Here is a 144,179-nt window from a genome sequence, read left to right on the forward strand (position 1 = left end):
CGGGGGAGGTGGGTAACGGGAGAGGTGGGTAACGGGGGAGGGGGATAACGGGGGAGGTGGGTAAGGGGGGAGGTGGGTAACGGGAGAGGTGGGTAACGGGGGAGGTGGGTAACGGGGGAGGTGGGTAACGGGGGAGGTGGGTAACGGGGGAGGGGGATAACGGGGGAGGTGGGTAACGGGGGAGGTGGGTAACGGGAGAGGTGGGTAACGGGAGAGGTGGGTAAGGGGGGAGGTGGGTAAGGGGGGAGGTGGGTAACGGGAGAGGTGGGTAAGGGGGGAGGTGCGTAACGGGGAGCTGCATAACGGGGGTGGTATTCTCTCCCGCTGGCGGGGGGGGGGGCTTCTCTTCCCATCGCCTCGTTACCTCTCGTGCCCTAAGGGTCTATCCTTGGCCCCTCCTATTTCTCATCTACATGCTGCCCCTTGGCGACATCATCCGAAAACACAGCATCAATTTCCATATGTACGCTGACGACACCCAGCTCTACCTCACTACCACCTCTCTCGACCCCTCCATGGTCTCTCAATTGTCAGACTGCTTGGCCGACATCCAATTCTGGATGAGCAGAAACTTTCTCCAACTAAACATTAGGAAGACCGAAGCCATTGTTTTCGGTCCCCGCCACAAACTCCGTTCCCGAGCCACTGACTCCATCCCTCTCCCTAACATCTGTCTGAGGCTGAACCACACTGTTCACAACCTTGGTGTCATATTTGACCCTGAAATGAGCTTCCGACCACATATCCACAGCATAACTAAGACCTATTTCCACCTCCGTAACTTCACCCGTCTCTGCCCTTGCCTCAGCACATCCGCTGCTGAAACCCTCATCCATGCCTTTGTTACCTCTAGACTTAACAGAACGCACTCCTGGCCAACCTCCCACATTCTACCCTCCGTAAAGTTGAGGTCATCCAAAACTCGGCTGCCCATGTCCTAATTCGCACCAAGTCCCATTCACCCATCACCCCCTGTGCTCGCTGACCTACATTGGCTTCCAGCTAAGCAACCCCTCAATTTCAAAATTCTCAACATTGTTTGTGTGGTCGGCGTTGAGTGTAAGCAAGAGTTTGGTAAGTGAGAGAAAAGTTATTTAAGTTTATTTAGAGAATTTAAGTGAAGGGAAAATTTAATTTTTTGAAGTAAGTTTAATTTATTGAAGTAAATTAAATTGTTGGGGAGTTTAAACCGGAAGTAGAATCCGGGTTTAAAAAGGGGCAGGCCGAGTGCGGCAGCGCGAGTGCGGTCGGCGTTGAGTGTAAGCAAGAGTTTGGTAAGTGAGAGAGTTCGGGCAAGTGGGAGGTGAGGGGGTGTTTTTGCCCTGTTTTGTTTCCCTCTCTCAGGCTTAGCCAGCACTGCGAAAGTAGAGCAGCGAGGCGAGTAAACCTAACAGGCCCCACAGACAGCATTCAAAAGGGAGGTAGGTGATCAGCTGGTTGGTAGGTCCTCTTCCTTCTCTTTTATACCTTTATAAGTTGGTAAGCTCTATTAAATAGTGGTGTGATATTATCATCTATATCAGGGCAGAGGGTCTTCATAACTAATAATAAGATATTTAACGAATTATATAGAATGGGATGAGCTGGTGATGTGTTACTGCTGCGAAATGTGGGAGCCGGTGGACCCCATTGAGGCTCACGGTGATTACATTTGCAACAAGTGTTTGCTGCTAGAGGAACTCAGGCACTGTGTTGATGTGCTTGAGACCGAGCTTCAGACACTGCGACACATCAGGGAGGGGGAAAAGTACCTGGACTCTATGTTTCAGGAGGTAGTCACACCTATGAAATTAATTAATTCAGATGTAGTCCGTGGTCAGGGACAGGACGGTGTGACTTTGAGTGAGGCAGGTACGGGGATCCAGGAGGTAGTGTTGGAGGAGCCGCAGCCCTTGCTCTTGTCAAACAGGTTCGAAGGTTCTTACTCCCTGTGGGGGCGGGAGCAGGGACTGCAGGGAGGATGAGCAACCTGGCCACAGCACCGTGGGGCAGGGGGACATTCAAGTGGGGGGAGTAAAAAGAAATGTTGTAGTGGTAGGGGATAGTATCATTAGGAGGATAGATAGGGTTCTTTGCAACCGAGAACGGGAGTCCCGAAGGCTGTGTTGCCTGCCCGGTGCCAGGGTTAAGGACATCTCTTCTGGGTTGGAGAGAAACTTGGAGGGGGAGGACCCAGTTGTCGCGGTCCATGTTGGTACCAACGACGTAGATAAGACAAGGAAGAAGGTTCTCTTAAAGGAGTATGAGCAGCTAGGGGTCAAATTAAAAAACAGAACTTCAAGGGTAATAATCTCTGGATTATTACCTGAGCCACGAGCGAATTTGGCTAGGATAAATAAAATTAGAGAGTTAAATGCGTGGCTCAATGACTGGTGTGGGAGAAATGGGTTTTGCTTCTTGGGACACTGGCACCAGTACTGGGACAGGAGAGAGCTGTTCCGTTGGGACGGACTTCACTTGGCCAGTGCTGGGACTAGAATCCTGGTGAATCATATAACTAGGGCTGTAGAGAGGGCTTTAAACTAATTAGTGGGGGGGAGGTTTCTAGAGAGCAAATAATAAAAATGACAACGGAGAAGGTCATAGACCTAGGTAGCAGTGGGGGAATTAAAAACCAGAGAGTGTCAGGAAGGGACAGAATGTATGGAGTAAAAGGTAAAGTTGTAAAAGGGGAAAAAGCAGGAACTAAGTGTCACAAAACATATTTGAAAGTTCTTTATCTGAATGCACGTAGCATTCGTAACAAAATGGACGAGTTGACGGCAGAAATAACTACATATGGGTATGATCTTGTGGCCATTACAGAAACATGGCTGCAGGGTGACCATGACTGGGAATTAAACATACCAGGTTATTTAACAATCAGGAAGGACAGGCAGGAAGGAAGGGGAGGTGGGGTGGCTATGTTAATAAAGGAAGGAATCACTGCAATACAGAGAAATGATATTGGGTCAAAGGATCAGGATAATGAAACAGTTTGGGTGGAGATAAGGAATAATAAGGGGAAAAATACACTGGCGGGCGTAGTCTATAGGCCTCCTAACAGTGGCAACTCTGTTGGACGGAGTATGATCAGGAAATAGTTGGGACTTGTAATAAGGGAACAGCTATAATTATGGGGGATTTTAACTTTCATATTAACTGAACAAATCAAATTGGGCAGGGCAGCCTTGAGGAAGAGTTCATTGAGTGTATTAGGGATGGGTTTCTTGAGCAGTATGTAACTGAACCGACCAGGGGGCAAACAACCTTAGATCTGGTCCTGTGTAATGAGACAGGATTAATTAAAAATGTCCTGGTAAAGGATCCCCTTGGAATGAGTGACCATAACATGGTTGAATTCCATATTCAATTAGAGGGTGAGAAGGTTGGATCTCAAACAAATGTACTGAGCTTGAATAAAGGAGACTATGAAGGTATGAGAGCGGAATTGAGTAGAGTGGACTGGGAAAATAGATTAAAGGGTAAGACGGTACATGATCAGTGGTGTACATTCAAGGAGTTATTTTACAACTTTCAAGAAAAATATATTCCACTGAGGAAAAAAGGGTGTAAAAGAAAAGACAGCCATCCGTGGCTAAGTAAAGTAATAAAGGATAGTATCCGACTAAAAACAAGGGCATATAAGGTAGCCAAATCTAGTGGGAGGATAGAAGATTGGGAAGTCTTTAAAAGACAGCAAAAAATAACGAAAAGATTGATTAAGAAAGGGAAGATGGATTATGAAAGTAAATTAGCAAAAAATATAAAAACAGATAGCAAGAGTTTCTACAGTTATATAAAAAGAAAAAGGGTGGCTAAAGTAAATGTTGGTCCCTTAGAGGATGAGACCGGGAAATTAATGGTGGGAAACATGGAGATGGCAAAAACGCTGAACAACTATTTTGTATCAGTCTTTGCAGTAGAAGACACTAAGAATATCCCAACACTGGACAAACAGGGGGCTCTGGGGGGGGAGGAGCTAAATACGGTTACAATCACTAAGGAAGTAGTACTCAGTAAAATAATGGGACTTAAGGCGGATAAATCCCCTGGACCTGATGGCTTACATCCTAGGGTCTTGAGAGAAGTGGCGGTAGGGATTGTGGATGCATTGGTAATAATTTTCCAAAACTCCCTGGACTCAACAAAGGTCCCGGCAGATTGGAAAACTGCTAATGTAACACCCTTATTTAAAAAGGGTAGTAGACAGAAGGCTGGAAACTATAGACCAGTTAGCCTAACATCTGTGGTTGGTAAAATTTTAGGGTCCATTATTAAGGAGACAGTAATGGGACATTTGGATAAACGTAATTTAATAGGACAAAGTCAGCATGGTTTTACGAAGGGGAAGTCATGTTTGACAAATTTGCTTGAGTTCTTTGAGGACGTAACATACAGGGTGGATAAAGGGGAACCAGTAGACGTAGTGTATTTAGACTTCCAAAAGACATTTGACAAGGTGCCACATAAAAGATTATTGCTCAAGATTATAAATCACGGGATTGGGGGTAATATTCTGGCATGGGTGGAGGATTGGCTATCTAATAGAAAGCAGAGAGTTGGTATAAATGGTTCATTCTCAGACTGGCAATCAGTAACTAGTGGTGTTCCGCAGGGGTCAGTGCTGGGACCCCAACTCTTTACAATCTATATTAACGATTTGGAGGAAGGGACCGAGTGTAACATATCAAAGTTTGCAGATGATACAAAGATGGGAGGGAAAGTAGTGAGTGAGGAGGACATAAAAAACCTGCAAAGGGACATAGACAGGCTAAGTAAGTGGGCAGAGATTTGGCAGATGGAATATAATACTGGAAAGTGTGAGGTTATGCACTTTGGCAGGAAAAATCATAGAGCAAGTTATTATCTTAATGGCAAGAAACTGGAAAGTACTGCAGTACAAAGGGATCTGGGGGTCCTGGTGCACGAAACACAAAAAGTTAGTATGCAGGTGCAGCAGGTGATCAAGAAGGCCAATGGAATGTTGGCTTTTATTGCTAGGGGGATGGAATATAAAAACAGGGAGGTATTGCTGCAGTTGTACAAGGTATTGGTGAGACCACACCTGGAATACTGCATACAGTTTTGGTGTCCATACTTAAGAAAAGACATACTTGCTCTCGAGTCAGTACAAAGAAGGTTCACTCGGTTAATCCCGGGGGTGAGGGGGTTGATATATGAGGAGAGGTTGAGTAGATTGGGACTCTACTCATTGGAGTTCAGAAGAATGAGAGGCGATCTTATTGAAACATATAAGATTGTGAAGGGGCTTGATCGGGTGAATGCGGTGAGGATGTTTCCAATGATGGGTGAAACTAGAACTAGGGGGCATAATCTTAGAATAAGGGGCTGCTCTTTCAAAACTGAGATGAGGAGAAACTTCTTCACTCAGAGGGTGGTAGGTCTGTGGAATTTGCTGCTCCAGAGAGCTGTGGAAGCTACATCATTAAATAAATTTAAAACAGAAATAGACAGTTTCCTAGAAGTAAGGGGAATTAGGGGTTACGGGGAGCGGGTAGGAAATCGGACATGAGGCTAGGTTCTGATCGGTCATGGCCCTGTGGGTGGCGGAGCGGGCCTAGGGACCGTGTAGCCTGGTCCTGCTCCTACTACTTGTGTTCTAATTCTGTTAGATTTCGGGAGATGGTTCTATTCACAGGGATTAGTGGAGACCTCGGGAACAGGCTGCCAGCTAGGAGTCCTTCAAGAGTAAATTGGGCCTGTTCCTGGCTGGGGTGGAGATCACCTCTTACAGAAGGTAAGTACTGCAGGAAATACAGGGACAGAGTGATCTCCTGGACGAGTTTCGATCGCCTAGATGGGTCGGAGAGGAATTTCCCAGATTTTTTCTCCCAAATTGGCCATTGGGTTTTTTATCTGGTTTTTCACCTCTCCCGGGAGATCACATGAGTTCGGGTGGGATGGAGAGTGAAAGTAGATTTGAGGTTAGGATCAGATCAGCCATGATCTTATTGAATGGCGGAGCAGGCTCGAGGGGCCGATTGGCCGACTCCTGCTCCTAATTCTTATGTTCTTTTGTTTTCAAATCCCTCCATGGCCTCGCCCCTCCCTATCTCTGTAATCTCCTTCAGCCCCACAATCTCCCCGAGATATCTGCGCTCCTCTAATTCTTCCTCTTGAGCATCCCTGATTATAATCGCTCCAGCATTGGTGGCCGTACCTTCTGTTGCCGAGGCCCTAAGCTCTGGAATTCTCTCCCTAAACCTCTCCGCCTCGCTACCTCTCTCTACTCCTTTAAGACGCTCCTTAAAACCTACCTCTTTGACCAAGCTTTTGGTCACCTGCCCTAATTTCTCCTTATGTGGCTCGGTGTTAAATGTTTTGTCTTCTATCGCTCCTGTGAAGCGCCTTGGGACGTTTTACTACGTTAAAGGTGCTATATAAATACAAGTTGTTGGTGTGGAACGGTGTTATTAGCATTCATTTTCTCCCACTGGTAAAAGTTAAAATGAGCCCGAGAACTCATTTATATAGTAACTTTTCAGGACATCTTAAAGTGCTTTCACATCCAACTAATTACTTTTTTTTAAGTTCAGTCACTGTTGTGCAGATAAACACAGCAGCCAACGTGTGCACAGCCCACAGGGAGTAGTCTGTTTTTGGTGATGTTGTTAGGGGGAGAAATGTTTTGGCCAGGACATCGGGTGAAGTATTATTTTCATAGCGCCATGTGTGAGATCCTGAACTCCCGCCTCAGCAGGGAGACTGGACCTCAGTTTAACATCTGACCTGAACAGTGATCTCTGACTCCCCGGGAAGCGTTAATCCAGAGCCTGTAGTCGCCCTTAAAGCCACAACCTCCCGGCTCGGAAGCGAGAGTGCTAACACTGAAGCAAGGTGATGTTTAAATGCTTTTGCAATTAACAAAACACTTCACTCTCTTATGGACTTGATACATTTTATTCGTCGGCAGTGTTATGGTAGATTTATAATTTAGTTTTGCTCATATTTACAGTATTGGAACGTCTTGTACTGCGGTCCAGCAAACACAACCAATAAAAACACGAACTAGTGCACACAAAGCAAACAGCAACTGCTCCGTGTTGACAAAGCACATTTCCTAGACACACTCCTCTTCCACTAAGTTTTAATCTGGAAGGAGTAAAGAATCACAGGCAGTATATTTCAACAGTAGCAATCCATCCCACACAACTCAGAATTTACACGGAATATTTCTCGGAGGGTGAATCCGCTGATTAGAATTAGAAACACAAGCCTGGCTGTTCTGTGTTCACTTTAGAACCACGGGCACCTGGCTGAGGGAGACGAGAACGGATCGCATCCGCGATACGTCTTTGGACGGTTTGCTGGTTTTGGAATTCAAATCACACAGGTGTAACACGCGTTCCCACTCAGATCCCGAACCAAGCTCCTGATCTTCACTCACATCTGGGTGGTCAGCTGCCCTAAAGCAGGATGAGAAATGACAACAATTGAATTCCTGTTTCGTTACATCTTATATCAAACCCAGAATAGGATTATACAAAGGATTTCACATGCTATTAATAAAAAGCAGTTCTCCTGCTGTCTTTTTTAAATTCTAGTTTATATTAAACTATTTAAATAACATGCGCAGTGATGTGGCAGATTTATAGATACATGTATTTGGCAGCAACTCTATCGAGCATTCCTTGGTTTAACCCGCTCCCCATTACGTCGAGTTGAGCTAATCAGTATAACTCTGAATCCATGATAGTCTCAGTTGTGGGTTCAAGTCCCACTCCAGGGACTTGAGCACACAAATCTAGGCTGACACTCCAGTGCAGTACTGAGGGAGTGCTGCACTGTCGGAGGGGCAGTACTGAGGGAGCGCTGCACTGTCGGAGGGGCAGTACTGAGGGAGTGCTGCACTGTCGGAGGGGCAGTACTGAGGGAGCGTTGCACTGTCGTAGGGGCAGTACTGAGGGAGCGCTGCACTGTCGGAGGGGCAGTACTGAGGGAGCGCTGCACTGTCGGAGGGGCAGTACTGAGGGAGCGCTGCACTGTCGGAGGGGCAGTACTGAGGGAGCGCCGCACTGTCGGATGGGCAATACTGAGGGAGTGCCGCACTGTCGGAGGGGCAGTACTGAGGGAGCGCTGCACTGTCGGAGGGGCAGTACTGAGGGCGAGTTGCACTGTCGGAGGGGCAGTACTGGGGGAGTGCTGCACTGTCAGACGGGCAGTACGGAGGGAGCGCTGCACTGTCGGAGGGGCAGTACTGAGGGAGTGCTGCACTGTCGGATGGGCAGTACTGAGGGAGCGCTGCACTGTCAGAGGTGCCGCCTTTTGGATGAGACGTTAAAGCATGGCCCCGTCTGTTCTCTCAGGTGCACGTAAAAGATCCCACAGCACTATAAAGCCATGCAGGGCACGAGAGGTCCATTCTGTGACTTGCAGACAGCACATCTTTGGGAAACTGGATCTGCACATCCTACAATCAGTTCATTCACATGTTGCTTGCCCACTATTTCCCTCCCTACACTCCCTGTGAGTGCTGCTCCCTGCTGGGATGACATTCACCCCTTGAATACAGAGCTATGACCATCCGTACATTTTACACTGCTGTTATTCTGCTAGTTTTGCCTCAGTGCAAAGTGGGTTTGGGTGTGTAGAGTAAATGTTATAATCATAGGAACAGGAGGAGGCCATTCAGCCCCTCGAGCTTGTATCTTAACCCCATCTACCCGCCTTGGTTCCATAACCCTCGATACCCTTACCCAACAAAAATCTATCAATCTCAGTTTTGAAATTTTCAATTGACCCCCAGCCTCAACAGCTTTTGGGCGGGGGGGGGGGGGGAGAGAGTTCCAGATTTCCACCCCACTTTGTGTGAAGAAGTGCTTCCTGACATCACCCCTGAACGGCCGGGCTCTAATTTTAAGGTTCTGCCCCCCTTGTTCTGGACTCCCCCCACCAGAGGAAATAGTTTCTCTATCGACCCTGTCGAATCCTTTAATCATCTCAAACACCTCGATTAAATCACCCCTTAATCTTCTAAACTCGAGGGAATACAAGCCCAGTCTGTGCAACCTGGCCTCGGAATTTAACCCTTTTAGCCCCGGTATCATTCTGGTGAATCTGCGCTGCTCCCCCTCCGAGGACAATATATCCTTCCTGAGGGGCGGGGCCCAGAACTGAACACTGACTCCAGACGGGGTCTAACCAGAGCTTTACATAACCGTAACATAACTTCCACCGCCTTGTATTCCAGCCCCCTTAAGATAAAGGCCAACATTCCATTAACTTTGTAAATTACATTTTGTTCCTGTCCACCAGCTTTTAGTGATTTTTATATTTGGACCCTTAAATCTCTCGGCTCCTCCACAGTTCCCAATTTCTCAGCATAAGCGGGGCACTGGGAGGCCTATCAGCTAAAGTTAATGGTCACAAAGTCCTGTGGGTCACACTGACCTCTACGCCCAAGTTCCTGATCTGCTCCCCCCATTAGTCAAAGCTTGAATCTGGGCACTCCAATTCAGAACCGCTACCTTTCTGACTCAGCAGTTGGGTCCTAATCCAATTCCAAGTGTAATGAAGCCAATTGCTGTGACGTGTGCTCTAGTTTAGCCCACCTCGCACTGCCTGTCCTTCTCACTAAGAGGATTGAAACTCCAGGCTGTTGTCCAACTGCGTTTGAAAATACTAGGTGGTTGGGGGGGGAGGGGGGGGTTGTTCTGTTGGGTCCGTGTGCTTTCCTGGACCTGAGGGGGTTGGAGAGGAGGTTCCCAGGGTATTTTTTTCCATTATTGGGTTTTTATCTTTTTTTTGCCTCTCCCTGGATATTACACGGCTGCGAGGATGGGAAGAGGCTGACCGTGATATTCCAACTATCATGAGTGCAAGGCAACAACAACAACTTACATTTATATAGCACCTTTAACACAGTAAAACGTCCCAGGGTGCTTCACAGGAGCGATTATCAAACAGAATTTGACTCCGAGCCACATAAGGAGATATTAGGACAGGTGACCAAAAGCTTGTTCAAAGAGGTCGGTTTTAAGGAGGGTCTTAAAGGAGGAGAGAGAGGCGGAGAGGTTTAGGGAGGGAATTCCAGAGCTCGGGGTCCAGGCAGCTGAAGGCACGGCCACCAAAGGTGGGGCGATGGAAATCGGGGATGCGCAAGAGGCTGGAATCGGAGGAACACAGAGAGGGTCGTAGGGCTGGAGGAGGTTACAGAGATAGGGAGGGGAGAGGCCATTGAAGGATTTGAACATTAGGATGATAATTTTAAAATAGAGGCGTTGCTGGACTGGGAGCCAATGTAGGTCAGTGAGCACTGGGGTGATGGGTGAACAGGACTTGGTGCGAGTTAGGACATGGGCAGCCGAGTTTTGGGTGAGCTCAAGTTTTCAGAGGGAGGAAGATGGGAAGCTGGCCAGGAGTCTAGAGGTAACAAAGGCATGGATGAGGGTTTCAGCAGCAGATGAGCTGAGGCAGGGGCGGAGACGGGCGATGTTACGGAGGTGGAAATAGGCGGTCTTGGTGATGGACAGGATACGGGGTCAGAAACTCAACTCGGTCAAATATGACACCAAGGTTGTGAACAGTCCAGTTCAGCCTCAGACAGATGTTAGGAAGAGGAATGGAGTTGGTGGCAGGGACCAAAGACAATGGCTTCAGTCTTTCCAATAGTTAATTGGAGGAAATTTCTGTTCATTCAATACTGACGGGCTTGATGGGACAGCTGGTCTTTTTTGTATGTTCTTACGTCTCCCTGCATTAAACAGTGACCATGCTTTGAAAAAATTACTCCATAGGCTGTGAAGCACTTTGGGTCACACTGTGATCATGAAAGGTTCTGGAGATAAATGGAACTTAATTCTTTTTTCTTTCCTGGACCTTTGATAAACTTAATATTGAGTCTTCTGAAGGTATGTTGCTTTCTTTTAACATTAAACAATAGCTCTGGGAGAGTGAATCTCTGTCCGTGCATTGAAGCAAACAAGTAAAGAGGTCTCCTCTGATAGAGGAATCCAACTGCAGTCTCACACGATTTAGCATGTGGCATGATTCAGGCTTTAGATGTGGGCTAGATCCATGTCCATGATATTGAGAAAATTCACAAAAGAGCCACCATTGTCTTGTGATGCAGGAAGGATGTTCCCGATGGTCAGGGAGTCCAGAACCAGGGGTCACAGTCTAAGGGTAAGGGGTAAGCCATTTAGGACAGAGATGAGGAGGAATTTCTTCACCCAGAGAGTGGTGAACCTGTGGAATTCTCTACCACAGAAGGCAGTGGAGGCCAATTCATTAAATATATTCAAGAAGGAGTTAGATATATTTCTTAAGGCTAAAGGGATCAAGGGATATGGGGAGAAGGCAGGGACAGGGTACTGAGTTTGGATGATCAGCCATGATCTCATTGAATGGCGGAGCAAGCTCGAGGGGCCGAATGGCCTACTCCTGCTCCTATCTTCTATGTTTTCTATGATGTTAGAAAATAGCTGCCGACAAGGATCTAGTGCTGATGTTGCAGGTTTGTGTCAGAGTTACACAATCAGGATCTTGTGCAGATTCAGGATGTGTACAAAATTAGATCATTAATTTTTCTGAGGTCATATTGTGACATAATTGTCATAGCTGTCTAGAAAAACATAATGGCCTATATTTTCCGATGCCTATGGGTGTGTACGAGCTGTGTATGCACCCGTAGGGACCTCGCAAGTGCCCGTTTCAGGCATGCAAAGTGCATGCGCTGAAAACCGGCACTTCTGATCTGTCAAGAATCCTCTTCACAGATCGCATGCCCGCCCTGGAGAGGGGCCTCTGCAGGGGGAGAGTTCCGCTTTCTGCAGTACCTCCGCCCGCTGAAAACCTTTAAAAATCTTACGTCTGGTAAAAGCCTGCGTAAGGCATGCTTTTACCAGCATAAGAGTTTAAAAAAGTAAAAAAGTAATTTTTTTCCCCCCACTCATTTATAATTAAAAAATACTTTTTAAAAAAAAAAAGTTTATTTTTAGCCCCGTAAAAAACTTTAATTTTTTTCTCAAAATTAAATTTTGTTTAAAATGTAATTTAATGTAATTTGAACTAATTTTAAAAATGTGATTTTTAAAAAATGATTTAATGTTTTGATGTGTTTTTTCAGTGATCCCCATTCATACTTTTGACATGTCTAAGCTGTATGAAGGGAGATTCCCTTCTTTCATTGGATCCCCATGGCATGCGCCCCCGAGATACCTGGGCCCTGCGCATTTCGTAGTGGAGAGGCCCAGGAGCGGAAATGTCCGGACCTCGGGAGCCCTCAGGAAAGGGCGTAGATTTTTTCCAGATCGGCGGCCTCCACACGCAGGAAGCTTCCGATTGGAAAATACGGGCCATTAACTTCACAAATGGGGAGGGGTTAGATTGACAGAAATGTACAAGTTGTGTGTGAGAGAATTTTACTGCTAATCTGCTTTACCCACGCCCACATTCCCCAAATAGCACAGCTCTCACTGGGGAAACAAACTCCATTAACATTACAGCAAAAGCAAAATACTGCAGATGCTGGAAATCTGAAATAAAAACAGACAATGCTGGAGATACTCCGCAGGTCAGGCAGCATCTGTGGAGAGAGAAACAGAGTTAACGTTTCAGCTCGATGACCCTTCACCAGAACTTTCGTCCATGAACATTACCCCTTCTGTTACTGTGAGGTAGTCAGTATTTCAGTGAGCTGAAAAGGGATCTGGCCCAGTTGTATTAGAAACAAAGATTGGCAGGTAAAACAGTAATTGTACAAAGAGGAGGTAATTCGGGTACAGACTAGACACATTGCCATGAGGGGGAAAGGAAGGGCATCCAAAGCTAGAGCTCCCTGGAAGAGTGAAGATAGAGAGATTAAAATTAAACACAAAGGCCTAGAAATTCAGCGGGCTTTGCGCCCAGTTACCGCCCAAAGAGGGCTTCTGCGCCAGTCTGGAAACTTCGGGCTAAATTCAGTGATGCACTAATTGCGGCGGTAGCCGGTAGCACTGCGCCGCCACCGATGACGTCATTGGTGTGCGCAGTGCCCCGGTTCCGCACCGGCCCGACCCCCATCTTCAGTAGCGGCCGCCTCTTCCGTGGCGGCCGCTAATAACATTCAGAGACCGGGTCCGTACTGCAGCCTTAGTGGGGCGCTTTAAGGTGGAGGTGCGGCCGGCTGCTTTTTCGGCGGCTGCCTGCCCGCACCTCCTTCCCCGGCCTCCTCCACCCCCCACCCCCCCCCGCGGCATTGCCGGCTGGTTTCCGGGAGCCTGGCACTTCTCGTTGTGCCGGGCTCTTTTGCCGGCACTCGCGATCGGGGCTCCGGCTGTCGCAGGCTCCTCCCCCTTAAGAGAGGGAGGAAGGCCTGCAGTACCGCAGCCTGCCGCTCCGCTGTGGGTGGCGCTGCGGCAACTAGCGCGCCGATATTCAGTTTCAGCGCCCCAAGCGGGGGCGGCCACACCCTTGAACAGCGGCCGTCCTCGACTTGGGGCGCTGAAACTGAATATCCGATGGGCGCGAGTGGCTCCGTGCCCAGCGGTAAATTCTGGGCGCAAGCGAGCTGGCGGGGCTATAGCTAATTTCTAGCCCAAAATATCAGGTTCACAATTCAGAAGAGTTACAGAGACTACAGAAAGTACAGGGGAGAACTGAAAAAGGAAATAAAAGGGGCAAAGAGAGAGTATGAGAATAGATTAGCGGGTAACAAAAAAGGGAACCTAAAAGTCTTTTATAAACATATAAATAGTAAAAGGGTAGTCAAAGGAAGGGTGGGGCTGATTAGGTACCAAAAGGAGATCTTCTTGTGGCGGCAGAGGGCGTGGCTGAGGCACTAAATGAGAACTTTGCATCGGTCTTCAATAGAGAAGAGGATGCTGCCAACTTTGAGAGACAATAATCCAGGACAAAATTAATTGGCACTTGGAAAAGTATGGGTTAATAAATGAAAGCCAGCACGGATTTGTTAAAGGCAAATCGCGTTTAACTAACTTGACTGAGTTCTTTGATGAAGTAACAGAGGGGGTTGATGAGGGCAGTGCGGCTGATGTTGTGTATCTGGACTTTCAAATGACATTTGATAAAGTGTCACATAATAGACACGTTAGCAAAATTAAAGCCTATGTAGTTAGAGACAGTGGCTGCATGGATACAAAATTGGCTAAAGGACAGAAAGCAGAGAGTAGTGGTGAACGGTTATTTTATAAACTGGAGGGAAGTATACCTAACTAACAGAAAACGGAGAGTCGGAATAAATGGGTCATTTTCCGGTTGGCAAACGGTAACTAGTGGGGTGCCACAGGGATCGGTGCTGGGGCCCCAACTATTTACAATCTACATTAATGACTTGGATGAAGGGACTGAGTGTAATGTAGCCAGGTTTGCGGACGATACAAAGATGGGTGGGAAAGCAAGTTGTGCAGAGGACTCAAAGAACCTGCAAAGGGATATAGACAGGCTAAGTGAGTGGGCAAACATTTGGCAGATAGAGTATAATGTGGGAAAGTGCGAGGTTATCCACTTTGGCAGGAAAATAAAAAAGCAAATTATTATTTAAATAGAGAGAGAGATTACAAAATGCTACAGTTCAGAGGGACCTGGGGGTCCTTGTGCATGAAACATAAAAAGTTAGCATGCAGGTACAGCAAGTAATCAATAAGGCAAATGGAATGTTGGCCTTTATTTCAAGGAGGTTGGAGTATAAAAGCAGGGAAGTCCTGCTACAACTGTACAGGGTATTGGTGAGACCACACCTGGAGTACTGCATACAGTTTTGGTCTCCTTATTTAAGGAAGGATATACTTGCATTGGAAGCAGTTCAGAGATGATTCACTCGGTTGATTCCAGAGATGAGGGGGTTGACTTATGAGGAAAGGTTGAGCAGGCTGGGCCTATACTCATTGGAATTTAGAAGACTGAGAGGTGATCTTATTGAAACATTTAAGATACTGAGGGGCTCGACAAGGTAGATGCAGAGAGGATGTTTCCCCTTGTGGGGAAATCTAGAACGCGGGGGCACAGTTTTAGAATAAAGGGTCGCCCTTTTAGAACTGAGATGAGGAGGAATTTCTTCTCTGAGGGCTGTAAATCTGTGGAATTCTCTGCCCCAGAGAACTGTGGAGGCTGGGTTATTAAATACATTTAAGGTGGAGATAGACAAATTTTTGCAATATAAGGGAGTGAAGGGTTATGGGGAGCGGGCAGGGAAGTGGCTTTGAGCCCAAGATCAGTCATGATCTTATTGAATGGCGGAGCAGGCTCGAGGGGCCAAGTGGCCTATTCCTGCTCCTATTTCTTATGTTCTTATACAGTGGTGTTCCCCAGGGATCAGTATTAGGCCCACTGCACTTTGATATATATTCATGACCCGGACTTGGCGATACAGGGCATAATTTCAACGTTTGTGGGTGACATGGAAATGTAGTAGACAGTGAGGAGGATAGTAACCAGCTTCAGGAGGACATAGACAGGCTGGTGAAATGGGCAGACACATGGCAGATGAAATTTAACACAGAGAAGTGTGAAGTGATTCATTTTGGTAGGAAGAATGAGGAGAGGCAATATAGACTAAACGGTACAATTTTAAAGGGGGTACACACACACAGGTCTTTGATGGCAGGACAAGTTGAGAAGGAATATGGGATCCTTGGCTTTGTAAACAGAGGCATAGAGTATAAAAGCAAGAAAGTTATGGTAAACTTTTATAAAACACTAGTTAGACCCCAACTGGAGTATTATGTCCACTTTAGGAAGCTGGAGGGGGAAAGATGAGTGTGAAGATGTCGAAGTCCATCTTTTCCACCAAAGAATACCCACTCCTTTCTGTCCAGACCGCCCGCAGCAAGGGAAAGTAGCAGCGACAATTCTGCAAACACTGACAGATATTGTACTGGAGGAATGCACCCACAGATCAGGCCACTTTGATCCAGATGAACAATTTGTGATTAACTTGTTCTACTACCTAGTGTAAAAGTTTGCCCAGAATTTTTGAATCAATTGAGGAGGTATATGGTCCTGTCAAAGAGAAGCTGAGAGCTCCATTCCTTTTTCAAGATCAGTGAGACCAGGGCTTCCTGTCCAGTGTCCAGGCTCCTCCTGCTCATCCTCTTTCCTCCTGGTCTCCCTCTGATGAGAACTGTTGCTCTTCCTCCTCCTCCTCTTCCTCTTCATCCTCTTCCTTTTCCTCCTAATAAGTAGCGGAAGCTCACTAAGGGCTGTAAATGGCATAAAAATATGGAAGTAGTGAGTGGGAAGCTGGAATCTCTCCTGGCAAGTCACACAGGGGTGAATCCTGTGATCCAGTGAGCTGCAGATGAGAGGCGCCTTTTCACACTGCTTCAGGAGCTCAGAGACCAATCCCGCCAGGTTCTGCTCCGGAAATGGGCAAAGCCACCGCCATTTTACACAGGGCGTGTATTACTGCATCAGACGGTGACGTCGGATTTTAACGATACCCCCACTTCTCTGGGCCGGGCGCCTGACAGATAGACAGAAACTGGTGAGTTAACATTGCGGGGGCCCCCCACAGGTGGAGTTGAACCCGCGCCCTCCCCGTTCCTGCTGGGCGAGCTGGGTTCAAATTGGAGCTACAGTCCTAGGCCCACAACCCCCTGAGATATCTGCGCTCCTCTAATTCTGGCCTCTTGAGCATCCCTGATTTTAATCGCTCAACCTTTGGTGGCCGTGCCTTCTGTTGCCTGGGCCCTGAGCTCTGGAATTCCCTGCCTAAACCTGCCCGCCTCTCTACTTCTCTTTCCTCCTTTTAAGACACTCCTTAAAACCTACCTCTTTGACCAAGTTTTTGATCTGCTGCCCTAATTTCTTCTTATGTGGCTCAGTGTCAAATTTTTTGTTTTAAAATACTTCTGTGAAGCACCTTGGAACGTTTTACTATGTTAAATACAAGTTGCTGTTGTTGCTTCATCAATGACCTTCCCTCCATCACAACGTCAGAAATGAGGATGTTCACTGATGACTGCAGTGTTCAGCGCCATTCACAATTCCTCAGATAATGAAGCAGTCCATGCCCGCATGCAGCAAGACTTGGACGACATTCAGGCTTGGGCTGATAAATGGTAAATAACATTCACACCATATAAGTACCAGGCAATGACTATCTTCAACAAGAGAGACTCTAACCACTGGCCCTTGACATTCAACGGCATGACCATTGCCGAATCTCACCAACATCCTGGGGGTCACCATTGACCAGAAACTTAACCGGACCAGCCACATAAATACAGTGACTACAAGAGCAGGTCAGAGGTTGGGTATTCTGCGGCGAGTGTCTCACTTCCTGACTCTCCAAAGCCTTTCCACCATCTACAAGGCACAAGTCAGGAGTGTGATGGAATACTCTCCACTTGCCTGGCTGAGTGCAGCTCCAACAACACTCAAGAAGCTCGACACCATCCAGGACAAAGCAGCCCGCTTGATTGGCACCCCATCCACCACCTTAAACATTCACTCCCTCCACCACCGGCGTACCGTGGCTGCAGTGTGTACCATCTACAAGATGCACTGCAGCAACTCGCTAAGGCTTCTTCAACAGCACCTCCCAAACCCTCTACCACCTAGAAGGACAAGGGCAGCAGGCGCTTGGGAACACCACCACCTCCAAGTTCCCCTCCAAGTCACACATCATCCTGACTTGGAAGTATATCACCGATCCTTCATTGTCAAAATCCTGGAACACCCTCCCTAACAGCGCTGTGGCAGAGAATGCCTCCAGTTGCTTGAGCTCCAGCTCAGGGTTTCTGAGACTGAGGAGCTGCTGGAGTCAGTGCAAGGCATACAGGAGGCTGAGACTTTCACCTTGGGGGAGTGCAGTCGGGAGCACATTCATGGCACTGTGGGGCAAATGACTGCACAGGGGGGGGGGGGGGGCACAGCAATGTGTAGAAATGCAGTGGTCATAGCGGTTCGATAATTAGGGGGAGGCCCCAGTGTTTCTGCAATCGCTGACCTGAGTCTCACATGGTATGTTGCCTCCCTGGTGCCAGGGTGAAGGACATCACTGAGAGGGTGCAGAACATTTTGAGAGGGGATGGGGAAAAGTCGTGATCCATGCTGGAACCAATTACGAAGGAAGGAAAAGGGTTGAGGTCCTACAGTCAGAGTTTCAGGGGCTAGGGAGGAAATTAAACAGCAGGACCTCAAAGGTAGTAATCTCTTTCGGATGAGAAACATAGAAGATAGGAGCAGGAGTAGGCCATTCGGCCCCTCGAGCCTGCTCCGCCATTCAATGCGATCATAGCTGATCATCCAAATTCAGTACCCGGTCCTGCCTTCTCCCCATATCCCTTGATCCCTTTAGCCTTGAGAAATATATCCAACTCCTTCTTGAATATATTTAATGAATTGGCCTCTACTGCCTTCTGTGGTAGAGAATTCCACAGGTTCACCACTCTCTGGGTGAAGAAATTCCTCCTCATTTCTGTCCTAAATGGCTTACCCCTTATCCTTAGACTGTGACCCCTGGTTCTGGACTCCCCGACCATCAGGAACATTTTTCCTGCATCTAGTCTGTCCAGTCCTGTCAGAATTTTATAAGTTTCAATGAGATCTCCTCTCATTCTTCTAAACTCCAGCGAGTATAAGCCCAATCGACCCAATCTCTCCTCATACATCATTCCTGCCATCCCAGGTATCAGCCTGGTGAATCTTCACTGAACTCCTTCCATGGCAAGAGCATCCTTCCTCAGATAAGGCGACCAAAACTGCACACAATACTGAAGATGTGGTCTCACCAAGGCCCTGTACAATGAGATGTTAAACCGAGCCCGTCTGCTCTCTCGGGTGGGTGTAAAAGATCCTACGGCTACTACTTCAAAGAAGAGCAGGGGGGAGTTCTCACCGGTATCCTGGCCAATATTTATCCCTTAATCAACGTAACAAAAACAGATTATCTGGTCATTATCACATTGCTGTTTGTGGGAGCTTGCTGTGCGCAAATTGGCTGCTGCGTTTCCCACATTACAACAGTGACTACACTTCAAAAGTACTTCATTGGCTGTAAAGCGTTTTGAGATGTCCGGTGGTCGTGAAAGGCGCTATATAAATGCAAGTCTTTCTTTTTTACTCCCAGTGCCATGTGCTAGTGAGTATAGGAGCAGTAAGATAAGACAGGTTAACATGTGGCTGGAGAAATAGTGCAGGAGGGAGGGCTTCAGATTCCTGGGGCATTGGCACCAGTTCTGGAGCAGGAAGGACCTGTACAAGATGGACGAGTTGCACCTCAACAGTGTGATGAAATATGCCATTCATCACTCACAGTATTCTCTGCCTGTGACGGTGGTTTAGTTTCAGTTTCATTTCCCTTACCTCAGTTCCGTTTCCTCACCATTGTATTGTATTGTAATGTATTGTGTGTAGGGCTCCGCCCATACCTGGCCCCTATGTAAGCTGGCTCAGCCTGCCTCGCATCCAGTACAGCAGACCTCTGGATGGAAGATACCTCTCCACTGTGTGTTACCTTCTAAGTTAATAAAAGCCTTGTTTTGTTCCGCTAACATTGAGTCTCGGATTCATTGAGGCACATCAAACAGGGCTGGGGCGAATGTGTTCACAGGGAAGTTAACTAGTTCTGTAGGGGAGAGTTTAAACTAAATAGGCAGGGGGAGAAGCACCAGGATGAGGCATCAGAGAGGAAATACAAGGTGCACAGAGGATTGAGAGAGACTAACAGCATTAGAATAAAGAGTAGTTCAGAAATAGGAGGGGTCAGGCAGGGGACAAATGTAAGACAGACTAGGGTGGGTTTAGAGTGCATGAACGTAAATGCCCAAAGTGTGGTAAATAAGGTTGGTGAGCTGCAGGCACAAGTAGCCACATGGGATTATGATATAGTGGCAATAATGGACACCTGGCTCAAACAAGGGGAGGAATGGGCACTTCATAGTCCTGGCTACAATTTGGTCAGAAAAGATAGGGAAGGATGAAAAGGAGGGTAGGCAGTTTTGATCAAAGATACAGCACTGGAAAGGGTTGATATACTGGCGGGTTTAAAGACAGAATCTATTTGGTTAGAATTAAGAAACAATAGCGGAGCCATAAATAACAACAGACAATGCTGGAGATACTCAGCGGGTCAGGCAGCATCTGTGGAGAGAGAAACAGAGTGAACGTTTCGGGTCGATGACCCTTCGTGAAACGTTAACTCTGTTTCTCTCTCCACAGATGCTGCCTGACCTGCTGAGTATTTCCAGCATTTTCTGTTTTTATTTCAGATTTCCAGCATCCACAGTATTTTGCTTTTGTAATAGAGGAGCCATTACGCTGCTGGGTGTACACTATAGGCCCCAAATAGTGGGAAGGAGATAGAGGAGCAAATTTGCAGGCAAATTGCAAAAGGATGCAAGAACTTTAGAGCAATGATAATGGGGGACTTCAATTATCCTAGTATAGGCCTGTTTTAGTGATGTTGATTGAGGGATAAATATTGGCCAGGACACCCGGATAACTCACCTGCTCTTCTTTGAAATAGTGCCATGGAATCTTTTACGTCCACCTGAGAGAATAGACGGGGCCTCGGTTTCACATTTCATCTGAAAGACGGCACCTCCGACAGTGTAGCACTCCCTCAGTACTGGAGTGTCACCCTAGAATTTTGTGCTCATGTCTCTGGAGTGGGATTATGAACCCACAACTTTCTGACTCAGCAGAGAGAGTGCTACCCACTGAGCCATGGCTGACACTCTGTAATTACACTGATACAAAAGCCAAATACTGCGGATGCTGGAAATCTGAAATAAAAACAGAAAATGCTGGAAATACTCGCTGAGACCTGCTGAGTATTTCCAGCATTTTCAGTTTTTATTTGTAATTACATTGATCCGTACCAGCATCATTCATACATTGTGTTACAGGCAGCAATATCACACAGGGCGTAAAACCTTTTAAACTGTTCAGCAGAGTGCAGCGGACACAATTTTAGTTTAGAAATAATCCTAATACACACACAGGCACATCAACAGACGAGGGATAACTCTGAAAATCTCCGCTGCCTCGCTGGACAGGAGCGCAGCTTCGAGACAGACAGCTCCACCTGACTAGAGGGTGGATTCTGTGCCTCCTGTTTCACTTTAGTGAGGCTCCATGTGAACGGCCTTGCCGGTGCTAAATGACCCCTATACAGTTAGTAGCAAGGAAGAATAGTTTACTTAACTGTTGTAGATTGTAGCAGTGTTGCTTTATGTTCGTACTTCACAGCACGTTGGAAAGAAAAAAGCAAAAAAGAACAGTTAGACAATCGGACATTGGAAATGACATTAGCTGCACTAACAGGAAGGTTCTGTGTTCGATGACAGATCTTGACCTTCTGCGACAGTGTAAAACCGGTGATTATTTCCCTTGACTTCATTGGAAATAAAAACGGGGAGAGAGATGTGAAACGGGGAGAGATGTGAAACGGAGAGAGAGATGTGAAACGGGCTGTTGATTCGCTCTCACCCGATTTACACCATCGCAGAGTTGAAATCTACTCCGTAACTGCTTGATTATTACACTTCAAACATTAACAGCAATAACCGAGTTATCTAAAGCAGTTTATTTTTAAGCAATAACTATACATCTCGCACACCTCCACTGTCATAGTAACATAAAAGAATCAACTTTTACCCATCGCAGTATCAGGAGAATATACTGTAGAGAATTAGAGATAAAACGAAGATTTGCTGATATCGAGTCAAATGTACTCAGGGTATGTTATCACTGACAGTAAGCCTGGCTTCTCTGTGGGATTTTTAAGGGTCCGGTTTGCTGATATTTAGCCTCATGTGTAACAACACACAAAACTAGGCCCCTTTTAAAATGTAAATGTTTTGACCTGGTTTATAAAATAATGAAAGAGCTGGATAACGTGAATGTTGAGAGATTATTCCAGTTTAACAGACTGGGGAGGACCAAGGGACACCAGATTAAACTGTGTGAGAGTGGGAATAGACTGGGTGTTGGGCGGTTCTTCCTGCCCCAGAGAGCAGTCAGCCCCGGGGATGTGTTGCCAGCGACTCGGCACCGCCTCCAAGAGGGACCGGGACCGGTTCCTGACTGGGTCCCAGATCGCATCCTATGAAAGGTCAGTGTCTTTATAGATCACACTGGGTCCATGCGATCTCCTGGACTGGTGTCCATCACCTGAGGGGATCGGGGAGGAATTTTCCGGAGTATTTTCCCCCCCATTTTGGCCCGGGGCTTTTTCTCTGTATTTTGCCTCTCCCGGGAGATTGCACGGCTCCTGGGATGGAGAAGGAGGGGGGGGGGGGGGGGGTGGGGGAGAAGAGGAAGAGGGAAGAAGGGTTTAGTCACGATCAGGGCAAGGTTCTTATCCATTTAGATTTTTTAATTAAGCTTTTGAAAAGGTAATGATTTGTGGTTATGATCATGTCAGGGAACAGTTAGAGATATCATCGCCAGACAGAAAACTGGTTGAAAAACTGGTTAGAAACAGGCTACGAAGAACAAACCAAAGGTGTGGTGACTAGTATAAATCATAGAATGGGGACAGCACGGTGTGGGTGAGGAGCTGATCTTTCAATAAGGGTCAGCCTAGTTTTGGTGTAATGTGCTCATAAATTGTTATGTTCTTACAGAAACAGGGGACACTCCCCGTGTTGTAGCCCATGGTGTTAGCATGAAGGCCAAACAGCTACCGGCCTGCAATTTCCCAAGATGTGCTCTCTATGATTGACGCTCCTTGCTGGAAACTTCACCTCAGCCAAGACTCGGCTGCCTGTGTCCTAACTCGCACCAAGTCCCGTTCACCCATCGCTGACCTACACTGGCTCCTAGTCCAACAATGCCTCAGTTTCTCATCCTTGTGTTCAAAGGAGGAGGGGGCGAAAGAGGGGGGAGGGGGGAAAAGAGGGGGGAGGGGGGAAAAGAGGGGGGAGGGGGGGAAAAGAGGGGGGAGGGAGAAATAACTGTAAATCAGGAAATGGAAGGGAGGGAGCAACTCAAGAAAATTACAATCACCAGGGAAGTGGTATTGAGCAAATTGTTGGAGCTGTGGGCTGACATGTCCCCGGGACTTCATCCTAGGGTCTTAAAAGAAGTGGCTAGTGAGATAGTTGATGCGTTGGTTTTAATTTTCCAAAATTCCCTAGATTCGGGGAAGGTTCCATTAGATTGGAAAATAGCGAATGTAACTCTTTTATTCAAAAAGGGAGGGAGGGAGACAGAAAGCAGGAAACTACAGGCCAGTTAGCTTAACATCTGACATAGGGAAGATGTTAGAAGCTATTATTAAAGACGTTATAGCAGGGCACTTAGAAAAGTTCAAGGTAATCAGGCAGAGTCAACATGGTTTTGTGAAAGGGAAATCATGTTTAACCAATTTATTGGAGTTCTTTGAGGAAGTAACATGTGCTGTGGATAAAGGGGAACCAGTGGATGTACTGTACTTAGATTTCCAGAAGGCGTTTGATAAGTTGCCACATCAAAGGTAATTGCGGAAAATAAAAGCTTATGGTGTAAGGGGTAACATATTGGCATGGATAGATGATTGGCTAACTAACAGGAAACAGAGAGTAGGCATAAATGGGTCATTTCCTGATTGGCAAGATGTAACCAGTGGTGTGCCACAGGGATCAGTGCTGGGGCCTCAACTTTTTACAATTTATATAAATGACTTGGATGAAGGGACCGAAGATATGGTTGCTAAATTTGCTGATGACACAAAGATAGGTAGGAAAGTAAATTGTGAAGAGGACATAAGGAGGCTACAAATGGATATAGATAGGTTAAGTGAGTGGGCAAAGATCTGGCAAATGGAGTATAATGTGGGAAAATGTAAAATTGTCAATTTTGGCAGGAAGAATAAAAAAGCATATTATCTAAATGGTGAGAGATTGCAAAGCTCTGAGATGCAGAGGGATCTAGGTGTCCTAGTGCATGAATCGCAAAAGGTTAGTATGCAGGTACAGCAAGTAATTAGGAAAGCTAATAGAATGTTATCATTTATTGCGAGGGGAATTGAATACAAAAGTAGGGAGGTTATGCTTCAGTTATACAGGGGCATTGGTGAGACCACATCTGGAGTACTGTGTACAGTATTCATGATGTGGAGATGCCGGTGTTGGACTGGGATGGAACAATGTAAGTAGTCACACAACACCAGGTTATAGTCCAACAGCTTTATTTGAAATCACAAGCTTTCAGAGCGCTGCTCCTTCATCAGGTGAAGTGAAGAGTTGCATATAAGCACAGCATATATAGTCAGAGAGTACTGCCAGATGATTACAGGTAATCTTTCTAACTGCCCTTTATCACACCTCAGCAGAGAGATAATCACAGCAATCACAGGTGTGAATGGTGTCCAAACAGGTCAGTCAGGAAAACATTACATCAAAGAACAATGAGGTGGGGTCACAAGGGGTCAAATGTTGCAGATGCTGGGGTCTGTATGAAAAACAAAAAACAAACAAAACTTTTTTTGCTGGAAATCACAGCAGGTCCGGCCGCATCTGTGTAGAGAGAACAAGCCAACGATGACTCGAGTCTGGATGACTCTACGTCAGGTGGGGTTACATGTAGCATGACATGAACCCAAGATCCCGGTTGAGGCCGTCCTCATGGGTGCGGAACTTGGCTATCAGTTTCTGCTCGACGATTTTGCGTTGTCGTGTGTCTCGAAGGCCGCCTTGGAGAATGCTTACCTGAAGATCGGAGGCTGAATGTCCTTGACTGCTGAAGTGTTCCCCGACTGGGAGGGAACACTCCTGCCTGGCAATTGTTGTGCGCTGTCCGTGCATCCGTTGTCGCAGTGTCTGCATGGTTTCGCCGATGTACCATGCTCCGGGGCATCCTTTCCTGCAACGTATGAGGTAGACAACGTTGGCCGAGTCACATGAGTATGTACCATGTACCTGGTGTCCTCACGTGTGATGATGGTATCTGTGTTGATGATCTGGCATGTCTTGCAGAGGTTGCCGTGGCAGGGTTGTGTGGTGTCGTGGTCGCTGTTCTCCTGAAAGCTGGGTAATTTGCTGCAAACGATGGTCTGTTTGAGGTTAGGTGGCTGTTTGAAGGCGAGTAGTGGAGGCGTGGGGATGGTCTTAGTGAGGTGTTCGTCGTCATCGATGACATGTTGAAGGCTGCGAAGAACATGGCGTCATTTCTCCGCTCCGGGGAAGTACTGGACGATGAAGGGTACTCTGTTGGTTGTGTCCCGTGTTTGTTTTCTGAGGAGGTCTATGCGATTTTTCGCTGTGGCCCGTCGGAACTGTCGATCGACAAGTCGAGCATCATATCCCGTTCTTACGAGGGCGTCTTTCAACGTCTGTAGGTGTCCATCGCGTTCCTCCTCGTCTGAGCAGATCCTGTGTATTCGCAGAGCTTGTCCATAGGGGGTGGCTTCTTTAAAGTGGTTAGGGTGGAAGCTGGAGAAGTGGAGCATCGTGAGGTTGTCCGTGGGCTTGCGGTAGAGTGAAGTGCTGAGGTGTCCGTCTTTGATGGAGATTCGTGTGTCCAAGAATGAAACCGATTCTGAGGAGTAGTCCATGGTGAGTTTGATGGTGGGATGGAACTTGTTGATGTTATCGTGTAGTCTTTTCAGTGATTCTTCGCCGTGGGTCCATAGTTCCGACGGGCCACAGCGAAAAATCGCGTAGACCTCCTCAGAAGACAAACACAGGACACAACCAACAGAGTACCCTTCGTCGTCCAGTACTTCCCCGGAGCGGAGAAACTACGCCATGTTCTTCGCAGCCTTCAACATGTCATCGATGACGATGAACACCTCACAAAGGCCATCCCCACGCCTCCAGTACTCACCTTCAAACAGCCGCCTAACCTCAAACAGACCATCGTTTGCAGCAAATTACCCAGCTTTCAGGAGAACAGCGACCACGCCACCACACAACCCTGCCACGGCAACCTCTGCAAGACATGCCAGATCATCAACACAGATACCATCATCACACGTGAGGACACCACCCACCAGGTACATGGTACATACTCATGTGACTCGGCCAACGTTATCTACCTCATATGTTGCAGGAAAGGATGCCCCAGAGCATGGTACATCGGCGAAACCACGCAGACACTGCGACAACGGATGAACGGACACCGCACAACAATCGCCAGGCAGGAGTGTTCCCTCCCAATCGGGGAACACTTCAGCAGTCAAGGACATTCAGCCTCCGATCTTCGGGTAAGCATTCTCCAAGGCAGCCTTCAAGACACACGACAACGCAAAATCGTCGAGCAGAAACTGATAGCCAAGTTCCGTACTCATGAGGACGGCCTCAACCGGGATCTTGGGTTCACGTCACGCTACATGTAACCCCACCTGACGTAGAGTCATCCAGACTCGAGTCGTCGTTGGCTTGTTCTCTCTACACAGATGCGGCTGGACCTGCTGTGATTTCCAGCAAAAAAATAGTTTTTTGTTTGTTTTTTGTTTTTCATACAGACCCCAGCATCTACAACATTTGACCCCTTGTGACCCCACCTCATTGTTCTTTGATGTAATGTTTTCCTGACTGACCTGTTTGGACACCATTCACACCTGTGATTGCTGTGATTATCTCTCTGCTGAGGTGTGATAAAGGGCAGTTAGAAAGATTACCTGTAATCATCTGGCAGTACTCTCTGACTATATATGCTGTGCTTATATGCAACTCTTCACTTCACCTGATGAAGGAGCAGCGCTCTGAAAGCTTGTGATTTCAAATAAAGCTGTTGGACTATAACCTGGTGTTGTGTGACTTCTTACATGTGTACAGTATTGGTCTCCTTATTTAAGGAAGGATGTAAATGCGTTGGAAGCAGTTCAGAGAAGGTTTACCAGACTAATACCTGGAATGGGTGGGTTGTCTTATGAGGAAAGGTTGGACAGGCTAGGCTTGTACCCGCTGGAGTTTAGAAGAGTAAGAGGTGACTTGATTGAAACATATAAGATCCTGAGGGGTCTGGACAGGGTGGATGTGGAGAGGATGTTTCCTCTTGTGGGAGAATCTAGAACTAGGGGTCACTGTTTAAAAATAAGGGGTCGCCCATTTAAGACAGAGATGAGGAGAAACTTTTTCTCACAGAGGGTTGTGAGTCTTTGGAGCTCTCTTCCTCAGGGGGCGGTGGAAGCAGAGTCTTTGAATATTTTTAAGGCAAAGGTAGATAGATTCTTGATCAGCAAGGGGGTGAAAGGTTATCAGGAATGCGGAGTAATCAGATCAGCCATGATCTTATTGAGTGGCGGAGCAGGCTCAAAGGGCTGAGTGGCCTACTCCTGCTCCTGATTCCTATGTTTGTATGTGAGAGAGGGGTAGGGGGGAGGGGGGAGGGGGGTGGTGAGAGGGGGGAGGGGGGTGGGGGGAGGGGGTGGTGAGAGGGGGGAGGGGGTGGTGAGAGGGGGGGAGGGGGTGGTGAGAGGGGGGGAGGGGGTGGTGAGAGGGGGGGGAGGGGGTGGTGAGAGGGGGGAGGGGGTGGTGAGAGGGGGGAGGGGGTGGTGAGAGGGGGAGGGGGGAGGGGGTGGTGAGAGGGGGAGGGGGTGGTGAGAAAGAGGGGAGGAGGCGAGATATTCCATGGGACAGAACCCGGCGAGCTCCCTCAGCGTGATCGTTTGGCCTCCGCAGCTCACCGGGCTGGATTGAAAGGAGGCCCAAATCTCGCTATCACGGGGGGAGCCTCGCTATCACGGGGGGAGCCTCGCTATCACGGGGGGGGGGCCTCGCTATCACGGGGGGGGGGGCCTCGCTATCACGGGGGGGGGGCCTCGCTATCACGGGGGGGGGGCCTCGCTATCACGGGGGGGGGGTCTCGCTATCACGGGGGGGGGGTCTCGCTATCACGGGGGGGGGGGGTCTCGCTATCACAGGGGGGGGGTCTCGCTATCACAGGGGGGGTCTCGCTATCACAGGGGGGGGTCTCACTATCATATACAATCATGTATAAAAGTGTTAAATATGACAATGTGTTACTTTGAGTTGTTGAGTGACCCTGTGTGTGAAACATGAAAGAAAAGTTCTGCAGTGTATTGTGACAAAAGCACCGGTGCCAGCAATGTAAGGCCAGGTTATTATCCACTTAGATTTTTGATGAAGCTTTTGAAAAGATGATTTGTGGTTATGGTCATGCCACGGAACAGTTAGTAGAGATATCTCCGCCAGACAGAAAACTGGTTTAAAAATGGGCGATAAAATGTAGCTGGAAAAAACTGGTTAGAAACAGGCTACGAAGAACAAATCAAAGGTGTGACTGGTGACCATCATAAATTACCTTGGGACGTTTTGCTACATTAAAAGCGCTATGTAAATGTAAGTTGTTATTGTAGAAAGGGGACAGCACTGTGTGGGTGAGGAGCCGATCTTTCAATAAGGGTCGGCCTAGTTTTGGTGTAATGTGCTCATAAATTGTTATGTTCTTACAGAAACAGGGGACACGCCCCATGTTGTAGCCCATGGTGTTAGCATGAAGGCCAAACAGCCACAGGCCTGCAATTCCCCAAGATGTGCTCTCTATGATCCCTGTGACTGTGCTCGCTGACCAACGCTGCAATTTAAAAATTCTCTTGTTTAAATCCCTCCATGGCCCTCGCCCCTCCCTATCTCTGTAACCTTCTCCAGCCCTACAACCCTCCGAGATCTCTGCGCTCCTCCAATTCCAGCCTCTTGTATATCTGCTGATTTTAATCGCTCCACCATTGGCAGCCGTGCCTTCAACTGCCTGTGCCCTAAGCTCTGGAATTCCCTCCCTAAACCTCTCCGCCTCTCTCTCCTCCTTCAAGACACTCCTTAAAACCTATCTCTTTGACCAAGCTTTTGTTCATCTGTCCTAATATCTCCTTATGTGGCTCGGTGTCCAAGTTTGGTTTATAACACTCCTGTGAAGCGCCTTGGGATGTTTTACTACGCTAAAGGCGCTATGTAAATACAAGTTGTTGTTGTTGAAGCCCCAGAGTGCAGAATGACCACTAACATCTTTCACACGGTAGCGATGCCGTTTAATATTCATTAATACTAATGGGCTGCTTAAGTTTTCTCTCGCTAATTTTTCAGCAGATCTGAGGGGATGAGAGCATTAACTTCAGGTTTTATAGATGTTCAAAATTATGAGGGGTTTTGATAGAGTAAATAAGGAGAAACTGTTACTAGTGGTGGGAGGGTCAGTAACCAGAGGACACAGATTTAAGATCATTGGCAAAAGAACCAGAGGGAGATGAGATTTTTTTTTTTAAATTTTTTTTTTATATAAACGCAGCAAGTTGCTGTGATCTGGAACGCGCTGCCTGAAAGGGCGGTGGAAGCAGATTCAATAATAACTTTTAGAGGGAATTGGATAAATACTTCAAAAGGAAAAATTTACAGGGCTATGGGGAAAGAGCAGGGGGAGTGGGATTAATTGGAGAGCTCTTTCACAGGCACTGATTCACCTCTTTCTGTGCTCTATGATTTCATTAAGATATTTTTGGGTTCACCCCCACCTTCTAAGGGGTCATTGTGCCCCAACCCATTTTTGAGAGAGAAAAAACTGACAGCGCTTTAAGAGTAGACCAGCAGCCCTTTAGTAGCTGCTGGTGCCCGATATTCCAGCCCTAACCAAATGACAATGCCAATGCAAAGCTCCACCAAAATATCTAGCTGAGTGGCCCTTGCTTTATTGAGCACAAATGTAGGTCACTGCTGTCCCAGGGCCACTTTACTGCCTACAAAAAGAAAATACTGCAGATGCTGGAAATCTGAAATAAAAACAGAAAATGCTGGAGATACTCAGCAGGTCAGGCAGCTTCTGTGGAGAGAGAAACAGAGTTAACGTTTCAGGTCGATGACCTTTCGTCAGAACTGGAAAAAAGCAGGAAATGGAACAGATTTTTAAGCAAGTGTAGGGGCTGGGAAATGGGGAGGGGATGAAAGAACAAAGGAAAAGGTCTGTGATAGGATAGAAGGCAGGAGAGGTTAAGAGACATTGAGAGATATTCAAGGCGGGAGGAGGTGGTAATGGGACAGGTTAAGAAACAAAGGATGGCTCGAGATGAAGTGTGAATTGCGCTGACAGAATGAAAGACAGCTGCCCTGTGGGAGAGAAGAACAGAAGGCACAAACAAAAAGTGTGGATAATAAATATATATATGATAGGGGCCGGGGTTATCGAAAGATTAGGCACTTTACAACCTTCTGGACTCAACATAGAGTTCAACAATTTCAGATCATAACCCCGGCCCCGATCCTATATATATTTTTTATCCACATTTTTTGTTTGTGTCTGTTCTTCTCTCCCACGTGGCAGCTGTCTTTCATTCTGTCAGCGCAATTTACACTTCATCTAGAGCCATCCTTTGTTTCTTAACCTGTCCCACTACCATCTCCTCTCGCCTTGAATATCTCTTAATGTCTCTTAATCTCTCCTGCCTTCTATCCTATCACAGACCTTCCCTTTTGTTCTTTCATCCCCTCCCCCCTTTCCCAGCCCCTAAACTTGCTTAAAAATCTGTTCCATTTCCTGCTTTTTTCCAGTTCTGACGAAAGGTCATCGACCTGAAACGTTAACCCTGTTTCTCTCTTCACAGATGCTGCCTGACCTGCGGAGTATCTCCAGCATTTCCTGTTTTTATTCCACCTTACTGCCTGTCTTCTTTCAGATGCTGACTGACTGACTTTGCATTTGCAGCATTTTCTGTTTCAGGTGTCAATCATTCCCAACATTCCTTCAACATCTAAATTGGGAATTCTGCTGAGTGTATGCAGTAAATACAATGATTAATATTTAATTCCATAAGGTCTTTCTACAGAAAGAAAGAAGGGGAGAGAGAAAAGGAAAGAAAGAACAAACTTACATTTATAGAGCTCGAACCCACAACCTTGACTCACAGGCACCGGTTTTACCACTGAGTCAAGGCAAACACCTTTTGTTCAGTCTCTCAGCAATAAATTCAAATCAATATTTAAAAATAATGCAACTTAGTTGGCAAAGCCAAATATTAACCGGAGCACAATTTATCCCCTATTTACTCAGCACTAAAATGATGTAGTAAAAAACAGAGTAGAATGTGGCAGAAAGTGCACAAAACAAGGGCAACTAATTATCATAAGGAATTGTTTGAATGGTAAGAATAGAAAGAGGGAATTATTGATAAGGCAACATACACATAGCCAATCACATCGGCGAAGGGTTGTTTGTAGAAAGCGTCATCCAGAATCCTAGGAAGATCAAGAGGTTGGTTGTGTAGTCCATGGGACAGCAGCAGATAGAGAGAGATAATGTGGTAAGACAAGTATGTAAGATGCTGCACCAACAGACAGGACAAAACACATCTCTAGTTACTCAAAGGGCCTGAAATCCCTGAGGCTGGAGAGGGCGGCGAGCGGGAACATTCCCCCCCCCTAGGGGGTGGAAACCCGAATTTAGGGTGGGTCCCGGTTCCACTGGGTTTCCATGACATTTAACACCTGCCCTAAATTCCGAAGGGTTGGCGGGTGGGAATGTGCGAGTTATCCGCCCACCCCTTTACTTCAGGGGAGCGTGTCTTGGGGAATTCCCGGGACACCCTGGGAATTTTCTCACTTACGTCGCCATTCGGTGCAATGGAAGTCTCGCCAGCTGAAATTGTTAATGCTCCATCTCTGGAGGGGCCCCGGGGAAATTGCCAGCACGGATCTGGGTCTCTGAATCTCCCCCGATGGCCTGCGGAGAAGGCTGGTTTATTAAAACAGCACAATATTTACTGAGGAATCTCTGCTGTTGAAGTCCAGAGACATCCCACTTTGTTCAACTACTGCGTTGATTGATGCCTTTAATTCTACAATACTGATACAGCCGAGAGTAATGGTTCCCTTAACATGCATTAGGAGCCTGTCCTTTCAATTCAGTTCTGAAATGAAATAAAAGAGAGAAAGTAGAAACGGATCCATGAATCCATCGAGCCTGTGGAAACAGCGAGTCGCATCCAGAGGCTCTCAGTCTCTCTGGGGGGGGAGAAACTGAATTAAAAAGAAAACTGAATGCAGATGTTAAACAGATAATCTGTCTCCGTTGCCTGACTCCACGTTCCCACAAATGTTCCTCTGTTCTGGGAGGGGGCGATGGGTTTGCCAGTTGGATGCGGGTCAGAAAGCCAATAAGCTGCCACTGACTGTGGAAGTGTGATCCAGGAGGGCGAGTAATCCTAAAGTGTTGGGAGAGATTGATGTAAGGGAGAGGGGGGAGGGCAAAGTAGACATGACAGCATCCCAGAGGAAATGGGAATTGCAAACTGCCACGAATTTGGCTCGAGTAAATTACTTTTTGGAAAATTCTGATTCACCATCAACAATAAAGTGCAGCAGGGTTTAAATGGGAATGTTTCTCTTCTGGTAACTTGGGACCGAAAGAAACAAGAGTCATTTTCATTTACCACGGTCTGAGAAGTTTGGTTACAAAATCGACTTGGAACTTTCCCTCATCACCCAAACCTGTCTAACAGGAAGGCAAAGAACTGGCCAAACAAATCCAAGGGCATAGGGTGAGAGACTTGCAACCATGAATATATAAAAGGAAAATTAACAGGATCTGTAAACTTAATATACATATATATAATTCCGATTAAAATTCGATCCATTTATTTTGATATTTCCTCTATTTGAAGCGTGTATTAGTTTTAGTAGCTGACACGGGAAAGGAGAAATGGAGAGGTTAAATTCGGACTGGAAGTCTCCTGGCCCACACCTGGGTAGCTTATTGCCTCCATGTAGTATATGACCCTTAATCAGCACCGCTCCTTGCTGGGGACACCAGATTGTAGAGTCAGGCCTCTGCTAGCAATTAGTTGAACTTTACTGTATTTGAAATTCGGAAAGAGTTTATCTTTCAATGAACAATGTAATATAGCTGCGGTTACAAAGGGTAGTGGAAATCTGGAACTCTCTTCCCCAAAAAGCTGTTGAGGCTGGGGGTCAATTGAAAATTTCAAGACTGAGAGGGACAGATTTTTGTTGGGTAAGAGTATTAAGGGTTACGGAACCAAGGCGGGTCGATGGAGTTAAGATACAGATCAGCCATGGTCTAACTGAATGGTGGAACAGGCTGAAGGGGCTGAATGGCCTCCTCCTTGCTGAATTATTTTTTTAACTGAGGGTTTCAGAATATAATTGGTTTTACATTGTTCAAGAAAAGTTGCACATAATTCTCATACAAACCGAAAGGCAGTTTTGGTAATTGTGACAGGGAGGTGCATGGTCCTCCATACAATGGGTTTACTCTCCGATTCACAACAATGAGCTCTTGGCAACCTGTGAGTACCTGTTACTGGTTTTCATTTCTTCGAGCTGCTCCTCCTGCTGTATGTACCAATCCTCCAACTCTTTCTTAGCTTTCTCTCGCCACTCCAGTTCTGCTTCACGGGAGTTGGCATCTAAGGAGTTGAAAGGTAAGAATAACTCCTTGTTTCAAATAGAGTTTATTGGGATTAGGTTTCCATCGTTCCTACAGGGGTCACTACACGGAGGGGACTAAATTCAATTGCACACGAAAACGGGCGCAGGGATCGCGATGTGTGATTAACCCGTGCCCGTTGATTACAATGCAGACAGTACGCAAACTTCGTGCTGCCTCCTCATTTCAATGATTTCAGCATCCAGTCAGTGCAAACCGCACTGTTCATTGGCTGAATGCATCAGCAGGGGGCCAATATCATGAGTGTCTAGCACCACTTAAAGCTAGAGTGCACTGCTTAAAGCTAGCCTGCACCTCTTAAAGGGGAGGTGCATTGTAGCTGGAGCAGGTGCTGGCAGTCGCTGCAGTGGAAGAACAGACTGCTGCCATGCAAGGTCAGCTTGCTGTCATCATGGCTGTGGATTACAATGTGGAAAGGGGCTTGCAGGGTGCCACAGCAGGTCTGCAATCTGTCCTCTAACAGAGAACTAGGATTGCTGAGGCGCTGCCCCAGGAGGGTGGCAGTGGCTCCGTGGAGCACAAGCCTACTGTCCTCTCTCAGGAAGACAGCATTCGCCCTGCCACTCTGCCAGTGCCCTTGCTGTTGCCTGTCAGCCAGACATCCCAGACGGCTGCCGCCCTTGCCCAGATGGTGCAGTCTGCAGCCGGACGTTGTAAGTTGCACACTGATTGACGTCATGATCTGTCTGCTCTGCATACTTCCAGCGGCTGTTCACTGCGCGCACGCCAACGTCATCAGCATAGCGGTGTCTGCCGCGATTCACCCCAAAAGTGTGCATGCACACCGCAGACACCATTTTGGAGCTTTAAGGGCACTCCTAGCGCCCCAAAAATGGGCGCAAACAATTACAATTTCTCGCCCGGAGTCTCTGGGTAACACGGTTATTGTATTTTGTCTTAAATGAAGGATTCCTTTTTTAAAAACTTTTAAAGTTTCTTTCATCTCATAACTGCTACATGGACAGGTTCAGATACACCAGCCTTTGCTGCTAATACAGGATGGCAGCTACCTGCATGGTAACAAATAATTTTTAAAAAATACAGTAAAGCGCATCACCACCTATATTTTTTTGTCATTTTGCACCAATCCTGTGATGTTATGTGACACTTTCAATTCGGATGTCACTACCGCCTGTATTACCCTATCAACCGTGACACTTACAAACCTTGCCCCCTGTATCAGCAACTCAAACAAGCTTCAGTAACAAGCATGAGGGGGCTGGGAAATTACAGGGAGCATTCCCCCAGATTTTCCTACATCCACTCTCTAAGTGAAGCACCACAGAAATTAACCCTATCAATGTTCCCTTGTATATTTTCTAAAGGAAACAATGTCTGCCAGAGATCTAAGCAAATAGTTCATCCTATAATGAGCGTTGTACCCTGCTGCCAGTTATCTATTACACTCTGATTCATTGCCCAAACTGAACAAATGATTTAATTGCCTCATTTGCAGAATCTATTGAATTATTGGGGGGGCCAGATCTCATTTTCAGTACTCTACTGAGTCACTGGAATGACCTGAGTCAGGGCTGCCTGGTATATTCCTATAATTTATCAGGAAACAAGTCAAATTTCCACCTCCTCAACTCACTGGTAATGCGATTAGAAATGGATTTGGAAGCTGGCAGTTGGAGAATGCACTGAGATGAGAAGCATGCCCATTTTATTGGCTGTTAATAGTGAGGTTCCATATAGGCATTGACTCCATCTATTGATACTAGTCAATCTCTGTGATATTTCACAGTGAGCGGCCTGGATGAGCCACAATTCCCATCCAGTTAAACATTGGGAAGACCATAACCATCACCTTTGACTCCCTCCCACCTCAAACTCTGTATCTTAGCCACCAACTCCATCCCCCACCTCACTGGCCACAGCCTCAAGCTGAACCAAACTGTTTGAAACTTCGGCGTCCAATTTGACCCCTAGCTGAGCTTCTGACCCCATATCCGCTCCATCACTTCCACCTCTGTAACATTGCCCATCTCCGCCCCCTGCCTCTGCTCATCTGCTGCTGAAACCCTCACCCATGCCTTTGTTACCTCGAGACTCGACTATTGCAACACTCTTCTGGCCGGCCTCCCACCTTGCACCCTCCGTAAACTTGAGCTCACCCAAAACTCTACTGCCTGTATCCTAACTCGCACCGAGTCCTGTTCACTCACCATCGCTGTGCTCACTGACCTACATTGTCTCCCAGCCCCTCACTGTCTGTATGGTGGGCTGCACAGTTAGAGTTGTGTAACTATGCAAGGGCTGAGAAGCTGCTGAAATGTTTGATCTCGGCTGGAGCTGCTGCAGGCTTATTGAGCACCTGACTCTCACCGCTTCTCCTGCCTCCCTGCCCTCACCAGTTCTCGAGGAAAACCAAGACGCTCATGGGCGGCGGCTAGTGAAATGCTACTTAGGGATCCTTGCTCTGGCCCTGGCAGGGTCAGTGGTGGAGATTCCCAGTGGATGCATTCCAACTCACTGCGATTCCGGACCCACGTGTTTTTAGCTCTAGAGTCAATGACAGCTAGACTACTCTACACTGTAGAGTGCTAACCTAACCATGAGTCATAGAATCATACAGCACAGAAGGAGGCCATTCAGCCCATTGCGTCTGTGCCGGCTCTCTGAAAGAGTTACAAATTGTCCCACTCCCCTACTCTTTCCCCATATCTGCAATTGTTTTCTTTTTCAAGTATCTATCCAATTCCCTTTGCAAGTTATTATTGAATCTGCTTTGAACTACATTGGATTACACTACGTTTCTGCACTGGGTTACGTTGTAAGACTTAACTGTTGTGTCTCTATCTCTGCTGCAAAAAGATTTTTACCTTTAAACTTCCGGCTGGGTCTCTGCTGAACTGGTTCTACTGGTTTTCCAGCTCTGCTGGTTTGTAGGTAGCAGCTCCACTTGCTATCCGAAGACTTGTTCTACCGGTTTTCAGCTTTGCTGGTCACCGGTTTATGGTTTTACTTTTTCTCCGCCGCTTTGATCTACGGGGACTTCCAACTTGTGTCAATTTAACCATCATCTTTCTGCACCGCTCCCGACTCTCATTCCTACAGCAACAACCTCCATCCTCGAACTCTCCACCCTTCAAATAGCTTCTGGACTTCACTCGCCTGCTTTGGACAGCGGTCCGTCGATGCTCCGTACCGGCCCCATCCTGCTCATGTCGGCTTGTCCTTCCATGGAAACTCTGACTTTGACCCTGGTCTCCCGACTATTGTCCCCAACCTCTTCCCTGCTACCAGGAAATATGTATTCCATTAATTATCACATTTAAACAGGCCTATGTAACCGGAGCTTTTCCCGTGTCCATTCGCGTGCGCACTTTGGCTGCCGCTCCAGACCCGAGCCATTCCACTCTTTCCCCCTTTTCCTTTTCTCTCTATCCCTCCCTGACCGCTCTCTCCTGTCGTCACGCCTCCTTTCATCTCTCCTCTCTCCGATACACTGCCCTTCCAAATCCCTACCCCAATCCTTCATTACTCTTCGACCCTCCTACTCTCCTGCCGCCGTCCCAGGCTTAACTCCCTCTTGGATAAGCCCACAGCTTCCCTCTGTGCCTCTCTCGGCATCCCACGAAGGGCCCATCGAGGCACTCGTCGCTGCCTCCTCACGACCAGCAACCCCAACTGTCCCATCCCACTCTCTCGCCGACCTTCCCGGGGGCAAATCTTGCCAATCTCCTCCCCATCCAACTCATCTCCCCCCAGCGCTGACCCTGTGGACGCTGGCAGTGGGGCAGCCATCACAAACCCTCTTCGCAACTCCCTCCAGAATGTCCGTTCACTTGTGAACAAGGCCCTTGCCATCCATGAGCTTATCGTGGATGACTGCATCGATATCATGGCCCTGACGGAAACTTGGTTGAGGGGTGATGACACTTTACCCTTAAATGAAGCCTCCCCGCCCGGCTATACCTGCCTCAGACCGCCATGGTGGCGGTGTGGCTCTCATCACCAAATCACACCTTGGTCTGACCCCTACTCCTCCGGCAGGTTCTCCTCCTTTGAGCATCTCACCCTAGTCCACGCCTCTCACCTCTCATTTAAAATTCTCATTCTCTACCACCCACCCAAGTACCATAAAAATTTTATTACCGAGATATCTTCACTGTTCTCCTCCCTCAGCCTCTGCACCAAACGACTTCTCATCCTCGGTGATTTCAACCTCCATCTCAATTCATCATGCTCTCATTCCTGTGAGTTCACTAGCCTCCTATACTCCCTTAATCTCTCCCTCCATGAAAACTCCCCAACCCATATTCACGGCCACCCCCTCGACGTTGCCATCTCTCGTGGCCTCGCTACTCCCATCGTGTCAATTGCAGATAAGGCCTTCTCTGACCATCTCCTCGTATCGCTCTCCACCCACATCCTTACTTCCTTCTGTGTCTGCCCCTGGAAAAAAACTCTCTCCCAACTCTCTTACAACTGCACTTATGAAATCCCAACTGTCCAGCCTCTGGCCCTCCATTCACCATGACATTTCTGCAGCTACCGATCTGCTCAACCACACCCTCACCACCACCTTTGATGCCCTACTCCCTATTAAAACAATTACCCTCTCTCACCCTGGCCGTTCCCCCTGGTATGGCTCTCATCTTCGCTCCCTTAAGTCCAAGGGACACAGACTCGAACGGATATGGCGGACAACTGGTTTAGCCATTCACCGCCAGATCTGGCTGGACCACAAAGTATTATCGGGGCCTGCTCTCGTCTGCCAAAATTGCTCACTATTCCGGAATCATTCTGGAATGCAAAGATAAACCCCGGCTCCTATTCTCTACTGCTAACTGTCTTCTTAAACCCCTCTCCCTTGTCTCCTCCACCCTCACCTCCAATAACAAGTGTGAGGAGCTCATGAACTTCTTTGTCTCCAAGATTGAGACCATCCGTTCAGCTGCCTCTGCCACTCCCCTTCGTCCCCTAGTCCACTGGGCCAAACTTCCTCTAAGGTTCCCCCCTGCCCTAGCCCTGAACTCACATCTTTCTCTAGTTTCTCTCCGATCTCCCTCATGACCTCTCTGCGCTCATCTTGTCCATGAGACCCACCTCCTGCTCCCTCGACCCAATTCCCACCAAACTGCTGACCACCCAACTTCCTTTTCTGGCTCCCATGTTAGCTGATATTGTTAATGGTCCTCTCTTCTCAGGTACTGTCCCCCTCTCCCTCAAATCTGCCGACATCACCCCTCTCCTCAAAAAACCAACCCTTGATCCCTCCGTCATTGCAAACTACTGCCCCATCTCCAACCTCCCTTTCCTCTCCAAAGTCCTTGAACGTGTTGTCGCCTTCCAAATCCGTGCCCATCTTTCCTGCAATTCCATGTTTGAAATCCTCCAATCAGGTTTCCGCCCTTGCCACTGTACTGAAACGGCTCTCATCAAAGTAACAAATGACATCCTTTGTGACTGTGACAAAGGTAAACTATCCCTCCTCGTCCTTCTTGACTTGTCTGCAGCCTTTGATATGGTTGACCACTCCATCCTTCTCCAACGCCTCTCCACCAACGTCCAGCTGGGTGGGACTGCACTCGCCCGGTTCCATTCTTATCTATTTAATCGTAACCAGAGCATCACCTGCAATGGCTTCTCTTCCCGCTCCCGCATCATTAGCTCTGGTGTCCCCCAGGATCTATCCTTGGCCCTCTCCTGTTTCTCATCTACATGTTGCCCCTTGGCGACATCATCCAAAAAGACAGCGTCAGTTTCCACATGTAAACTGACGACACCCAGCTCTACTTCACTACTTCTTCTCTCGATCCCTCCACGGTGTCTAAATTGTCAGACTGCTTGTCCGACATACAGTTCTGGATGAGCAAAAATGTTCTCCAATTAAATATTGGGAAGACCGAAGCCGATGGGCTGGATTTTGATACTGGAGGCGTGTAGGAGGCGGGACTCCAAGGGCCTTGGTGAGACCACACCTTGAGTATTGTGTGCAGTTTTGGTCGCCTTATCTGAGGAAGGATGTTCTTGCCATGGAGGGAGTGCAGCGAAGATTCACCAGACTGATACCTGTGATGGCAGGAATGACGTATGAGGGGAGATTGGGTCGATTGGGCTTATACTCGCTGGAGTTTAGAAGAATGAGAGGGGATCTCATTGAAACTTATAAAATTCTAGCAGGACTAGACAGACTAGATGCAGGAAGGATGTTCCCGATGGCGTGGGAGTCCAGAACCAGGGGTCACAGTCTAAAGATAAGGGGTAAGCCATTTAGGACAGAGATGAGGAGGAATTTCTTCACCCAGAGAGTGGTGAACCTGTGGAATTCTCTACCACAGAAGGCAGTTGAGGCCAATTCATTAAATATATTCAAGAAGGAGTTGGATATATTTCTTAAGGCTAAAGGGATCAAGGGATATGGGGAGAAGGCAGGGACAGGATACTGAATTTGGATGATCAGCCATGATCTCATTGAATGGCGGAGCAGGCTCGAGGGGCCAAATGGCCTACTCCTGCTCCTATCTTCTATGTTTCGATGTTTCTATGACTACAACTTTCGGGGTTGTAGTCCCGCCTCCATCGAGTTGTGGCCAACCCACGCGATTTTCACTTGATTGACCTTGTTGAGCCCACCCAGCGGGCTCAGCAGGCCAATTAAGGGCCACCCAGCAATAGGTGACATCACAGATTGACATTTCATCTGTCAAGAGCTTTTGACAGATGAAATATCAGCCTCTAACAACTCTTAGAATACAGATTGTCAATGTTTGACAGTTTCAAAGTTAATTCCTTCCTCTCAGGCTGATTTAGAGATCTCTCCAGAACAGAAAGCTGAATGCTGCAACTTTTGACAGCTCGCGGCCATCCTGCTTTCTGTGCCGGTGAGATGAGGGACTCCTGAGACCTGAAGGAAGGAAGGAAGGTTGTAAAGGTAAGTAAAACTTATTTAAACACTTCACATACACCAAACACACTTACCTCTGCACTCATGCACCCATCACTCACCTGAACACCGGACATCTCGACCCCTCCAAGCCCTTCAGCCCAACTGTCCGCCTCGCTAACTTGGCGTGGTTTGGAGCCGTTGGGAATCCCACACTTCAGGGATAAAAATAGGGATTAGGCTAAAAACTGCCTGTTAACTACCTGTTAACAGGCAGTTAATTGGCACTAATCCCCTTCCTGCCTCGGGGAGGCGGCTCCCAGCACAGGTCGGGTATCCGCCTCCTTTGAAACTGGCATGGAGGCGGGTTGGGGGTGGGATGGGTCCGTGCCCTCCGATTTCAACCCCCCACACGCCTCCAAGCCCGCCTCAACAGCCCAATGAAAATCGAGCCCATTGTTTTTGGTCCCCGCCACAAACTCCGTTCCCTAGCCACTGACTTCATGCCTCTCCCTAACATCTGTCTGAGGCTGAACCACAATGTTCGCAACTTTGGTGTCATATTTGACCCTGAAATGAGCTTCCGACCACATCTGCGGCATAACAAAGACCGCCTACTTCCACCTCCGTAACATCGCCCGTCTCCACCCCGCCTCAGCTCATCCGCTGCTGAAACCCTCATCCATGCCTTTGTTACCTCTAGACTTGACTATTCCAACGCACTCCTGGCTGGCCTCCCACATTCCACCCTACGTAAACTTGAGGTCATCCAAAACTCGGCTGCCCGTGTCCTAACTCGCACCAAGTCCCGTTCACCCATCTCCCCTGTGCTCGCTGACCTACATTGGCTCCCAGTAAAGCAGCGCCTCAATTTCAAAATTCTCATCCTTGTTTTTAAATCCCTCCATGGTCTCGCCCCTTCCTATCTCTGTAATCACCTTCAGCCCCACAACCCCCCCCACCCCCGAGATATCTGTGCTCCTCTAATTCTGCCCTCTTGAGGATCCCTGATTATAATCGCTCAACCTTTGGTGCCGTGCCTTTTGTTGCCAAGGCCCTAAGCTCTGGAATTCCCTGCCTAAACCTCTCTGCCTCGCTACCTCTCTCTCCTCCTTTGAGACGCTCCTTAAAACTTTGACCAAGCTTTTGGTCACCTACCCTAATTTATCCTTACGTGGCTCGGTGTCAAATTTTTTGTCTTAAAATACTCCTGTGCAGCGACTTGGGACATTTTACTATGTTAAAGGCGCTATATGAATACAAATTGTTGTTGTTGTTGAATCTGCTTCTGCCACCTTTTTAGGCAGTGCATTCCAGATCATAACTCGCTGCGGAAAAAAATTCATCTCCCACTGGCTTTTTGCCAATTATCTTAAATCTGTCTCCTCTGGTTACCGACCCTGCCAGTGGAAACAGTTTCTCCCGATCTACTCTATCAAAACTCATAATTTTGAACACATCTATTAAATCTCCCTTTAACCTTCTTTGCCCTAAGGAGAACAATCCCAGCTTCTCCAGTCTCTCCATGTAACTGAAGTCTCTCATGCCTGGTACCATTCTTGTAAACCTCCTCTGCACCCTCTCTTAGGCCTTGATGTTCTTTCTAAAGTCTGGTTTCGTATAACTTCCTTGCTTTTGTATTCTATGCCTCTATTAATAAACCCAAGGATCCCATGTGCTTTTTTAACAGCCTTCTCGACTTGTCCTGCTACCTTTAAAGATTTGTGTATGTGAACCCCCAGGTCTCTCTGACCCTTTAAAACTGCACCATTTAGTTTATATCGCCTCTCCTCATTCTTCCTTCCAAAATGCATCGCTTCACACTTCTCTACGTTAAATTTCATCTGCCCATTTCACCAGTGTCTTGAAAGTAATTTACCAATTGATTACTGATTGCTCACCCAACTCCTCCAAATGCTTGATTTGCTCTTCTCTCCATTTGCGTATACTATCTGGCTCCTGGTATAGTCGATCGGTTTGTGAAATCGCCGAATATGCATCAGCACCGTTCTCCTATCAAAAGAGGAATTTAAAAAAATGTATCAGTTGATCTCTGCGTTAATTGTGTTAATGAGCAAGCGAACTGGAATAGACTCAATATTGAATTCAACAATTTCAGATCATAACCTCAGCCCCTATCATATTTTTATATATTTTTTATCCACACTTTTGGTTTGTGCCTTTTCCTTTCTCTCTCTCCCACACGGCAGCTGTCTCTCATTCTGCCAACGCATTTCACACCTAATCTAGAGCCATCTTTTGTCTCTTTACCTGTCCTATTACCATCTCGTCTCGCCTTGAATATCTCTTAATGTCTCTTCACCCCCACAGACCTTCCTTTTTGTTCTTTCATCCCCTCCCCCATTTCCCAGCCCCCAAACTTGCTTTTTAATCTGTTTCATTTCCTGCTTTTTTCTCAGTTCGGACGAAGGGTCTTTGACCTGAAACGTTAACTCTGTTTCTCTCTCCATGGATGTTGCCTGGCCTGCTGAGTTTTTCCAGCGTTTTCTGTTGTTATACTGGAATAGACTAATTGGCTCCGAAATTCCCGGACCTGGGAAGCAGGCGAACAGTCTGCTAGGACTAGATCCTGATGGAAGTGGGACTTGAAAGCTTTTCCAATGTCGATTGGCCGAAGGCAGCTGCTGAGAAAGCTGCAAATTGGAATTGATAGCCCCGAAAACAGGCAAGGTGATCACAATGCGCGATTACCCCGCGCCTGTCTGATGTAATGCAGGCAGCACGGCATCTTCGTCTGCCTGCTCATCGCCATGACTTCTGTGTGCAGCCAACGCAAACCACGCTGTTGATTGGCTGCACGCATCAGCAGGGGGCTCAAAATCGATACTTGTTAGTGCTACTTAAAGCTAGCCTGCATCTCTTAAAGGGGAGGTGCAGTGTGGCTGGAGCAGGTGCTGGGAGTCCTGTGTGAGCTGAATCTGACCTGGGAAATTATATTCCTGACTAATCCAACGCACTCCTGGCTGGCCTGCCACATTCCACCCTACGTAAACTTGAGGTCATCCAAAACTCGGCTGCCCGTGTCCTAACTCGCACCAAGTCCTGTTCACCCTTCACCCCCTGTGCTCGGTGACCTACATTGGCTCCCGGTTAAGCAGCGCCTCGATTTCAAAATTCTCATCCTTGTTTTCAAATCCCTCCATGGCCTCGCCCCTCCCTATCTCTGTAATCTCCTTCAGCCCCACAACTGTCCGTGATATCTACACTCCGGGCCCTAAGAAGTGCAAGCTGGCCAGACAGTGCAGGAAGACCAAGAAAAGAGTGCTGATGAAGACACACCGTCACTTGATTTCACATTTGCAGCCACCAGCTCAGGTACTGATACTGCGTGTATCTAAGAGGATAAATTAGAGGTGGGATCGGCACATGGTGAGATACCAGGCACGAGTGGCCTGCAGCCAGGGCAGGTGTCAGCTCGCCGGAGGATGAGGTCGCACACGAGTCCTGCTGCAGAGGACTCAGATGAGCACCTCGATGGGGCAGCCTACAAAAGAAGGCTGATGGGTTTACACAGCGAAATGCTTGGTGCATTGGGAAACCTGCCAGAAAGCCTGTGTTCAATGTCAAGGAGCACAGAGGAGACCAGCACCAACTTGACACAGGGCTTTGCGCAGTGCTTGGAGCCCATCCTTTCCAGCGTGGAAGTGGTGGGCAACTCAATCAACACAATTGTGGACCCAACCGTGATGCAGCGTTTGATGGCCGATGTCTCAGCTTCCATTGCAGTACAAGCAGTTTCCACCAAAAGTCCGAGTGCCGCAGTGGACGCTCAGACTGAAGTCATGCAAGCTCAGACTGCTGCCATCATGGCTGTGGATTATAGTGTGGAAAGGGGCTTGCAGGGTGTCACAGCACTCCAGCAGTCTGTCCTCCAACAATTACTAGGATTGCTGAAGCACCGCCCTGGGGAGTGTCAGTGGCTCAATGGAGCACAAACCTTCTGTCCTCTCTGAGGAAGACAACATTCGACCTCCCACCCCTGCCACTCCCCCAGTGCCCTTGCTGTTGCCTGTCAGCCAGCCAGACCAGACTGCTGCCAACCATGCCGAGATGGTGCAGTCTGAAGCCGGGTCTTCTAGGCCCAGAGCTGCTCGAGGTCATTCTCCAAGGCCATCTGCAGTCTTCCCTACTGAAAGTCAGCAGCCATGCTGCAGCCACTGGGGTAGCAGTGCGAAGGAGAACTAGGACAGGCAAAAACACACAGAAGACAGGCACGAAGGGAATGCATAAAGGTGATCGTTTACATTTGCAGGCAAAATGGCATGATTTCATTTATAAATTTGTTTTGAATGTTTATTTTGTGTGGCTCTTATTTTTGCATTATAGCTAAGAAGACGATGCGATGGTCAGTGAGAGTGAAGGCAAGGAGTGTGGGACTGTTGGTGAATGAGGAATTGGGGTTGAGGTTACTCATATCGCACTCGAATTAGTTCTTCGCATACAGCCCGGACAGAAAGGGGCTGTCTAAGTTGCCACCTCCCTTCCTCTTCCTCCTCTTCCACGCCCTCATCTTCCTCCTCCTTCTCTTCCTCATGCTCCTGCTCCTCAGCTTCTTGCCTGATAGCTGGTGGCAAGGGCTGTCCTCTCATGCTGGCAAAGTTGTGCAGCATGCAGCATACCACCACGAATCTTGACGCCCGCTCAGCCGAGTACGGCAGGGCTCCTCCAGAGCAGTCCAGGCAGTGGAAGCGTTGTTTCAGCACGTCAATGGTCTGCTCTATCACATTTCATGCGGCAGCATGGCTCTCATTGTGTGCATGCAGCGCACGCGTGCGTGGGTTGTGAAGCCTGGAAGGAGCCAGATGCATAAAAGTTCATCACCATGGTCACCGTCACAGCCACTGGCAATGCGGTCCTTGCCCTGCTCTGAGATTTGAGTTGGCAGATTTCAGTGAGGAGTTAGTGAAGCGCAGAACGGTAGTGTAATGGTAACGTCACTGGGCTAGTAATCCAGAGGCCTGGACTATTGATCCAGAGACATGAGTTCAAATCCCACCACGGCAGCTGGGGAATTTAAATTCAATTAATTAAATAAATCTGGAATAAAAAGCTAGTATCGGTAATGGTGACCATGAAACTATCAGATTGTCATAAAAACCCATCTGGTTCACTAATGTCCTTTAGGGAAGGAAATCTGCTGTCCTTACCTGGTCTGGCCTATATGTGACTCCAGACCCACAGCAATGTGGTGTCCTCTGAAATGGCCCAGCAAGCCACTCAGTTGTAACAAACCGTTACAAAAAAAAAGTAATAAAAATGAAACCAGATGGCCCACGTGGCATTGACCTCGGCACCGGATAGTGACATGGCAATGGCAAACACAGCCCAGTCAACCCTACAAAGTCCTCCTCACCAACATCTGGGGACTAGTCAAGCAACAGCCTGACAGAATCATACTCACAGTGGGACCAGGGGTGGCTGTACAGTTGGGAAGGAGTGACCCTCAACATTGACTCTGGACCCCATGAAGTCTCAGGTCAACCTCCTGCTAATTGATTACCACCTACCGCCCTCCCTCAGCTGATGAATCAGGACTCCGCCATGTTGAACACCACTTGGAAGAAGCACTGAGAGGCACAGAATGTACTCTGGGTGAGGGACTTCAATGTCCATCACCAAAAGTTGGCTCGGTAGCACCACTGCTGGCCGAGTCTTGAAGGACATAGCTGCCAGTCTGGGCCTGCGACAGGTGCTGAGAGAATCAACACAAGGGAAAAACCTACATGACCTCATCCTCACCAATCTACCTGTCGCAGATGCATCTGTCCATGACAGTATTGGTAGCAGTGACCACTGCACAGTCATTGTGGAGACAAAGTTCCGTCTTCACACTGAGGACACCCTCCATTGTGTTGTGTGGCACTACCACCGTGTTAAATGGGATAGATTCATAACAGATCTTGCAGCTCAAAACTGGGCATCTGTGGGGCAGCAGTAGAATTGTATTCCACCACAATCTGTAACCTCATGGCCCGGCATATCCCTCACTCTACCATTACCATCAAGCCAGGGGACCAATCCTGGTTCAATAAGGAGTGTAGAAGAGCATGCCAGGAGCAGCATCAGGTGTACCTAAAAATGAGGTGCCAACCTGGGGAAGCTGCAACACAGGACTACATGCATGCTAAAAAGCGGAAGCAGCATGATATCGAAAGGGCTACGCGATCCCACAATCAATGGATCAGATCAAAGCTCTGCAGTCCTGCCGCATCCAGTCATGAATGGTGGTGGACCATTAAACAACTAATGGGAGGAGGAGGCTCCATGAATATCCCCATCCTCAATGATGGTGGAGCCCAGCACGTGAGTGCAAAAGACAAGGCTGAAGTGTTTGCAACCATCTTCAGCCAGAAGTGCCGAGTGGATGATCCATATCGGCCTCCTCCCGAGGTCCCCACCATCACAGAAGCTAGTCTGCAGCCAATTTGATTCACTCCACGTGATATCAATAAACTGGATACAGCAAATGCTATAAACCCTGACAACATCCCAGCTATCGTGCTGAAGACTTGTGCATCCCCAATTTTAAGTGGTCCACCATTGGCAGCCATGCCTTCAGCTGCGTAAATTAATTTATGTTAATGACACTGCCCTTGCGACACATGGCAAAGAGATCAGCACCTTCAGTGAGACTCTCTCTACCAACCTGAAGATAATGGTGGAATACTTTCAATACTGGAAGCTCTGCCCTAGCACCTCCACAAGTTCTGGAGCTGAGCGGTGCTGGAGGAACCCAAATGGAGCATCAGTGAGCAGGTTATTGGAAAGTGCCGCCTGATAGCACTTTACTGATGATTGTGAGTCAGCTGATAGGAACCAGCTCCCCTTAACATTCAATTACATTACCATTACCGAATCCCCCATCAACATCCTGGAGTGGGGGGGAAGCTCAAGTGGACCAGCCACATAAATACTGTGGCTACTACAGCGGGTCAGAAGCTGGGTATTCTGCGGCAAGTGACGCACCTCCTGACCAATGTTCCCTCTAACGTTTCTTTGTACTGAGCGGACCACCAACTCCTTTGAGCGCGACCTTTTTGTCCATAAGCAAATTTTAAAACAACAACTTTTACAACGACAACAACCACTTCAAAGCCTATATTCAGTAATGCCATATTGCCACCCCACCATCTCAAATCGTGAGACAATCAGACAAGGTTCTATATAAGTTTAACTTAACTTCTCTGCTTTTGAATTCCATTCCTCTAGAAATGAGCCCCAGTGCTTTCTTTGCATTTTTATGGCTTTTTAAACCTGCGTTGCTACTTTTAATGATTTGTGAATCTCTACCCCCAGATCCCTCTGCTCCTCTACCCCATTTAGACTCTTATTTTCCAAGGAGTAGGTAGCCTCCTTATTCCTCTGACCAAAATGCACCACCTCACACTTGTCTATATTGAAATTCATTTGCCATTTCCACACCCATTCTGCAAGTTTGTTTACAGTAGAATTAATTAAAAGCTTTTAGTTTGTCATGTACAAACTCTATTTAATAAAAAATTACTTGTCAGAAATGACTGGGATATAAAAGAACTGCATAAACACTTCAGAAACACTCAGTTACACGGTTATGCATTAATAAACAATCCAAAAACCCAAGGTGCGCTGAAAGAGGCATATCTATTTGTGCAATTTCTATTAATTTAAAAGTTTACAATGTATTAGCCCATCCCTCATGTCACTATAGCAGTGACTGCACAAGCAGCAGGAGCAGCAGCTTTCCTATGGCGCTGACGGGCTGGACATCCACATAAGTAATTAGAATATTAATCAAAATGCAACCAACAAATATAAAATGCTGTAGTTCTTTAGTTCACAGGATTAAAAAGAATTGAACAAAAACAGGTATCCGTATTTCCAACTTAGAAACATAGAAGATAGGAGCAGGAGTAGGCCATTCGGCCCCTCGAGCCTGCTCCGCCATTCAATGAGATCATGGTTGATCATCGACCGCAACTCCACTTTCCTGCACTAGCCCCATATCCCTTGATCCCTTTAGCCTTAAGAAATATATCCAACTCTTTCTTGAATATATTTAATGAACTGGCCTCCACCGCCTTCTGTGGCAGAGAATTCCACTTTCTGGGTGAAGAAATTCCTCCTCATTTCAGTCCTAAATGGCTTACCCCTTATCCTTAGACTGTGACCCCTGGTTCTGGTCTCCCCGGCCATCAGAAACATCCTTCCTGCATCTAGACTGTCCAGGCCTGACAGAATTTTATAGGTTTCGATGAGATCCCCTCTCAATCTTCTAAACTCCAGTGAGTATAAGCCCAATCGACACAATCTCTCCTCATATGTCATTCCTGCCATCCCAGGTATCAGCCTGGTGAATCTTCGCTGCACTCCCTCCATGGCAAGAACGTCCTTCCTCAGGTAAGGCGACCAAAACTGCACACAATACTCAAGGTGCGGTCTTCACCAAGGCCGTGTACAACTGTAGCAAGACATCCTTGTTCCTGTACTCGAACCCTCTTGCTACGAAGGCCAACATACCATTTGCCTTCTTAACCGCCTGCTGCACCTGCATGCTTACCTTCAGCGACTGGTGCACAAGAACACCCAGGTCTCTTTGCACTTCCCCTTCTCCCAATCTATTGCCATTCAAATAATAATCTGCCTTCCTGTTTTTGCCACCAAAGTGGATAACCTCACATTTATCCACATTATAGTGCATTTGCCATGTTTCTGCCCAATCACCCAACCTGTCCAAATCGTACTGGAGTTTCACGACATCCTCCTCACAGCATACCCTCCCACCCAGCTTTGTGTCGTCTGCAAATTTGGAGATATTACATCCAATTCCCTCGTCCAGATCATTAATATATATTGTGAACAGCTGGGGTCCTAGGACCGATCCTTGTGGTACCCTACTAGTCACTGCCTGCCACTCGGAAAACAACCCGTTTATTCCAACTCTTTGCTTTCTGTCCGCCAACCAGTTCTCTATCCAAGTCAATACCTTGCCCCCAATCCCATGTGCCTTAATTTTGCACGCTAATCTCTTATGCGGGACCTTATCGAAAGCCTTCTGAAAGTCCAAATACACCACATCCACTGGTTCTCCCTTATCTATTTTACCAGTTACATCCTCAAAAAATTCCAGTAGATTAGTCAAGCATGATTTACCCTTTGTAAATCCATGTTCACTTCGTCCGATCCGGTCACTGCTTTCGAAGAGCTCTGCTATTACATCTTTTATAATGGACTCTAGCATTTTCCCCACTACCGAGGTCAGGCTTACCGGTCTATAATTCCCTGCTTTTTCTCTACCACCTTTTTTGAATAGTGGGGTAACATTAGCTACCCTCCAATCCATGGGTACTGTTCCAGAGTCTATCGAGTTCTGGAAGATGACCAGCAATGCATCTACTATTTCTAGGGCCACTTCCTTAAGTACCCTGGGATGTAGATTATCAGGCCCTGGGGATTTATCGGCCTTCAGTCCCATCAATTTTCCTAACACCATTTCCTTACAAATACTGATTTCTTTCAGTTCCACCCTTTCATCAGACCCTATATTCCCTGACATCTATGGGAGGTTATTTGTGTCCTCCTTTGTGAAGACAGAACCAAAATATGTATTTAGTTGGTCTGCCATTTCTTTGTTCCCCATTATAAATTCCCCTGATTCTGACTGCAAGGGACCTACGCTTGACTTCACCAATCTTTTTCTCTTCACATATCTATAGAAGCTTTTACAGTCAGTTTTTATGTTCCCTGCAAGCTTACTCTCATATTCTATTTTCCCTTTCTTAATGAACCCTTTGTCCTCCTTTGTTGAATCCTAAACTGCTCCCAATCCTCAGGATTATTGCTTTTTCTGGCCAATTTATATGTCCTCTCCTTGGATCTTATGCTATCCCTAATTTCCCTTGTTAGCCATGGTAGCGTCAGCTTTTTTGTTTTATTTTTATGCCAAACTGGGATGAACAAATTCTGTAGCTCATCCATTCGGTCTTTGAATGTTTGCCATTGCCTATCCACCGTCAACCCTTTGACTGCCATTCCCCAATCAATCCTACCCAACTCGCTCCTCAGACCATCGTAGTTTCCTTTATTTAAATTGAGGACCCTAGTCTCCGAGTCAACTACTTCATTCTCCATCTTAATGAAGAATTCGATCATATTATGATCGCTCCGACCCAAGGGGCCTCGTACAACAAGATTGCTAATTAATCCTTTCTCGTTACATAATATCCAGTCTAAGATGGCCTGATCTCTGGTTGGTTCCTCGACATATTGGTCCAGGAAACCATCCCGTAAACACTCCAGGAATTCCTCCTCTACAGTATTGTTACTAATTTGGTTGGCCCAATCTATATGTAGATTAAAGTCACCCATGATGACTGCTGTGCCCTTATTGTACGCTTCTTTAATTTCCCTTTTAATGCCATCCCCAACCTCCGCCTTACTGTTTGGAGGTCTATATACCACTCCCACTAACGTTTTTTTCCCCTTAGTATTTCTCAATTCTACCCATACAGATTCCACATCATCAGAGCTAATATCCTTCATTACAATTGTGTTAATCCCTTCTTTAACCAGTAATGCTACCCCACCTCCCTTTCTTTTTTGCCTATCTTTCCTGAATATCGAATACCCCTGGATGTTGAGTTCCCAGTCTTGGCCATCCTTGAGCCACGTTTCCGTAATCCCAGCCAAATCGTATTCGTTTACCTCTATTTGCGCAGCCAATTCATCCACCTTATTACAAATGCTCCTCGCATTAAGACACAAAGCCTTCAGGCTTGCTTTTTTAACACTCTTAGTCCTTTTAGAATTATTATTTACTGTGGCCATGTTTGATTTAAACCATTGATTTCTCTGACTGCCACTTTTGTTTTTCTCCTTCCTATCTTTTGCTTTTATCCTTGTTTCCCTTTCCTCTGTCTCCCTGCTCAGGTTCCCAACCCCCTGCCATTTTAGTTTAAACCCTCCCCCACAGCACTAGCAAACACTCCCCCTAGGACATCGGTTCCAGCCCTGCCCAGGTGCAAACCGTCCAGTTTGAACTGGTCCCACCTCCCCCAGAACCGGTTCCAATGTCCCAGGAACTTGAATCCCTCCCCCTGGCACTATTCCTCTAGCCACGTATTCATCTGAAATATCCTTCTATTTCTACTCTGACTAGCACGTGGCACTGGTAGCAATCCTGAGATTACTACCTTTGAGGTCCTGTTTTTTAATTTATCTCCTAACTCCCTATATTCCGCTTTTAGGACCTCATCCCGCTTTTTACCTATATCGTTGGTGCCTATATGCACCACGACAACTGGCTGTTCACCCTCCCCTTCCAAGATGTTCTGCAGCCGCTCGGAGACGTCCTTGACCCTTGCACCAGGGAGGCAACACACCATCCTGGAGTCTCGTTTGCGGCCGCAGAAACACCTATCTATTCCCCTTACAATAGAATCCCCTATTACTATAGCTCTACCCCTCTTTTTCCTCCCATTCTGTGCAGCAGAGCCACCCCCGGTGCCAAGAATGTTGGCTGCTGCTGCCTTCCTCTAATAAGCCATCCCCCCTAACAGTATCCAAAGTGGTGTATCTGTTGGAGAGGGGGATGGCCACAGGGGACCCCTGCACTACCTGCCTGCACCTAGTACTCTGCCTGTTGGTCACCCGTTCCCTTCCTGTCCAACCTCTACCCGCGGTGTGTCCAACTCCGTAAACGTGCTACTCACGATGTCCTGAGCATCGTGAATGCTCCAGTATGCATCCAATCGCAGCTCCAGTGCCGCAATGCGGTCTGTCAGTAGCTGCAGCTGGATGCACTTCCTACACATGTAGTTGTCAGGGACACAGGAAGTGTCCCCGAGTTCCCACATATCGCAGGAGGAGCATATCACGTGGCCCGGCTGTCCTGCCATGACTTACCCTTTAATTAATTGAATTTAAATTAAATCAATCAATCCCACTTTTACACTACAGTTAACTGGTTTACCAACAGTCCCTGCTACACCAGAGAGACCTTATAGAAACTATAAACCAGAGTTAAAGTTTAAAAAAAGAGAAATACTCACCAACCAATCACTTCCATTAATAAACATTGTCTTCTTGAAGCAGCAACCCCCCCCCCCCAGGTAACATGTCAGAAATGCAGCACTTATTCACAAGTGCAGAAAAACACATACACAATTTGCATCACCGAATGAAATACAAAAAGCAGGAAAAGCTATGATTTAACAGAAATAAACATTCATCTTTCCTCCTGTACAGGAGAACCAATCAGATTGACTTGGAAATGTTTACTAATATAAAAGAGACTGGGGGAAGAGAGAGAGAGAGTCTCCCCCCATCTCTCTCTCTCCCCACATCTCCCTCTCTCTCCCCCCCCCCCCAGTCTCTCTCTCTCTCTCTCTCTCTCTCCTCCCAGTCTAATAAGAACATAAGAAGTAGGAGTAGGCCATACGGCCCCTTGGGCTTGCTCCACCATTCAATAGGATCATGGCTGATCCGAATCTAGACTCACGTCCACTTCCCTGCCCTCTCCCCATAACCCCTAATTCCCTTATCTGCTAGGAAACTGTCTATCTCCGTTTTAAATTTATTTAATGTTGCAGCTTCCACAGCTCTCTGGGGGTAGCAAATTCCATAGATTTACTACCCTCTGAGTGAAGAAGTTTCTCCTCATCTCAGTTTTGAAACGGCAGCCCCTTATTCTAAGATTATGCCCCCTAGTTCTAGTCTCACCAGTGGAAACATCCTCACCGCATCCACCCGATCAAGCCCCCTCACAATCTTATATGTTTCGATAAGATCGCCTCTCATTCTTCTGAACTCCAATGAGTAGAGGCCCAACCTACTCAACTTTTCCTCATACGTCAACCCCCTCATCCGGAATCAACCGAGTGAACCTTCTCTGAACCGCCTCGAGAGCAAGTATATCTTTTCTTAAATATGGAAACCAAAACTGTACGCAGTATTCCAGGTGTGGCCTCACCAATACCCTGTATAACTGCAGCAAGACTTCCCTGTTTTTATACTCCATCCTCCTTGCAATAAAAGCCAAGATTCCATTGGCCTTCCTGATCACCTGCTGCACCTGCATACTAACTTTTTGTGTTTCATGCACCAGGACCCCCAGATCCCTTTGTACTGTAGCACTTTGCAGTTTCTCTCCATTTAGATAATAACTTGCTCTTTGATTTTTTCTGCCAAAGTGCATAACCTCACACTTTCCAATATTATATTCTATCTGCCAAATCTCTGCCCACTCACTTAGCCTGTCTATGTCCTTTTGCAGGTTTTTTATGTCCTCCTCACTCACTGCTTTCCCTCCCATCTTTGTATCATCGGCAAACTTGGATATGTTGCACTCAGTCCCTTCCTCCAAATCGTTAATATAGATTGTAAAGAGTTGGGGTCCTAGCACTGACCCCTGCGGAACACCACTAGTTACTGATTGCCAGCCCCGAGAACGAACCATTTATCCCAACTCTTTGTTTTCTGTTAGATAGCCAATTTTCCACCCATGCCAGTATATTACCCCCAATCCCGTGATTTTTTATCTTGATCAGTAATCTTTTGTGTGGAACCTTGTCAAATGCCTTTTGGAAGTCCAAATACACTACATCCACTGGTTCCCCTTTATCCACCCTGTATGTTACGTCCTCAAAGAATTCGAGCAAATTTGTCAAACATGACTTCCCCTTCATAAAACCATGCTGACTCTGTCCTATTAAATTATGTTTATCCAAATGCTCTGTTACTGTTTCCTTAATAATGGACTCCAACATTTTGCCAACCACAGATGTTAAGCTAACTGGTCTATAGTTTCTCTCTCTCTCCCCCAGTCTCTCTCTCTCTCCCCTAGTCTCTCTCTCTCTCTCTCCCGTCTCTCCCTCTCTCTCTCCCCCCCGTCTCTCCCTCTCACTCCCCGTCTCTCCCTCTCACTCCCCCAGTCTCTCTCTCCCCCCTCCATTTCCCTCTCTCTCTCCCCTTTTGATCCTCGATCTTCCCTCCCACCGGCTTCCAACAGATGCCCTGCCCTCTGCATGGAGCCAACGAAAGCATGGCCCAACAGGAGCCTACTGTCAACAAGGGCAGATGTTGATGACCAAGTCCAACACCGCCTTCAGTGTGCCAGTGCAGCCTTCGGTCGCCTGAGGAAGAGAGTGTTTGAAGACCAGGACCTCAAACCCAGCACCAAGCTCATGGTCTACAGAGCAGTAGTGATACCCGCCCTCCTGTAGGCCTCAGAGACATGGACCATGTACAGCAGGCACCTCAAAGCACTGGCGAGGTACCACCAACGCTGCCTCCGCAAGATTCTGCAAATCCATTGGCAGGATAGGTGCACCAACGTCAGTGTTCTCGCTCAGGCCAACATCCCCAGCATCGAATCTTTGACCACGCTCAATCAGCTCCGATAGACGGGTCACATTGTCCGCATGCCCGATACAAGACTCCCAAAACAAGTGCTCTACTCGGAGCTCCGACACACCAAGAAAGCCCCAGGTGGGCAGAGGAAACGCTTCAAGGACACCCTCAAAGCCTCCTTGAAAAAGTGTAACATCCCCACCGACACCTGGGAATCCCTGGCCCAAGACCGCACAAAGTGGAGGAGAAGCATCCAGGAAGGCGCCGAACACCTCGAGTCTCTTCGCCGGGAGCAAGCGGAAGCCAAGCGCAAACAGCGGAAGGTGCGCACGTCAACCCAAGCACCCCACCCACCTGCCCCTTCAACCACCGTCTGCCCCACCTGTGACAGAGACTGTAGGTCCCGCATTGGACTCATCAGTCACCTGAGAACTCATTTTTAGTGTGGAAGCAAGTCATCCTCAGTTCTGAGGGACTGCCCAAGAGAAGGCGGCGGCCCAACTGGGTACTGCGCCCGTGCGGCTCCGGCATCCTGCGAGCAGGCACAGAAGGTTGCAAAGGCAAAGAATCTGAGCACCGGGGATTCTCCCGCTGTAAGGCTAAGGGAGAAAACCAAACCCCTCCCATCGGAACACACACTTCAAGAGCTGCAATTGTGATCGACTCTGAGGTTGCAAGACTCACACATGAGTCTGTCTGGATTCCCGGGGCCAGTGTATTGGGCCCCTCCCTCGCCCCAGCTACTGTCCAGTTCTCTGCGCGGCTTTTCAAATCAACTGCGCATGAGCTCGGGGATCGCTGCGTGCACAGGTACCCAAGCACCTTACAGGAAACAGTGCTCCTGACTCCCAAAGCCTCTATACCACCGACAAGCATATGTAAGAAGTGCGATGGAATACTCTCCACTTGCCTGGATGAGTGCAGCTCCAACAACACTTAAAAAGCTCGACACCATCCAGGACAAAGCAGCCCGCTTGATTGGCCCCCCCATCCACCAACTTAAACATTCACTGCCTCCATCACCGGCGTACCGTGGCTGCAGTGTGTACCATCGATGCACTGCAGCAACTCGCCAAGGCTCCTTCGGCAGCACCTCCCAAACCCGCAACCTCTACCACCTAGAAGGACAAGGGCAGCAGGCGCATGGTAACACTGCAAGTTCCCCTCTAAGTCACACACCATCTTGACTTGGAAATATATCACCGTTCCTTCATCGTCGCTGGGTCAAAATCCTGAACTCCCTCCCTAACAGCACTGTGGGAGTACCTTCACCACACGGACTGCAGCGGTTCACGAAGGCAGCCCACCACCACCTTCTGAAGGGCGATTAGAGATGGGAAATAAATGCAGCCTTGCCAGTGATGCCCACATCCCGAGAATGCAAGGTACCGCCGGGGACTTCAATGCGCTCACTGGGCGCCCGATCTGGAAAATTCATTGTTGCCACTTACCTTTGTGCCTCGACCAGACAGCGACAGGGAGAGCAGGCGCACAACTGCAGGAAGCTGGCTCCAGCGATGTTATTTAAAGCATCAGCATTAATCACTTGCAGCTGTCAGGGCAGGTTAGTTTCAGTGGTTTCTTGTCAGTTTCACCCAGTGGATCAGTTTGTGAGAGTAATTTCAAGCTTCTTTTTTATCAGCAGTCTTCTGGCAAGTGCAAAGTGGCTACATTTATTGTTCAAAGATTCAAACTGCTACACTAGACAACATTAATGGGGGCTGTACTGACCACCTCGCCCTCCATAGGAGCTACAGCGGAGGGAGCCTGGGCAGCCAGAAATACGGGAACGTGTGCGCAGAGGGATGAGGAGGGACATCAGGGCTCTCACCAGGAGGCCTTACCCCCCGGCGGTATTCCGACAGCACTTCTCCTACCTTCAATTAAGCGAGGAGCAGTATATTAGATGGCTCCGTGTCACCAAGGTGGTGGTCACAGAACTCTGCCACCTCCTCCAAACAGACCTCCAGCCTCACAGCAGGATGACTTAAACCCCAGATCCCTTTTGCTCACCACATGCCCATCATATCATCGCTGTGTCATGCCATATCATAGCGTCCTCCTGGGTGCAAAGGTGAAATGAGAGAGACCACAAAATATTGCAAACTCCATTAATAAATTTATGCATAAACATATCACATTCATTCTAATGACCCTTGTGCGTGCCATAGTTGAATAGCTGTCATTGTGTGCAAGGTGTGAGATGTGGGTGTGAGTGTTGGTAAGTAGAGATTGTTGGTGGGTGAGTGCTGGGGGTGTGGTGCTTTGGGCAGTGTGTGAAGCTTGTGGTACAGACGGTGGTATGTAGCATTTGTTGAAGCATTCAATCACCCTGACTACCCGACTGAGGTGGATCTGCCACGAGCACACCTGCTTCAGTTCTCCGGCTCCTTCTCCTTGTTGTGCTTCTCCTTGCTGAGGCAGCTGCACAGCCAGCAATGCTGAGAATGAGGTGCTGCAGCATCAATGAACCTCCCCTTTAAGTACTGGGAAAAGCCTGTGGCAATGAGGAGTTGAAATTAGACTGCACCCGATATTGGTCCACCTTTTGAGTGTAACACCACTGAGCTAGGTCTTTAAGACTTGATTTAGCACCCCAATCATTTCTGTGAGCAGTGAGAATGACTTTTGCGTACAGTCTAAAGCATTAGCGCCTGACGCTAATTCTCAAACTTTTCTAAAAATACCACCCATTCCTGGGCTATAATGAATTTCTAGCCTTTGATGTCTTGAGCAATAGCTCATATCTCCCTGATGTTGTAGGCGGTGGATAAATCCAGCAGCACTGTTCCGGTTTTTAGATTCCCCTGGTAGCCAGCCTCAATGTGGACTAGTAATGGCGCAGACACTTTGTCCCAGTCTGAAACCAGCTTGTCCCTTTACCATGATGGCCTGATAGGCATGAGACGGGCCAGTAAAACATCTCTCCATTAAGTTGAGAGTTGCAGAGAAGACTCCACAAAATACTGGACAATACCCTGTGACATTATTTGGTTGTTCCCATGTTTGAGAAGGGCAATAATTATTGCGACACGCCAGCTTTTTGTGATCTTCCCTGTTGAATGCATGGCCGTGAATGCATCTGCCAACCATGCTCTTCTTTTTGGTCCCAAATACTTAAGGAATTCGGGATAAATGTCAGCAGCTTTCCCACTTTTAGTGGCCATGAGGGCCTTGTTTATTTCATCTACTGCATATGGGGATGATAGTGGTGGGGCTTTGTTGGACATTTAAAAAGAGCTCTTTCTGTATCTTCTGTCTAGTCAGCTTCTCAGGTTTAGTCTTCCAATGACGGAGAAGATGTGCGACAACAGCACTGGCTGTCATTCTGGATTAAGCAGGTCAGTGGCTCTAATCTTACGGAGTATTCAAGCTTTGTGAATGAGTCAAGACCCTCCACTGTCCCTTCCATCAATTCAGGTAGGCCGAGTTCAATGACTCCAGTAGTGCTGTTGCTTTGTCCAGAACACTGCTCTTCTCATACTCTTCGAAGAGTGCTTCAGTCTCTCAGCAAGGAGTATAAACCTTGAATAGCCGCGGGGAATGTGTTTAATCTCTCCTTAACATACAAGATCCTGAGGGGGATTGACAGGGTCGATGCTGAGAGGCTGTTTCCCCTGGCTGGAGAGTCTAGAACTAGGGGGCACAGTCTCAGGATAAGGGGTCAGCCATTTAGGACTGAGATGAGAAGGAATTTTTTCACTCAGAGGGTGGTGAATCTTTGGAATTCTCTGCCCCAAAGTGCTGTGGATGCTGAGTCATTGGGTATATTCAAGACTGAGATCGATACATTTTTGAACTCCAGAGGAATCAAGGGATATGGGGATCGGGCAGGAAAGTGGAGTTGAGGTCGAAGATCAGCCACGATCTTATTGAATGGCAGAGCAGGCTCGAGGGGCCATATAGCCGACGCCTGCTCCTATTTCTTATGTTCTTATGTTCACTGCTCAAAGGGGATCAACCCCAGCTTCTCCAGTCTCTCCACATAACTGAAGTCCCTCCTCCCTGGTACCATTCTAGTCAATCTGCTCTGCCTCCTCTTCAGTTGCAGCTTCAATGTCACCGCAGCTGTAGTATAGATTTTTTGAAAGGAGCAGATCTGATGAGTCAAGTGGTCTTTGTTTGTTCCACATTTTCTTATATTCTTAAAACTCATTGCGGAAATGTCATCTGCTTGCTCTTGAAGCAAAATCATCAATTAATTCTTTATTATACTCATGGTTAGGATTGCACTCATAATCCTCTCCTTATCCTCAGTATGTTAAATGCCAGCACTTGTAATTACAATTGGTATTTCACCAACCAAGGACAGGACGGATGAGTTGCAATCCCATCTGGCAGCCATGCCCACCAGGAGAGAATTACAGAGAATTTACAGCACAGAAACAGGCCATTCGGTCCACCTAATCCGTGCTGGTGTTTATGCTCCACACCAGCCTCCTCCCACCCTTCTTTATCAAACACCATCAGCATATCCTTCTATTCCTTTCTCCGTCACATGTTTATCTAGCTTCCCCTGAAATGCATAAATCCTATTCGCCTCAACTACTCCATGCGGTAGTGAGTTCCAACCTGTTCAGCCTTTCCTGATATAACCTCTCAGTTCTGGTATCATCCTCTGAAGTTTTTTGCACCTTCTCCAGTGCCTCGTTGTAGCGCTACCTCCGACCCACTCTTCCTATGAACACAGTGACATGAATCAGTCATTCATGAAAGAAAGAAAGACTTATGAAATAATACTGAGCGGCCTGCGGGTGGCGCTGTCCAGGGAGCGTATAAATACTCGGGCACGGGCCCAGCTTGCGCAGGACATTCTTAACAGGAACTAGTGAAGGACACAACTAGACCTCCATGTTGTAAAACAGTTGATTAAGGCTTTGTTTACCGCTTAGACCAAGTGCCTAGTAGTTTTCTTATGTCACACAGCTTCTCTACTGGGAGCATGGGATCATCCCCTCACATTCCCTCTTAGTCTTTACCGACAAGCACTCGGGATTAAAAAAGCACAAGGCACAGCAAATTGTAACATACGTACCTGACACGAGTCTCCATTAACAGCATCCACTTCATCAGTTACCTCTGAAAAGAACAACAGGACCACATGAGCATCAATAACCCCATACCACTGACTGATAGACTACATGGCAGCCGAGCATGCTGCCTTCACTGCTTTCTGTTTGAAAGACGCACAAGAACAATTTCACCAAACCTAATCACCCAGGTGTATGCCAGGTGGACTGGTGTCACAGGCTCATACTGGTGCAGCTCACCATTATGGCTAGCACCAACCATGCATAGAATTACATAGAATAGAATCATAAAAAATTACAGCACAGAAGGAGGCCATTCAACCCATCATATCTGCGCCAGCCGACAAAGAGCTATCCAGCCTAATCCCACCTTTCCAGCTCTTGGTCCGTAGCCCTGCAGGTTACGGCACTCCAGGTGCATATCCAAGTACTTTTTAAATGTGATGAGGGTTTCTGCCTCTCCCACCCTTTCAGGCAGTGAGTTCCAGACCCCCACCACCCTCTGGGTGAAAAAAGGTCTCCTCAACTCCCCGCTAATCCTTCTACCAATTACTTTAAATCTGTGCCCCCTGGTTAGCGACCTCTCTGCTCAGGGAAATAGGTCCTTCCTATCCACTCTATCTAGGCCCCTCATCATTTTATACACCTCAATTAAATCTCCCGTCAGCCTCCCCTCTTCTAAAGAAAACAACCCCAGCCTATCCAATCTTTCCTCATAGCTAAAATTCTCCAGCCCTCGCAACATCCTCATAAATCTCCTCTGTACCCTCTCTAGTGCAATCACATCTTTCCTGTAATGTGGTGACCAGAACTGCACGCAGTGCTCTAGCTGTGGCCTAACTAGTGTTTTATACAGTTCAAGCATAACCTCCCTACTCCTTGTATTCTATGCCTCGGCTAATAAAGGCAAGCATTCCTTATGCCTTCTTAACCACCTTATCTACTTGGCCTGCTACCTTCAGGGATCTGTGGACATGCACTCCAAGGTCCCTTTGTTCCTCTACACTACTCAGTGTCCTACCATTTAATGTGTATTCCCTTGCCTTGTTAGCCCTCCCAAATGCATTACCTCACATTTCTACAGATTGAATTCCATTTGCCACTGTTCTGCCCACCTGACCAGTCCATTGATATCTTCCTCCAGTCTACAGCTTTCTTCCTCACTACCAACCACACGGCCAATTTTTGTATCATCTGCAAACTTCTTAATCATGCCCCCTACACTGAAATCTAAATCATTGATATAAACAGTAAACTCTTGTTTAAACGGCACTTAAACATCCGGAATACTTTAATAACCAGCAAAATAGGTAACCGGTAATCTTGCCGAATCCATCCAGCACTTGTTTTGCCGAGTCTGAGTCTCCCGCAGTGGCCGAGTTAGTCAGTGGTTTTTATTTTTGTTTGTGTTAAAAGTTGCCTTGGTAGGTGTACCTCTCTGTTATCCAGAATTTTTCATCAACAGGCACCATCCTGGTCCCTTGGTGCCGGATAAGAAAGAGTGTACTGTACCACAAAAAGCAAGGGGCCTTGTACTGAGCCCTGCGGAACCCCACGGGAAACAGCCTTCCAGTCACAAAAGCACCTGTCGACCATTACCCTTTGCTTCCTGCCACTGAGCCAATTTTGGAATATACGGCACAGAAACAGGCCATTTGGCCAACCAGTCCATGCTGGCGTTTATGCTCCACTCGAGCCTCCTCCTGTCTTTCCTCATCTAACTCTATCAACATAACCCTCTATTCCTTTCTCCCTCATATGCTTATCTAGCTTCCCCTTAAATGCATCTATACTATTCGCCTCAACTACTCCATGTGATAGCGAGTTCCACATTCTCAGCACTCTGTGTAAAGAATGCAACTATCATAGAATTGTTACAGCACAGGAGGAGGCCATTCAGCCCTTCGAGCCCGTGCCGGCTCTCTGCAAGAGCACTTCAGCTAGTCCCACTCCCCCACCCTTTCCCCGTAGCCCTGCAAATTCTTTTCCTTCAGGTACTTATCCAATTGTCTTTTGAAAGCCATGATTGAGTCTGCCTCCACCACCCTTTCAGGCAGTGCATGCCAGATCCTAACCACTCGCTGCGTAAAAAAGATTTTCCTCATGTTGCCTTTGGATCTTCTGCCAATTGAAACAATTGTCTCTGATTTGTCAGACTGCTTGTCCGACATCCAGTATTGGATGAGCAGAAATTTTCTCCAACCAAATATTAGGAAGACCAAAGCCATTGTCTTTGGTCCCCGTCACAAACTCCGTTCCCTGACCACCGTTTCCATCCCTCTCCCTGGCAACTGTCTGAAGTGTTCAAAATCTTGGTGTTGTGTTTGACCCTGAAATAAGCTTCCAACCATATATCCGCTCAATTACCAAGACTGCTTACTTCCACCTCCGTAACATCGCACGGCTCTGATCCTGCCTCAGCTCATCTGCTGGTGAAACCGTCAACCGTGCCTTTGCCACCTCTAGACTTGACTATTCCAATGCTCCCTGGGCCAGCCGCCCATCTTCCACCCTACATAAACTTGTGCTCATCCAAAACTTTGCGCCCCGTATCTTAACTCGCACCAAGTCCCGTTCATCAGACACCCCTGTGCTCGTCGGACCGGGCCCAAGCCAGTGTAGGTCAGCAACGCCTCAATTTTAAAATTCTCATCCTTGTTTTTAAATCCCTCCATGGCCTCGCCCCTCCCTATCTCTGTAACCTCCTCCAGCCCCACAAACCCGAGATCTCTGCGTTCCTCCAATTTTGGCCTCTTGCGCATCCCCAATTTTAAATGCTCCATCATTGGCGGCCGTGCCTTCAGCTGCCTGGGCCCTGAGCTCTGGAATTCCCTCCCTAAACATTTCTGACTCTTTAAGACGCTCCTTAAAACTTGTAATTACATACGCCGCAAGCACAAAACATGTTTTTTGTGCTCTGCTGGTCCAGTTGAGTTTAAGGCCAATGGTGATGCCCCAGGATGTTGATGGGGGAAACTTTTTTTCCCCATTTTTTTCTCTCCCACATGGCAGCTGAACATCATTCTGCCAGTGCCATTTACACTTCATCTAGAGCCATCTTTTGTCTCTTAACTTGTCCATTACCATCTCCTTTTCCCTTATACCATATCTTAATGGCCTAGAAATTCAGTATCACCACGTTTGGGGCGCTACAGCCGGGCGTTAGCTAAATTTGGCGCCCGGCGCAACTTAGCGCCACCTTCGCCGAAATTGAGTTGCATCGCCCCAAGAGGTTGCTGCTGCGCTAAAGCAGGCGATGCACGACTATCATAAGGCACTAAGCCAGCGAGCCGAGGCGCTAACACCGAGGGCGGGCACAGCGCAGGTGCGGCAAGTTATCGATTGCAGGCAGACACGCTGGTGCCGGTCAGCTCTTAAAGGGGGAGGGTGGATTTGTTTGGCCGCCACGCCCTGCACACTGCAGCCCTGAAGCAAGGCCTGACCATTGCTGGTTCATCAGTTCTACGCCCAGGACCATGGAGAAGGCTAGGGAGCGAGCGGAGCGCTTCAGCGAGGGTGCCCTGAGGCTACTAGTTGGCGCAGTGGAGCGCAAGCGACCTGTCCTCTTCCCTGACAGTGGGAGGAGGCCGCTTCCCAGCGAATACCGAAAAGCCTGGAGGGAGGTGGCAAACAGGGTGACCACCAACAGCATGGTTGCCAGGACTCCACTTCAATGCAGGAAAAAGTTCAACGACCTCACTCGGGTTGTCAGGGTGAGTACCCTTTCCACTATCCTGTTCATCCCTGCATGTGCACCTCAGTTTCTGGCCAAAGGGACCTGAAAGCCCCAATGCCCAGCCCTCAGCCAAGAGCTATGGGGCTCTCATGAAAATCACATGCACATCCACCACTTGACACACTGTCAGGGCTATTCCACCATGGGAGGCAGTGCAGGCAAGATGAGGGCTTGACACTGTCAGGGCTATTCCACCATGGGAAGCAGTGCAGGCAAGATGAGGGCTTGACACCGTCAGGGCTATTCCACCATGGGAGGCAGTGCAGGCAAGATGAGGGCTTGACACTGTCAGGGCTATTCCACCATGGGAGGCAGTGCAGGCAAGATCAGGGCTTGACACTGTACTTAGAGGCCGTCCTTTCTCTTGCAGGGCAAGCTGGCCCACAATCGCAGGCAGCAGCTACGGACCAGGGGAGGCCATCCTGACCTCAAAGAGCTCAGCGACCTGGAGCAGCGTGTGGAGTGCATTATGGCAGGCCGGCTGATTGGCCCCGTCGCCAGTGGAAATGCTGACCCCGTTCTGGACAGCAATGGTAAGGTAATCACCTTTTTGACCTCTCTCTTTCCACTTGTGCCTCACACTAGCATCCTTTGCCACTATCGAACCAATGCAGTGCATAGTAGCACTCATGCCTCCCTCGCTGCCGCCCTGTCCTCACTCTAAAGCAACTCTTGTGCCTCCCTGCTTTCAGATGCTGATTCGCCAAGTGAGGAGGCGGCCCCTCAAGCTGCCACTGTCAGTGATTCTGAATTCGATGAGGAGGAAGAGGAAGCCGGCCCATCAGTGCCACCCTCAGCCGAGGCAGCCCATGGCCATGATGGGGACACGTGTTCCCTGGAGGGGAGCAGGGGGGAAGGGTCTGAGGAGAGTGAAGCTCCGGGGCCCAGTGGGCTGCAGCAACGCAGGAGGGGTGGGGAAGCTCGGCGGCCTTCTCCCCGGAGGGTGAGTGTGGCCTCCAGTCCTGCTACGGTGAGCGCAGAGGAGGTGCGGCTCCTTGGTGAAATGGGCGCCCAGGCTGAGCGCAGGCACACTGAGCTCATGGCTGCAGTGGCAAGGATACCTGACTCCATAGAGTCACTGGCAAGGAGTGTTCAGGAATTTGGGGCAGCACAGGCCAGGAGTCTGCAGGAATTCGGGGCAGCACAGGCCAGGAGTCTGCAGGAATTCAGTGCAGCACAGGCAAGGAGTCTGCAGGACTTCGCGGCAGCACAGGCTAGGAGTCAGCAGGACTTTGCTGCATCACAGGCGGCTTCCAGCCAAGTGCTCAGTCGTGCCGTGCATTCACTGGCTGGTCTGATGCAGACACAGATCAGGGCCACACGGGCACTAACTGCTGCCACCCTCGCTGGATCGTCCAGGAATCGCCGGGGCCCTCGCCGCGCTGCAGCAACCCAGCAGTCTGTGCTTCAGCAGATTGCTGCGCATGCTGCAGTGCTGGCCCGTGCGAGTGCCAGTGTGTCAGCCGACCAGGGAGTGCCTGTGCTCTGTCAGGTTGGCAGCATTCCTGCTGTAGGGCTCCTCTGGAATGGTCCAGACAGCAGAACCGTTGCTTGAGCACGCCAATTGTGTGCTCAATGATGTTCCTGGTAGCTTGATGGCTGTCTTTGTATCGCTCTTCAGCAGGGGTGCTGGGCGCACGGAAAGGGGTCATCAGCCAGGTGCACAAAGGATAGCCTTTGTCCCCGAGAAGCCATCCTCGTGGGTGAGCCTGGGCTTCGAAAATGTCTGCCACAGAAGTCTGGCGCAGGATGAAGACATCGTGGCTGCTGCCTGGAAAGCGGGCACTGACAGCTAGTATGAGCTGCCTGTGGTCACACACCAACTGCACGTTGAGCGAATGGTACCCCTTCCAGTTGCGGTAATCCCCGGCATTCTCTAGAGGTGCCCACAAAGCCACATGTGTGCAGTCAATGGCGCCCTGGACCATGGGGAAGCCCGCTATTCTTCCAAATCCCATTGCACGCTCTTGCTGCTTGTCCAGGGTCATGGGGAAGGAGATGTACTGACGTCTCCTTCTGAAAAGGGCATTGGTCACCTGGCAGATGCAGCAATGTACCGCGAACTGGGAGATGTTGGCAATGTCCCCAGTAGCGGATTGGAAGGAGCCGGTGGCATAGAAGTTGAGAGCCACCGTCACCTTTACTGCCACCGACAGAGACGTCCTGCTCCTCAGCTGTGGCTGCAGATCTCTGCGAAGCAGGTGGCAGATCTCAGTGACCACCGGCCTTCTGAATCGCAGCCTCCGAACACACTGCTCCTCAGACATGTTCAGATATGAGAACTGCTGGCAGTATACCCTGGGTGGGTAAGGCCTCCTGTGCCGACGCCTGTTGGCCCTTCTCCGTCTGGCCATGACTGGCACTCTCTCACGGCGTCTGAGCCCTTTGAATGCAATGCAGTAAGCCAACGTTTCCACCCATTGCAGCCCCCATTATATGTGGCGACTTAAGGCTATGGCACAGAAAGTTAAATCCAAGTGCAAAGCTCTGGCCTGAAGCCAGAAGTACCTGTGCGAGCGCTGAGTCAAAGCAGAAAGCTCTCTCCCTTTGTCTCTCTCCAAATATCCGTCTCTCACACAGGATTGCCACAAAATGGCTGCCACTTATAATGCAGGAGGAGTCCCCTTTAAATAGCGCCCCCCCCGCGCCTCACAGCGACTGGGAACTGTTCCCCTCTACCAGTCGCTGGGGGCGCCAGGCGCACAGAAGGGCGGTGCCACTGAAGTTCCGGTTCGGGGCGCACCAAGGGCATTGCACCATGAAATTACGTCAGGATCTGCGCGCGCAGCTGAGCGGGCGCTGCGGTTTTGCGCCGCCACTAAATCTTGAGTGAAGTTCGTGAGAGGCGCAGATCGCGCCGCGCCCTAGCCGCTTAGGGCCCCACTTCTCCTCCTAAGGCGCTAGCGGCTGGCGCTAACAACTGAATTTCTAGGCCAATGTCTCTTAATCTCTCCTGCCTTCCATCCTATCACAGACCTTCCCTTTTGTACTTTCCTCCCCTCCCCCCTTTCCCCGCCCCTGCACTTGCTTGAAAACCTGTTCCATCTCCAGCTTTTTTCAGTTCTGACGAAGGGTCATCGACTTGAAACGTTAACTCTGTTTCTCTCTCCACAGGTGCTGCCTGACCTGCTGAGTATTTCCAGCTTTTTTTGTTTTTATTTCAGATTTCCAGCATCCGCAGTATTTTGCTTTTGTATTAGTTGTAGTTGAAACCTATCTGCCATTTTGGCTTGAATGAAGCATCATTGCTTCCTCTTACATTCTACTTTTGTTTGTTAACACACAGACCTCATGGGAGGGGGGATCGCGGTGGTAGGGAGGCATTGAACAATAACAAATGAGGGATTCATGCTGTCTACCTAAAACTTCAAGCCCAACTTCATTGAAACTTCACTAATAAGAAATATGAAGCTTTTATGATAAAAAAAAACATTGGGTCTGTAAATCGGACAAACACATGGAATACTGTGGGCAGAGGGCATTGCCTAGGGTTATCGAATTAAACAGGAATATAATTCCACCCAACAGTCTCTTAAACAGGCACTGGCTCTGCTGGGTTGGGTAGATAACCATAATATGTGAAGTAGAATGAAGAGGAGTAAGCATATAGCACCACTAAGTTTAGGCAAAAGTAGATTTATTCCCTTTAATTCCAACTCCGAGAGACCAGAGAATCAGGTAGCAAAAACAATCTGGTTATCGTGGGAGATTTCAATTTAGAATAGTGGGGACAGTTTACCAGACAATGGGATTCATTCGAACATAACCCGCCCAGCAGGAAACTAACAGCATCGGGTTGAACGCGGATTTCACACCCCTCCCAATTTCACTCTCCATTAAAAGAAAGACTTGCATTTCTCCAGCGCCTGTCACCACCACCGGACATCCCAAAGTTCTTTACAGCCAATGAAGTACCTTTTGAAGTGTAGTCACTGTTGTAATGTACCAGCCAATCTGCGCACAGCAAGCTCCCACAAACAGCAATGTGACAATGACCAGATAATCTGTTTTAGTGACGTTCATTGAGGGATAAATATTGGCCCAGGACACTGGGGATAACTTCCCTGCTCTTCTTCGAAATAGTGCCATAGAATCTTTTACGTCCACCTGAGAGAGTAGACGGGGCCTCGGTTTCACATTTCATCTGAAAGACGGCACCTCCGACAGTGCAGCACTCCCTCAGTATTGCCCCTCCGACAGTGCGGCGCTCCCTCAGTACTGCCCCTCCGACAGTGCAGCACTCCCTCAGTACTGCCCCTCCGACAGTGTGGCGCTCCCTCAGTACTGCCCCTCTGACAGTAGGGCGCTCCCTCAGTACTGCCCCTCCGACAGTGCAGCGCTCCCTCAGTATTGCCCCTCCGACAGTGCGGCGCTCCCTCAGTACTGCCCCTCCGACAGTGCAGCGCTCCCTCAGTACTGCCCCTCCGACAGTGCGGCGCTCCCTCAGTACTGCCCCTCCGACAGTGCAGCGCTCCCTCAGTATTGCCCCTCCGACAGTGCAGCGCTCACTCAGTACTGCCCCTCTGACAGTGTGGCGCTCCCTCAGTACTGCACTGGGAGTGTCAGCCTAGATTTTTGTGCTCAAGTCTCTGGAGTGGGACTTGAACCCACAACTTTCTGACTCAGAGGCAAGAGTGCTGCCCACTGAGCCACGGCTGACACATGTCTTTAATGGTGTAAATCCAGGGTTCAACCCGATCCCAGCAGTTTCTCTTCGTGCGAATTAGGTTAAAATGGCCCCAATGTGTTGTAGAACCAACAAGAGAAATGGCCATACTAGGTTTAGTGATGAGTAATGAACCAGAATTAGTCAACAATCTGACAGCAAGGGAACATCTTGCAAAGACCGACCATAATATGATTGAATTGGATATTAGTTTTGGGAGGGGGGAGGGAGAAGGGAGCGTCACAAACTGAGGTTTTAAATTTAAGTGAGGCAAACTTCAAAGGGATGAGAAATCAATTGACCGCGATAAACTGGGCGGAATTGCTAATGGGGAAAATTGCAGACAAACCGTGTATTTGGTCCAATACAAAACCAGTACATACCCCTCAAAGGCAATGAGTCCACTCGTGTAGTTAAGCAACCATGGTTAACAAATGAGGTAAGAGACAGTATCAAGCCAAGACAAAAGCTTAAACAAATGCAAGGCAACGTGGAAATCCAGAGGACTGGGAGGAGCACAAAGAAAGTAATGAGGTGCAAAAAGGGAATATGAAAAAATATTTGCAAGGGATCAAAGCCAACAGCAAAAGCTTTTATAAAACTATGAGGAGAAAGAGAGTGATAAATGGGGAATGTGAGCCCATTGAAGATAGATGCTGGTGAGACTATCCTGGATAGTGAGGAATTGGCAGACTTGTTAAATGAGGATTTGTATCTGTTTTCACAGTGGAGGAAGAGAATAAAATAGCAGTGGTACAAGAGAACCTAAAATAAGTCAAGGGGAGGAACTTAGTGGCCCAGTAATTCCGGTCCCAACGCGTGAGTACGGACAGGATACTCACGCGTGGGCCTGTTGGAAGTGCCGGATTTCAGCATGCACAGCGCATGCGCGGAAAACCGGCATTTCCTCTCCTCTGAACCAAGGGGTTAAGAGGCGGTTCCCTAGCGATGTTTGAATCAGCGCGTACGCGTTGAACTTCAGTTTTTTTGACAGGTTTGTCCGTGCATGAAGGCCTCCACTTTTTACGAATGTAAAAAGCAGATGTAAGGACTTAGTTTTATAAGGTAAGTGGTCTAATAATTAAAGTTAGAATTTTTTTTCCACAGCTTTATTATTTTTAAAGAATTTACAGTAAGGTAAGTATTTTTGGACCAGATTTCTTGAAAAAAAATTTTGGCATAAATTTGAATAATTGTTTAAATTAGTTTTTTAAAGTTATTAATAGTTAATTTAATTATTGGAATTTTTAAAAACTTTTATTTAAAGTTTAAGTAGTGTTTTGGGCGCCCGGACTTTTCATGAGTTTGACAGGTCTTATGTCTAACTCATGAATGGACTTTTGTAAACTCCCATTGGTTGCCCAGTGCTCACGTGATCCCAGCCGGCTCATCGCACTAAGTACGCCGCTGGATCACGCACACACAGCGCGCCGGGAGCTGAACCGGGCCACAGACAGGAAATCCACGCAGGCCCAGTCTTCAAATGTCAGCGCGATATGTAAGTGTAGGTCGGGGGCTTGCACCTGCGGGAAGCCCCCAACCCGAATTTCTGGGCCAGTGTGTTTAATATAAGTAAAAAAAATTACAATCAAGAAAATAATGGACTTAAGATAGACAAATCTTTGGACCAGATGGTTTCCATCCCAGAGTATTAAAAAAAGTGAGGAAATTGCATGCGAGTTGGTCATGATTTTCCAATGCTCGCTACAGGAATTGTGCCTTTGGATTGGAAAACTGCAAATGGCACGCCATTACTCAAGGAGGGAAGGACGGAGAAACTGAGGGGGAGAAATTCGTTTCAGCCAGCAAAGTTGCCGCCGAAAATGGCCGCAACGCTAACAGGATAAATTGGACTGGGGGGATGGAGGTTGTTGGCGCAGTGCTTACCTTGCGTGCAACGCTGTCCTGGTGGACGAAGTTCGTGTGCAGGAGCAGCGTTGCAGCTTCCCACAGCCTCTGGAAGCAAGGCTGTAGAGCTCGCAAGGAATTGTGGGCAATGAAGAGGTCTGAGAATTAAAGGGGCCATGTACACTGAAGCAGTACAAATTAAAATGAAGTGAGACAATGCACTTTTCAGTCCTTGCTGCCTTTTAAAAAATATTTAACATTAAAAAGAAGTCCCAAAAGTGAATATTCAGTTCTTAAAGCTGAATTGCCTTCCTAACCGCAAAAAATGGGAAAACTGCCTCAGCAAGCCAGGGAAGGGGCACCCAGGGTCTCGCACGCAGCACTCCAGCTTTGTGCAGGGGGTCAACACTGCAAGACAGGCCCTCTACCCACAAGGGCCAGGAGGCCCTCCAGAAAGAAGGATGTGGGATACATCACTGAGGTTGTCACTGCCAGCACTGTCGCCCCCCCCGCACCACCTGGCTCCAGTGCCCAAAGAAGCTCATGACCTCAGACAAGTGTTCAAGGTCAGTGAATGCATCTTCAAAAGCTGTCTCCCACCAACTACACCACTAGCGTCACACACTGCTCAATGCACGACCCCCCCACCCCCAATCACTCACCTACCGACAATCTGCACCAATGATGAGGCACATCTCCCATTCCTAGCCTCACCTCACCCCCTTGGAGGAGACGGTGCAGGCCATTCTTGGCAGGGGCATGGCTCAGCCCTTGGCCAGCGGCGGGGCTGAAAGGATACAAGATGCTGGTATCCTCACACGTTATCCTCCTCCTGGCATGCACCTCATGCTTTCCCGCCCTCCCGTCACAACTCCACCCTTGTGCCTTCCTCATTTCACACACCCAAGAAATGCAGCCTGCCCAGCCAGTGGGTGACCAAGAAATGCAGCCTGCCCAGCCAGTGGGTGACCAAGGAGAGGGAGAGGAGAGTGAAGAAGAACAAGAAGGTGGTGATTGATTTGACTCTCCCAGCCACCAGCTCCTCAAGGTCAACCAGCAAGGCCATTTGCAGTGGCCCCCACTAAAAGTCAGCAGCCTTCCACCAGCCATGCTGCAGCCACTGGGGTAGCACTGCGTGACATCAGTAGGAGAGGCAAAGGCACACACAAGACAGTCACTAAGAGAATACATACGGGTGATGTGTTAGTTTCTTGATGTCATATTGGATGGATAGACGTATATAGGTGGATTAGAAAGTTTGCTTTGTGGTGGCTTCTATTTCAGCATCATGGCCAAGAGGACGTTGTGATGGTCAGTGACAGAGGGAAGGTAAGGTGTGGGACTAATGTTGAAAGGGGAATTGGGGTTGTGGTCACTGGGAGCGCAGACGGATGATTCCACCCTGGATATCCCGGCCACAAAGGGGCTGTCTGGGATGCATCCTTCCGTCTGTTTCCTCCTCTTCGGCTTCCTCCTCATCTGTGTCTTCCTCTTCCCTCTGCAAACAGATGCTGTAAATGTGAAATTACAGCATAAAATGCTGGAAATACCCAGCTGGTCAGGCAGCATCTCAACCGGAGATGTGAAATCTGTTTTTCTCGCCATGGATGTTGTGTGACTGGCTGAGTATTTGCAGTAGGTTCTGTCATCTCAAAGGCCTTCATTTATAGATGGCAGCAGGAAGTTACAAAGGGACATAGACAGACTAAGTGAGTGGGCAAAACTGTGGCAGATGGAGTACAATGTGGGAAAGTCCGAGGTCATCCACTTGGGATCCAAGAAAGACAAATCAGAATATTTTCTTAACGGTGAGAGACGAGAAGCTGTGGAGGAGTAAAGGGATTTGGGTATCTATGTACTGTACAATATCACTAAGAGCCAGTGGACAGATACAAAACGTAATCAGAAGGCTGATGGGATGTTGGCCTTTATCTCGAGGGGGGCTGGAGTACAGAGGGGAGGAAGTGATGCTCCAGTTGTACAGAGCCTCGGTCAGACTACATCTGGAGCACTCCGTTCAAATTTGGGCACCGCACCTCCGGAAGGGTTCACCAGAAAGATACCAGGCTTTAAAAGTTTAAATTATGCAGACAGCTTGTATAAACTTGGTATGTATTCCCTTTGGGTGATATAATTGAGGTGTTTAAAATGAGAAATGTTCTCACAGTATCCTAAAGGGCTTTACACCCAATGAAGTATTTTCAATTATACTCTATGTAATTCTATATAATTATAGTCACTGTTGTAATGTAGGAAATGTGGCAGCACAGCCACGTCCCACAAACAGCAATTAGATAAATGACCAGAATAGCTGTTTGAGGGATAAATATTTACAACACCCCTGCTCTCCTTCGAAATAGCTCCATGGGATCTTTTACGTCCACTTGAGAGGGTAGACGGGACCCCGGTTTAACATTTCGCCCGCAGGACAGCGGGATACAAAATTGGTCCTCATTACTCCAGTTTTCCAGACAGTTGCGGCGCACAAGATCTGCGCCTGCCTGAGGGCTGATGTAAAAAGGCTACTGAGCCCTTGGTGTGAGTATAAAACAAGGCTTTAATCAACTGTTTCACAACCAGGAGATTCTAGTTACATCACTAGTTCCTGGTTACAGAAACATCCTGAGCAAGCTGGGCCCACGCCCGAGTATTTATACTCCTTGGACGGCACCACCAGCTGGCTGCCCAGTGTTACTTCATGAGTCATGATAAGATTCATGACAAGGGGCACCGCCATAATGGTAAAGGTGGTCTTGACTATGTTAATGTGGGGCCTAACGCACGTTGGTGGCGTCTCCCGCAAAGTTAGTCAGAGATGAGCGGAGATGGGGTCGGCGTGCGTGCGGCCTAGCCTGCAGTCTTTAAAAGGCTTGCTGGAGGCCGCCACCAGAACAGCAAGTTAATTTTATTAAACATATCTTTCTGTAAAGCCGGGGGGGGGGGGGGCGGGGGGGAGCAGGAGTGCGTTTGCGTTTTTATCCCTCCCCAGAAATGACCTGTTCAGCTCAGACCCCAATGAGGGGTCTCCTTAAATCCTCCTGGTCAAGCTATCTTGTGACTATATAATCGGACATATGGGGAGAAATTCGTTTTAGCCAGTAAAGTTGCCAGAGTTAATGGCCGCTGAAGATGGCCGCAATGCTAACGGAGCAAAATTTGTCTGGGGGGATGAAGACTGTTGGCGCAGCGCTCACCTGCTGTGTAACGCCACAAAGAATTGTGGCCAATGAAGAGGTCTGAGAATTAAAGGGGCCATGTACAGTGAAGAAATACAAATTAAAATGAAGTGAAAGAATGCAGTTTTCAGTCCTTTCTGCCGTTAAAATATATTTAACAATAAAAAGAAGTCCCAAAGGTGAATATTCAGCTCTTAAAGCTGAATTCCATTCCTAACCTCAAATAAATGCCTCAGCACCAACACAAATGGCTCAGCAAGCCAGGGCAGGGGCACCCAGGTCTCACACGCAGCACTCCAGCTTTGTGCTCTCTACCCACAGGGGACAGGAGGCCCTCCAGAAAGAAGGATGTGGGAGTACATTGCCAAGGCCGTCACTGCCAGCAGTGTCGCCCCCCACCACCTGGCTCCATTGCCCAAAGAAGCTTCATGACTTCAGACCACTGGTCAGAGTCAGTGAATGCATCTTCAAAAGCCATCTCCTACCAACTGCACCAATAGCCTCACATACTGTTCAATGCACAACCCCCACCCCCAATCACTCACCTACCAACAATCTGCACCAATCACAAGTAATTTCTCCCATTCCTAGCCTCACCTCACATCCTTGGAGGAGACGTGCAGGCCATTCTTGGCAGGGGCATGGCTCAGCCCTTGGCCAGCAGCGGGGCTGAAAGGATACAAGATGCTGGTATCCTCACACGTTATCCTTCTTCTGGCATGCACCTCATGCTTTCCCGCCCTCCCATCGCCACAACTCCACCCTTGTGCCTTCCTCATTTCACACACCCAAGAAATGCAGCCTGCCCAGCCAGTGCGTGACCAAGAAATGCAGCCTGCCCAGCCAGTGGGTGACCAAGAAATGCAGCCTGCCCAGTCAGTGGGTGACCAAGAAATGCAGCCTGCCCAGCCAGTGGGTGACCAAGAAATGCAGCCTGCCTAGCCAGTGGGTGACCAAGAAATGCAGCCTGCCCAGCCAGTGGGTGACCAAGAAATGCAGCCTGCCCAGCCAGTGGGTGACCAAGAAATGCAGCCTGCCCAGTCAGTGGGTGACCAAGAAATGCAGCCTGCCCAGCCAGTGGGTGACCAAGAAATGCAGCCTGCCCAGCCAGTGGGTGACCAAGAAGAGGGAGGGGAGAGTGAAGAAGAACAAGAACAGAAGGTGATTGGTTTGACTCTCCCAGCCACCAGCTCCTCAAGGTCAACCAGCAAGGCCATTTGCAGTGTCCCCCACTGAAAGTCAGCAGCCTTCCACCAGCCATGCTGCAGCCACTGGAGTAGTACTAAATGACATCAGTAGGATAGGCACACACAAGACAATCCCTAAGAGAATACATACGGGTGATGAGTTGATTTCTTGATGTCATATTGGATGGATAGACGTATTTAGGTGGATTGGAAAGTTTGCTTTGTGGTGGCTTTTATTTCAGCATCATGGCCAAGAGGACGTTGTTATGGTCAGTAACAGAGGGAAGGTAAGGTGTGGGACTAATGTTGAAAGGGGAATTGGGGTTGTGGTCACTGGGACCGCAGATGGATGATTCCATCCTGGATATCCCGGCCACAAAGGGGCTGTCTGGGATGCATCCTTCCGTCTGTTTCCTCCTCTTCTGTGTCTTCCTCTTCCCTCTGCAAGCGGATGCTGTAAATGTGAAATGACAACATAAAATACTGGAAATACTCAGCAGGTCAGGGTGCATCTCGACCCGAGACGTGAACTCTGTTTTTCTCTCCACGGATGTTGCCTGACCTGCTGAGTATTTGCAGCATGTTTGGTCTTCTCAGAGGGCTTCCTTTACCATCCGAGCCCTTGCAAGCATCCAGCAGCACTCCGTACACACTTAAAAAACTTTTCACATCTATTGCAGCAAGCCACCACTTCAATAAAATCAAAAAAAGTCCAAAAACCTTAAATCCAAACTTATCTGAATGATGTGCGTGTCCCTTTAAGAGGTGCAGACATCTTGGGACCCAGCGCTGAATTCAGTGCTAGGGTCAAAGTTCGCACTTGTGAGATGTTAAATCGAGGCCCCGTCTGATCTCTCAGGTGGCCGTAAAAGATCCTAAGGCCACTATTTCTAAGAAGAGCAGGGGGAGTTATCCCCGGTGTCCTGGCCAATAGTTATCCCTCAATCAACATCACTAAAACAGATTATTTGGTCATTATCACATTGCTGGGAGCTTTCTGTGCGCAAATTGGCTGCTGCATTTCCTACAATACAAAAGTGATCAACACCAAACTCCCAAATGTGATAAAGGTGACAAATTTCTTTACCAACAGAAGTGGCTTAAGTGGAGAATGTCACAGTCAGGGAGCGCCTCGGGAATAGTTATCATAGTGTCGTAAGGTTTAGGTTAGTTATGGAGAAGGACACGGAGCAATCTAGAATAAAAATATTTAACTCTAGGAGGGCTAATTTCAGCGAATTGAGGATGGATCTGGCCTGGGTAAATTGGAGTTAAAGACTGGCAGGCAGAAATGTAATGGAGGAATGGGTGGCCTTTAAAGAGGCGATGGTTCAGGTACAGTCTAGGTACATTCGCACAAGGGGGAAAGGGAGGCCAACCAAAGGCAGAGCTCCCTGGATGACAAAGAAGTTAGAGTGTAGGATGAAGCATAAAAAGGGGTCGTATGACAGATGCCAGTTTGATCACACAAAGGAGAATCAGGCTGAATATAAAAAGTACAGAGGAGAAGTGAAAAAGGAAGTAAGAGGGGCAAAGAGACAGTATGAGTATAGATTGGCGGCTAACATAAAAGGGAATCTTCTATAGGCATATTCACAGTAAAAGGCTTGTCAGAGGAGCGGTGGGGCTGATTAGGGAGCAAAATGGAGATCTATTGGTGGAGGCTAAAGGCATGGCTGAGGTACTAACTGAGTACTTTCCATCAGTGTTTACCAAGGAAGAGGACTTTGCCAAAGCTATGGTGAACGAGGAGGTTGCCGGGATACTGGATGAGATAAAGATAGATAAACAGGAGGTAATAGACAGGCTGGCAGAAATTAAAGTGGATAAGTCATCCGGTCCGGATGGGATGCGTCCCAGGTTGCTGAGGGAAGTAAGGGTAGAAATTGCGGAGGTGCTGGTCACAATCTTCCAATCCTCCTTAGATACAGGGGTGGTGCTGGAGGACTGGAACTGTTACACCCTTGTTCAAAAAAGGGGAGAAGGATAAACCTGGCAATCACAGGCCAGTCAGTTTAACATTGGTGCTTTTAGAAACAATAATCCAGGAGAAAATGAACAGTCACTTGGACAAGTGTGGACTAATGAAGGAGAGCCCGCACGGATTTGTTAAGGGCAAATCGTGTTTGACTAACTTGATTGAGTTTTTTGATAAGGTAACAGAGAAGGTGGATGAGGTCAATGCGGTTGATGTGGTGTTAATGGACTTTCAAAAGGCGTTTGATAAAGTACCAAATATTAGGCTTGTTAACAAAATTGAAGCCCATGGGATAAAAGGGACAGTAGCAGCATGAATACAAATTTGGCTAAGGGGATAGAAAACAGAGTTGTGGTGAATGGCTGTTTTTTGGACTGGAGGGAGGTATACAGTGGGGTTCCCCAAGGTTCAGCACTGGGTGTGATGAAATATTTCCATTCATCACTGCCTGTGACTGAGATCGGTTTCAGTGTCATTTCCCTTCCCCCAGACCTCATTGTATTGTGTACTGGAATGTGCTGTATTGTATACTGGAATGTGCTGGAATGTGCTGTATGTAGGGCTCCGCCCATACCTGGCCCCGTTTGTAAGCTAGCTTCAGTCTAGCCCCAATCTCCAGAAGGACGACATCTCTCTCGCTTACGTGTTTCGTTCTAAGTTAATAAAAGCCTTGTTTTGTTCTGCTACCTTCGAGTCTCGGAATTATTGAGGCACATCACTGGGATCACTGCTGTTTTTGATATACATAAATGACTTGGATTTAGGGGTACAGGACATAATTTTCAAACCTAGAAGTGTAGTAAACACTGAGGAAGATAGTAATAGACTTCAAGAGGACACAGACAGGCTGGTGGAATGGGTGGACAGATGAAATTCAACGCAGAAATGTGTGAGGCGATACATTTTGATAGGAAGAACGAGGAGACAATACAAGTAAAATGGTACAATCTTAGAGGGTGCAAGAGGAGATACCTGGGAGTGTTTGTACACAAGTCTTCGAAGGTGGCAGGACAGGTTAACAAAGCACATGGGATCCTGGGCTTTATAAATAGAGGCAGAGAGAACAAACACCAGGGAGTTATACTAAACCTTTATAAAACACGAGTTCAGCCCCAGCTGGAGTATTGTGTCCAATTCTGGGCACCGCATTTTAGGAAGGATGTGAAGGCTTTGGAGAGGATACAGAAGAGATTTAATGGAATAATTCTAGGGATGAGGGATTACAGTTACGTGGATAGGCTGGTGAAACTGGGGTTGTTCTCCTCAGAGCAGAGAAGGCTAAGAGAAGATTTGATAGAGATGTTTAAAATCATGAAGGATTTAGAGAGTAAATAAAGAGAAACTGTTTCCAATGGCTGAAGGGCCGATAACCAGAGGGCACAGATTTAAGGCGATTGGCAAAAGAACCAGAGGCAACATGAGGAAAAACTTTTTTACGCAACGAGGTGGTTAGGATTTGGAATAGGGTGGTGGAGGCAGATTCAATAGTAGCCTTCAAAAGGGAATTGGATAAATACTTGAAGGAGAAAAAATAGCAGCGATATGGGGAAAGGGTAGGAGAGTGGGACTGCCTGGATTGCTCGTCGAAAGAGCTAGCACAAACTGGATAGGCCGAATGGCTTCCTTCTGTGTTATACTATTCTATGATTTTATGATAATGGAATATGATACAGATCAGCCATAATCTAATTGAATCGTGGAACAGGCTCGAGGGGCTGAATAGCCTCCTCCTGTTCCTATGCTCTTATGATTGCACTAAGTACTTTTATCTGTTTTGCAATAAGAAGAAGGGTAATCACATTACAAGTACAGACAATGGACCATAATTTACTGTAGCAGGACATCTAGGGCATGTGCTGTTAGTTAGACTTGCTTTTGCATGTTTAGGTTTTTTAATTTTTCGCGAGACCAGTTGCTGAACGTGCAAGCTGATAATGTCACAGCGAGGGAAACAGGGCTTCTCGGACCGGAGTGAACAGGGAAAGCAACTGGGTATCTCCTTAATCAATCAGACGGAAGGATTGTGAAATTAACAGCGCAAGGATTGAGATTGAAGTGTAAATTAGAGTGGGGAAATTCAACAACAACTTGCATTTATATAGCACCTTTGACATAGTAAAACGTCCCAAGGCCCTTCACAGGGGCGTTATCAAACAAACCGAGCCACATAAGGAGATATACAAGGGCAGACTTGGTCAAAGGTTTTAAGGAGCGTCTTAAAGGAGGAAAGAGAGGTAGAGAGGCGGAGAGGTTTAGGGAGGGAATTCCAGAGCTTAGGACCCAGGCAGCTGAAGGCACGGCCGCAAATGGCGGAGAGATGGAAATCAGGGATGGTCAAGAGGCCGGAATTGGCAGAGTGCAGAGATCTCGGGGCATTGTAGGGCTGGAGGAGATTACAAAGAAAGGGAGGGGCGAGGCCATGGAGGGATTTGAAAACAAGGATGAGAATTTTAAAATTGAGGCGTTGCTTAACCAGGAGCCAATGTAGGCCAGTGAGCACAGGGGAGATAAGTGAGCGGGACTTGGTGCGAGTTAGGACACGGGCAGCAGAGTGTTGGATGGCCTCAAATTTATGGAGGGTAGAACGTGGGAGGCCAGCCAGGAGCGCATTGGAATAGTCAAGTCTAGAGGTAACAAAGGCATGGATGAGGGTTTCAGCAGCGGATATGCTGAGGCAAGATTGTAGATGGGTGATGTTACGGAGGTGGAAATAGGCAGTCTTAGTGATGGCGCGGATATGTGGTCGGAAACTCATCTCAGGGTTTCAACGTCAAATCAGGTACAAAAAAGAGAAATAAAGAGAGGGAAAGAAAGATTGGATTAAGAGAGAGAGAAAAGAGACAGAAAGGAAAAGTAAAAAACAGTTTTTAAAATCTCCAACAACAATTAAAACTGAAGGAATGAGTCTCCACGCTTGTAATAGTTCATTTTCAGTGCCAGAGAGGTTGATTGGCAGTAATTAACACTTATTACATCATTAAAAGTGCACGGAGACTGAAATGGACAAGACTGAGCCTTCTGTTGTGAACTTAGTTCGTATCTACTGCACAAATACAGGAACTTCACGCTGTTCAATGCATTTCAACGGTGAGCCAGGAGCGAGATACAGTTTTCACAAAGCTAACGGTGGAGCAGCGCAACTCGGACAACAACTTTTGGATTTCCCCGTTTTACCGTGTATCTGCCTCTCGCCTGAAGTTGCTGTAGTATTTACGCATAAATAACAGCTAGTGCCATTAGCCTCACTGTTATTGTGACAGCAAATTCTGGCCCATTATAAATTAACATTTATTGCCAGGAGGTTACAATTTGGAATTAGAAAGGATAATCCAGTTTAAGATGTTAAACAGAGCTAAAAATAAACTGATTTAACTGAACTATGATTATTCTGTCGACAACACTCGGGGAATCTTCATTTTATTAATTACTGTCCCTTCAGGTCAACAGGAAAGAAAAGCACAATTTGCTTATTAACCTCCATGAAAGTTTATTGCAAATGTCAGACTTCCGTCTCTATTCAACTTATCTTAAGGATTAAGGTCGCAGCTTGAGCCTACATCTATCGGGCAGGTTTGTGGAACTCAGTCACCCTGTTTACTTATTCACTAAATAATCACCAAAATCCAGGGAATGTATCAATTCGGAAAGTGAGCTAATAAATTAGTAATTCAGATTAGATGACACAAAATGGCTGCTGTTGTCCACGCTGCACTGCCAAAATGAAGCATCAGCTTTTTTACACAGAATGTACAGCACGGAAACAGGCCATTCGGCCCAACTGGTCCGTGCTGGTGTTTATGCTCCACCCACCCCTCTTCATCTAACGTCATCAACATATCCTGCTATTCCTTTCTCCCTCATACACTTATCCAGATTCCCTTTAAATGCATCTATACTATTCACCTCAACCACTCCCTGTGGTAGCGAGTTCCACATTCTCACCTCTCTCTGGGTAAAGAAGTTTCTCCTGAATTCCCTATTGGATTTATTAGTGACTATCTTATATTTATGGCCCCCTAGTTTTGGTCTCCCCCACAAGTGGAAACATCTTCTCTACATCTACCTTGTCAAACCCTTAAAGACCTCGATCAGGTCACCCCTCAGTCTTCTCTTATCTAGAGAAAAGAGCCCCAGCCCGTTCAGTCTTTCCTGATAGTTACCTCAGTTCTGGGATCATCCTTGTAAATCTTTTTTGCACCTTCTCCAGTGCTTCTACATCCTTTATGTAATATGGAAGCCAGAACTGTGCATAGTACTCCAAGTTTCGTCTAACCAAGGTTCGATACAAATTTAACAAAACTTCCCTACTTTTCAATCTATCCTTCTAGAAATGAGCCCCAGTGCTTTGTTTGCTTTTTTATGGCCTTATGTCGCTACTTTTAGAGGCATTACAGGGTAAGTTTTGCGAGGTTGTGCTCCCTGCAAAGAGACTCACTTAACATGTTTGCAGAGTTCAGCACGCCCAATTGCTGCTGCTCCCAATTTGCAGCCATTAAAATTGGGAGCATGTGCATGTCAGGCACTCTTACCTCTGCGCCTTACTCTCCAATCTCAAACGTGGCTCTGTGCATCGAGTGCAGCCTCACAAAATTCACCCAGAAATTTCTGATTTCACCTGTACACCAGGGGCTAATTCCTCCACTTCTTGAGTTGTGAACAACCTGCATTTATAAATCGCCTTTAATGTAGTAAAACATCCCAAGGCACTTCACCAGACAGTAATCAGACAAAAGCTGACACCGAGCCAAAGAAGGAGCTATTAGGACACATGACCAAAAGAGATGGATTTAAAGAGAGTCTTAAAGGAGGAGAGAGGCGGAGAAGTTTAGGGAGGGATTCCAGAGTTTGGGGCCTAGGCAGCTTGGACAAGCAGCTGAGGACAATGGTGCAGTTAGAGCTTAGGAGGGTTGTCGGGCCGGAGGAGGTGATACCGATCGGGAGAAGAGGAGATTTCAATATGAGGAGAAGAACTTTCAATTTGAGGAGTTAGGACACCAGGGGCCAATGTAGATTAGTGAAGGCATGATGAGGTGATAAACCGAGGCCCCGTCTGCCCTCTCAGGTGGGCATAAAAGACCCAGTGGAAAGCAGGGGCAAAATATAGATCCTTGACTGACCCTGGAAGGTTGGGAGAACATTGGAACAGGAGTAGGCCATTCAATTAGATCATCAATGATCTGTACTCAACTCCGTCATAGACTGCTTTGTGGTACATTTCTAGAATTCTTGTTTTTATCGTAGTTGTTCAATTTTTCTTATCACTATTCATTTTAGCAACAAGCACTCATTTGCATTTCCTTTACCTGGCTGTGTGTTAGATTATTCAGCAATTTAGCAGATTGGTCATTTAGCTGGATTGAAATTCGTTAAATGAGCACTTCATTTGGAAGTGACCTTTTCAAAACTTGAGTTTCCTCAGAGACAGACAGGTTTACATCTAACAATAATTAACTTTTATAATATTGCTTGAGCAGTAAGAACAACTGAACAGGAGCGCTCAACAGTCCACCACTCTTTTAGGATCAATGATTCCTAAATACATTTCTTCTATTTCCTCAGAAACATAGAAGATAGGAGCAGGAGTAGGCCATTCGGCCCCTCGAGCCTGCTCCGTTATTCAATGCGATCATGGCTAATCATCCAAATTCAGTACCCTGTCCCTGCCTTCTCCCCATATCCCTTGATCCCTTTAGCCTGAAGAAATATATCTAACTCCTTCTTGAATATATTTCATGAATTGGCCTCTACTGCCTTCTGTGGTAGAGAATTCCATAGGTTTGCCACTCTCTGGGTGAAGAAATTTCTCCTCATCTCTGTCCTAAATGGCTTACCCCTTATCCTTAGACTGTGACCCCTGGTTCTGGACTCCCCGACCATCGGGAACATCCTTCCTGCATCTAGTCTGTCCAGTCCTGTCAGTATTTTATAAGTTTCAATGAGATCCCCTCTCATTCTTCTAAACTCCAGTGAGTACAAGCCCAATCGACCCAATCTCTCCTCATACATCATTCCTGCCATCCCAGGTATCAGCCTGGTGAATCTTCGCTGAACTCCTTCCATGGCAAGAACATCCTTCCACTGCACACAACACTCAAGATGTGGTCTCACCAAGGCCCTGTATAACTGCAGCAAGACATCCTTGTTCCTGTACTCAAACCCTCTCGCTACGAAGGCCAACATACCATTTGCCTTCTTAACCGCCTGCTGCACCTGCATGCTTACCTTCAGCGACTGGTGCACAAGGACATCCAGGTCTCGTTGCACTTCCCCTTCTCCCAATCTATTGCCATTCAGATAATAATCTGCCTTCCTGTTTTTGCCACCAAAGTGGATAACCTCACATTTATCCACGTTATATTGCATCTGCCATGCTTTTGCCCAATCACCCAACCTGTCCAAATCATACTGGAGTTTCTCGGCATCCTCCTCACAGCAGACACGCCCACCCAGCTTTGTGTCGTCTGCAAATTTGGAGATATTACATCTAGTTCCCTTGTCTAGATCATTAATATATATTGTGAATAGCTGGGGTCCAAGGACCGATCCCTGCGGTACCCCACTAGTCACTGCCTGCCACTCGGAAAAAGACCCATTTATTCCAACTCTTTGCTTTCTGTCTGCCAACCAGTTCTCTATCCAAGTCAATACCTTGCCCCCAATCCCATGTGCCTTAACTTTACATGCTAATCTCTTATGCGGGACCTTATCGAAAGCCTTCTGAAAGTCAAAATACACCACATCCACTGGTTCTCCCTTATCTATTTTACCAGTTACATCCTCAAAAAATTCCAGATTCCCAAAGTATTGCAAAAATATGAAACCTATTCCTGATTCGAAAACTGCTAATGGCCTTGAAAATCCTAGTTCAACATCTTGGTGTAAAGTCTGAACCAATCGTATTTCTTTGCCATCTTTTCTCAATTGTAAGAGGTCAGGATCACCAGCCTGGCTCAGTAGGAGTCTCCTTACTTTACTATTGATACAGAATGGCCGTTAGCCAAACAAATCTCACCCTCTGGGTGGAAATGTTAATGTCTTCCACAAAACACTGACAGTAATATTGATTAGAAGATAGCTGTCCTTCCCAGAGAACTGGATTCATTATGGTATAAGATTCCAACTATCCTGTGGCATCGCTGCCATTTTCTGAATTTGAAGCCAAGTTTTGTCAGAGTGCACATTACAACTATGCAAGTTTTCATATTTCTTTGCCGAAAGGTTCTGTTTAATAACCCACCACCAATATTGCATTTCAGGAAAAAGTGTAGCTATCCTTTCCTTCGAGCTCCTTCATAAAATGTAACTGGTATTTTATAATCTAGTGTATCTTTGCGAGCAGCTGCACTCTGGGGGTTGTTAATTTCTGCTAAATGGGTGTGCACCAGATGCCAGCAACAACAACTTTTTATATAGCGCCTTTAACGTAGTAAAACATCCCAAGGCGCTTCACAGGTGTCTTATAAGACAAAAAATTTGACACTGAGCCACATAGGAGAAATTAGGGCAGGTGACCAAAAGCTTTAGGTTTTAATGAGTGTCTTAAAAGGAGGAAAGAGAGGTAGAGAGGCAGAGAGGTTTAGGCAGGGAATTCCAGAGCTTAGGGCCTTGGCAGCTGAAGGCACGGCCACCAATGGTTGAGCGATTAAAATCAGGGATAGAAAGAAAGACTTGCATTTATATAGCACCTTTCACAGCAACCGGACGTCTCAAAGCACTTTACAGCCAATGAAGTACTTTTGAAGTGGAGTCACTGTTGTAATGTAGGAAACACGGCATCCAATTTGCACACAGCAAGCTCCCACAAACAGCAATGTGATAATGACCAGATCATCTGTTTTTAGTGATGTTGGTTGAGGGATAAATATTGGCCCCAGGACACCGGGGAGAACTTCCCTGCTCTTCTTTGAAATAGCACCATAGGGAGGGGCGAGGCCATGGAGGGATTTGAAAACAAGGATGTGAATTTTAAAATCCAGGCACTGCTTAACCGGGAGCCAATATAGGTCAGCGAGCACAGGGGAGATGGGTGAACGGGACTTGGTGCGAGTTAGGACACGGGCAGCCGAGTTTTGGATGACCCCAAGTTTACGTAGGGTGGAATGTGGGAGGCCAGCCAAGAATGCATTGGATTAGTCAAGTCTAGAGGTAACAATGGCATGGCTGAGGGTTTCAGCAGTGGATGAGCTGAGACAAGGGTGGAGACGGGTGATGTTACGGAGGTGGAAGTAGGCGGTCTTAGTTATGCTGCGGATATGTGGTCGGAAGCTCACTTCAGGGTCAAATATGCCACCAAGGTTGTGAACAGTGTGGTTCAGCCTCAGACAGATGTTAGGGAGAGGGATGGAGTCAGTGGCGAGGGAACAGAGTTTGTGGCGGGGACCGAAAACAATGGCTTCGGTCTTCCCAATATTTAATTGGAGGAAATTTCTGCTCATCCAGAACTGGATGTCGGACAAGCAGTCTGACAATTTAGAGACCGTGGAGGGGTTGAGAGAAGAGGTGGTGAGGTAGAGCTGGGTGTCGTCAGTGTACATGTGGAAACTAATGCTGTATTTTTGGATGATGTCGCCGAGGGGCAGCATTTGGATGAGAAATAGGAGGGGGCCAAGGATAGATCCTTGGGGGACACCAGAGGTAACAATGCAGGAGCAGGAAGAGAAGCCATTGCAGATGATTCTCTGGCTATGATTAGATAGATAAGAATGGAACCAGGCGAGTGCAGTCCCACCCAGCTAGACGATGGTGGAGAGGCGTTGGACAAGGATGGAGTGGTCAACCATGTCAAAGGCTGCAGACAAGTCTAGAAGGACGAGGAGGAATAGTTTACCTTTGTCACAGTCACAAAGGAGGTCATTTGTGACTTTGATGAGAGCAACTGGCTTTTAATCAGTGATTCACATACAGCATGATGACTAGGCTATCTTTAAACTTCACCCTAAATTCATTCTGAATGTAATTTCAGAATTAAATTTAAAACATAAATTTATTATTTCTTCATTCTGTCTATTTGCTTAAATCCGAAGTGAAACATATTCCATCATGTCAATGTTAAGATTTCAGAAAAAAGGCCGATGCATAAGTCTAGGTAACTCTATAGCCTGGATTTTCCTCACTTGCTTCACATGATGCATTATTGCAGTGGCCAAATGTGCAAAATCGGCAGAAGTCCTTTTTGGCTCGAAATGTGCTTAGGTTGTGGGTCGAATGGCCTCCTTCTGTGCTGTACTATTCTATGATTCTTTGATGACCCTTAATACCTTTGCCTAAAGTAGGAGAGAAGCCATTGATAGAGCTGGTCTGGCTGCAATCTGTTAGGTAGGATTGAAACCAGTGAGCGAAGTCCCACTGAGCTGGAGAACAGAGGAGAGGCATAGAAGGAGGATGGTGTGTACAACCATGTCAAAGACTGCAGAGAGGCTAAGGAGATTTAATGATCGCAATCACAGAAAATTTCATTATGGTGCTATTGCAGTGACTGGACAGATTCAAACATGGAGTTACAGGAACAATGGGAACAGATTTGGAAGGTGACACCACCTTCAAGGACTTTGGAGATGAAAGGGAGGTTGACGACGGGGGTAGTAGTTTTCAAGGACAGAAGGCTCGAGAGTGGGATCTTTGAGGAGCGGGTGATGACAGGCTTTCTTTTTAATAGGGAAGGGAACAGTGCCTGAGAAGGAACCATTTACAATGTCAGTTAGCATCGTGGCAAGGAAGGGAAATTGGGCGATCAGGCAATTTAATGGGAATGGGAGTCAAAGGAGAAGGAGGTGGGTCTCTTGGATGATTTTAGTATCATCTGCAAACTTCTTAATCATACCCCCTATATTCAAGTCTAGATCATTGATATATACCACAAGAAGCAAGGGACCTCGTACTGAGCCCTGCGGAACCCCACTGGAAACAGCCTTCCAGTCACAAGAACACCCATCAACCATTACCCTCTGCTTCCTGTCTCCGAGCCCAGTTTTGAATCCAACTTGACACTTTGCCCTGGATCCCTTGGGCTTTTAACTTTGTAACCAGTCTGCCATGTGGAACCTTATCAAAAGCCTTGCTAAAGAGGTAGAAATATTGGCCGGAATAACAACTTTTAGCGTCTTTAACGTAGTAAAATGTCCCAAGGCGCTTCACAGGAGGGTTCTCAGACACCGGGAGACCTCCTTGCTTCTAGTCGAATTTTGCCTACATCCACCAGCTCTCAGTACAACAAATTAAATGTCATCTCCAATTATGAGGCTAAGTCATTTTGATTTTAATTGACTTTAATATTTATGGGAGTTAATCTGTTACCATGTTTTCAAACAGGAGGAGTTGCCTGTGAGATGACAATGCACCTTTAAATAAATAACTGACAATTTACATTTTTCTGTAAAAGGTTTTTTTGAAGGAGCGGTGTGACTTTGATGCTCTGTTGTTAGCAGCAGAATCTAACGCTGTAAAAATCTGCCCGGTTAAGATTGTGGGCTGTGGGAGGGAGAAACCATTGCTGGTGCAAGGCGCTTGGAGGAGCTGCAGCTGCAGATTCCCCTCCGCCCCCGCCGGGAGCCTGACCTCGTTTCCTTGGCAGCGTGTGATACAGAGACAGAAGAGATAAGCTCATCATGCCCATCTGTCACTGTACCTGAAACTGGGGGGGCGCAGAAAATGCTGCTAATATACTGCATCTAAAAACCGTTCAGTTAACGACCCTTGGGCAGAATACAAGACTCTGATGATTATCTCGACCCAAAATATGAGACCTGTCTTTTACTCCCTTCTGATGTTGTCTGTGCACTTGCAATGATTTCTGTTTTCATTTAGGATTTTCAACATTTACAATTGTTGTTTCTCTCCGCACCGTCTCTATTGCTGACCCTGGGGCAGTGGGAATACAGGGGGTGAAATGTCCACTACTCACAATCAATTTAATGGGAGGGGGGTGGAATAAAAAATATAAAATAGCTTGGGGGTGGGGGCGGGTTCAAAATTACAGGTCTCTCGTTTTGAAAAATAAAAGCTAATAAATGAAAAGATTTTTTCACCGTTTTATTCAACTTGGCCATTCCTTTGAATGAAGCCGCCCACTGCCCGTGTCCCATTGTGCTTTAGATGAACCTGCACCCACTGTCTCTCTGGAGCCCGGCATTTAATCCCTGCATTTCATATTTAGATATTCCACGTTATATTTGCAGATGTCTCCCCCGAGCAGCACGGGCTATCCCCCCCAGATGTGATGTCTGAATATCCAGATGTTTGGGGAGTGGGCTTGCCTCTTACTGCAGTGCTAGGGGGAGAGACGGGGCTCTTGGCGCCTCCCCTCCTGCCCTCATACCTTGGATCTCCGGGCTCTCCAGCCCCTCGGTGCCCGGGGTGCCGCCAGCCTCCTGCTCCTTCTCGATGCCTTCGATCTCATTGTGGTGTTGCTCCAGGAATGCAGCGGCCGGGTCCTCCTCGGCTCCGGGAGCAGACCCATTCCCAATATCCATATCCTTTGCTCTTTGTCAAACCTGAAGGTTGCAAAAATATATGATCAGGGCAAAAAAAGAAAAACGGTTGCAAAAAAATAAATAAAACAAACCCAGGGGTCAATGCAGAGTGCAACAACTGAACAGGAGCAGGTTGCGAGAGAGAAAGCGCCACCGCACAAGCCAGAACAGGCAGACACTGCGGCTCTGCTCACCGGCAGGGGATTGAATCCAATGGCCGGGTCTGTCCCAGCCCCAGCCCCGCCCGGAAGGCAGTGTGTGAGCAAGCCCCAGTGCTGTCAACCTGAGCATCTCACATAGAATGTAAAGACATAACACAGAATGTAAAACACTGAATCAATTGCAATGTTGCTCTCTTTAATTGGCAATTATAATCCTGAGAAGTGCCTGAAAGGGCGGATGGAGCAGATTCAATAGTAACTTTCAAAAGGGGAATTGGATAAATACTTGAAAAGGATTTTTTTTTGCAGGGCTGTGGGGAAACTGATTGGAGAACTTGTTCAAAGAGCCGGCACAGGCACGATGGGCCAAATGGCCTCTTTCTGTGCTGTATCATTCTATCAAAAGCCTTTTATCAGCATAAGATGCAAGTTCAGGGCCAGGAAAGCAGGGAACCTTGGAGAAAGTTTGGCCCGGTGGGCTAGGGGAAGGGAGGGATGCGGTAGAGGCAGCTAGACGGACGGTCGGTCTCAATCTTAGAGACAGAGAAGTTGATCAGCTGCTCGCACTTGTTGGAGGCGAGGGGGAGGAGGCAGGGGAAAGGAGTTTAAGCGAACAGTTATTAGTGGAGAAAGGAAGCATAGGAGTTATATTTTTATTGCAGGGTGATCCTGCAGTAATGAGCAGTTTTACCAGCGGCGAGCAAGGCTCTGCAACAACCTCCTGTATTTATATGATGAGCTTCGAGCACAAATATTGATTCAGTTGCCTGCTAGTAGCCATGAGGTTGGCCCACCCATTACTGTCCTGATCTGCACAATGCCCATACTTGTACAATTCCCCGTGTCTGAGCCAGAGAACAGATAATCACAGCACTTATATAATCGATTATTTCATCTGTTAGTGGCTACAAGTATGTAAAAAGAAAAAGAGTAGCAAAAGTAAATGTTGGTCCCTTAGAGGCTGAGACAGGAGAAATTATTATGGGGAATAAGGAAATGGCAGAAACGTTAAACAAATATTTTGTATCTGTCTTCTCAGTAGAAGACACAAAAAGCAGACCAGAAATGGTGGGGAGCCAAGGGTCTAATGAGGGTGAGGAACTTAACGTAATGAATATAAGTAGAGGAAAAGTACTAGAGAAACTAATGGGACTAAAAGCCGACAAATCCCCTGGACTTGACGGCCTACATCCTAGGGTTCTAAAAGAGGTGGCTGCAGAGATAGTGGATGCATTGGTTTTGATCTTCCACAATTCCCTAGGTTCGAGAACGGTCTCAGCAGATTGGAAGGTCGCAAATGTAACACCGCTATTCAAGAAAGGAGGGGGAGAGAAAACAGGGAACTACAGGCCAGTTAGCCTGACATCGGTCATCGGGAAAATGCTGGAATCCATTGTTAAGGAAGTGGGATCAAGTCACTTAGAAAATCATAACATGATTAGGCAGAGTCAACAAGGTTTTATGAAGGGAAATCGTGTTTGACAAATTTATTAGAGTTTTTTTGAGGATGTAACTACTACAACAACAACAACTTGTATTTATATAGTGCCTTTAACGTAGTAAAATGTCCCAAGGTGCTGCACAGGAGTATTTTAAGACAAAAAATTTGAAACCAATCCACAGAAGGATAAATTAGGGCATTGAATTAGGGATGTGATTGCATTGGAGAGGGTGCAGAAGAGATTCACCAGGATGTTACCTGGGCTGGAGCGCCTCAGCTATGAAGAGAGACTGGACAGGCTGGGGTTGTTTTCCTTAGAGCAGAGAAGGCTGAGGGGGGACCTGATTGAGGTGTACAAAATTATGAGGGGCATAGATAGGGTAGATAGAAAGGAACTTTTCCCCTTAGTAGAGGGGTCAATAACCAGGGGGCATAGTTTGAAGGTAAGGGGCGGGAGGTTTAGAGGGGATTTGAGGAAAAACTTTTTCACCCAGAGGGTGGTTGGAATCTGGAACTCACTGCCTGAAAGGGTGGTAGAGGCAGGAACCCTCACAACATTCAAGAAGCATTTAGATGAGCACTTGAAACGCCACAGCATACAAGGCTACGGACCAAGTGCTGGAAAATGGGATTAGAATAGACAGGGCTTGATGGCTGGCGTGGACACGATGGGCCGAAGGGCCTCTTTCTGTGCTGTATAACTCTATGACTCTATGAGAACTAGCAGGGTAGATAAAGGGGAACCAGTGGATGTAGTGTATTTGGATTTCCAAAAGGCATTCGATAAGATGCCACATAAAAGGTTATTACACAAGATTAGGGCTCATGGGGTTGGGGGTAATATAATAGCATGGATAGAAGATTGGTTAACAGACAGAAAACAGAGATTAGGGATAAACGGATCTTTTTCAGGTTGACAGGCTGTAACTAGTGGGGTGCCGCAAGGATGAGTGTTGGGGCCTCAGCTATTTACAATCTATATTAATGACCAGATGAAGGGACCGAGTGTAATGTGTCCAAGTTTGCTGATGATACAAAGCTAGGTGGGACAGTAAGCTGTGAGGAGAACAAAGTCTGCAAAGGGATAATGATAGACTAAGTGAGTGAGCAGTAAGGTGGCAGATGGAGTATAATGTAGGGAAATGTGAGGTTATTCACTTTGGTAGGAAGAATAGAAAAACAGAATATTTTTTAAATGGTGAGAAACTTTCAAATGTTGGTGTTCAGAGAGATTTGGGTGTCCTCGTGCAAGAAACACAGAAAGCTAGCATGCAGGTACAGCGAGCAATAAGGAAGGCAAATGGCATGTTGGCCTTTATTGCAAGCGGGTTGGAGTATAAGAGTAAGGAAGTCTTGCTACAATTGTACAGGGCCTTGGTGAGACCACACCTGGCGTACTGGGCACGGTTTAGGTCTCCTTATCTAAGGAAGGATATACTTGACACGGAGGCGGTGCAACGAAGGTTCACTAGGTTGATTCCTGGGATGAGAGGGCTGTCCTATGATGAGAGATTGTGTAGAATGGGCCGATACTCTCTGGAGTTTAGAAAAATGAGAGGTGATCTCATTGAAACATACAAGATTCTGAAGGGGATTGACAGGGTAGATGCTGAGAGGTTGTTTCCCCCTGGCTGGAGAGTCTAGAACCAGGGGGCATAGTCTCAGGATAAGGGGTCGGACATTTAAGATTGAGACGAGGAGGAATTTCTTCACTCAGAGGGTTGTGAATCTTTGGAATTTTCTGCCCCAGAGGGCTGTGGATGCTCAGTCGTTGAGTATATTCAAGGCTGAGACCGATAGATTTTTGGACTCTAGGGGAATCAAGGGGTATGGAGATCGGGCGGGGAAAGTTGAGTTGAGGTCGATGATCAGCCGTGATCTTATTGAATGGCAGAGCAGGCTCGAGGGGCCGTGTGGCGGAGCAGGCTCGAGGGGCCGTGTGGCGGAGCAGGCTCGAGGGGCCGTGTGGCGGAGCAGGCTCGAGGGGCCGTGTGGCGGAGCAGGCTCGAGGGGCCGAATGGCCGACTCCTGCTCTTATTTCTTATGTTCTTAAACCAATCCAGAGGTCCAGGCACCAAATAAACAAGTGTGCTCTATGTCACCAAATCTCAGCTTGGTCTGTCCCCCTATTCCTTTGGCATCTTCTGCTCCTTTGGGCACCTTACCTTGTTCCATCCCTCTCGCTTTCTACTGCCCACCCAAGCCCCATGCCAATTTCTCACTGAGATATCCTGATTCCTTTCCCCACTCAGCCTCTGCACCGAGCGACTCCTCATGCTCCATTATTTTTGGGGACTGTCTGCACCATTCTGATGCAACTGGGGCACGTGTCCCAGAGGAGCGGGGGGGAGGAATTTCACTGCAGCACCTTGGCCCAGTGAACCAGGGGCAGTCAAAGTGAGAACAAGGGCTGAAAGGACTAGAATTCCAATTTGCGGCTTTCCCAGCCTTTGGCTGCTTCCATCAGGATCTAGTCCTGGCAAACTGTTCGCCTGCTTCCCAGGTCTGGGAATTTCGGAGCCAATTAGTCTATTCCACTGCGCTTGCTCATAGAAACATAGAGACATCGAAGATAGGAGCAGGAATAGGCCATTCGGCCCCTCGAGCCTGCTCCGCCATTCGGCCCCTCGAGCCTGCTCCGCCATTCGGCCCCTCGAGCCTGCTCCGCCATTCAATGAGATCATGGCTGATCATCCAAACTCAGTACCCTGTCCCTGCCTTCTCCCCATATCCCTTGATCCCTTTAGCCTCAAGAAATATATCCAACTCCTTCTTGAATATATTTAATGAATTGGCCTCCACCGCCCTCTGTGGTAGAGAATTCCACAGGTTCACCACTCTCTGGGTGAAGAAATTCCTCCTCATTTCAGTCCTAAATGGCTTACCCCTTATCCTTAGACTATGACCCCTGGTTCTGGACTCCCCGGCCATCAGAAACATCCTTTCTGCATCTAGTCTGTCCAGACCTGACAGAATTTTATAGGTTTCGATGAGATCCCCTCTCAATCTTCTAAACTCCAGTGAGTATAAGCCCAATCGACACAATCTCTCCTCGTACGTCATTCCTGCCATCCCAGGTATCAGCCTGGTGAATCTTCGCTGCACTCCCTCCATGGCAAGAACGTCCTTCCTCAGGTAAGGTGACCAAAACTGCACACAATACTCAAGGTGTGGTCTCACCAAGGCCCTGTACAACTGCAGCAAGACATCCTTGTTCTTGTACTCGAACCCTCTTGCTACGAAGGCCAACATACCATTTGCCTTCTTAACCGCCTGCTGCACCTGCATGCTTACCTTCAGCGACTGGTGCACAAGAACACCCAGGTCTCTGCACTTCCCCTTCTCCCAATCTATTGCCATTCAAATAATAATCTGCCTTCCTGTTTTTACCACCAAAGTGGATAACTTCACATTTATCCACATTATAGTGCATTTGCCATGTTTCTGCCCAATCACCCAACCTGTCCAAATCGTACTGGAGTTTCCTGACATCCTCCTCACAGCATACCCTCCCACCCAGCTTTGTGTCGTCTGCAAATTTGGAGATATTACATCCAATTCCCTCGTCCAGATCATTAATATATATTGTGAACAGCTGGGGTCCTCGGACCGATCCTTGCGGTACCCCACTAGTCACTGCCTGCCACTCGGAAAATGACCCGTTTATTCCAACTCTTTGCTTTCTGTCCGCCAACCAGTTCTCTATCCAAGTCAATACCTTGCCCCCAATCCCATGTGCCTTAATTTTGCATGCTAACATCTTATGCGGGACCTTATCGAAAGCCTTCTGAAAGTCCAAATACACCACATCCACTGGTTCTCCCTTATCTATTTTACCAGTTACATCCTCAAAAAATTCCAGTAGATTAGTCAAGCATGATTTACCTTTTGTAAATCCATGTTGACTTTGTCCGATCCTGTCACTGCTTTCCAAGTGCTCTGCTATTACATCTTTTATAATGGACTCTAGCATTTTCCCCACTACCGATGTCAGTCTTACCGGTCTATAATTCCCCGCTTTTTCTCTGCCACCTTTTTTGAATAGTGGGGTAACATTAGCTACCCTCCAATCCATGGGTACTGTTCCAGAGTCTATTGAGTTCTGGAAGATGACCAGCAATGCATCTACTATTTCTAGGGCCACTTCCTTAAGTACCCTGGGATGTAGATTATCAGGCCCTGGGGATTTATCGGCCTTCAGTCCCATCAATTTTCCTAACACCATTTCCCTACAAATACTGATTTCTTTCAGTTCCACCCTTTCATCAGACCCTATGTTCCGCGGTATTTCTGGGAGGTTATTTATGTCCTCCTTTGTGAAGACAGAACCAAAATATTATTTAGTTGGTCTGCCATTTCTTTGCTCCCCATTATAAATTCCCCCGATTCTGACTGCAAGGGACCTACGCTTGACTTCACCAATCTTTTCCTCTTTACATATCTATAAAAGCTTTTACAGTCAGTTTTTATGTTCCCTGCAAGCTTACTCTCATATTCTATTTTCCCTTTCTTAATTAATCCCTTTGTCCTCCTTTGTTGAATCCTAAACTGCTCCCAATCCTCAGGATTATTGTTTTTTCTGGCCAATTTGTATGTCCTCTCCTTGGATCTTATGCTATCCCTAATTTCCCTTGTTAGCCATGGTTGAGTCACCTTTTTTGTTTTATTTTTATGCCAAACTGGGATGAACAACTTCTGTAGTTCATCCATTCGGTCTTTGAATGTTTGCCATTGCCTATCCACCGTCAACCCTTTGAGTGCCATTCCCCAATCAATCCTACCCAACTCGCTCCTCAGACCATCGTAGTTTCCTTTATTTAAATTGAGGACCCTAGTTTCTGAGTCAACTACTTCATTCTCCATCTTAATGAAGAATTCGATCATATTATGATCGCTCCGACCCAAGGGGCCTCGTACAACAAGATTGCTAATTAATCCTTTCTCGTTACATAATACCCAGTCTAAGATGGCCTGATCTCTGGTTGGTTCCTTGACATATTGGTCCAGGAAACCATCCCGTAAACACTCCAGGAATTCCTCCTCCACAGTATTGTTACTAATTTGGTTAGCCCAATCTATATGTAGATTAAAGTCACCCATGATGACTGCTGTGCCCTTATTGCATGCTTCTTTAATTTCCCTTTTAATGCCATCCCCAACCTCCGCCTTACTGTTTGGAGGTCTATATACCACTCCCACTAATGTTTTTTTCCCCTTAGTATTTCTCAATTCTACCCATACAGATTCCACCTCATCAGAGCTAATATCCTTCATTACAATTGTGTTAATCCCTTCTTTAACCAGTAATGCTACCCCTCCTCCCTTTCCTTTTTGCCTATCTTTCCTGAATATCGAATACCCCTGGATGTTGAGTTCCCAGTCTTGGCCGTCCTTGAGCCACGTTTCCGTAATCCCAACCAAATCGTATTCGTTTACCTCTATTTGCGCAGCCAATTCATCCACCTTATTACAAATGCTCCTCGCATTAAGACACAAAGCCTTCAGGCTTGTTTTTTTAATGCTCTTAGACCTATTAGAATTATTATTTACTGTGGCCACGTTTGATTTAAACCATTGATTTCTCTGACTGCCACTTTTGTTTTTCTCCTTCCTATCTTTTGCTTTTATCCTTGTTTCCCTTTCCTCTGTCTCCCTGCTCAGGTTCCCAACCCCCTTCCATTTTAGTTTAAACCCTCCCCCACAGCACTAGCAAACACTCCCCCTAACGTAGAGATCAACTGATACATTTGTTTAAAATTCCTCTTTTGCTAGGAGAACAGTGCTGATGCATATTCGGCGATTTCACAAACCGATTGACTATACCAGGAGCCAGATACAGGAAACTCTCTTTTTACCGGCACCTAAATAACCGGAAATCTCTCTTAACCGGCAAAATTCAGGAGTAGGTTCAGGTAAGTTTTACTTCATATTAGTGGCCGTGTAACCAGGGTTTATGCACCTGTTGCCATGCAACAAGGACGCCTGGATCTGTGGCCGTGTACGGGGCTCTCATACCTTAGTAAGTATACCTCTCTGTAATCCAGACTTTTTGATAAACCGGCACCACGCCGTTCCCATCGGTGCCGGATGAAAAAGAGTTTCCTGTAGTATACGCAAATGGAGAGAAGAGCAAATCAAGCATTTGGAGGAGTTGGGTGAGCAATCAGTAATCAATTGGTAAATTACTTTCAAGATACTGGTGAAATGGGCAAATGAAATTTAACGCAGAGAAGTGTGAAGCGATGCATTTTGGAAGGATGAGGAGAGGCGATACAAACTAAATGGTGCAGTTTTAAAGGGACAGAGAGACCTGGGGGTTCACATACACAAATCTTTAAAGGTGGCAGGACAAGTCGAGAAGGCTGTTAAAAACGCACATGGGATCCTTGGGTTTATTAATAGAGGCATAGAATACAAAAGCAAGGAAGTTATGTCAGACCTTTATATTTCACTGGTTAGACCTCAGCTGGAGTATTGTGTCCAATTCTGGGCACCGCACTTTAGAAAGGATGTCAAGGCTGGAGAGGGTGCAGAGTAGGTTTACCAGGATGATACCAGGGATGAGGAAATTCAGTGATGTGGAGAGACTGGAGAAGCTGGGATTGTTCTCCTTAAGCAAAGAAGGTTAAGGGGAGATTTAATAGAGTTGTTCAAAATTATGGCATTTTGATAGAGTAGATAAGGAGAAACTGCTCCCACTGGCGGGAGAGTCAGTAACCAGAGGACACAGATTTAAGATCATTGGCAAAAAATCCAGGGGACAGATTAGAACAAATTTTTTACGCAGCGAGTTGTTATGATCCAGAATACACTGCCTGAAAGGGTGGCGGAAGTGGATACATTAGTAACTTTCAAAAGGGAATTTGATAAATACTTGTAGGGGGAAAATCTGCAGGGCCATGAGGAAACAGCAGGGGAATGGGACTAATTTGATAGCTCTTTCAGAGAGCCGGCACAGGCATAATGGGCCAAATGGCCTCCTTCTGTGCAGTTTGATTCTATGATTCTAATATTATAACATTTTTAACATTTTATCAATGAAAGAAGGGTGTACACAGCCTTCATTTTACTTCCCATCAGCACAGTTCACTAGAAATATCCCTCCTATTGCGCTGATAACCTCACCGTTATTATTACCACAAAATCCGAGCCAATAACTTTCAAAAGGGAATTGGATAAATACTTGAAGTGGAGAAATTAGCTGGGCTAAGGGGAAGGAGTGGGACTAATTGGACTAATTGGATAGCTCTTTCAAGTGCTGGCACAGGCATGATGGGTCAAATGGCCTCCTTCTGTGCTGTATCCATTTTATGAAATTTGAACTGTCACTTTTAATGACCTGTGTATCTACACATTATTCTGCCGTTGTGTTGCATTTCCCTAATCTTAGTTTCATAATGTATTACTTCATATTTTCCTATATCACAGAATCACAGAAACCCCACAGTGCAGATAGAGGCCATTTCAGCCCATCGAGCCTGCACCGAAACATATCCCACCCGATCCCCGTAACCCCACGTATTTAATCCCCCTAACACTAAGGCTCAATTTATCATAGCCAATCAACCTAACCCGCACATCTTTGGACTGTGGGAGGACTCCGGAGCACCCGGAGGAAACCCACGCAAACACGGGGAGACTGTGCAAACTCCACACAGACAGTCACCCGAGGCCGGATTCAAACCCAGGTCCCTGGTGCTGTGAGGCAACAGTGCTAACCACTATGCCACCGTGCTGCCCCTTATAATGAACTGCATCGGCAAATGCACTATAATGTGGATAAATGTGAGGTTATCCACTTTGGTGGCAAAAACAGGAAGGCAGATTATTATTTGAATGGCAATAGATTGGGAGAAGGGGAAGTGCAAAGAGACCTGGGTGTTCTTGTGCACCAGTCGCTGAAGGTAAGCATGCAGGTGCAGCAGGCGGTTAAGAAGGCAAATGGTATGTTGGCCTTCGTAGCAAGAGGGTTCGAGTAGAGGAACAAGGATGTCTTGCTACAGTTGTACAGAGCCTTGGTGAGACCGCACCTTGAGTATTGTGTGCAGTTTTGGTCGCCTTATCTGAGGAAGGACGTTCTTGCCATGGAAGGAGTGCAGCGAAGATTCACCAGGCTGATACCTGGGATGGCAGGAATGACGTATGAGGAGAGATTGTGTCGATTGGGCTTATACTCAATGGAGTTTAGAAGATTGAGAGGGGATCTCATCGAAACCTATAAAATTCTGTCAGGCCTGGACAGACTAGATGCAGGATGTTTCTGATGGCCGGGGAGTCCAGAACCAGGGGTCATAGTCTAAGGATAAGGGGTAAGCCATTTAGGACTGAAATGAGGAGGAATTTCTTCACCCAAAGAGTGGTGAACCTGTGGAATTCTCTGCCACAGAGGGCGGTGGAGGCCAGGTCATTAAATATATTCAAGAAGGAGTTGGATATATTTCTTAAGGCTAAAGGTTTCAAGGGATATGGGGAGAAGGCAGGGACAGGGTACTGAATTTGGATGATCAGCCATGATCTCATTGAACAGCGGAGCAGGCTCGAGGGGCCGAATGGCCTACTCCTGCTCCTATCTTCTATGTTTCGATGTTTGCCCATCCCGCTAGCCTATCTTTGACCTCTTGTTGTTTTTCATAATCCGACACAATTTGCAATCATCAACAGATTTTCATAACGTTCCCTCAATGCCCAAGTCTAGATCATTTTTGATATATGGTAATTAAATTGGTCAACACAGCCCCTTGTGGAATACCAGTTCCTACATCTTTCTAGTCGGAGCAACTTCATTTTACCCTTAACTTTGCTTTCTGTGCTCCAACCATCTTTCTATCCAAATGGTTACGTTTCCCGTAATTCCATTATGCTCACCAGAAGTCTCTTCTCTGATTCCTAATCAAATACATTTTGGAAGTCCGTGTTAATCAGATCCACTGTATTTCCAAAAGTTCCATCAGGTTTGTCGATCATAGCATGCCTTTTAGAATTCTGTGTTGATTGGCCAATCAGTGGTACAGGTTTTGTACTGGGATGGTAAGACCCTAACCCTGGGGACAGAGACCCTAAATCTGGTGTCAGCCATGGCTCAGTGGGTAGCACACTTGCCTCTGAGTCAGAAGGTTGTGGGTTCAAGTCTGACTCCAGAGGCTTGAGCACAAAATCTAGGCTGACACTCCCAGTACAGTACTGAGGGAGCACCGCACTGTTGGAGGGGCAGTACTGAGGGAGTGCCGCACTGTCGGAGGGGCTGTGCTGAGGGAGCGCCGCACTGAGGGAGCGCTGCACTGTCGGAGGGGCGGTACTGAGGGTGCGCTGCACTGTCGGAGGGGCAGTACAGTGGGAGCGCCGCACTGTCGGAGGGGCAGTACTGTTGGAGGTGCCGTTTTTCGGATGAGGCGTTAAACCGAGGCCCTGTCTGCCCTCTCGGGTTTAGGTAAAAGATCCAATGGCAGTATTTTGAAGAACAGGGGAGTGCTTCCCGGTGTCCTTAGCCAATATTTATCCCTCAATCATCGGTAAAGACAGATGATCTGGTCATTTATCACATTGCTGTTTGTGGGATCTTGCTGTGCACAAATTGTTTGCCGCGTTTCCTACATTACAACAGTGACTACACTTCAAAAAGTACTTCATTGGCTGTAAAGCTCATTGGGACGTCCTGAGGTGGTGAAAGACGCTGTTTTAAACCCGGGGACAGTGACCCTAAACCCCGGCTCTCAGGCGCCTCTCGAGTGTGGAGGCCTGCGTTGCCGGGGTGACGGCGAGGGGCGGGCGGGGCCTGTAGGGGGCATGCCCTCTAGGGGCGGGGCCTGTGCGGGGTAAGGGCGGACCGCTGTTTATAATGCGCAGGCGCGGGGCGCTGGGCCTGTCGCTGTCGGGCTCGGGTTGAAGATGTCGCTGGAGTTCGAGTTGTGTCCCGGGCGGCCGATCGGCGGCGACCAGCCCTGCTTCATCATCGCCGAGATCGGCCAGAACCACCAGGGCGACCTGGGCATCGCCAAGCAGATGATCCGCATGGCCAAGGTAGCGAGAGGCCGGGGGGCGCAGGGAGGGCCGGAAATAAAAAATTGCCTTAAAATAAAAAAAATTGATTTAAATAAAAAAAACTTGTCAAAATAAAAAAAAATTCCTTAATAAAAAATTTGCCTTAAAAACCTTTGCTTCCCCGCCTCTCCTGATGCGGCTAAACAGAAGCAAAACCATTAATTGCAAAAACTATAACCACTAAATCCAAGTTGGTTTCTGCATTCCCTGTAACTCCGGGTATTGGTGAGTACAGGCATTGGGAATTGCTCCTTTACTCCTGTCAGTCCACTTTCCCCTTGTATTTTTCTCCTACCTGTCTGTGACTCTGTCCCGTCTCCCTCAGTGTCTCCATCCCCTCCTCCTTTTTCTCAACCCAGTCCTTCTGCTCCTTCTCTGCTCTGCCCCTCCACTTTCTGTCTGTCCCTCTCCCTCCTCGTTGCTTTTCCTGCTGGGTTTTTACCCCCCAGGGATTCTCCTGAAGCTTTTGATTCCAGGTGGACGACCCGGGCTGCTCACCCTTCATTCATCTGGCTGTTAACGTGCAATACTGGACCTTCAGTGTTGCCAGGCTGAGTTGAGTGTCTATCGCTGCTCTCCTCGCCTGGTCACCAGCGGGAAGGAGGGAGGAGGACAGTAGCAGTATGTGTGTGTGTGTGCTAGGCTGTTGTAGCAGAGCCTGGTCCCCAATCGTCTTGGATCCCCTTGCCATTGGACCAAGACCTTGCTCTGTCAAGCTCGTGTGGTAGCTGGTGTGCAACGGCCACCCCATGTTAAAAGAATTCACGCACCGGCATCTTCCACCCTTTAAAATGAAGTTTGGGACCTGGTTTTAGAGACTGTAGGTCCCGCATTGGCTTAATCCGTCACCTGCAAACTCATTTTTAATGTGGAAGCAAGTCATCCTCGGTTCCGAGGGACTGCTTAAGAAGAAGACGACCGTACATGTGTCCACCCTGTCTGGGGGTTCTTGGAGAGCAATCAGGAGTGGGATCCTGCCCAGTTTCCCACTCTCTCTAATCCATAGCTGGCTTCTGCAAAAGCAAAATACTGCAGATGCTGGAAATCTGAACAAAAACTGTAAATGGCTGAAAACGGCTTTTGCGCTGTCGTTGGGGGTTCTTCCAAAGTTATAGTGGGTGACTGGGAGAACCCAACATGGAATTTCAGGGCCATAATCTTCCTGTTTACTCCAGATAATCAGTTTCATTGGTTTTACTTCAATCCCGTGTAAAATAATGTGTGGTTGCCTATGTCTGATTTGTTGTCTTTGAATTTGGCTAGGACAAATAAAATCAGAGTTAAATGCGTGGCTCAAAGACTGGTGTGGGAGAAATGGGTTTTGCTTCCTGGGACACTGGCACCAGTACTGGGGCAGGAGGGAGCTGTTCCGTTGGGACGGGCTTCACTTGGCCAGTGCTGGGACTAGGGTCCTGGCGGATCATATAACTAGGGCTGTAGAGAGGGCTTTAAACTAACTAGTGGGGGGGAGGTTCCTAGAGAACAAATAATAAAAATGACAACAGAGAAGGTCATAGACTTAGGTAGCAGTGGGGAAATGAAAAACCAGAGCGTGTCAGGAAGGGGCAGAAGGTATGGAGTAAAAGGTAAAGTAATAAAAAGGGCAAAAGCAGGAACTAAGTGTCACAAAACACATTTGAAAGTTCTCTATCTGAATGCACGTAGCATTCGTAACAAAATAGATGAGTTAATGGCACAAATAGCTACATATGGGCATGATCTTGTGGCCATTACAGAAACATGGCTGCAGGGTGACAATGCCTGGGAATTAAACATACCAGGTTATTTAACGATCAGGAAGGACAGGCAGGAAGGAAGGGGAGGTGGGGTGGCTATGTTAATAAAGGAAGGAATCACTGTAATACAGAGAAATGATATTGGGTCAAAAGATCAGGATAATGAAACAGTTTGGGTGGAGATAAGGAATAAGAAGGGGAAAAAAACACTAATGGGCGTAGCCTATAGGCCTCCGAACAGTTGCAACTCGGTTGGACGGAGTATCAATCAGGAAATAGTTGAGGCTTGTAATAAGGGAACATCTATAATTATGGGGGATTTTAACTATCATATTAACTGGACAAATCAAATTGGGCAGGGCTGCCTTGAGGATGAGTTCATTGAGTGTATTAGGGATGGGTTTCTTGAGCAGTATGTAACTGAACCGACCAGGGGGCAAGCAACCTTAGATCTGGTCCTGTGTAACGAGACAGGATTAATTAAAAATGTCCTAGTAAAGGATCCCCTTGGAATGAGTGACCATAACATGGTTGAATTCCATGTTCAATTAGAGGGTGAGGAGGTTGTATCTCAAACAAGCGTGCTAAGCTTGAATAAAGGAGACTATGAAGGTATGAGAGCAGAATTGAGCAAAGTGGATTGGGAAAATAGATTAAAGGGTAAGACGATACATGATCAGTGGTGTACATTTAAGGAGTTATTTTACAACTTCCAAAAAAAGTATATTCCACTGAGAAGAAAAGGGTGTAAAAGAAAAGACAGCCATCCGTGGCTAAGTAAAGAAATTAAGGATAGTGTTCAACTAAAAACAAGGGCATATAAGGTAGCCAAATCTAGTGGGAGGATAGAGGATTGGGAAAACTTTAAAAGACAGCAAAAAATAACAAAAAGATTGATTAGGAAAGGGAAGATAGATTATGAAAGTAAATTAGCAAAAAATATAAAAACAGATAGTAAGAGTTTTTATAGTTATATAAAAAGAAAAAGGGTGGCTAAAGTAAATGTTGGTCCCTTAGAGGATGAGACCGAGAAATTAATGGTGGGAAATATGGAGATGGCAAAAACACTAAATGAATATTTTGTATCAGTCTTTACAGTAGAAGACACTAAGAATATCCCAACACTGGACAAGCAGGGGGCTATAGGGGGGGAGGAGATAAACACGATCAAAATCACTAAGGAAGTGGTACTCGGTAAAATAATGGGACTCAAGGCGGATAAATCGCCTGGACCTGATGGCTTACATCCAAGGGTCTTGTGGGAAGTGGCGGTAGGGATTGTGGATGCATTGGTAATAATCTTCCAAAACTCCCTGGACTCAGCAAAGGTCCCAGCAGACTGGAAAACTGCTAATGTAACACCCTTATTTAAAAAAGGCAGTAGACAGAAGGCTGGAAACTATAGACCGGTTAGCCTAACATCTGTGGTAGGTAAAATTTTGGAGTCCATTATTAAGGAGACAGTAACAGGACATTTGGATAATCATAGTTTAATAAGACAAAGTCAGCATGGTTTTATGAAGGGGAAGTCATGTTTGACAAATTTGCTGGAGTTCTTTGAGGAAGTAACATACAGGGTGGATAAAGGTGAACCAGTGGACGTAGTGTATTTAGACTTCCAAAAGGCATTTGACAAGGTGCCACACAAAAGATTATTGCTTAAGATAAAAAATCACGGGATTGGGGGTAATATTCTGGCATGGATAGAGGATTGGCTATCTAACAGAAGGCAGAGAGTTGGGATAAATGGTTCATTCTCAGACTGGCAATCAGTAACCAGTGGTGTTCCGCAGGGGTCAGTGCTGGGTTCCCAACTCTTTACAATCTATATTAACGATTTGGAGGAGGGGACCGAGTGTAACATATCAAAGTTTGCAGATGATACTAAGATGGGAGGGAAAGTAGTGAGAGAGGAGGACATAAAAAACCTGCAAGGGGACGTAGACAGGCTAAGTAAGTGGGCAGAGACTTGGCAGATGGAATACAATACTGGAAAGTGTGAGGTTATGCACTTTGGCAGGAAAAATCGTAGAGCAAGTTATTATCTTAATGGCAAGAAACTGGAAAGTACTGAAGTACAAAGGGATCTGGGGGTCCTGGTGCACGAAACTCAAAAGGTTAGTATGCAGGTGCAGCAAGTGATTAAGAAGGCCAATGGAATGTTGGCTTTCATTGCTAGGGGGATAGAATATAAAAATAGGGAGGTATTGCTTCAGTTGTACAAGGTATTGGTGAGACCGCACCTGGAATACTGCATACAGTTTTGGTGTCCATACTTAAGAAAAGACATACTTGCTCTCGAGTCAGTACAAAGAAGGTTCACTCGGTTAATCCCGGGGACGAGGGGATGGACATATGAGGAGAGGTTGAGTAGATTGGGACTCTACTCATTGGAGTTCAGAAGAATGAGAGGCGATCTTATTGAAACATATAAGATTGTGAAGGGGTTGGATCGGGTGGATGCGGGGAGGATGTTCCAGATGATGGGTGAAACTAGAACTAGGGGGCATAGTCTTAGAATAAGGGGCTGCTCTTTCAAAACTGAGAGGAGGAGGAACTACTTCACTCAGAGGGTGGTAGGTCCATGGAATATGCTGCCCCAAAAAGCTGTGGAAGCTACATCATTACATAAATTTAAAACAGAAATAGACAGTTTCCTAGAAGAAAAGGGAATTAAGGGTTACGGGGAGCGGGCAGGAATTTGGACATGAGTTTAGGTGCGGATCGGTCATGGCCCTGTGGGTAGCGGAGCGGGCCCAGGGGCCGTGTAGCCTGATCCTGCTCCTGTTTCGTGTGTCTAATTCTGTTAGATTCAGGAGATAGTCCTGTCATAGTGGATTGGCGGTTAGGATCAGATCAGCCATGATCTTATTGAATGGCGGAGCAGGCTCGAGGGGCCGATTGGCCTACTCCTGCTCCTATTTCTTATGTTCTTATTAATATGGTCTGTTTCCATCTGTCAGTATCTCCCTAAAAAAGACTTTCCTTTTTATATAGCGCCTTTCATGACCTTGGGATGTCCCAAAGCACTTCACAACCAATGAAGTACTTTTTGAAGTGTAGTCACTGTTGTAATGTAAGAAACGTGGCAGCCAATTTCTGCACAGCAAGCTCCCACAAATGTGATAATGACCAGATAATCTGTTTTAGTGATGTTGATTGAGGGATAAATATTGGCCAGGACACCGGGGATAACTCCTCTGCTCTTCTTTGAAATAGTGCCGTGGGATCTTTTACGTCCACCAGAGAGCAGACGGGGCCTCTGTTTAACGTCTCATCTGAAAGACTGCCCCTCTGACAGTATTGGTGCTCCCTCAGTACGGCCCCTCTGACAGTATTGGTGCTCCCTCAGTACGGCCCCTCTGACAGTATTGGTGCTCCCTCAGTACGGCCCCTCTGACAATGCAGCACTCCCTCAGTACTGCCCCGAGTGTCAGCCTAGATTTCTGTGCTCTGCTCTGGAGTTTGACTGGAACCCACAACCTTCTGACTCAGGAAGAAAAGACTCTGGAAGAAAAAGGGGCTGTAAATGGCAACAGAACCATTACCAGCACCTGCTGTCTCGGTGGGAATAGGAGCAGTGATTATGATGTGTAGAGTTTCTACTGTCCCCTCAGGTGAGATCAGCTAACTCTGCACATCGTGGAGATTGAATCTAGGAACTCGATTGTCCTTGGCAGCTGAGCCACCATCGAGCCCAGCATTGTATGCTTTGATCGCACGGTAATAGCGGGGGAGTCAGTTAAAGCATTAGTCTTGGAGATTAGTCAGAGAGAGAGACCTCTTGTTGCTGGGGGATGGAAATGACCACAGCACTGCTATCGTCCATTCTGTGGGCAAAACCCTCAACTTTCCCCAAAAATAGAAATTCCAATTTTCTCCTCCTTGCCCAAAGGCACTCGATTCTTGCTGCGACAGGACTCTGCAGATTCTGGCAGTTCTCTGGTACCTGCTCAAGTCTGCATGAGACGGGTCATGAGCAAGACAACAATTTGCATTTATATAGTGCCTTTAATGTTAAAAACATCCCAGGGCACTTCACAGGAGTGTAATCCAGACCAAATTTGACAATGAGTGACATAGTATTGGGACAAGTGAGACAAAGCTAGTTCAAAGGCAGGTTTTAAGGAGCATCTTGGAGAGCCCAGCATTACTGTCCACGACTGTTTAGTAATGGGCGGCTTAGGATACAATTGACTCCATAGAATCTTTTTAAAAATAACCATGTTTTGGACACCTAGAAATCTTAGTTGCTGAAGAAGAAATAGTGGTTGATGTTTCATTTTCCTAAAAGCATTGTGACATTCATTTGGTTTATAAACAAAGTGACATGCTGGCTTTGATTTTGCCACGTGTAGGCAGTTGTAACATTAAATGTTGATGTGAAAATAACTCTCAAAATAACACAATGTAATGCAGGAGTAAGATTTTCAGACCGGAGGTGCATACAATATAAGATTTATGTGTCTCTATTACATTTACTTGTACAGTTCTGTCACAAATAAACTTGGCTATTCATGTTGTTCACCCATGAGTCCTCCTAACTCTGCTGTTTGGACACCTAGGTCCATCTCCAAAATAAGGGATGCTTGTCCATCATGGAACAGCTCAAAATCCCTGCACTGGAGAGAAACTCCTGCATCCCAGCCCACTCTACCGCTCTGCATTGCAAATTGCTGCCAGTTTTGCTATTTGACTATAAATAATGTAAAATTGAAGTGTATATAAAGATGAGGACTTTCAAATAGGTGCTGAATTGTCTGTGTACCCTGGTCAAGTTGCCCTCTAGCCCTGCTTCATCTGAAGACCATGACTGGCCTACAGTCCTTGTGAAATGCCACTGGGGATTGATTAGTACTTAATATAAATAGTACATCCCTAACTATTACTAGTTTTTTTTTAAGCCATGGCTCAGTGGGTAGCACTCTCTCCTGAGTCAGAAGGTTGTGGGTTAAAGAGCCGTTAAACCAAAGCCCCGTCTGCCCTTTCAAGTGAAGTAAAAGATCCCACAGCACTTTTGAAGAGCAGGGCTGTTTTCCCTGGTGTCCTGGCCAATATATATCCCTCAAACAACATCACTAAAACACATTATCTGGTCATTATCTCAATTTTTTGCTGCAGCATTTCCTACATTACAACAGTGATTACACTTCAAAAGTACTTCATTGGCTGTGAAGCGCTTTGAAACATCCTGAGGTCATGAAAGACACTATAGAAATGCAAGTCTTTTTTTTTACAAATTCCTGCAGGTATTGGAATTTCAGATTTTTGAAAGTATTGTTTTGTGAATCTATGCTGTATTTGTGTTTCTTTGTAGGAATGTGGGGCAGACTGTGCAAAGTTCCAAAAGAGTGAGTTAGAGTACAAATTTAACAAGAAAGCTTTAGAAAAGCCTTACCCATCCAAACACTCGTGGGGCGTCACCTACGGAGATCACAAGCGCTACCTGGAGTTCAGTCACGAGCAGTATAAGGAGCTCTACAAATTTGCACAGGAAGTTGGCATCTTCTTCACCGCATCAGGCATGGACGAGGTATGTTCTAATTTTTAGGTTTAAGGTGCCCTGAAATATAGATTTTTAAATCGGGTTTTGTACAAGTTGTGAGAGAGAAGGGAGCCTCTGGTCATGGTACCAAGCTCCATCTCTTCACGGCACTTGGAAATCTAAATATGGGTTGGGTACAAAAAGGGATTGCGAGGTGCAAACCTTGTTCAACGTTTCCTCAACATTCACAAGGGCTGATGTTTCTGCGTTGTTAGTGGGCACCAGTGCCTGCTGACCACACACATTGACACACTAAGTGTACTGCCCATGGTTTTCCATAAAATATTGAGACCAGCACAACAGTTTTGTTGAGGAAGGCTCCCCAGTAGCAGCATGTTCTCTGGAAATTGGCCCTCGATTATCAGGACACCAGTAAATCAAACATTTGATCAAATGCGGTAACCACAGCAGATGTCCAGCAACGCTACGATAGCCATTTGTCTCTCGGGATTGCGAGGATTTTTTTTATGTATTTATATAAACTGCCCTCCAGGGTCTTCCATGGACAGCAGAGTTTAGATGTCACTTAAAAAGAGAGGTTTTGAATATGATGCTGTTTATTGTCCATAGGAACAGGAGGAGGCCATTCAGCCCTTCAAGCCAGTTCCACCATTTAATTAGATCATGACTGATCTGTATCTTAACTCCACCTACCTGCCTTGGTTCTGTAACCCTCCATACCCTTACCCAACAAAAATCTATTCATCTCCGTTTTGAAATTTTGAATTGTACCCTAGTATCCACAACTTTTCGGGGGAGAGTTCCAGATTTCCACTACCCTTTGTGTGAAGAAGCACTTCCTAATATCACCCCTGAACGGCCTGGCTCTAATTTTAAGGTTATTCCCTTTTTGTTCTGGACTCTTTCCACCCCACCCCACGCACCCCTTTCTTCCCCCCCCCCCCCCCGCCCCCAAACCAGAGGTAATAGTTTCTCTCTATCTACCCTATCAACTCCTTTAATCATAATCACCTCAGTTAGATCACCCCTTAATCTTCGAGGGGTGGGGGGGAGAAAGATGCATTTTTTTGTGTCTAACACAGCTGATTCTCAAATCTGACTGCAGTGTTCCAGTTCTGCTTCAGCTGACTTTATACCCTTTTGCTTGACTCTTCTGCACCCCTGCCCCCCCACCTCCCCCAGTTAAATGTAGGACTGCATAGTCCTTTTGCTCATCTGCTCAAGTTTCAAGATCTTCTTTCATGCTAACCGTAGAAGAGGTTGGTGGCACTGTGCTCAACTGCACTGGCAGGAAGTAGTTCTCGTCTGCTCGTCAGTGTGTTATTCAGTCAGCAGATACACCCGTGAACCTCTTTGGTTAACTCTAACTGTACTCTTTTTTTTTATTTGCCCCCATTGAAGCTGTTCTGTTCACTGGATCATTTCATTCTTTGAGTATTTGCAATAGGCACAGACTGGAATCAAGATTGTTGAAATGAGTTAAAAGAAAGGAAAAAGTTAGCAAGCAAGCGATAAGGAAGTCTAGAAATGGAAAGATGCAGCGGGACATCCAGATAAGTAGCAAAATGTTAGAACGAAAGATAAAAGCTTTGAAGATGATCAAAATCTATGTGACTGGCGGGCTGAATGTTGCTCTGATTGCAGATGGCGGTTGAATTCCTTCATGAACTGAATGTGCCTTTCTTCAAAGTTGGCTCTTTGGACACAAATAACTTTCAATATTTGAAAAAAGCTGCCAAGAAAGGTAACCAAAGCTGCAGTAAGTCTCCGCTTACATTCCATGAATTCAGTTTTTACTTGTACTGATTTTGTTTGTTTTCTGTGTGGTCAGGCCGTCCGATGGTGATCTCCAGTGGGATGCAGAGCATGGAAACAATGAGAGAAGTTTACAAAACTGTGAAGCCCATCAACAGCAAGTTTTGCTTTCTCCAGTGCACCAGTGCCTACCCACTGGAGCCTGAAGATGCTAACCTGCGTATCATCACGGTCAGTATAATGCCGAGGTGTTGCAGCATTCACACTGGATATCCAATAACTTTGGGGTTTACCTGTCTGCCCATACTTGGAACAAATCTCCCATTCTTTTCTTCCCCTCCTGACAGCTGCCCGTTTATTGTTCTGCCTGCCTTCCCCACCGTTTGGCCTCCTCCTGTGCTGCATGATTCTACATTCGGCCCATCGTGCCTGTGCCAGCTATTTGAAACAGCTCTCCAATTAGCCCCACTCCTCTGCTCTTTTCCCATAACACTCCAATTTCCCCCTCCCCCCCCCCCCCCCCCCTCAAGTATTTATCCCATTCCCTTTTGAAAGTTATTATTGAATCTGCTTTCAGGCAGCGCATTCCAGATCATATCAACTCGCTGCGCATTTTTTCTTTCTCGCTCTCCTCGCTGGTTCTTTTGCCAATCACGTTTGTGTCCTCTGGTTACCGAGCCTCCTGCCAGTGGAAACAGTTTTTCCTGATTTTTACTCTAGCAACCCCAACGGGGTTCTCTGCTATTCTTCGCTGCTCTACCCACAAGTGATTCATGTTGCGGGCAATGTCCCCCTTTTTTTTTTGTGTATGGTAGCAGCTGGTGAGTGTCCTGCGCAGGAATTCCCGATTCATGCACCTTAGGGAGGAACATTGATTGAAGTATCCACAGGGATATACGGCACAGAAACCAGTCCACACCAGCGTTTATGCTCCACTCTAGCCTCTGCCCGTCTTTCCTCCTCTAAATCTATCCGCATAACCCTCTATTCCCTTCTCCCTCATGCTTATCTAGCCTCCCCTTAAATGTATCTCTGCTATTCCCCTCAACCACTCCCTGTGGTAGCGAGTTCCACATTCTCACCACTCTCTGGGTAAAGAAGTTTCTTCTGAATTCCCTATTGGATTTCTTGGTGACTATCTTTTATGTTGATGGCCTCTAGTTATGCTCATCCACTCTATCAAAACCTTTCATAATTTTAAAGACCTCTATTAGGTCACCCCTCAGCCTTTTTTCAAGAGAAAAGAGACCCAGCCTGTTCATCCTTTCCTCATCTGTATACCCTCGCATTTCTGGTATCATCCTTATAAATCTTCTCTGCACCCTCTCCAGTGCCTCTATATCCTTTTTATAATATGGTGACCAGAACTGTGCGCAGTACTCCAAGTGTGGTCTAACCAAGGTTCGATACAGGTTTAGCACAACTTCCCTACTTTACAATTCTATCCCTCTAGAAATAAACCCTAGTGCTTGGTTTGCTTTTTTTATGGCCTTGCTAACCTGTCTCGCAACTTTTAGTGATTTGTGTATTTGTACTCCGAGATCCCTTTGTTCCTCCACCCCACCTAGACTCGCACCCTCCAAGTGATAAGTGACCTCCCTATTACCAAAATGTAATAACTCACATTTATGTGTTGAACTTCATTTACCAATTATATGCCCATTCTGCAAGTTTATTAATGTCCTCCTGTAACTTGTTGCAGTCCTCCTCAGTATTGACTATCCCCCCAGTTTGGTGTCATCTGCAAATTTAGCAATTGTGTTTTTGATTCCAAAGTCTAAATTGTTAATGTAAATTGTGAACAGCAGTGGTCCCAGCACTGATCCTTGTGGAACACCACTACCCACCTTCTGCCACTGTGAATAGCTACCCTTTACTCCCACTCTCTGCTTTCTGTCCTGAAGCCAGCCAGCAATCCATTCTGCTACTTGTCCCCTGACTCCGCATTCTCTGACCTTGTTCATCAGTCTATTATGGGGTACCTTATCGAAGGCCTTTTGAAAATCCAGATAAATTACATCTACTGCATTACCCTTGACTACTCTCTCTGTTACCTCTTCAAAACATTCAATGAGGTTGGTAAAACAAGAGTTTCCCTCTTGAAATCTATCTTGACTATTCATTATTATACTTTTCATTTCTAGATGTTCTTCTATTTTCTCCTTTAGTAGGGATTCCATTATTTTTCCTACCACCGATGTTAAGCTGACTGGTCTATAATTCCCTGGACATGTTCTATCCCCCTTCTTAAATATCTGTATTACGTTAGCTGTCCGCCAGTCCTCTGGCACTACACATAGAAACATAGAAGATAGGAGCAGGAGTTGGCCATTCGGCCCCTCGAGCCTGCTCCGCCATTCAATGCGATCATGGCTGATCATCCAAAGTCAGTACCCGGTCCCTGCTTTCTCCCCATATCCCTTGATCCCTTTAGCCTTAAGAAATATATCCAACTCCTTCTTGAATATATTTAATGAATTGGCCTCTACTGCCTTCTGTGGTAGAGAATTCCACAGGTTCACCACTCTCTGGGTGAAGAAATTCCTCCTCATCTCTGTCCTAAATGGCTTACCCCTTATCCTTAGACTGTGCCCCCTGTTTCTGGACTCCCCGACCATCAGGAACATCCTTCCTGCATCTAATCTGTCTAGTCCTGTTAGAATTTTATAAGTTTCAAATGAGATCCCCTCTCATTCTTCTAAACTCCAGCGAGTACAAGCCTAATCGACCCAATCTCTCCTCATACATCATTCCTGCCATCCCAGGTATCAGCCTGGTGAATCTTCGCTGCACTCTTTCCATGACAAGAACACCCTTCCTCGGATAAGGCGACCAAAACTGCACACAGTACTCAAGATGTGGTCTCACCAAGGCCCTGTACAACTGCAGCAAGACATCCTTGTTCCTGTACTCGAATCTTCTTAGGCAGTCCCTCGGAACCGAGGATGACTTGCTTCCACATTAAAAATGAATTTGCAGGTGACGGATTAGTCCAATGCGGGACCTACAGTCTCTAAAACCAGGTCCCGAACTTCATTTTAAAGGGTGGAAGATGCCTGTGCGTGAATTCTTTTAACATGGGGTGGCTGTTGCACACCAGCTACCACACGGGCTTAACAGAGCAAGGTCTTGGTCCAATGGCAAGGGATCCAAGACGATTGGGGACCAGGCTCTGCTACAACGGCCTAGCACACACACAAACATACTGCTACTGTCCTCCTCCCTCCTTCCCACTGGTGACCAGGCGAGGTGAGCAGCGATGGACACTCAACTCAGCCTGGCAACACTGAAGGTCCAGTATTGCACGTTAACAGCCAGATGAATGAAGGGTGAGCAGCCCGGGTCGTCCACCTGGAATCAAAAGCTTCAGGAGAATCCCTGGGGGGTAAAAACCCAGCAAGAAAAGCAACGAGGATGAGAGGGAGAGGGACAGACAGAAAGTGGAGTGGCAGAGCAGAGAAGGAGCACGAGGAATGGGTTGAGAGAAAGGAGGGGATGGAGACACTGAGGGAGACGGGACAGATGCACAGACAAGTAGGAGAAAAATACAACAAGGGTACTCAAACCCTCTCGCTACAAAGACCAATATACCATTTGCCGCCTTAACCGCTTGCTGCACCTGCATGCTTACCTTCAGCGACTGGTGCACAAGGACGCCCAGGTCTTGTTGCACTTCCCCTTCTCCCAATCTATTGCCATTCAGATAATAATCTGCCGCCTTGTTTTTGACACCAAAGTGGATAACCTCGCATTTATCCACGTTATATTGCATCTGCCATGCTTCTGCCCAATCGCCCAACCTGTCCAAATCATACTGGAGTTTCTCGGCATCCTCCTCACAGCACACACGCCCACCCAGCTTTGTGTCGTCTGCAAACTTGGAGATATTACATCTAGTTCCCTCGTCCAGATCATCATTAATACATATTGTGAATAGCTGGGGTCCAAGGACCGATCCCTGCGGTACCCCACTAGTCACTGCCTGCCACTCCAGGGGGGGGGCTGGAAAAAGACCCGTTTATTCCAACTCTTTGCTTTCTGTCTGCCAACCAGTTCTCTATCTAAGTCAATACCTTGCCCCCAATCCCACGTGCCTTAACTTTACACGCTAATCTCTTATGCGGGACCTTATCGAAAGCCTTCTGAAAGTCCAAATACACCACATCCACTGGTTATTTTACCAGTTACACCTTTTTCTAACGAATTATTAAATGTGTAGTAATGCCTCTGCTATCTCTTCTCTAGATTATTTTAAAATGTGTGGATGCAAGGGGTTTTATCCTGAGTTTGATTAATTTATTTTATATATCTCCTCTCTTTATTTTAAATGCACTTATCTCATTACTAATCTCATCATCCAATGTCATGTCCACCTGTTCTATCTCCCTGGTAAATACTGAAGCAAAGTAATTATTTAATATTTCTGCCATCTCCCTATTGTTGCCTGTGGTATTATCCTGTCCATCACTTAATGGCCCTATTCCCATCCCAACCTTTTTTTATTGATGTGCCTGTAAAATATTTGACTTTTGTTTTATGTTCCTCTGAACAGGTAATGCCCTCAGTAAGAGGAAATCCATTAAAAATAATAGGCAGCACTAGAAACTCAACTCTGGCACTTATTTTTAAATTTTACTATTCAGTTATGGGAAGTTGGGTGTCGCTGGCAGGGCCAGCATTTATTGCCCTTGAGTAATTTGAAGATTACACACTTCGGTTGTTGCACTGCCTTTGTAGCAGGTAAGGTGCATCTTCCAGATGGAACTGGCGATGAACTAAAATATCACCATCGAATTCTAGCTTTTTCATCATTGTAATGATTAACGAATGCTGGGTGGTGTCCTTCACACCCTCCCCCCCACCCCGGGCCGCCATAGCTGCTTAGCCAAGCTTGTTTGATTCGAGGGAAATTGTACAGAGAATGCCCAAGAAATGTGTTCTACTGGACAAAGTTGAACATGACCACGTCCTCCTGTGTCCTGTAAAGCCCCAGCCAGTAACCAGTTCGTTGTTCTGCAGCTATCCGTCGCTTCGACGCTGTATTCTCTCAATTTCTAGAGCTAGATGCTGCAGCTTTTAGAACATTTTAGAAAGGGTACATAGTTTTAATGTTACACTTTTTTTCCCCTTGCACTGGACTGCTTTTGAATTGGCAATAACCTAGAGGTGATGCAAAGCTCCTAATGAAGAGGAAGGGCTGTTCCTTTTTCAGTTATAGAGCAGCCACTTTTTATAAAAGCTAATAATTTCACAACTCTAGCCATTCGGCCCATCAAGTCTGTGCTAGCTCTTTCGAAGAGCTATCCAGTTAGTCCCACTCCCCCTGCTCTTTCCCCATAGCCCTGCAATTTATTTATTTTTTTCTTCAAGTATTTATCCAATTCCCTTTTGAAGGCTACTATTGAATCTGTATCCACTGCCCTATCAGGCAGCGCATTCCAAATCCTAAAGTTTTTCCTCCTGTCACCTCTGGTTCTTGAATTGCAATATTTGTCCAAAAATGCAGTGAAGTCAGTAGTTTTACCAGCAACCTATCAATGTCCAGTAGAAGGTCCCTCTTGCACTGTTGCAAATGAGGAAAAACTTCAACCATTGATTGCTGAATTTTTCAGCAATTCCAGCGAACATAAGGTTATTGTTGTGACATCACCAAACAAGGGTGCCGGTTGACAATATTTGAGTTTTACAGTAAACAATTTAATATTTAAAACAATAGATGTTTGCTGTTAGAAGCCAGATTTCTGAAAAAAAGTGAACTATAGGCCAGTTAGCCTGACATCAGTAGTAGGCAAAATGTTAGAATCCATTATTAGGGAAGTGGTAACAGGGCACTAAAATCATATGATTAGTCAGAGTCAACATGATTTTATGAAAGGGAAATAGTGTTTGACAAATGTTAGTTTTTTGAAGATGTAACTAGTAGGTTGGATAAGGGGGAATCAGTAGATGTGGTGTCTTTTTTGTATTTTTGAAAAGCATTCATTAAGGTGCAACACAAGAGGTTATTACACAAAATTAGGACTCGTGGGATTGGGGGTACAAGTTGAGCGTCCTGGATCAGGCAACCTCGGGACCGAGGCTGAGCCGGTTTTCGGGTTTTTTCCGGACTCTGAACGTGTTTCTGATGTCCGGAAACGCCCAAACCTAGGATGCGATATTTCCAGACTTCGGACATCAGTAACTTGTGCCGAGTCTGGAAATGCCTGGGCCCAGGTTGCGCTATTTCCGGTTTTTGGTAAGCCTCCCTCAGGGTGTCCAGATTCGGGAACATTTTACGGATTCCGGACCCCTGCCACCAATCGTCCCGGATTCCAGAACTCTGGATTTGGGACGCTCAACCTGTAATATGTTAGCATAGATTGAGGATTGGTTAATGGATAAAACAGAGAGTAGGAATAAAGAGGACTTTTTTGGGTTGGCAGGCTGTAACTAGCAGGGTACCGCAAGGATCAGGGCCTCGGCTATTTACAATCTATATTAATGACGTAGATGAAGGGACTGAGTGTAACGTATCCAAGTTTGCTGATGATGCAAAGCTAGGTGAGAAAGTAATCTGTAAGGAGAACGCAAAGAGGCTGCAGAGAGATATAGACAGGTTGACTGGGCAAGAAAATGGCAAATGGAATACAATGTGGGGAAGTGTGAAGTTATCCACTTTGGGAGGAAAAACAAAAAAGCAGAATATTTTTTGAATGGTGAGAGACTGGGAAATGTTTGCATTCAGAGGGACCTGAGTGTCCTTGTTCATGAATCACAAAGTTGACATGCAGGTACAGGAAGCAATTAGGAAAGCAAATGGTATGTTAGCTTTTGTTACAAAGGAATTGGACTATAAGAGTAAAGACGTCTTGCTACAATTATACAGGGCATTGGTGAGGCCACACCTGGAGTATTGTGTACAGTTCTGGTCTCCTTACCTAAGGAAAGACATACTTGCCTTAGAGGGAGTGCAACGAAGGTTCAGTAGACTGGTTCCTGCCCTATGAAGAGAGATTGAGTAGACTAGGCCTATATTCCTTAAAGTTTAGAAGAATGAGAGGTGATCTAATGGAAACATATAAAATTCTTCAGGGGATTGACAGGGTTAATGCTGGGAAAATGTTTCCCCTGGCTGGGGAATCTAGAACATGAGGTCACAGATAAGCAGTCGGCCATTTAGGACTGAAATGAGAAATTTCTTCACTCAAAAGGGTTGTGAATCTTTGGAATTCTCTACCACAGAGAGCTGTGGATGCTCAGTCATTCTGTATATTCAAGACCGAGGTCGATTACATTTTTGGGAACTAAGGGAATCGAGGGATAATGTGGGAAGATAGAGTTGAGGTAGAAGATCAGCCATGGTCTTATTGAATGGCTGAACAGGCTCAAAGGGTCAAATGGCCGACGACTCTTTTATTTCACTGCGTAATATTGTGAAGGACTGGAATGAGTTTTAATGTTACAAACAGTGAACGCTTCTGAGGCCCTGTCAGAACTGATGTTCAGAAGTAAAACTAATTCCTATTGTTTTCTGGCTGTATTGTTAAAAAGTTAATGTCCTGAATTCCCAGCAGAAGTGCAGAGCATTACAAGACATTTTTGCTCCATGCAAATAACATTTCTGATGCCAACATTGCTGCTGATTGGCCATTTTGTCTTTAACCAGATGTAGTTTGCCAAAGTTAAAGGAGATCATATCCATGTCCTGCAGATGGATGTTAAGTTTTTCTTTCTTCCTACTTCCAGGAATACAAGAAGGAATTTCCAGATATTCCTATTGGATACTCTGGTCACGAAACTGGAATTGCTGTCAGCATCGCAGCAGTTGCTATGGGAGCTAAAGTTGTGGAGCGTCACGTGACCATGGACAAAACCTGGAAGGGTAGCGACCACCAGGCTTCCCTGGAGCCCGATGAGCTGCGAGAACTGGTCCGCTCGATCCGCACTGTGGAGAAGGCATTTGGGTCTTCCATCAAACACCTGCTGCCTTGTGAGATGGCCTGCCACAACAAGGTAACTTACACTCGGACAGTTCGGGCAGAGTGTCGAAGAATAAAATCAAGCCTAAACAAGTGTTCAAAGTGCTTTTTTTTTTCTTGCTGTGCCATTACTTGAGTACTAATGGATTATTCAGTGTCATCTTGTGCAGGCAAGGAAAGAAAGTTTAGACTGTTCTACAATGGATTTTTTTAGGTTTAAAATCTTTATCACGTGGTCATATAGATGCATGTGAAATTAGCAATTCCAGGAGTGTTGGCTCTTTTAACAAATGACTGGTATGAAAGTAGCCAGAATGATGAAGAAATGAGTGGCAGTACGCTATCTTTTTCAATCCGCTGTCTTCCCATGGAATTATAAATGACTTCAGTTAGTATAACGTGTAGGGAGCTTGTAACATACATATTGCACGCTGCCTTATAGTGGTTAAAATGTTCTTTTTTATTTTGTCTTTGTAGCTGGGCAAATCGATAGTAGCCCAGGTGACGATTCCAGCAGGAACAGCGCTGACTCTGGATATGATGACTGTGAAGGTGGCAGAACCCAAAGGTATTGAACCAGACGACATCTTTAAGCTGGTGGGGAAGAGAGTTAAAGCCAACATAGATGCAGATGAAACGATCACACATGACCTGGTTGAAAACTGCAGCAAAAATCGCAGCGTAAAGTCCTAAGTTTACACAAAGGCGGTGAAAGAACTAGAGATCATGGAATTTAAATTGCCAATAATAAAATTTGCCTCTCTATACCAAATCAAACATTTTTAATTTTTAACTTTTCTATATAAATTTAATTGGGGAAAATGTCACTTACACTTCTGTAACTACAGTCTCGCAAATCAATTAAATAAAATGAAGTGCTGTATCAAATACTGTTAAATTCAATTATCAATGTTCATTTTTAATGCAAAACTTGTCGATCTCAAGGCAGATCTGAGATATTGACTGGAAGATGCAAGTTGGCATCTGAAGTGGAGTATTTGAAATAAACACTCGACACCAGGTCTGCGTTCGAAGATTCATGCAGTCTTTATTCGCACCGGTGGGGAGACAACCTGCTCTCAGTCTAGCCAGGCTTCTCTCCAATGATACAAAGTTTTAAGCAGTCTCTTATACAAAATTTTGGTACATAATTAGCCTCGTGCACGATCCATCTTAACAATTTGATTGGGTTTTGCCCTGCGTGCACATTCACTGATTGTGGCCTATGCTGTGTTACATTAAGGTACCGCCTTTATTACCGGAAAAGTATATGTCTGTTATCACCACAAGCTGTTGTTGCAACTATGACCTTTGTTTATGCCAGGTGGGGTCTCACCAACATTGTCATTGTCCTACGTTCCTGCCCCTCTAGGCCTTTTTACTTCCAACTCGTTGTTCTACTTTCCTGCCAGAGCAGAACTTACATCCTCGAGGCCTCTTATGGTTCAACATCTGGCTATTTGCGATTGTCTGCAAGTGACAGTTTGCAGTCGTCAATCATTCTAACACTACTGCAAAATCAACATGTCATTCTTAGGTTATATCAACTGCCAGTTCAGCAACTTAGAAAAAGTTTACTATTGTAAAGGCCTTTTAGCTCATTCAGCTCCCATTCTTAACCCTTTAATTATAGTAGAGCTCGAAAGCCCCACTCCAGCATCTGTCCCAATTGTTGGTTCACATCTGTGACAGGAGATTTTTGTGGATGCCAATTTTGCCCTGGATACAGTCCAGCAGGACAGTGCTCAGAATGAGTAATAGGCATTTTGATCGAGCTTGAATGGCAGAAAAGTCACAATGCAGGTTAAGCTTGTAGCATGAGAGGTGTTCAAATAATTTTCCTTTGTGCGCCCAGAAGTTCTGCACTGTAAAATGGTAGGGCTTCCTCCTGTCACCCAAGACCAAGCTATGTTGACCTTTTTATATCTAGAGGACTAGAATACAAGGGGGTAGAAGTTATGCTGCAGCTATCCAAAGCCCTGGTTAGACCACACCTGGAGCACTGTGAGCAGTTCTGGGCACCACACCTTAGGAAGGATATATTGACCTTTGACAAAGTGCAGCGTAGGTTTACCAGAATGATAGTCTTCAAGGGTTAAGTTATGAGGAGAGATTACACAAATTAGGGTTGTATTCCTTGGAATTTAGACGGTTAAGGGGTGATCTGGTCGAAGTTTTCAAAATATTAAGGGGAAATAGAAACTCTGCTGGTTGGGGAGTCTTGGATTAGGGGGCATAATCTAAAAATTAGAGCCATACCTTTCAGGAGTGATGTTAGGAAACACTTCTACACACAGGGTGGCAGAAGTTTGGAAATCTCTTCTGCATGCTCAATCGTTAATTTTAAATCTGAAATTGATTTTTTTTTTGTTAACCAAAGGTATTCAGGGATATGGGGCAAAGGCGGGTCTATGGAGTTAGGTCGCAGATCAGCCATGATCTCATTGAATGATGGAACAGGCTTGACGTGCTAAATGGCCTCCTCCTATTCCTATGTTCCTGTAATGCAGATTTGTGCCAAAAGGGGGAATTAGTTTACCGAGGAGAGGATTCGGCCCTATAGTGATCTTTTTCCCCCCGGAGCACTGAGTCGCCTTCCCAGGAAAAGCCCTTCAAATGAGGGTCTCGCTTCTGTAGTTGGTTACAGGTTAGCCTGGTATGTGACAATGACCTTGGGTGTCTCGAGCATTAAGATGGATGGTGTCTTGTAAGCTGCCCTGTGAGGTTCTCTCTCCGAGCTGAAAGCAGACATCTATCATGCAGCTGATTTGAAGTTGAGACTAGGGATGACAGCTGGTGGAAGATGTTGTCTAGATGCTCCAGTATGAGAACATGCCCTTGTGTAGCCAGGGCTCGGTGCATACAATGACTTGGTTGAAAGAGCCAAGCAGCTGCCTGTGAAGCTCTGCATCTTCAGCTGGTAGAGCCACTGGTCCTGGCCTAGGGTGCGTCCATGCTGTGATCAGGAGGATGGTGGCAATGCACTCGTGCATTTTCTGATGTATTCTGCCGTTCACATTGCTGCTTGTGGGAAGTTCCTGGTGCTACTGCCTGCCTGGCGAGGGCTCAAAGCCAGGCTCATTAATTGTCTAATGACCACCTAGGGGAAAAGATAATCAGGGTTTCCTTGGGACCGAGATGGCTCCAAGATATAATGCCTGGCAATGGAAGTTTGGAATCCAGTTAACCCTCTGCAGCAGATTTGGTAATCAGTTACTTGAACCATTATAGAATGACACGGCCCAGAAGGAGGCCATTCAGCCCACCCTGCATGTGCCTGCTTTTTGAAAGAGCTAATTAGTCCCATAGCCCTGCAAATGTTTCCCCTTTTTAAAGTATTTATCCAATTCCTTTTTGAACGTGAAAGGACTGCTGGTGATTGACCCTGGTTCACTGTCAGAGGATCGAGGCTAACTTGGGGTAGGTTCATCCCATACGGTTCCATCCTGTAGTCACTGGCATTGCCATTTTTGGAAACTGTTGACTGAGCAATTGATACACAATGAATTTGTGAAGGGGGATGGGTAATACTCCAGACATAGACCGCATGTTTTATCCCTAACTCTCAGAAATGAGACAAACCATAAAGGAAGGTGCCGTAATTTACAATCCACCCTCCTTGTGTCCCATATCCAATTCTTGTTTCCCTGGTAGTTAACAGATAAAAATAAAATGGGTCAGTTCCTACTGTAGACAACAGACTGCACTTATAGTGCTTCTACAGTACAGGAAGATGTCACAGGGTACTTTAAAATGAGGAGAAAAGGGATTCAGTGGACACTGAGTATGGGGAGAGGAAGAGAGCAGCTGAGATGAGGAACTAAAGGTACAGTCAGAGGAGGGGCTTTGAAAGCAGGGGGAGAGGTAACAGGACAGCGGGACCTGGTATAAAGTTCCAGAGAGTAGGAGCAGAGTGGCAGAACAAGCCACACAGATGGAGCGAGAAGTCCAGTGTTAGAGGAGGGGAGGACGCGTACAGAAACAAGGCAGTAGATCATGAAGGCAGCATCGTAATTTTTTAAAAATCATTTAAGCAACAAAACCTTAAATACAAAACAAAATCTTTTCAACCAAAATTTACAAGTTTTGGGTTCAGGAAAATGGAAAACCCTTTAAGTCCAAATTATTCAATGCAGCTCCTTAATTCAGTTCTTATCAAGAAAACTCTTACTTTACTATTGCACACCCTAAAACACATTCAAAATTTTTTAAAAAGTTAGCATCGGAAGGATGAGTGGAAACTCTTGCCAGTTATGATATAAAATCTCAATTGCAAACATTAAGAAATTATTTCACATAAAGGTTATTGGTGAGTTGAATGCTTCACTTCTAGTGATTAGTAAGGCAGACGCTATCATTTTTAAAAATTGGATACGTATTTGGAAAAAAATTAAAATGCTGCAGTGAAAGGTCCGTGATTAGAGTAGATAGCTCCAGTTTAAGGAGTTAGTACGAGAAGAATGTGATGAGCCAAATGGCCTCCTTTAAGAAGGCAAATGGTATGTTGGCCTTCGTAGCAAGAGGGTTCGAGTACAAGAACAAGGATGTCTTGCTACAGTTGTACAGGGCCTTGGTGAGACCACACCTTGAGTATTGTGTGCAGTTTTGGTCGCCTTACCTGAGGAAGGATGTTCTTGCCATGGAAGGAGTGCAGTGAAGATTCACCAGGCTGATACCTGGGATGGCAGGAATGACGTATGAGGAGAGATTGTGTCGATTGGGCTTATACTCACTGGAGTTTAGAAGATTGAGAGGGGATCTCATCGAAACTTATAAAATTCTGTCAGGCCTGGACAGACTAGATGCAGGAAGGATGTTTATGATGGCCGGGGAGTCCAGAACCAGGGGTCATAGTCTAAGGATAAGGGGTAAGCCATTTAGGACTGAAATGAGGAGGAATTTCTTCACCCAGAGAGTGGTGAACCTGTGGAATTCTCTGCCACAGAGGGCGGTGGAGGCCAGTTCATTAAATATATTCAAAAAAGAGTTGGATATATTTCTTAAGGCTAAAGGGATCAAGGGATATGGGGAGAAGGCAGGGACAGGGTACTGAATTTGGATGATCAGCCATGATCTCATTGAATGGCGGAGCAGGCTCGAAGGGCCGAATGGCCTACTCCTGCTCCTATCTTCTATGTTTCTATGTTTCAATAATCTCTATGTTAGATGTTGGATGAAACATTAAACCGAGGCCCCGTCTGCTCTCGGGGACGTAAAAGATCCCACGGCCGCTATTTCGATGAGGACTGGGGAGTTCTCCCCAGTGTCCTGGGGCCAATATTTATCCCTCAATCAACATCACTAAAAACAGATTATCTGGTCATTATCACATTGCTGTTTGTGGGAGCTTGCTGTGCGCAAATTGGCTGCTGCATTTCCTACATTACAACAGTGGTTACACTTCAAAAGTACTTCATTGGCTGTGAAGCGCTTTGGGACATCCTGAGGTCGTGAAAGGCGTTATATAAATGTAAGTCTTTCTATGATCAATCTTTTCTCTCAACTGGAACCGCGAGCCAGGATGGGTAGTTAAGGATGGCTCGACACTGTCATGGGAAGATGGTATGGTTAGTATTCTGGAAGAATGAGATCAATTGGGCTCCTTCATTTGGACCTATCTTGTGATGAAAGTTGATTGCAGTTCCACCATGGGTGCCAATGTAGATGTACTTGCCTAATGCAGAGCAGCACATCCGTGGGTTAAAATAGCTGTACTTTAACTGAACCAACGTGCACAGTTAAAATGGATGTGGCTGCTGTAGGACCCACCCTCTAATACAAAGAAGGCAGCAGTAGAACTGCTGCCTTTGGAGAACCAGCAAGGAATTACTTCAGTATCAATGTGCAGAAGTGACAATGAGCTGTTGAGCGCATTAGCACATGTAACGGACCAACTATTTTTCTTAACACAAGTGACAATGTGTTCAAGATGTTCGTAACATTATAGTGTGGCTTATTTTTCAAATCAAATCAAATCAAATCAAATCAACTTTTATTGTCATTGTTAGTGCACAAGTGCAGTACAACGAAATGTAGGCTCGCGGCTCCCGAGAGTGTACAATTTGGATTGTCTTTCGGTTTTCAACAGTAAGAGAAGGGGTGAGAACCATTTTTGAAAAAAGCAAACCAGTTCAAAAAAGGATGAACACAACATAGTAAAGATTCTGAATGAATACTCATTCACAAGTATTCACAAGGGAAGACATGAGTAGCTTGCCCTCTCCTAATACAGAGAACCTAGGTACAAGCAAGACTTTGATATTTATGCTAGCCCTAGGTAGGCTAAAAGGACTCAACCACTAAATCCTCAGGGATAGATGGCGTTTATCCCAGTGTGCTAAAGAAAACTAGGAAAGAGATTTGTGAGACATTGGTTCTCAGGATGAGGGAGTCAATCGAATCTATGTGTCAGCTGTGGCTCAGTACATAGCACTCCCACCTCTACGTCAGAAGGCCGTGGGTTCATAGTCCCACTCCAGAGACTTGATGCACGAAAATCTAGGCTGACACTCCAGTGCAGTACTGAAGGACGCCATACTGTCGGAGGGGCAATACTGAGGGAGCACTGCACTGTCGGAGGAGCAATACTGAGGGAGCGCTGCACTGTCGGAGGAGCAATACTGAGGGAGCGCTGCACTGTCGGAGGTGCCGTCTTTCGGATGAGACATTAAACCGAGGTCCCATCTGCTCTCTCAGGTGGACGTAAAAGATCCCATGGCACTATTTCAAAGAAGAGCAGGGGAGTCCCCAGTGTCCTGGCAAATATTTATCCCTCAATCAACATAACAAAAAACAGATTATCTGGTTATTATCACATTGCTGTTTGTGGGAGCTTGCTGCGTGCAAATTGACTGCCGTGCTTCCTACATTATAATAGTGACTACACTTCAAAAAGTACTTCATTGGCTGTAAAGTGCTTTGGGACATCCTGAGGCTGTGAAAGTTGCTAAATAAATGTATGTTTTCTTTTGGGGAGATACTGATAGATGGAAACAGACCAATGTGGTGCCCATATTCAAACAGACCACAAACCAGACACAGGCGACCATAAACCCATTGGTTTTACTTCAATCCCATGTAAAATATTGAAACCGATTATCCGGAGTAAACAGGAAGATTATGGCCCTGAAATTCCATGTTGGATTCTCCCAGTCGCCCACTATAAGTTTGGCAGAACCCCCAGCGAAACAGTGTAAGAGCCGTTTTCAGCCATTTACACCGTGGCCTCCATTTTAACCCCCTCCATGTACCTTTCCCGTCTCCGCGTTAGCATCGCGGCCCATAATTCGAGGGTTCCATCACCTCCCGTGGGAAACTGCAAAACCCCCACAGAGTTTCCAGGCTGATCCCTACATTAATCATTAGAAGTGGATTCAGGTCCTAAATTTGATAGCGTCCCATAATGTGTGCAAAATGGTCAGCGTGCTGGACTCGCGCGCCAGAAGAGAGAGGCCTGGGGGCTGCCCTAAATTCACCCTCCCGCCTCATTGGAATAAAGTTGTGGGCGCCAATCAGGCGCTTCAAAACAGCTAACCAGTCCAAGCCCACTCCTGCTCCTCGTGGCGCCAGGTTAAGGTAAGTTAAAAAACCACACCTATCGGTCTCTTCAGTAGCCTCCAGTGGTCCTGCTGGTTAGACTGCTGTAAGCCTGAAAAACTGGAGCTTGTTTCCGCTTGTTATCGGTGCCAATCTTTTCAGTCACTATTCCCTCTGTGGCTTGGAATCCGCCCCCGCCTGCCCCAAATCCCTCCAGCTTATCACTTACACCCCATTTTCAAAACCTTTCTAAAAAGCCTTCTGCGCGACCAGTGGGGTCACCACCTCTGGCCGGATATAATCTTAGAGGTTTCATCACACGACCTCCTCCCTCCAACTGCCCTGGCCCCGCACTTCCCCCATTGGTTGCCCAACACGTCTGTCGTCACGGGGCAATGCCTTCTGTCAGATAGGATTCCACCTTTACACAGCGGGCTTTGGGAAAATAGGTCAAGCTGGACAGCAAAGGCTCATGGGGGTGCGGACGATCACAATGAACCAGCGCAAGAGCTGGAACACTGCAACTACAGCAACTTAAAAGGAGGTTTCGTGCGTCATCGGCTTCAAGGTCTGCTCAGCAACGTTCCCGTTAAGTGGCCGTGCAGCGGTCTGGAGCTCCTGCGCAGGCCGCTCACCGGCTTTTGAATGGGAAAACTGTAAAGTCTGTGAGTTGTTTAGTTAATTAATACACAGACTACCAGAGTAACTTAAAACAGGACTTTACTATTTGAAGGTCAGGGCGAATCTGCCAAATAAATCCTGACACAGCACTTATATACCGGTGTGGTCACCGTCGGTATTACAGTATACAGAAGCCAACAAAGTAGTGCCACACCTAAAATAGTTCTCTTAAAGGTGAACGGTTACATACAATGGTTTTCTTAAAGGTAGACGGATACATACACTACAATCCTCCCTTTTTAGCTTACAACATACTTAGTCCCCCATTAAACATAACGGCCTAGAAATTCAGTTGGTTGCGCCAGCCGGTAACGCCATAAGAGGGGTATATTTCCAGCGCTAGGCACTTAGCGCCCGGGCGCAGACCGATCTGCGCCAATGCCCAAATTCAGTTGACATTTAGCGCTGGCGCAAAGTATTTGCGCCCGCTCAGCTGCGCGCGCAGCTTATGACGTCATCTCATCGTGCAACGCTGTTTGTGCGCCCCAAACCGGAAATTCAGTGGCGCCCGCCCAATGTGGGCGTGGCGCTGCTAAGAACTGTGAAGTGGAACGCAACAGAGGCCCTGTGGGCCTCGGGGAGCGCTAATTAAAGGGCACTTACACTGACCTATAAAGCCCAGCCATTTTGCTGCAATGACTTTACTGCTTTGGATTTCTGGACAGAGACCAAGGGACAGAGCTTACTGATTTGGGACAACATAGGAGAGGTATTTTTGGCTTCTGGTCAGTGCTTTGACATTTGATTCATTTGATTTCACTGTTTTCAACTTTATTGTGGGGGCTGTATGGGGGTCCAACCCTCAGTTGCAGCATTATGTGCGAAGGGTTCGCAGATGCTGTGAGAGAGGGCCAGCCATGCCTAGACGCAGAGGGGCCATCAGGCGTCGGCAACGTAGGCCTTACCCACTCAGGCAATACCGGCAGCAGGTGTCCTATCTCACCATGACTGCGGCGCATTGTGTTAAGAGGCTGCGCTTCAGAAGGGAGGTGGTTGCAGAGATCTGCCAGCTGCTTCACAGAGATCTGCGTCCACAGCTGATGTGCAGGACGTCTCTCTCGGTGGAAGTGAAGGTCACGGTGGCTCTGAACTTTTATGCAAGCGGCTCCTTCCAAGCCGCTGCTGGGGACATAGCGAACATCTCCCAGTTCGCCGCGCATCGCTGCATCCGGCAGGTCACCGATGCACTTTTCGCGAGGAGACACCAATTCATCTCCTTCCCCATGACCCGACAGAGGCAGGAGCAGCGTGCAGTCGGATTTGCCAGGATCGCGCGCTTCCCCATGGTGCAGGGCGCCATTGACTGCACGCATGTGGCTATGCGGGCACCTATCCACAATGCCGAGGATTACCGCAACCGGAAGGGCTACCATTCCCTAAATGTACAGCTGGTGTGTGACCACAGGCAGCGCATCCTAGCTGTCAATGCCCGCTTCCCAGGAAGCAGCCACGATGCATTTATCCTGCGCCAGACTACTGTGGCTGACATGTTCGAGGCACAGCCTCCACCAAGGGGATGGCTTATCGGGGACAAGGGCTACCCTTTGTGTACATGGCTCATGACCCCGCTCCGCGCGCCCAGGACCCCAGCGGAGGAGGCATACAACGAAAGCCATCAAGCCACAAGGAACATCATAGAGCAAACGATAGGCGTCCTCAAGCAACGGTTCCGCTGCCTGGATCGTTCCAGCGGATCTCTACAGTATTCACCGGATAGAGTCTCCCAGTTCGTCGTCGTGTGCTGCATGCTGCACAACCTGGCTATCCGCAGGACTCAGGCACTGCCACCTGACATTGCACCACCACCTCAGGAGGACGAGCAGGAGGACCATGAGGAGGAGGAGGAGGAGTACCAGCCCAGGAGGGAGCCACAAGGTCCAAGGGCCGTCCGCCGGGGGCTTATTGATCGACACTTCTAGGCCCCCTGTCAGGGAATGGGCTGTGGCAATGAACGCACCTGAAGGCAGCCGCACCGCAAGCCCTCAGCCGGTTAACGCAACAACCACTTGAAACCTGAGACGTGGACATGCTGAATAAATAAAAAGCTTTATTTCACAAACTCAGGGCCCTTCCCACATGAAACAGAAAAACAGACAAGACCCCCAAAAAACAGTCAAAAACATCTGTCACTCCCAAAACCTGGGGAGGACTAACAAAACTAGCCCATCCAAATGGCCTTCATCATCGGCCTTACAAAAATAAGCCCCCCCCTCCACAACACAAACACCCCCATAAAAACAAAAAATGCCTTGATCCTCGGCCTTACCAAAATAATGCCCCCCCAGAACACAAGCCCCCCAATATAAAAAAAACCGCTATCACCACACTCTAATGGGTGTGCCGAGAGGGCGAGTCCTTAGACAGGCTTCTCTGGCCCCTGCCCGACCTGCTGCTCCGCCTCAACCTGGGCCCTGCGGGTGTGGCAAGGCTGGGGGAAGGCTCATGAGGGCCACAATGCGTGTCGGCAGATGCCCTTGGGGGTCGGCCTAGACGAGGCCCGGCCCGGGAGGGGCCGGCTGCTGACTGCTGCAGCTGTGGCTGGCCAGCATCAGTCTCAGCAGCAGCTCGTCGCACCTTGGCTGGGGGAGTGGCAGTGTCGGCTGCACCAATAGGGGCAAGCTGGCTGATGGCAGGCGCGCGCTGCTCGCCAGAGACACTGGCACTCGGCCGGGCTGGCAGTGCAGCAAGCGCAGCAATCTGGTGGAGGCCAGACCGCTGTGCTGCAGCAGGGCAGCGGGTGCCCTGGCGATGCTTCCGCGCCACAGCGAGTGTGGCAGAAGTGAGTGCCCGAACTGCCCTGGTATGTGCCCGCATCAGCTCTGCCAGTGTCTGGACGGCACCACTCATCTCGCGAGTCGCGTCCTGGGCTGCCGCGAGTTGCTGGACACCCCTGTCGTGCGCTGCCGCGAGTTGTTCGACCCCCCTGGCCTGTGATTCCCCGAAAGCGACCACACTATGAGCCAGGGACTCAATGGCCTGAGGCATCTGTTGCACAACCCCCATGAACTCCTGGTGGCGCCGCTCAGACGCCGCCGACATCTCATCGAGGAGGCGCACCTCCTGGGCGAGGACCGTCTCCGGACTGGAGGGCGGACTCTCCCTCTGGGGAGAAGGCCGCCGAGCTGGCCGACCCTTCCCGCGTGCCTCGAGCCCACTGGGCCCAGGATCTGCCCTCCCCTGCAACACCTCCCCCTTCTGGGGAGAAGGCCGGCGTGCTGCCGGACCCTTCCCGCGTGCCTCGAGCCCACTGGGCCCAGGATCTGCCCTCCCCTGCAACACTTCCCCCTGGCTCTCCTGCAGGCCAGACGTCTCCCCTCCATTGCCATCCCCTGGCGTGGATGAGGGTTCCCCCGATGTGCCGCCTTCCTCCTGGTCCTCCTCGTCCTCCTCCTCCAAGGGCCTGGCACTCTGAGCTTCAGGGACCACCTCCTCCTCACCAGCTGAAAGCAGGAAGGCACAAGAGTAGCTTTAGAGTGAGGACAGGGTGTCAGCGAGGGAGGCCTGAGTGGTGGCATTATGCGCATTTGTTGGTCAGTGCGAAAGGATGTAGATCTGAAGCGCAAGGGCAACGACAGAGGTCCAACCGGTCATGTCCTTACCAGTGGGTCCCAGTACAGGGTCCGCATCTCCGATCGCAACAGGGCCAGTCACCCGGGCACGCATGAGTCGAGCCACGCTCTCCTCCAGCTCACTGAGCGCCTGGTACTCGGGACGGCCTCCACCGGTGACAGACTGGCTCCTCAAATTCCGCGCCAGCTTGGCCTGCAAGAGAAAGGACGGCCTCTAAGTACAGTGTGGTGCCCTGTTGCTGTGTGCACTGCCTCCCATGGTCGAATAGCTTGGCCAGTGTGGTGCCCTGTTGCTGTGTGCACTGCCTCCCATGGTCGAATAGCTTGGCCAGTGTGGTGCCCTGTTGCTGTGTGCACTGCCTCCCATGGTCGAATAGCTTGGCCAGTGTGTTAAGTGCAGAAAGTGCTATTGATGATCATGCCAGTGCCATTGCTGCGGGAGGAGGGCTGCCCATTAGTCCTTTGAGGTCCCTTTGCCCATAATGTGAGGTGCACATGCAAGGATGAGGAGGACACTGGAAAGGGTACTCACCTTCACCATCCGAGTGAGGTCGTTGTACTTCTTGCGGCATTGGTCCGCACTCCTGGGGACATCGCAGGTGGATGACACCCTGCGGGCGATTTTCCTCCAGGCTTTCCTGTACTGGCTCCTGGGAGCCTTCTTGCCACTGTCCGGGCACAAGATCTCTCTTTTGTTTTCGACACCATTAATCAGCACCCTCAGAGCATGCTCTGAGAAGCGCTGCGCTCGTTCACGGGCCCTCTCCATGGCTCCAGGCGCTATTTTGGCCCACCAGCAGTGTTGAGGCCTAGCTGCAGGGCTCCAGTATGCAGGGCGTGGCAGCAGTCAAAGTCGACCCTTCCCCCTTTAAGAGCTGGCCGGCGTCAGGGTGTCTGCTGTCAATCAAAACATGACCGCACCTGCGCTGCGCCCGGCCTCGGCGTTATCAGGCCGCATTGCCGGCTTAGCGCCTGAAGAGAGCATTGCAACGCCAGTTTCAGCGCTCGGCCAAACTCTTGGCCAACTCTACTGAATTTCGGCGATGTGGCCTACACTTTCCGGCGGGCGCTAACTTTAGCGAACGCCCGACTTTAGTGCCCCAAAAGTGTCCAGACTGAATTTCTAGGCCAACATATATTCAACTTCATGTAAAACAATTCACAGGTATAATCTATGCGGGAAACAGTTTACAGATTCAGTCTCTGCGGGAACAGTTCACAGATTCAGTCTCTGGTCTTGACTCGGTCCGAACAACATCTCTGTGGTGTAGCCGGTTCACATTGCTAGCGTGACTCATCCAATAGTCTTTCCCTTGACTTAACAGCTTGAATTTCCGTCCTGCTGAACCAGCAGTGCTGACTTTTACAAACAGCTGGACTGCCTTGGTAATTTTTCCTACTTGCCAACTGATTTGGCTCCCTTCGTTGGGGCCACGTACATGATCTGGTAGAAGTGATAATGATTTAGATGGTTATCACCTTCTGCTTCGTCTTTTTCTTTTCTGCTTCTTGGAGACTCTCGGGGCTCCCTTATCAGCTGCCAGCTGTAGCGCCACCATCTCTCTATGTTCCTTAGACTTTAAGTGCTTCATCCTGATTTCTGCACTTTGGGAGTTTTCATCACAAGCTGGGCAGACCAAGTCCTCGTAATATTCCGTGTCACTCAACAGGTCATGGTAATATTCGGTGTCGTCCTGAACTAGTCTAGCGAGAGGGCCTGCTACTTCTTCCTTACCCAACTGGACGTTAGCCGACTGTTGTTCCCTCCCTAGACATCTTTCCTGAAGAGACTTCTTCATGCGTTCATATTCATCCCGCTCTTCCTGGGTTTCCTGCAAATCCTTCACTAATGACCTCATTTGTGATTTCAATACTTCCCCTTCCATCGGGGATTGATTGATCGGGCTATTCAATCCTTCTACTGGAGCAGCTGTTTCAACATTCTGTTGTTCACATAGACGTGATTCAGCGTACTTTTGGCATCCCAGTAAAATCTGTGTTGCAACCTCAGCTATTTCCATAACTTTTGAGAGCTCCGAACTCCTTCCCTTTGAAGATTGAAGCTCGTGTTCAGATTGTTCCCATTGCAGAGTCTTGTCCCTCAGCATATGAAGGAGTTGGCTGACCGTTAACTCTTCCACGGGAACACTGTGGATCAGAGTCTTCTCCATTTCATCCACCTTTTCCTCCAATGCTTTCACCTTCTTTTCCTCTTGTACTTTGGCTTTCAGCGCTCGGAGAAGTTGCGCCTTGATGCTCTCTAGCTCATGTTCAGGGGCCATTCTTACAGTCTCTGTGTTTCTTACAGTTTCCTTTTCTTCCACTGAAAGGATTCCCAGTTGAATCTGTTCTTCAAGTTGTTGAACCTCGGTCATTGCCGCCTCATATTTGTCTTGGGTTTCCTTCAATATTTTTATGAGTTCTTGGACATCTTGTCTTTCATGTTCTGCCATGTCTTTCACCTCTAATTTCTCATCTATGGATGGAACTTCTACCGATGAGTCTGTCTTGGCCTTGAGCTCATCAAGAATTTCCTGCAGCCTTTGGACTTCTTGCTCATGTTCAACCTTTAGTTGCTCATATGCTTCTACTGAAACTAGCTTTTTGGAGGTTGCTGAGTTAATCCCCTCCAGGATTGTAGCCTGGGCCTGTTCATACTGTTCCTTCAACTTCTCAAACTCTGCTTGTAAGGAGTCGTAGAGAAGAACGGGAATAAAATCCTGGCTTCCTGAAGATTCCTCTTCATTTGCTCCTTCCTGCAAATATTCTAACTCCTGAACAGCATAAGGGAGATGTGATCGGTAATTGGTCACAATGGCTCTATGGTCGCTCTCTGCTTGAGCTAGCTGCTTCTGTTGTCTTTCCAGATTCTCCCATTCGGTGTCATAGAACTTTTTCATTGCTTTCATCTCTTGTTCGAGACGGTAACTCACTTGTTCTACTTGCTGTCGTAATTTGAAATAAAGTTGAGTCCGAGCTCGGTGTTCGTCAGTCATGGATATGTCCGTAAACTGAACAGACTCAGAATTCTCTGTCAAACTATGTTGTCGTTGTTCGGTGGAGTTCTGTTCTGAAACTTTGTTCTTCTCTGGAGCATAAGCCTTTATGCATGCCTTCGTTCTTCCAACCTTAGTCGGCAAGTCCATTTTAGCCTTGTCTTTCATATTTGGGTTGGTCTTATCGTCATCCGTTTCAGAATCTGAGCTGATTGCACCGAGTCCTCACTCGTTATGGCTTTTAGATAGTGCCATTCCATGTATATTTTCTTGATCCACTCCCGTCCCAGAAGTGGTGGTCCTCCCTCAGGTAGTACGTATAAGTTCATTCTTGGGTGTTCTTTACCCCCATCTCTCACCTTGACTCTTATCTTCCCCATGGGGTATACTTTATGCCCCGTGTATGTCTGCAATACGAACTTGGTATCTCTTAAGGGTATATGTGAGAATAGCCGGTGGTAATCCCTTCGATTTATGACTGATAGAGCTGATCCAGTGTCCAACTCCATTTTCACTTGGACTCCAGCTATTTTTAGCATGACCCAGATAGTTTGTAGGTCAGCTTCCTTACTCACATTGTGAATTCTCAGACTGCCCAGCTCCTGGCCGTTTGGGTCTGAGTCCGAATTCTGTTCGTCTGAACTCTTCTCAGCCACCTTGTGTACCTTGTTGTACTTTTCCTGTGATGGCTTCCTTTGGTTGTTGGTCTTCTTCCCTGACCGGCATACCTTAGCTATGTGACCCAGTTTGCCACATTTCCTACATTCCTGGTTCTTAAACCAGTATTGGTTCTGGTCGTGTGTTGTCTTCCCACAACGATAGCATTTTGTTGTACTCGAGGTAATTTGATCCACACTGAGTGCCGCTGCCTTTAGCTGCATTTCCGCAGTTCCCTTCGCTGCGGCTTCGTGCGATGCTGCAATAAGGACAGCCCTGTCAAGTGTAAGGTCGTTCTCTTCGAGTAGTCGCTTTTGCGTTCCTTCCTTTGACAACCCGCACACGAACTTGTCTCGCAATGCCTCTGTCAGATTCCCTCCAAACTGGCAGTGTTTCGCTAGTCTACGCAGTTCGACCAAGTATTCTGCGTTGCTTTCGTCTTTCCTTTGCGTTCTCGCATAGAATTTGAATCGTTCCGCCAACATCAGCGGTGTGGGGTTCAAGTGATCCTTCAGAACAGTCACAATATCATCGAAAGTCTGATCCGCCGGTTTAGCTGGTGCTAGTAGATGCTTCAAGAGCCCGTATGTCTTCGCGCCCATCGAGTTTAGCAAGGTTATAGCTTTGTCATCTTCTTCTATTTTATTGGCCTCACAATAGATCTCAATGCGTTCCACATACGTGGCCCAGTCTTCTACCTCAGAATTAAAATCGTTGATGTTACCACGCTTAGGCATCTTCCTCTCTTCCTGATAACACCACGAATTATTTCTTTAAATTTTCTTTTATTTTTTTTATTTTTTTTTCCAAGATGGCGGTTCCCGCGAAAATGGCGGTTTCCCGCGCTTATCTTCTCTCCCCGCCCACTTCAATGGCGGTTTCCCGCTTCTGTCTTCTTCGCCGCCTAATGGCGGCTTCCCGCGTTTCTTCCCTAGCGGGAGGGGTACACTTTCCCCACGGGCGACGGCCGCTGGCTTTCAGGTTCACAGCCTGCGCGTCGGCTTCAGGGCTTTCCCTTTTCTCGGCAGGGCAACCGGCGCTGGGTACACCCCGTTGACAGCGAACAGTTTCAGCCGCTGGGCTGGCTCTCGCTCGGTTCCCCTTGCTCGGGCTCTGTCTCTCTCCCGCTCGCTCGGCTCTACCGGCGCTGGGTACACCCCGTTGACGGAGAACAGTTTCAGCCGCTGGACTGGCTCTCGCTCAGTTCCCCCTTGGTCGGCTCTGCCTCTCCCGCTCACTCGGCTCCCAATCGCGCCTCCCAGCCCTCTCACAGTCCGGTGCTTCCCTCCCCGGCTGCGGCTGAGTTTATCTCTTCCCGCGCCTACGCTCCCGGTCGCAGCGCTTCGTGGCTTCGGTCGCTGCCCGGCCTTTTTCGCCGGTCGCGGTCTAGCTGTCTCACGACGCCGTTGCGTCCCCCAGCCTGTCTGTACCGCGGCTTCCTTGCTCCACGCTGCCCCAGTCTCAGCGCCTCTGGACCCGACTTCTGTCCGGCTCCTTTCCCCCTCGACCGTGGTCGAGTGCACCACCCTTATCCTCCGGTTATTCTTTTTACTTTCCCTTACTCACAGTCACCGTGGCCGCCTTGCTTCTCGTGCTGATCGGCTCACTCCTCACCGTGGCAGAAGGGACAGTCAGTGCCTGTTGCTGATGGAAGTCTTTGTCTCTAACTTCTTCTTCCTTTCTAGTTCTGCAGCCTCGAGTTTTCTCCCAGCAGAACGACGAGGGCGGTTGCCTCTTCTCGACACTCGTTAACTGCTTCGGAAGTATTGTTGCCGCAGGGTACGATCGGACTCGTCGCCACTGTAAAGTCTGTGAGTTGTTTAGTTAATTAATACACAGACTACCAGAGTAACTTAAAACAGGACTTTACTATTCGAAGGTCAGGGCGAATCTGCCAAATAAATCCTGACACAGCACTTATATACCGGTGTGGTCACCGTCGGTATTACAGTATACAGAAGCCAACAAAGTAGTGCCACACCTAAAATAGTTCTCTTAAAGGTGAACGGTTACATACAATGGTTTTCTTAAAGGTAGACGGATACATACACTACAAAAACCACACAGGTGCGATAATTTGAATGGGCCGCTGCTCCGTGAGTTAAACATCTTATGAAGGCCTTGGGACTGTAAGCACCCCTTTTCATTCCGGGTGAGATCATTATGCCTCCAGACCCAGAATATGGACCAACATCTCTCTAGCATAGAATGGTGACAAGGTGGATAATTGAGCAAGGCATGCAGGAAAAACCCACTGTAAGGACAGCCGAGTCCCCAGTCAGGCAGAGCTCTCGGGCGATTCGGGATGCCATTGATAGGAGGAAGATTGATCACCTTTGCGTCCTGGGCAGATATTGAGGTTGTACTGTTTTTACCTGTGCATGTTATATTTCCCTTCTTCTTCTTAGGCAGTCCCTCGGAACCGAGGATGACTTGCTTCCACATTAAAAACGAGCTCTCAGGTGACTGATGAGTCCAATGCAGGACCTACAGTCTCTGTCACAGGTAGGGCAGATGGTGGTTGAAGGGGCAGGTGGGTGGGGTTATATTTATGTTTTAGTGCATTGCTTGTAATTGTTAGTAACTTTATGTTACGCAGGTTAATAAAACTATCTCTATCGAGTCCAGTGGCAGAACTCTTTATTTAATCGACACCGACTGGGCAAGTAACATTAAACCACCTCACACCTTGCCATGGCCAATTGGAAAGCAAACAGACTTTTCATTACCTGATTGACTGTCAGTTAAACAGCCTCTACTTTCCCAACTCCAACTCCAGCATTTTTATAACTGATGAACAAAGTGTTGAAAGAAAATGATTTTTTTAATGCCACCTTTGATTTTTCTCCCGGGTTTTTGCTCCCAGCCGTGTCCTGGAGACTAGTCTTCAATTCCTGGAGACTCCAGGCCAATCCGGGAGGGTTGGCATCCCTACCGACCAGGCTTGCAGCCCATCTGCCCTAATTGATTACATTTTCTCTCCTTCTCAGCACCCACTGTTTTCCAACACCTGTGAAATGAGAAGTCTTTTTGTGCACAAGGAGCAATGTAGGAGTGTAAGATGTTATTTCATTTTGAGGGGCCCGTCCAGATACAGAAGGATAAGCCCCACTGCCAACCAGGAATGGGGAAATCACCAGGAACGTGGCTCCTTTAAAGGTGGATAGATGAAGCAAGAATGACGTGAACCCTGGTAGATTGTCAGAATGAAAGGATTCACCTCAATGCCATTATGGATTCAATATCAGCCCTATGTTTGCACTATTGATGAAGCCATTGAGATGGAGGGACTCAAATTACAGGATTAATTCACTCAAACTCTTTTATAGAATCATAGAATGGTTACAGCACAGAAGGAGGCCGGCTCTCTGCAAGAGCACTTCAGCTAGTCCCACTCCCCCGCCCCTTCCCCATAGCCCTGCAAATTTGTTTCCTTCAGGCACTTATCCAATGGTATAATGCAAATCAGTACTGAAGGTAAACTGACAGAAACACTGAGCAGACGTGACAGCTAAAGAAAAAAAGGTTTTAGGGAAAACTTTACAAATGAGTGGTTCTGACATGGAGCCTCATTTGTCGCGAATCGATGGTTGGGTCCCTATGATTTTCCATCCAATCATCTTTAACATTCTTACACGGAGAGTACACAGATGAGCAATTTATGTAAAGTCAACTAAACTGTTACATTTTCTGGGCATGATTGCATAGTTGCAATCTTCTCTGGCTACAGCTTAATAGGTAAAAGTGAAACCAGGCGAAGGCAGTCCCACTTGGCTGGACAATGGAGGAAAGCTGTTGGAGGAGGATGCTGTGGTCAACCATGTCAAAGGCTACAGACCAGTCAAGAAGGATGAGGAGGGATAGTTTGCCACAGTCACAGTCACATAGGATGTCATTTGTGAGTTTGATTAGGGGCGTTTCAGTGCTGTGGCAGGGGCGGAAACCTGATTGGAGCGGTTCAAACATGGAGTTGTGGGAAAGATGAACACAGATTTTGGAGGGGAGAACACATTCAAAGACTTTGGAGAGAAAAGGGAGGTTGAAGATGGAGCAGTAGTTTGCAAGGACAGAGGGGTCAAGTGTAGGTTTTTTGAGGATGGGGATGATAATGACAGATTTGAGAGGGAGGGGACAATACATGAAGAGAGGGAATTCTTTACAATATCAGCTAGCATGAGGGCCAGGAAGGGAAGTTGGGTGGTCAGCATTTTGGTGGGAATAGGGTCGAGAGGTGGGTCTCATGGACAACATGAGCTCGGAGAGGGCATGAGGGGAGGATGGGAGGAAAACTAGAGAAAGATGGAAGTTCAGGGCTAGGGCAAGGGGAACCTTGGGGGAACATTGGCTAGGTTAAGGGAGGGTTGTGGCAGAGGCAGCTGAACTGATGGTCTCAATCTTAATGACAAAGAAGTCGATGAGCTCCTCACATTTGTTGTTGGAGGTGAGGGGTGGAAGGGGCAGGGGAGAGGAGTTTAAGGAGACGGTTAGTAGTGGAGAGAAAAAGCCGGGGTTTATCTGCATTCCAGGATGATCCTGGAGTAGTGAGCAGTTTTGGCAGAGGAGAGCAGGGCCCGATAGTGCGTGTTGCGGTCCAGCCAAGGGCCAATCGAGGCAGGGACGAGTGCCTCGATGAGCCCTTTGGAGAATGTCAAAACAGGCACAAAGGGAAGCTGTGGGAGAGGGAGTCAAGCCTGGGATGGCAACAGGAGAGGATGAAACTAGAGAAATACTGAAGGGCTGGGGTAGGAATTTGGGGGGGGTTGGGGGGCCAAGTATCTGAGAGGGGAGAAATGAAAGAAGGCATGACTGGGTAACAGGAAGGTGGGGTACAGGAGAGAAGGGCCTGATGCGAAAAGAAAATAAGAATTAGAAGTAACGGGCTAGGGTCCGGAGGAGCAGCCAAAATGTGCATGTGAATGGAAGCAGAGGAAATTCAGGTTACATGGGCATGGCAAAGATTACAATAGATACGTCCTGGTTGTAAATGGAGGATTGGGAGGAGGTAATTCTAAGTTTTCTAAGTTTCTAACTTAAAGTCAGAGGTCCCATAGTGGGATATTTTCAGCATAACCTGAGTGCAACTGTGACAAAATTTCAGTCACTATATTTTGCTAGTAGGAATAGGGCAATCATTATTTAACAGAATTTATTGGGGGATAAATTCATTTTAGCCAGTAAAGTTGCCGTTGTTAACAGCCACTGAAAATGGCCGCAACGCTAACGGAGCAAAATTCATCTGGGCGGATGGAGACTGTTGGCACAGCGTTTACCTTCCGTGCAACGCCGTCCTGGTGGTGTTACTGGAGGCAGCTGACCTGAAGTTCATGTGCCGGAGCGGCGTTGCAGCTTCCCACAGCCTCTGGAAGCGAGGCTGTGGAGCTCGCAAGGAATTGTGGGCAATGAAGAGGTTTGAGAATTAAAGCGGCCATGCACTGAAGCATTACAAATTAAAATGAAGTGAAAAATGTAGTTTTCAGCCTTTTCTGCCTTTAAAAAAAAATTTAACATTAAAAAGTCCCAAATTTGAATATTCAGCTCTTAAATCTGAATTCCCTTACTAACCTCAGAAAATGGGAAAAATGCCTAGCACTAACACAAATTTGCTCAGCAAGCCAGAGAAGGGGCACTGAGGGTCTCGCACGCAGCATTCCAGCTTTGTGCAGGAGGTCAACACTGCAAGACAGGCCCTCTACCCCACGGGCCAGGAGGCCCTCCAGAAAGAACGATGTGGAAGTACATCACCGAGGCCATCACTGCCAGCAGTGTCACCCCCCACCACCTGGCTCCAGTGCCCAAAGAAGCTTCATGACTTCAGACCACTGGTCAGAGTCAGTGAATGCATCTTCAAAAGCCATCTCCTACCAACTGCACCACTAGCATCACACACTGCTCATTGCATGACCCCCAATCACTCATCAACAATTTGTACCAAACACGAGGCACAACTCCCATTCCTAGCCACACCTCACATCCTTGGAGGAGACGATGCTGGCCATTCTTGGCAGGAGCATGGCTGAGCCCTTGGCCAGCGGCGGGGCTGAAAGGATACAAGATGCTGGTATCTGTAATGTATATACCTTTAAGGGGGGAACTACTTTTTACAGCTCATGTATACTGTAGTACCGGCAGTGACCACACCTGTATATAGCACTGAGTAGTAATCTGTACAGTCAGTTCCAGAGTGAGCCACGTTGAGTAAACACCTGTTGTACCGTTCTCCTGCGACAAGGCAAATTCGATCCTACCTGCAACTCTGCATCGCCTCCCAGGGATTCGTTCCTGGAGACCAGTAGATTGGAGGTCAAGGCCAGAGACACGGGCGTCGACCACGGGCAACCGCCCAGTCATCCAGCAGAGACTCGAGAATTGCGGGGGAGGCTGTTGAGAGCCAGGCTTGGCTTTCCAGTCGCGGTGGTCCAGCGAAACGGGCTGGCAACAGGTAGTGCGCAGACCCTTCCCGGACAGCGGCGGGCTAGAGCCCGACCGAGCGGCACAGCAAAGGGCCGAGCAGCGTCGATGGGAGAGAGAGAGAGAGAGCAGAGCGCACAGGGCGCAGCCGGTGTTCAGGGACCGAGCAGCGTCGAGGAGAGGGAGAGAGACGCGCAGAAACCCGCGAGGCACCGCCATTGCCACGAGGACCGCCAAGAGCGGCGTTGGCAGCAGCGCAGGAGAAGTGCGCGAAACCTACAGGGTGCCGCCATTGCCACGAGGACCGCCGAGAGCGGCGTTGGCAGCAGCGGGGGAGGAAGGAAAGCGCGGGAGATGCCATTTTAAGCCACACCCAAAATGCCGAATAGAGGTATACTGCAAGGCAAATGAGGTGTCAGATGACAAGAAAGCGCCGGTATTGTTAAATTTAATGGGTGCAAAGACATATGGCTTATTACGAAATCTAGTAACCCCAGTGAAGCCAGTGGAAAAGAGTTTTGGAGACATAGTGACGATACTACAGGAACATTTAAACCCCACACTGCTGCTGATAGCAGAAAGATTCAAGTTTCACAAACGGAACCAGCATAAGGATGAAAGCAATGCTGAATATTTAACAGAACTGCGCAAACTATCGAAACACTGCCAGTTTGGAACGGGACTGGCAGATACCTTAAGGGACAAGTTTGTGTGTGGGCTTCAAAGTGAAGGAACCCAGAAACGGCTTTTATCTGAAAAGGACCTTACGCTGAACAAGGCTTTCAGCATTGCGGTATATGAAGCAGCAGCACAGGGCGCTGCAGAGATACAACAGAGACCGCAAGAATATGGCACAAACGAAATGTCATACAGAACAGAGAAGTGCTATCGCTGCGGCAGAACAACACACGACCACAATGATTGCTGGTTCAAAGACAAAGTGTGCAGACAGTGTGGAAAAGTAGGACACATAGCACGAGTCTGCAGGTCGGGTAAGAAAACCAGCAATAAGAAATCTCCAAAAGAAAAGTACAAGAAGGTACATAAGGTGACGGAGAATAGTTCAGATGAACAAAAGAGTGATACCGACTCTGAAAACAGGGAGCTGAGTTGTCTGAAACTACATAATGTGATCAAAACGGAGGATCACCGAACCATTTGGGTCACTCTCAAGATAGCAGGAGTCCAGGTAAAAATGGAATTGGACACAGGATCAGCCCTAACAGTCATAAACCAACGGGACTACGAGCGGCTATTCTCACACATACCCTTGAGAGACACAAAAATTATTTTGAAGACGTACACGGGGCAAAAAGTCTACCCCAAAGGAAAAATAAGGGTGACCGTTATATATAACGGTAAGGAAACACCAAAACTAGACCTGTATGTATTGCAAGATGGAGGACCACCATTACTGGGACTTGAATGGATCCGGAAAATACAGCTGGATTGGCATTCCATACAAGCACTGACTGTGGCTGCCAAAAAGGATGACGACGTCACACCTGGGCGACTGTCAAAGATCCTAACCGACGCGCAAGAAGTGTTCCAGCAAGGACTCGGAACACTAAAAGGCATGACAGCAACAATTAAAATCGAAGAAAACGCAAGCCCAAAATTTTTTACGGCCAGACCGGTACCTTATGCGATCCACCCAGCTGTCAAAGCAGAGCTGGAGAGTTTGGAACGTTCAGGAGTACTGTCCAAGGTAGACTTGAGCGAGTGGGCTACACCCATCGTCCCTGTGATGAAAAAGTTGTTGAGCAGCACGCCTGGGGAACCAAGGAAGGTTCGCATCTGTGGGGACTTTAAGGTAACAGTGAACCCAGTCCTTCACACCGTGCACTATCCACTTCCGCGGATTGAAGATATTTTCGCCTCGCTATCTGGAGGGAAACGCTTCATTAAGATTGATCTGGCCCAGGCGTATCTGCAAATGGAGGTAGACGAAGCATCAAAAAAATACCTCACAATCAACACCCATAAAGGTCTCTACCAATACAACCGGCTGGTATTCGGGGTAGCATCAGCTCTGGCTATTTGGCGAAGGGCAATGGAACAAGTCCTGCAAGGGATCCCAGGGACCCAGTGTTATTTGGACGACATCCTGGTCACGGGCGAAAATGACAGTGATCACCTTGCCAACCTGGAGCAGGTGCTCACTAGATTGAAGGAATATGGGCTCCGAGCTAACCGCCCCAAATGCGAGTTTTTAAAAAAACAGATCTCATATTGTGGCCACGTTATCGATAAAGAGGGGTTACATAAGTCCCCAGAAAAGATTGAGGCAGTAGTCAAGGCTCCAGCACCGGAAAACGTGTCACAACTGAGGTCGTTCCTCGGGCTGGTAAACTACTACCATAAGTTCTTGCCAAATTTGTCTACAATACTACACCCACTGAACACCCTACTGCAAACTGGAGTGCCATGGAAGTGGAGTGACGAATGTAAACGAGCTTTCCAGAAGAGCAAAACACTAATCACATCGAAAGAGGTATTGGCCCATTTCAACCCAACACTACCAATTCGGTTGGCGTGTGATGTGTCATCCTACGGCATTGGAGCGGTGCTGTCGCACAAATTCTCAGACGGCTCAGAGAGGCCAATAGCCTTTGCGTCACGATCACTAACCTCAGCCGAACGTAACTACGCCCAGATTGACAGGGAGGCCCTCAGCCTAGTGTGGGGAGTGAAAAAGTTCAATCACTATCTGCACGGGCAGAAATTCACTTTGCTGACTGACCACCAGCCTCTTGTCTCCATTTTTAATCCGAAGAAGGACGTTCCGGTGATGACTGCGCGACGACTACAAAGACGGTCACTCTTTCTAGGGGCGCACCACTATGAGATTGAATATAAGGGCACGAAACAGCATGGAAATGCTGATGGGCTATCACGCCTGCCACTGCCTACTGCGGAGGAAGCACCAGCAGTGGATCCTGTCGAAATATTTCATTCGATTATAGTTGAATACCTACCGGTAACTAACGCTCGTATAGAAAAGGAGACCCGAAATGACCCGACACTGTCTCGGGTATATGATTTGACGGTGAAGGGATGGCCAGCACATGGCGACTCACTGTTGCCAGCATTCTCGACAAGAAGAGAACAGCTGTCAGTGTGCCGGGGGACATTGATGTGTGGATCTCGAGTGGTAATTCCACCCAAGTTAAGGGATAGAGTGCTCAATGAGCTTAATGAGGGTCGTCTGGGAGGGGTAAAAATGAAAAGCCTTGCCAGGACTTATGTGTGGTGGCCGGAAATCGATAAACAAATCAAGGACCTGACCAAGAGCTGCTCAGGATGCCAGAAAGTCCAAAATGCACCACCACATGCCCCTCTACACCCATGGGAGTGGCCCTCATCTCCATGACAACGGGTGCATATTGATTTTGCTGGTCCATTCATGGACTCAATGTTTTTAATAGCCGTGGATGCGCACTCGAAATGGCCTGAGGTCATCAAAATGTCCTCCACCACCACGGAGAAAACTATTGCAGTCCTACGGACCATTTTTGCCAGGAACGGCTTGCCAGAACAGATTTGCTCCGATAACGGACCACAGTTTGTGTCCGAAGAGTTCCGGAGGTTTATGCAGAAGAATGGGGTAAGGCATTACACATCCGCCCCGTATCATCCAGCCACAAATGGATTGGCTGAGAGGTTCGTACAAACCTTTAAGAAGGCAATAAAGTGCGGCATCGGCAGTGGCTGGAGGCGGAGCAGAGTGGCAGAGAGAGTACAAGAGGCCCCAGAGGCTCAGGTAGGCCTCAGTGCGGCATCGGCAGCGGCTGGAGGCGGAGCAGAGCAGCAGAGCGACTACAAGAGGCCACAGAGGCTCAGGTAGGCCTCAGTGCGGCATCGGCAGCGGCTGGAGGCGGAGCAGAGCGGCAGGGCGACTACAAAAGGCCCCAGAGGCTCAGGTAGGCCTCAGCGCGGCATCGGCAGCGGCTGGAGGCGGAGCAGAGCGGCAGAGCGACTACAAGAGGCCCCAGAGTCTCAGGTAGGCCTCAGCGCGGCATCGGCAGCAGCGGCAGGCGGAGCAGAGCGGCATAGCGACTACAAAAGGCCCCAGAGGCTCAGGTAGGCCTCAGTGCGGCATCAGCAGCGGGTGGAGGCGGAGCAGAGCGGCAGAGTGACTACAAAAGGCCCCAGAGGCTCAGGTAGGCCTCAGTGCGGCATCGGCAGCGGGTGGAGGCGGAGCAGAGCGGCAGAGCGACTACAAAAGGCCCCAGAGGCTCAGGTAGGCCTCAGTGCGGCATCGGCAGCGGGTGGAGGTGGAGCAGAGCGGCAGAGCGACTACAAAAGGCCCCAGAGGCTCAGGTAGGCGTACCAATCTCCAATCTCAGGCAAGGAGAGAGGTAAAAAGTATTCGAGGTGTGACGTCACCACAAAACAGGTAGGTGATTGGTTGGAGTATTTCTCTCGTTTTAAAACTTTAAGTCTGTGGTTTATAGTTTTTAAGGTTGCTGTGGTGTAGCGGGGACAGTTTGTAAACCAGGGCCCTTAAATATATCATTTAACTGTAGTGAAATTGGTGGGATTCATTTAATTTTAATTAATTAGTTAAAGGGTAAGTCATGGCAGGACAGCCCAGCCCCGTAGTGTGCTCCTCCTGCTCTATGTGGGAAATCAGGGATGCTTCCTGCGTCCCTGACAACCATGTGTGCGTGAAGTGTGTCCAGTTGCAGCTACTGACAGACCGCATTGCGGCACTGGAGCTGCAGATGGATTCATTTTGGAGCATTCGCGATGCTGAGGACGTCGTGAATATCACATATAGCGAGTTGGTCACACCGCAGGTAAAGGGTGTACAGCCAGGAAGGGAATTGGTGACCAGCAGGCAGAGTAAGAGGCGCAGGCAGGTAGTGCAGGAATCCCCTGCGGCCATCCCCCTCTCCAACAGATATACCACTTTGAATACTGTTGGGGGGATGACTCATCAGGGGAAGGCAGCAGCAGCCAACTTCCTGGCACCATGGGTGGCTCTGCTGCACAGGCTGGGAGGAAAAAGAGTGGAAGAGCTATAGTGATAGGGGACTCAATTGTAAGGGGAATAGATAGGCGTTTCTGCGGCCGCAATCGAGACTCCAGGATGGTGTGTTGCCTCCCTGGTGCAAGGGTCAAGGACGTCTCGGAGCGGCTGCAGAACATTTTGGAGGGGGAGGGTGAACAGCCAGTTGTCGTGGTGCACATAGGCACCAACAATATAGGTAAAAAACGGGATGAGGTCCTAAAAGCAGAATATAGGGAGTTAGGAGGTAAATTAAAAAATAGGACCTCAAAGGTCATAATCTCAGGATTGCTACCAGTGCCATGTGCTAGTCAGAGTAGAAATAGGAGGATATTTCAAATGAATATGTGGCTAGAGGAATGGTGCAAGGAGGAGGGATTCAAATTCCTTGAACAGTGGAACCGGTTCTGGGAATGGTGGGACCAGTACAAACGGGACGGTTTGCACCTGGGCAGGGCCGGGACAGATGTCCTAGGGGGAGTGTTTGCTAGTGCTGTTCGGGGGGGTTTAAACTAAAATGGCAGGGGGTTGGGAACCTGAGCATGGAGACAGAGGAAAGGAAAACAGGGATAAAAGCAAAAGATAGGAAGGAGAAAAACAAAAGTGGCAGTCAGAGAAATCAACAGTTTAAATCAAACGTGGCCACAGTAAATAATCATTCTAATAGGTCTAAGAGCGTTAAAAAAACAAGCCTGAAGGCTTTGTGTCTTAATGCGAGGAGCATTTGTAATAAGGTGGATGAATTGGCTGCGCAAATAGAGGTAAACGGATATGATTTGGTTGGGATTACGGAAACGTGGCTCAAGGATGGCCAAGGCTGGGAACTCAACATCCAGGGGTATTCGATATTCAGGAAAGGTAGGCAAAAAGGGAGGTGGGGTAGCATTACTGGTTAAAGAAGGTAGAATTGAGAAATACTAAGGGGAAAAAAACATTAGTGGGCGTGGTATATAGACCTCCAAACAGTAAGGCGGAGGTTGGGGATGGCATTAAAAGGGAAATTAAAGAAGCGTGCAATAAGGGCACAGCAGTCATCATGGGTGACTTTAATCTACATATAGATTGGGCCAACCAAATTAGTAACAATACTGTGGAGGAGGAATTCCTGGAGTGTTTACGGGATGGTTTCCTGGACCAATATGTCGAGGAACCAACCAGAGATCAG

General features: G+C 47.3%; 2 protein-coding genes across 5 annotated transcripts; one reads left to right on the top strand and one right to left on the bottom strand.

Annotated features, from left to right (window-relative positions):
- Positions 1-7,073: 7,073 nt before the first annotated feature.
- On the bottom strand, positions 7,074-87,853 carry LOC147122484 (clathrin light chain A-like). 4 transcript variants are annotated; one of them, XM_086005643.1, is made up of 8 exons: positions 87,753-87,853; positions 87,405-87,579; positions 59,505-59,548; positions 42,025-42,136; positions 33,136-33,247; positions 31,005-31,058; positions 21,095-21,130; positions 7,074-7,409 (listed from the first exon to the last, which is right to left on the bottom strand). In XM_086005643.1, exons 2-8 carry the CDS (start codon positions 87,556-87,558, stop codon positions 7,235-7,237), a joined length of 687 nt encoding a protein of 228 aa, XP_085861769.1. In that variant the 5' UTR covers positions 87,559-87,579; positions 87,753-87,853; the 3' UTR covers positions 7,074-7,234. The 4 variants fall into 4 exon arrangements, with proteins under 4 accessions (XP_085861769.1, XP_085861760.1, XP_085861779.1 ...); XM_086005634.1 differs by lacking the exon at positions 87,753-87,853 and having other exon boundaries at positions 87,405-87,746; XM_086005653.1 differs by lacking the exons at positions 31,005-31,058; positions 87,753-87,853 and having other exon boundaries at positions 87,405-87,746.
- Positions 87,854-98,989: 11,136 nt separating this feature from the next.
- nansa (N-acetylneuraminic acid synthase a) lies at positions 98,990-117,173 on the top strand. The gene is made up of 6 exons (XM_086005672.1): positions 98,990-99,177; positions 106,252-106,467; positions 108,085-108,184; positions 108,272-108,426; positions 115,921-116,187; positions 116,631-117,173. The coding sequence occupies exons 1-6, from the start codon at positions 99,046-99,048 to the stop codon at positions 116,844-116,846; spliced, it is 1,086 nt and encodes a 361-aa protein (XP_085861798.1). The 5' UTR covers positions 98,990-99,045; the 3' UTR covers positions 116,847-117,173.
- Positions 117,174-144,179: the final 27,006 nt, after the last annotated feature.

Source organism: Somniosus microcephalus, chromosome 2 (assembly GCF_052327205.1).
Source record: "Somniosus microcephalus isolate GS21.2 chromosome 2, FLI_Smic_1.0, whole genome shotgun sequence".
Classification (NCBI taxonomy): domain Eukaryota; kingdom Metazoa; phylum Chordata; class Chondrichthyes; order Squaliformes; family Somniosidae; genus Somniosus; species Somniosus microcephalus.

What these genes read in the sequence shown, in the direction of transcription:
- LOC147122484 (XM_086005643.1), bottom strand. Translation starts at nt 87,558, where the DNA reads ATGGATATTGGGAATGGGTCTGCTCCCGGAGCCGAGGAGGACCCGGCC. An exon ending in CAAGCATTTGGAGGAGTTGG is followed by an intron (nt 33,248 to 42,024) that starts GTGAGCAATCAG and finishes TCAACTCCTTAG; the next exon opens with ATGCCAACTCCCGTGAAGCA. An exon ending in CACTGCTACAATCTACAACA is followed by an intron (nt 7,410 to 21,094) that starts GTTAAGTAAACT and finishes ATCCTGCTTTAG; the next exon opens with GGCAGCTGACCACCCAGATG.
- nansa (XM_086005672.1), top strand. Translation starts at nt 99,046, where the DNA reads ATGTCGCTGGAGTTCGAGTTGTGTCCCGGGCGGCCGATCGGCGGCGAC. An exon ending in GAAAAAAGCTGCCAAGAAAG is followed by an intron (nt 108,185 to 108,271) that starts GTAACCAAAGCT and finishes CTGTGTGGTCAG; the next exon opens with GCCGTCCGATGGTGATCTCC. An exon ending in AGATGGCCTGCCACAACAAG is followed by an intron (nt 116,188 to 116,630) that starts GTAACTTACACT and finishes TTGTCTTTGTAG; the next exon opens with CTGGGCAAATCGATAGTAGC.